Source organism: Candoia aspera, chromosome 1, assembly GCF_035149785.1.
Source record: "Candoia aspera isolate rCanAsp1 chromosome 1, rCanAsp1.hap2, whole genome shotgun sequence".
Lineage (NCBI taxonomy): Eukaryota > Metazoa > Chordata > Lepidosauria > Squamata > Boidae > Candoia > Candoia aspera.
The window spans coordinates 105598435-105742613 of NC_086153.1; the positions used below are offsets into that span (position 1 = coordinate 105598435).

At 40.9% G+C, this 144179-nt stretch overlaps 2 protein-coding genes across 3 annotated transcripts; both read left to right on the top strand.

The window, feature by feature from the left end:
- The first annotated feature begins 11442 nt into the window (after positions 1–11442).
- OSTM1 (osteoclastogenesis associated transmembrane protein 1) lies at positions 11443–38304 on the top strand. Of its 2 annotated transcripts, none has more exons than XM_063311426.1 (6): positions 11443–11898; positions 14821–14935; positions 19791–19888; positions 31298–31453; positions 32649–32814; positions 35021–38304. In XM_063311426.1, exons 1-6 carry the CDS (start codon positions 11533–11535, stop codon positions 35074–35076), a joined length of 957 nt encoding a protein of 318 aa, XP_063167496.1. In that variant the 5' UTR covers positions 11443–11532; the 3' UTR covers positions 35077–38304. The 2 variants fall into 2 exon arrangements, with proteins under 2 accessions (XP_063167496.1, XP_063167505.1); XM_063311435.1 differs by having other exon boundaries at positions 36192–38304.
- Positions 38305–56856: 18552 nt separating this feature from the next.
- SEC63 (SEC63 homolog, protein translocation regulator) lies at positions 56857–91171 on the top strand. Its single transcript, XM_063311449.1, has 21 exons — positions 56857–57156; positions 65926–66025; positions 66690–66804; positions 67891–68003; positions 68618–68679; positions 69946–70004; positions 71292–71342; positions 72776–72884; positions 74191–74285; positions 74370–74502; positions 75423–75515; positions 77110–77264; positions 79037–79184; positions 82139–82221; positions 83713–83772; positions 84294–84464; positions 85303–85458; positions 85886–85987; positions 87896–87994; positions 88771–88875; positions 89635–91171. The coding sequence occupies exons 1-21, from the start codon at positions 57033–57035 to the stop codon at positions 89776–89778; spliced, it is 2277 nt and encodes a 758-aa protein (XP_063167519.1). The 5' UTR covers positions 56857–57032; the 3' UTR covers positions 89779–91171.
- Positions 91172–144179: the final 53008 nt, after the last annotated feature.

Consider the following 144179-nt stretch of genomic DNA (forward strand, 5'->3'; position numbering starts at 1 on the left):
TTTGTCAGCTTCCTTATATACTTCTTAATTTCAATCATTCCCCTTTCCCCTGATGTAAGACACCTGGTTACCCAGCAGCTAGTAAGTTTCAGTTATCCGCCATTGAGCTAGTAGCATACTCATGGCAAGTTGCATCTCTTTTCTCTCCTTTTCTGCACTGGGGTCTTTCTACACGTTTCTTTATTTCAACTCAGGAGATGCTCAAATGGGGAATGGGAGGAGGTACAGACAAACCAGTCAAAAGAATCCCAGGCAGACTCTCAAAGTCAGAACCACTCCATTCACGCTTCTCAGTGTTTTTCACATTGATGAACTTTGTCCTGTAGGAAAACTGCGATATGAAAATGCACCTTTTAGATCTATGGGTACAAACCAGTCCCACTGATGAAGTAACGGGAAGATTTTCTGCAGTGCCACTACTGTATGCTGAACTTGAGATTTAGATTCTGTTGAAGGTCCATTATGAGCACACACCTCAGCCTTTTTCAGGAAAACGAAGTAGCAAGGATAAAACCCTTCCGACTTTTCCAAGTAAGGTGCAGATTTAATTGCTGTTTTATGCAGCAAGCCTTAGATTTCATCCAATAGTAGTTGTGATGGTTGGGAAGCATGAAGGACATCTGTAGCTAGTTGAGCATAATGCTTTATCACATATCTCAATGCCACTATAGCAGATACCCATGAATCAGTCAGGATAGGGGATCCTCCTCAGTACTGGGAGAATCAAAGATCACAAGTGGATATCTCTTTTCCCTGACATGTTTGTGTGGCTGGAGAAGAGCCAGCAGGTTGTCAGGAGGCTTGATTGCCTGACAGAGAGATGGAGAAAAATAATCTCTGTGTCTAATACTGACCAGGACCAATAATGAGAGTAAGCCTGTTAACTTATAGTAAGATGTTTGCTTATATCTCCAGCTGCTGAGCCATTATTTTCTGTACTCTGTTATGTAATTAGGTTTTTTTCACCAACAATATCCTTAGTATCAAAAGGTAGATTCTCATACGTTTTTGAGCTTCCTGAGAGAGACCTACATTTCACAACCAGGAATGAGGATGAAAAACAACCGCACATGCACACACACAAGAGGCAGAGCTGTGACCAGTCACAAACTTTATACTGTTCGTTGTTTCTGCATAGAAAATATCAGCATGTTCTAATGTGAAGATGAGGAATACAAAAAGATAGTGCCCTGCTTGATAACTTGCAATGCAAAAGAGATGTGCAGCTGTGGAATAGGACCTACCCTCTATTACATCCAATTTCCTCCTCTCCTTCCCTATCAGAGTTATATGAAATCAAGTCTCAGGCGTACTTTGAATTCTGTCAACCACAAGTGAATTAGGAGTCAGATGTTGAAACTGAAATTGATACACCGCTTGTTGCAGCCTCTATAATGTCTCCACATATTTTGTACAGTAGTAGAAGGCACCAAAGCAGGTTCTACAAGGATCCTTTGCAAATTTCAAAAGAACTAGAACAGCTGGTATGACCATCTGATCATAGTCACTGGAATGGACTACTTGAAAAACTGGGTCTTCAATAATAAGAATGTAAGTTGCACCAATAAATCAAGCCTTCATCTTGCATGCTGTCATGCTCTACGTTTCGATCTTTTGTTAACATCGTAACATTTCTCATGTCAAACCCTTTCTCCGTGTATATTCAATGGACTCTATGCTGGTATTTTCCATTCCTGCTCTCCTCGTTGTTTTCCAACATTGGAATGCATGTTTGGGTTTCCACTCCTATTCAAGGTTACTTTCCCAGGCGCGTGTAACGGTTCCTAGCACCTGGGAGGGGGTGGCGGCTGACATGTATCGGGGCGGGACTGGATTGAATGCAAGGCTCTTAAGTTTGTATTTGGCGCGCTTTTGCTCATTCTCAGCTTTCTCTGTATTTGCATACTATTCCTTTAATAAATCAGTTATCTTTAAGCCCGGGCTTGTGAGACTGAGTATTTGGGATTAGGCAACCATTACATAAAGCTGAGAATCATTTTCATCATTTCCGCTAGCCCCATCCAAACGTTGGATAAACGGGAGCGCTAGCGATGATCGACCAGCAGCTTCGCGTGAGTGAAGGGAGCGAGGAAGAGCCGGATTCGACAAGGATCCGGCCCGCTATAACTTCGAGAGCGCAAAGGGCAGCACGTCGAGAAATGCGGGAAGCTCAATTGGATGAGTTGTTACTGTCAATGCAGGAAACCCTCAGGAGTGAACCCCAATCCATAGGGGAAATAGCACCGGGGAGGGGATCCCCACAACCATCCTGGGAGCCCGAAATTCCCCTATCACCGAGGGTGGTGGTGACCAACCAACCTGTAGAAGAGCCGGTCACTCCTGCTCGCATAAAAGCAATCGAGGACAAATTGGATATGATAGTGACCATATTAAAGGATATCCCCAAGGGGTCGGGATCAGCTCAGGAAGATTGGGAAGACGATCAGTCCCAGCTGGCTTACCCAAGAGATAGGACCCTGCCACCCAGGGGAAGGAGCAGGACTCGAGCGTCCCGACAATGGGGGGGAAGAGAGGTGAGACTACCCAGAGATCGGCCACCACTGGGGGCTCGACGTGCGTTGACGTTTACGGAGCCACCACAGCCCGTGGAGCCGGTAAGAACCTTCCCACCATTTGGGGTGAAGTTTGATGGAGACCCTACCACGCTCTCCTTCTTCATCACAAATGCTAAGCATTATATGAAAGATTGGGGACGAAGCTTTCGTTCGGAACATGGCAAAATCAATTTTATTGCCAACAAGCTGAGAAGGAGGGCAGCTGATTGGTATGTACAGCTGTGTCAAACAGAGGCAACGGAGTTAGAGGACTGCGATGAGTTTCTGTGGTCACTCAAACAACACTTTGAGGATCCTTTAGCTCAAGAGACAGCAAAAAATGCCCTGAGAAAACTTTACCAAGGGACCCTCTCTGTTGCCAACTACGCGCTAGAATTTAAAGCCTTGTCAGGAAAAGTGGAAGATTGGTCCGAATCAACGTTAGTTGAAACGTTCAAGCAAGGGCTGGAACCAGAAATCCTCCATTGGGCTCTGGGAAGGGACGACCCTAAAATGTTATACGGATGGATTCAGTTGGCGGGCAGTGCAGAAAACGCTTTACAGATGTATGCCCATACCAAGGAACTGAGGCAAACCTGAATCGCCAAGGGAGCATGTCCGACTGGATTTTCGAGCCGCCCTAAACCAAAAACCTGGGAGGAAGAAAGAGAACGACGTTTTGCGAAGGGTCAATGCCTGAGATGCGGAAAGGACGGACACCAGGCCACTTCGTGCCCAAGACGCCGCCCAGAGGAACGACCAGCGAAACCGTCAGGGAAGTCGCCCGCTCTACCACGCAAAATGAAGGCTGCCATCGCTGAGCTCGACCCTCCAGAACTTCCATTCGGGGAAGAGGAAGAGGAGTTGGAGTTCGACCAGCCGGCGGGAAAAGGCTACCACCTGCCCTGAAGGGCGCCGTTGGGCAGGTGGAAGAAACCGGGCGCGACCACAATTCAGTGAGTGGGAATTTTCCTACGCTGACTGTAAAAGTAAAATTAGGCTCAAAAACCAAAACTGTGGAAGTCTGGGCCATGCTAGACTCGGGGTGCTCCCGTTCGCTTATGCACCCTGATGTCGTAGCTGCCCTGGGACTGCCCACGTTCCCTTTGCCACGACCCATGATCTTCACACAGCTAGATGGAACTATGGCGGGGGGAAAAGCAGTCACTCATTCTACAGGACTGCTTGCTTTACAGATGGGCTCCCATTGGGAGAAACTACCTTTTGTGATAGCTCCAGTGGGGGGCCCTCTGGTTATTTTAGGTATGCCTTGGTTCGTACAACAAAACCCTTTCATCAACTGGCTACACAGAACTGTAACATTTGCTGATGGATTTTATAAAGTACCAGAAAAGGATCTCCTGGAGGACATGGAGGGTGGGGGAGTAGCTCACACCACTGTACAAACACTTCAGCCTTTGGAAGGTCTACCTAGCCAATACCAGGATCTAGCTGATGTGTTTGGGGAGAAGGAGGCTGATAAACTGCCACCCCACCGAAAGACAGACTGTGCCATTGACTTCCTCCCCAATGTGAAGTTACCTTCCCCAAAAATCTACCCCATGTCTCCGAAAGAACTAGCTACGCTGAGGGAATTCATTGACAAAAATCTAGCTAGGGGTTTCATTGAGCCTGCAAACTCCCCAGTGGGGGCGCCTGTGCTATTCAGGCCAAAGAAGGATGGTTCTTTAAGGTTATGTACAGATTTCCGCGGGCTCAATGCAGCATCCATATTAAATAAATATCCTTTGCCCCTTATCAAAGACATGTTGTCACATCTGGCCAAAGGCAAAATATTCTCAAAATTGGATTTAAGAGAAGCCTATTTTCGCATTCGCATCAGAGAAGGGGACGAGTGGAAAACGGCTTTTAACTGTCCTTTAGGAGCCTTCCAATACAAAGTCTTGCCTTTTGGTCTCTCTGGGGCCCCTGGGGTTTTTATGCAACTTATCAATGAGGTCTTGCATGACCACCTGTTTAAAGGCGTATTGGTATATTTGGATGATGTATTGATTTATACTGAAACCATGTCTGAACATGTGCACTTGCTGCGTCAAGTGCTTACTAAACTAAGAAAAGCTGAATTGTATGCCAAATTATCCAAATGTGCTTTCCATCAATCACAAATAGACTATTTGGGATATAGAATTTCTGCAAGGGGCATTGAAATGGACCCCACCAAGGTTGAAGCCATTGTGGCATGGGAACCTCCCCGCACCAGGAGGCAATTACAAAGTTTCTTAGGATTCGCAAATTTTTACAGGGCATTTGCCCAAAATTTCGCAGAAATTGCCCTCCCCCTCACTGAACTGCTGAAAACCAAAGCACAGGGCGATACGCGCCGTTCAAAAAACCCAGGAGCGCTCCTTAAATGGACTCCTACTTGCCAACAGGCATTTGATGCGCTCAAAGAAATCTTCACTACCGAACCAATTCTCCAGCACCCTGACCCCACTAAACCTTTCATAGTCCAAGTCGATGCCTCTGATTTCTCCGTGGGAGCACTACTGCTCCAGGCTGACAAGTCTAGCACTTTAAAGCCCTGTGCATATCTCTCTCGCAAATTCACCAAAACGGAGAGACGCTGGCACGTTTGGGAAAAAGAGGCTTTTGCTGTAAAAACGGCTTTGGAAACCTGGCGGCACTTGTTGGAGGGAGCTTCCAACTCCTTTGAGGTTTGGACTGACCATAAAAACTTGGAAGCATTAAGCACCAGCCGTAAGCTCAGCCCTAAACAACTTTGCTGGGCTGAATTCTTTAGCCGCTTTGACTTCACCCTTAAATTCATACCAGGCAAGAAAAACTTTTTGGCTGATGCTCTCTCACGCAGACCCCAGGACACTGGCCCAGGGCCGACAATACAGGGTACAGTATGGACAGAAAAACAGCTGGGGTTCGCAGCGCTGACACGCAGTCGGGCGCGAGCGCAACAAACTCAAACTCCACCCACTCCGCCTCCCTCCCGTCCGACACGCTTGCCAATTCCATCAGACTTGCAACAACAGTTTCTTCTCCACCTCAAAACTGATACATGGTTGCAAACAAATCTTCACACTGTAACCTTCACTGACAATTTTGCCTGGCGTAACGATCGTCTCTATGTCCCTGAACCATTGCGAAAGACGATCCTCCAGCGCTGCCACGATGACAAATTAGCTGGACATTTTGGCTACCTCAAAACCCTCCACTTACTTAGACGCCAATTCTGGTGGCCATCTTTACCAAAGGACCTTAAGGAATTTATCTCTGCTTGCCCTATTTGTGCCACAACAAAGCGAAAAACTGGCAAGCCACAGGGGCTTTTGCAACCCGTGGCAACCCCATCCTTCCCCTGGCAGGACATATCAATGGACTTTATTGTTGACCTCCCACCCAGTCAACGAAAAACCGTCATTTGGGTAGTCAAAGACTTTTTTTCAAAACAAGCCCATTTCATCCCATGTGCCTCCATCCCAACCGCACAACAGCTGGCCCACTTATTCCTCCTTCATGTGTACCGCCTTCACGGGGTCCCCTCCCGTTTGGTGAGTGACAGGGGCTCACAATTTACGTCACACTTTTGGCGGGCATTTTTGAAACTTCTTGGCACCCAACAATCACTTTCAACTGCTTGGCATCCGCAAACTGATGGATCTACTGAAGCCCTTAATTCTACCCTAGAGCAATATCTCCGTGCTTTTGTCAATTATCAGCAGGATAATTGGGTGGACTTACTACCTTTCGCAGAGGTCGCCTACAACAATTCCGTTCATCAAAGTACAGGGCAGGTTCCCTTTAAGACTGTTTTCGGCCGCGAGTTCATTCCAATCCCAGAGCTCCTGCATTCGCAACCACTCCCAGCTTCTCTCACTGACTGGGCTGACAATCTCAAAGACTCATGGCTCAATATTCAACAAGCTTTAGCCCACTCACAAGCCTCTTATAAAAAACACGCAGATGCTAAGCGTTCCCCTCAACCTGCTTTTGGTGTCGGTGACAAAGTTTACTTATCCACGAAATTCCTCAAGTCCCCACAACCCTCCAAAAAACTTGGCCCTAAATTTGTCAGTCCTTTTCCCATTGTTGCTCAAATCAACCCTGTTACCTTTAAACTTGACTTACCCCATAACCTCAAACGTTTACATCCTGTTTTCCATTGTAGTTTGCTCAAACCGTATTTGCACTCCGACCGTTGGCACCCCCAACCAGCCCCACCTCCTCCGATCATGATTGATGACCAGCAGCACTTCGAAGTGACCGACATCCTCGACTCCCGTCGCCAGCGCTCTACTTTGCAATACCTCGTTCGCTGGAAACATTTCCCTCATCCTGAATGGGTTTCTGCCAATGATGTTCGTTCACCTCTCCTTGTCGCTCGTTTTCACTCTGCCTATCCTCACAAGCCATTTCCTTAGCATTTTCTGGGGGGGGGGGGCGATATGTCATGCTCTACGTTTCGATCTTTTGTTAACATCGTAACGTTTCTCATGTCAAACCCTTTCTCCATGTATATTCAATGGACTCTATGCTGGTATTTTCCATTCCTGCTCTCCTCGTTGTTTTCCAACATTGGAATGCATGTTTGGGTTTCCACTCCTATTCAAGGTTACTTTCCCAGGCGCGTGTAACGGTTGCTAGCACCTGGGAGGGGGTGGCGGCTGACATGCATCGGGGCGGGACTGGATTGAATGCAAGGCTCTTAAGTTTGTATTTGGCGTGCTTTTGCTCATTCTCAGCTTTCTCTGTATTTGCATACTATTCCTTTAATAAATCAGTTATCTTTAAGCCCGGGCTTGTGAGACTGAGTATTTGGGATTAGGCAACCATTACACATACTAACTGTTCTGCAAAGTTTGGCCTAGTGGTTAAGGCTCTAGGCTGGAATCCAAGAGACCGTGAGTTCTAGTCCCACCTTAGGCATGAAAGCCAGCTGGGTGACCTTGGGCCAGTCACTCACTCTCAGCCCAGCCCACCTCACAGGGTTGTTGTGGGGAAGATAGGAGGAGGAAGGTGTATTAGGTATGTTCCCTGCCTTGAGTTATTTATAAAAATAATAAAGGGATAAAAAAATCTAAAAAAAAAAATCTATTGTCATCCAACAGAGTTCGTGGACTGATTTCTGTCCACAGTTGGATCTGGTAAGGTGATGGAAGTTCTTCCAGATCTGACTGATAGTCCACTGGATCCACCAATGATGGGTTTTGAAGTGTCTTGTAGAAGTCATTTGAAGAGGTTTTTTACTGGAGCCATAGGTCCATCAAGATCTGTACTCTGGACCATGGTCATCATGAAGTTGTCATGAGGAAACTAAGAGGAGGATTTGAAAATGTATTAGTTATGGGTAGAGATGCAGTTATGAGATCTGGTGGTAAAACCTAACCAGGCAGAACTGTAATGTGGTTTAGCAGACTTGAGACAGTGCTAGTAAATTCCTGTTTTTGGTTCTGAGGAAAAGCTATCAAAATGGTTGCCATTACAGGCTGTTCCTTAACCCCTCTCCAGATGTTTTTACTATCCTAGCACACCTTGCACAAATCCTAGCCATCAGGTACATAAGAACAAAAGGAAATAGCTAAATACCAATTAAAAGAAAAAGGAACAAGAATAAAAGAGAAACGAAGAAGGAAAAGAAACCATCTACTAAAGAAAAAAAAATGGTTGTTACACGGAATCTGAGCAGCAGCCTCGTTTCTTACATTATTACGGCACCTTGCCAGAAAAGAAACTTATTTCCCAGCTAGAAGGCATTGTAATAAAACATGAGGCAAAGAAGGAACAGGACATCCGCGCAAGCAAGTGATGGCCTACTCACTTGGATGGTTACATGGTATTATGGCCTGGATTTACAGTATTACTTAAATTGTGAAGTACTTCCCCAAGCACTGGAGACCCAGCTAGCCTCCTGGGCTGGAGTTCTAGACAGCTTTGGACTTGCAGCTGTCATTTCACCCCAAACATAACAGAGTGAACGATCATCTGCAAGTGGTAGTTTGCTGCCATGGTGAATATATGTTTACAAAATGGTATTCAACAGGATAAAAGCCCAAAGCACGGTGGGAGAGGTTTGAAAATTACAAGTTGAAGCCCAGTGCTCATCGTTTCCAATATTGTGGAGTCCTTGGTGCTCTCTGAGCCCTGTTGTTTTCTTGCAGACGTTTCATTGCCAGACTAGGCCACATCTTCAGTGGCTTCGCACTGAAGATGTTGCCTAGTCTGGCAATGAATTCGCTTCGATTGGTTTCCAGTATTCTCCCATGCCTTCTCCTTTTCTCACTTCTCTCTCTTTTTAATGGAAGCAAAAGAAAAAGCAAAATGATGAAGAGAAGAATCAGTCTGTGAAAAGAAGAGAAAAACCACTCTTCTTAGTATTGAGCCAAACCGACACACAGAGAAAGTTCCTTCAGATGCAACTACTCTGGCAGCTGATGTTTTAAACTGCCTAAGAACCAAAGGAAAGCCACGGTGATCTCTGTGTGACCATATGGAAGACAAGAACTACTTAGCAATAGCAGAAAACCAATACTTTAAGGTTGATGAGTAACAGGAAGTAGTCTAGGTGAGTACATACAGTACTTGTAATTAGCATAACTTTCCATCGAACAAGGAAGTATGGCAAAATTTGTGAACACTGCATGCTGTGCTGGAGGAAACCATAACAAAAATATTATACAAGGAGGATGAAATCACAAAGCTCACTGGAGGACTTCTGACCCAGATCATCCACCTCACTGCATGCTGTCTTTTCCAGATCCCAGACCAGTGGTTGGCCAACCTGGTTGTGTTATATATGCAAGAAGGAATGTATGTGTGAATGAGGACTCTTAACAGAAATCCAATAAAGTCTGTTACCTGAGGCTGAATTTATAACATCTGTGATCTCATATTAGCCACTTCATAAGAGCTTGTCCATCTTGGTCCTGAACCCTAAGTACAGCTGCCCCTATGCTACAGTACAGATTGCAAGGTGCTCAAGTTTGACCCATAAATTCCCTAAATTCTGTAACATTGGAAAGGGCTGAGAGGAAAGCAGGTATCTTGTCTTAGAATCTGTACAGTGGGGGTGGCTGTGCAATCTGTTATAGAAAATTTATAGTAAAACTTCCTCACAGGTACAGATCCTCTATGCATGATGCATAGAGGACCCAATGAAGAGATAAACTTCCTTGGCAAACAATCCAGTCCTAAACCATAAAAGAAAATAACAAATTATTAACTAATTGGTATCAGCTTTATTTCTGAAAAAGGATAAACTTGGAAAATATATAAAGAATCTTATTGTGCTGACAGCTTGTATGGGAGTAGGTAATCATCAAAATGCCTGTATTCTGAGCATACCAAGAATACCCCCTAAAATATATGTGTTTTGACATCTCGTGTGTTATCTCTTATCCTTGTTTAAAATTCAAAAAGTCAATTAACTCTTTTGCATGGAAAATACAGAATTATTAAAAATCTAAAGGCATTTTGTATTGGTACTTGGCAAATTTGCACCAGAGATGCAACTGCTTTCACAACTGGCCAAAGATTCCCATAAATAGATGAAGCATCAGTATTTTGCTTTTTGGAAGCATCCGCAAGGGGTCTGAAGATGCTGTCTTTTAGCCCAACTTTTCTGCAATGAACTCTATTCATTCTCTAAATTCCAAGTAGGTGGAAAAATAATTAACTATATTAGATTTACCTTTTATTTTGTTTCAATGTGGTGCCTTTCTTTTCCTGTTCCCTTGCTTGTCCCTTACACAATAGTTTTATTTGTATATATTAGGTAGGTTCACTTTGCTGGACTAAGCAATGATGTTATTTATATAACTCTGAGTTAGATGAAATATGTAAAGCAGGCCACTGTGAGCTGACTACGAATCTCTTTTCTCACAAACACTTCTAGCTTAGTGTTAAGCTTGAATTCAGCTCCTGACATTTGGCTGCATCATTTTAAAAAGTTTATGTAATTTCCCACAGCTTTCCTAATTTCTCAAACAATTAAAACAATTCAGAACACACTGCACTCACAGTAGCAACTCACTTAAGGGCCCACTTTTTGGGTTCCTAGGATACACTGAACCATAAACCAAACCACACATTTTAGCCTAACGAGTTGTGAGAAACCAGCCCATGTGGTCAGTTTACAGTTCAGTATATATGGAAATCCAAAAAATTGGGTTGAATAAATTATGTCTGGATTAATTGCAGGTAAGCACGTTATGCAGATATGGACACTCTTAGCATTCTGTGTTGAGTTCCTATGTCGCACTAAGATACAACATGGTTTATTTGGCTTTGGATTAGTGTGTTTTTTGAATTCAGCAGTGGTTGAGCAAACAATGGCTTAGCATAATGTATAAAGTCTGTTATGACTGAGTTCACTCTTGACTATCCAAGTACACTAAGCCACAATATGGCTTGCTTGATTTTAGCATAAAATGTTATTCACATCCAGCCATTGGTTTATGGCTCAGAAAGCCAGACAACTGTTTATTAAATAAATCTTGATTAAACAAGCCAAATAGGAGGTTATACGATACAAACCGGTAGGTCTAAAATGCATTTATCATGCTTGAAGTAAGCTTCAAACAGTGGGATTTAATTCCAACTAAGTATTCCTAAAACATGCATGACATTGACTAAAAAATAAGCGGTATGTGAGTAAAATGCACCTCTAAGTTATATTCATATACTGGATAATTGGTAGCATTTTTATGTACTAAAGCCAAAAATCCTTGCAATACAACTGATCTGTGGTATAAATCCCAGACTGAAAACACTAGCGCGATCCAGTGCAGGCGAAATCTGTTGATAGGTAGACTCCGCCCCTATAAGCAGGCGGGTGACACCCCCTTCATAGAACGTCAAATCCCCAGGAGCCAATGAAACGCCGCGTTGGATCTACTTCCCGAACATTAACAATACTGTAGTTCTCCGGCCGCACGTGATCGTGTTCGTCTCTAGCAGCCGCGGAACTAGGAAGAGGCTGGTTTCTTTGTCATCGTCCTCGCCCGCTATGGCCGTTGTGGGCTCAGTCACTCTTCTGCTGCTGCCCGGCGTCTTGCTGGGCCTATGTGCCGGGGAGAGGCTTCTGCCTGGTCGACATTTGTTGCTGGAAAGTGGTTTGGAAGAAATGGTTTTGAGAGGTCGACACCGCGGCTGGCCCTTGGAACTGGAGGACCTGTCTTCGCTTGAATGGGGGTTCTTAGGGGTTCTGCTGGAGCCGCAGCTGGATCCAGAGTGCAAGGAGCTCTTGAGTGCCTTCGCCAATAGTAGCATGAGATTTACTGGCTGCTTGATACGGAGCGCCCGGCCTGTGACGATCTGCCAGAACTGCTATCACCAATTCCGGGAAGTCATGCAGCAGTTGAATAATATCGAGGTGCGTGTACTTCTTTTCTTGAACATTGGGGTCAAAGTTACAATCCTTTAGATTCTCCCGGAACAGTTGCTCCACCAAAGTTCCAGTGCCTGTCCCAGTTCTGTCCCGCAAGTACTTCTGATAAAGCAAGAGAAATTCTTGTGGCGCATTGTAACACTTGTTTTAACTTTTGTGGATTGCAGTTGCATCAAATGAAGTGGACTCTACTAGTCTACGATAATACGTTGGTTAGTCTCAATAAGGGGCCACAAAGTTAGTTGCAGCTGCCACAGAAAAACATGGCAGTCTTCTGGAAATTATAACTTGGTTTGTTTATAGTGGAGCCTATGGTTAAATTTTCTTGAAATTTCAATGTTTAGGCTAACCCATTGTGCCTTGTCTAAAAACAGTTCCCACAAGTTATTGGAAATTGTAGGGCTGAAGTACTTTTACTTGGGAGGCCTCCTGCCTTGTTAATGTGGGATAAAATCTGGAGCCTGCTTTCTGTGGTTGATGGGACAGGGAACTGTCACGGAATGAAATGAGAGCTACAGTAAGTGTATACACCCTACCTTGGAGTAGGGAGGTTCTTTCTGGGATGCAAGCTAATTTTTTTTTTTTGTTCTGGCTCAGGATTACTCATAAGTGTCCCCATTGGATAAATGACATACTTTGTAGTAAAGTGAACTAGTTGGGTTTATCTTTGATATAATAGCTGAGCAGTAGTCAGCTCATATAGATTAAGGCATGGGTAGTCAGGAGTTTTTTCCTCCTCAGCAAGTGACAGCATCTGGCTGACCTTGGCTGATCTGGAAAGAAGAGCAGTGTTGGGCCTGCTTAGTAATTGAATGGGAGACCACCTCAGAAGATTAGACTATATTAGGAAGATGAAAAATACAATGGCCAACCCCTTCCTTACCATGCCAAAAAACCCTGTATGGATATGCCTATATAAGTCACCAGGAGCTTGACTCAAAGGATAATTACTGTAGGCAAACTTTGAATTTGCAGCTTTCCATATTCATGCAAAATATGCATACACTTGCAGTGAGTTGTCAGATATTTATTCCCTGCTTTACAAATCATAAGCAGGTACAAAAAAACCCTAATGAATTACTGAATCCCTCATGGATCATAATGCATGGCTGTTGGACTGCATTCGGCTTGGTGGCTACAAATTCTGCAAAATAAGAAAGGCAAGAAGAATCAGCTGACCTAAAAGCTTGACTGAATCTGAAAAACAATCACATTGTCTCTTTGAATTAAGTTTGAATATACCAGTTATTGCTTTGCATCAGGAGGAACTTGAGAGAATGCACTTTTCATTCCATCATATGATTTTTCACATATGTTAAAATCACCGAGATAGAAAATGTGGAAGAACTGATTAGAATGGAATAGGCTCTTGCATTGCAGCCTGTGAATAAGATCAGTTAAGGTGGTGGAAATGCTTTTATTAGTAGATCAAGGATGGCTCAATTTCTCTTCCACTTAGAGACCTCAGGTAGAGTCTTAACATCTGCTCTAGGATGAGGGGACTATCTGGAACAGATTTGGGAATTGGGCGGGGACTATATGAGAGGAGAAAATTCAGTTGTATTAGTGGGCTTCCACTTGGGCAGTGGTGAATTTTACCTCATATTAGAATACAGAAATGTATTTCCAGAACATCACTTTAACTGTTTATAGAAAAGTGTTTTGCTAAAACACTTGCAAAATGCATAGATCCGTAACCTCCGGTCAGTCACTCATGCTCCAGTCATCTCCTGTATAGACTATTGCAATGTGTTCTACATGGGGCTACCCTTGAAGAGCATCTGGAAGCTACAGCTGATTCAGAATGTGGCTGTGCGAGCAGTTTTAAGAGCCCCAAAGATGGCACATAAAACACCTTTGCTGCATTAGGTGCCAGTTTGCTTCCAGGTCCAATTCAAGGTGTTAGTTATTACCATAAAGCCCTACATGGCATGGATCCAGGTTACTCGAGAGACCACCTCATCCCCATCACATTGACCCTTCCCGCCCTGTCAGGCAGAGAGGGCATGATATGGACCCTGTTCATGAGAGATTGTTGGTTGGCAGGGTCCAGGAAGAGGGCCTTCTCTGCCATGGACCCTACCCTGTGGAATAAGTTACCCCCAGAGGTGAGGCAGGCCCCCACTCTCCCCGCCTTCCGAAAGGGAGTCAAGACTTGGCTGTGCCACCTCGCTTGGTGTGGGAGGGGGGATAGTCAATCATGGGGGTGGTTGGCACCTTGATGAGGCCCTGGGAAATTTCATTGAGACCCTTATTTCACCATTTTGGATTTTATATTTATATTTTTATAATGAATTTATTTTTATGGTGTTTTAATCTTCCATTATCTTAATTTGATTGTAAACTGCCCAGAGTCACTTGCTGAGATGGGTGGTGAAGAAATGTGATAAATAAAATCTGATATCTAGGTTATAAGAATGTAGATGTCTGGTGACCATCCCCAGAGAAGACACTATAAAGAGTTAGGGATCCACCACTAAAAAAAATGGTATCTCAGCTTGCCATCTGTATAGATCTGAAGACAAGGACATCCAGTGGAAAGACTTAACAGATGTTCTCAGCAACTGACTAGACTGGCACAGAAATTCTTTTGAGTTTTTTTTTCAGTTCCTGGGCAATTTAATTGGGAAAAGAAGCCGGGGTCATTTTATGCTATTTGTTTGGGTATTTTATGTGTGTGCCAGTTTTATTGGGAAGATAACATTGTGTTTATCTGTATAAGTGAACTACACTGCAATCCTATATTTCCTCAGAAATAATTACTTCTAATTCAGTGGGGCCTTCTCATGCAGAAGGCTATATGGGGTTGTAGCTTTAAAATGCAATCCTGCAGTTCCATAGATAATCTGTTCTTGATTGCTGGAACTGCTGACAAACTATTCTTATAAGTGTATTTTCTTCTTTCAGAATACTACTCAAAGTAACCATTGTGCCAAAAGCCTCTTGAGGTCAGACAGGCTACAGATGGTTGCACTTCTGTCCGAGTTTTTTAATGACACATGGATAAAAGCTAACTGTGCAAGTATGTGTCCATTTTTCTACTTCCTTGCCTCTTTTGTGTATATTTGAATATTCAATATGAATAGAAAGAATATATCTTTCTACTATTTAGCTACTTGCAGGGGTAATATATACAATCTTAATATGCATGCTTCTTCGCTGGTATTAGTTTCATCATGAAAGATGATGGGTTCCAAGGCTAAGTAATTGCTTTTTTGGTGTTCTCAGGTTCTACAAATCCTGATTGGGTTCATAGATTACACTATGCAATGGATTGTTTAATTATGATTTACCGAATTGGGTCCACAAAACACATGCAGCATGGTTTATAATCCACAACAGCTGAGGTTACACAACATACTGAGCTGAAGCCAACCGAACATTGCAGCAAAACTAAAGTATATTGGGGCTTTAGCAAGGATCAAAGAATCTTATTCCTGGGATGAGATGTGAGGAAGGGACTGAGAGAAGAGAGGCAGGTGAACTGAGAAGATGGCTGTCAACCAGGCTTGTAGGTTAAGTCTGAAAAGCCTGTGTTTCTTTGGTGGAATGGTGATTCTTTTTAATCAGGTGTATAGGATGTGCTGGATTAGTCATACTTGTATTGCTTTTATCATTGTTACATGAACCGATTGATATTTTTGTTATGTATTTATGCAGTGACAGTGTGGTTATAGTTGTATTTCTGAATTGCTACCTTGATTTCTGTTTATTGAAATAGGAAGGGAAATTACAAGTAAGTGATGATTTAGGAAATATCTAAAATAATGTGCTGTTCACCATTTTTTAAAACCCATAAGCTTGCATTACACACACACACACAGAGAAAGATACGGTGTTTTACATAAGTGTTTTGATAAACTCATGTGCATGTGTGTGCATTTTACTGATGTTTTATATGGTATATTTGCCACCCAGAATTTTGTGGGATAGATGGGTGGCACTACAAATTTGATAAATAAATAGGATGACTAATGTATGAGTTGGGTAGCCGTATAAACCATTTAAATAAATGCATCATAATCAGCAACACATAATCTACATCTGCAAGCAACTTGTTCATACATTGCAAGTTGAATTAATTGCATGAAGCTTAACTATTTCTTGGCTCTTAATGCATCGATTGTGTCAATATATGTGGACCTGCTCTAGAAATTCAGTACTATAGAGGAAATAGTGGTATCAGAAATAATACATTTTTACCTGATATATACATGTAAATAGCTGTGTACAAAAGTTACCAGACATTACAGATCTGATGACAGTGGCAGACTACAGACCCTGCTGTTTCAATTTATCAGTTATATAGACTGTTGTGTAGCCACACAAGTGACATATGGAATTGCATATGATCCTTATTTATTTAAATTTCTAAGTTTGCTTTCAAATAATGATTTGAAAAACAGTTCAAAACAATATAAAGTTAGGAAAGAATGATGAATGTCTGGAGAAACAATAAAATCTACAATCTGAATTCAAAACATGCCCAGAAGAGGCCCACCACATACCCTAGCCCAAGGCCTGGGGAAGGGCCAATTTTTTAAGGGCCAATTTAAACAAGATCAGGTAGGGCCACACAGATCACTATGAGAGATACTGTTCCAAAGGGCAAGCACTGCAACAGCATATTTGTGTATGAATGTCTCTTTGAATGCTGTGTGTGAATGTCCTTCTAGAATCCCAGATTGTTCTGTTTGTGTCAGCCCTTTATTTTATTGTTGTGGGTTATAATAACAGAATCTTGAAAGCCTGCCAGAGTTTTTCTCTGCCCATCTTATACCATAAAGAATCAGGGTGGGATTATTTTGAGTCTCTTTCTCATGTTCATGCCTTTTGTTGGATTATGTTGTTTATATTCTGTCTTATCTTTCAAGGATTCTGCTAACTGTTCTTGCATGCCTTCATCATCTTTATCTCTGCATTCCTCTACAGTTTGCGCTGTTGATCTGCCACAATGGATGTTAAACAAAATGCTTCCAACAGAACATACTTTGATATGGAAACTGATTTGAAAATTATCTTGAATACTTGAAGGAATAGGATATATATCTTTGTTTAGATAAATATAAATATATGGCTAATTTTGCCAAGCAAACATACTGCCTTTTTTGCTTGTACTTAACACAGACTTGTGATGCTAAATTATAGTTTAGTGGTGTATTGTGACAAGAATGAACAATAGTGATGCATGGCTTGGCACAGCTGATGGGAAAGTTCAGAAGCCATTTTTAATATTGAACAAACTAGTTAATCCTAATGGTAGCTTGCAGTTGCCCTTTTTCCAGAAATCATAGTTAAGATTAACCTTTAGGAATTGGACATAAAACTGAACTTCATCTCTTTTGTAACAAAAGGTAAAAATATACAACCTCCGTAGTGGCGCTGATGAAAAAGTGGAAAGAGAATATCATCCAGGCGCAAGGCTTGGTGTAGTTTCTTTATATTATGTTTCTTTATTTAGATTTATACTCTCCCTACCACTGCATGGCATTCATAGTCTATGTTACTCAGGAACAATTTTTTAAGAAACCATATGTGAAACAGTTATTCGGTTACGTGAATGAAGATTAACTTTAAAAAAAACACATACTTTTTGTAGATGCCTTAAATGATAATTACCTGAAGTCAGTAGTGGACAACTTGGTGCTCCTCGGATGTCTGACTGTGACTCCCAAAGTCTCTTGCTGTTAGTTATGTCAATTGAGGCTGATGAAATTTGGATACCAAAACATCTGATATTTTACCCCTTATTCCCCCCCCCCTTTGCTCCTCTGCACAATGTTTCTTTATGGTATCAGATGAAGCAACTCTTGGGTTGCCTCAGAAACTCCTGCTTATGAGCTCAGTTTCTAATTTCATCCAATTGATTGGGTAATCTCAAATGGTACAAGGACTACTAGTTAATGTCGGTATCAGCATTAAAAGAGAAAATACGGATCCTAGGACAGAAGCATGATACTTATGCATGATACTTATGCCTTGCTAAGCTTATCCTTTTATGTCCTCTTTGTTGCTCTTAAATATCCTCATCCTTCTCAATCTTCCTGCTGCCTCTGATTCAGCTGAGGCTCTCTCCTCCGCAGTTTTCCTTTGTGCCTAAGCTTCTGCCATCCTAATTTCTTTCCCAGCAAGAAATTGTCCCACAGGTTTAATCCACTGTTTTACAGACTGGATTCACAATGTGTGTTTGATGAAAGGTGGTCGGTTTGATTATGGCTTGGTGTGTTGTGCATGCAGACATTGTGCGTTTTATAATCCATAACTAAACAAATCATGGCTTAATGTGAAGTATAAACCTAATCTGTATTTTTTCCCCTTGGGGAGCCTATTATTTCCTGTGCTTGTTAGTGTCACTTATTTTGTGGTGGTACACAATCTAGTCCACACCCCCACATGGAAAGCGAAAGCTCTGATTATTTGGACGCTTCTTCCTTTCCAGTTCAGACATTTTTCCTTCTAAACTGCCTTTTCATTCATTCACTGCTGTTACTCTCCAATAACACCGATACTACCTATTGACCACTGGAAGCTTTAGCTTTTCCTTTCATTTTTCCCCTTGGTACTAGTCACCCCTACATTTCTGTCCTGTGCCAAATTATGATACTTTTTTCTATTATTAAAAAACAAACTTTTCATTCAGTGAAAACTGTTGTCTGTGTCCTGGTCCTTTTTTTTTTTTAGTTATATCCCCATGTTCACTTAAAGCCATCTAGTACTCTGCTACATGTTTTCCCCATCTTTCTGATTAGTGACTCCACAATTTGCTTCCTTTTACTGTTCTTCTGTTTCCTAAAGTCACTTCTCTCATATTTGCTTGCTTCCCGTTATGTCTGGAATAGCCCCCCAGACCATACCCCTTATTCCTCCAAGCTTCTTTTTGAAACTCAGCATTTCTGCCATTTCCCCCTTCTGCATGGGAGAATGGCACAGCTTGGTAGAGAAAATCTGTAGGCCAGTGTTTCTCAGCCTTAGCAACTTTTTTTCAGCCTTAGCAACTTTTAAGATGTGTGGACTTCAACTCCCAGAATGCTGGCTGGGGAATTCTTAGAGTTGAAGTCTACACATCTTAAAGTTGCCAGGTTTGAAAAACAGTGACCTAGTCCCTTGCCCAGAGAAGGAATCCATACTACAGCAACCATAACAGATGGCCGTTCAGCCAGACTGAGCATCTTGTTGCTTAATTTGGCAGCATTTGGCAACAAACTGTTGCCCTGCAAAGCTTACAAGAGTTTACAACAGCTTTATTTTGGAAGGGATTTTTTTCTGCCCACTTTTTGGCCTAAGGTCTTGGCTTGCCACCCGAAGACTAACCTGACCTCTCTTTTTTCCCTCTTTCCCTTGTCTTTCCCCCAGCAATCTATTTTAGAGTGCTTGCTCCTTAGGCAGGGATGGATAACATTGTGGTGGAAGGAAGAGAGCACTTAATGGGGAAGGGCATTGAAGAGCTGCAGTAGGAAAGGTGTGTTACAGCATAGTTAGGATTCTTCCAGGTGCTTGGGCAGGGACTGTATTTTCCAGGATTCTTTTTCTAGGATGTTTTCCCCCTTCAGATCTTGAAGTGTGTGGGGTCTGTTTTAGGCCCCCAGTTTTTGTGTGTTTTTTGCTTCACGGAACTTCAGCAGCATAGCTAGGGAGAACTGTAAAAAGAAGGGAGGGGGAACTGCATGTGACCCTGTAGTGCCACTGATTGTGCATGCCTTAGGATAGCGCTTGTCACACTTGTTCATTGTGGGTTCATAGATTACACTGTGTTATTTATACTACTGTAAATTTGAAAGCAGAATAACTACCTGAAAAATAAATAAGTTTTGATCTAAAACCGCCTTTTGGAAGTAGATACTGAAGGTTTATTGACGCTTTTGACTCTTCTTTCATAGATTGTTTAAAGAGCAACAATGAAGGCTTATCAGCTGGTACGGTGACATTCCTGGCCTTATACAATGATTCAGTGGCATGCTTTAAACAGAACCTCCAGGTACTTAATATTGTTTATTAAGGGTACAGTTGAGCCCTCTAATTGTGTAGTGAATTTTCCCCTTTTTTTCAGAGCAAGATGCTGCAAATATAATTTACCAACTCTTATGCAGTTTAAGCAAGTAGAACAATTATCTTTAAAATGCAGGTGTTCACAACTGAGAGAACAAAATGCATTCTAATTAAAGTTCACCTCCATTTCATATGCAATTATGGTGCTGTTTTGGTCTCACAATAGTTGATAATTATATAGGAAGAGTCGTATAATCTCTGCATATAGTAAATCACTTTTTTTTTTCATTATTCTAGGCCTTGTCACCTCCTGATTTAACTATATGGGTCTTCCGGTATTTTGTTATAGTATGAGTTTGGTCATAGATGCCTAGCTATTTAAAAAGTTGCTTTTTCACATGCAGTATCTGCTATTAAAATCTTTCTAAATCTAGTATCACTATAAAGTTGGAAAGATGTGACCATCTTCCAGGATATGATCCAACTATGTTCAGAACTACTATGCTTTTATTATTCTAAACTTCAGGCCTGTACATCTCATACCTTAATTTATATCATCAGAGTGTTTATTATTATGAAGGATGATGGTAAAATTATAGCCAGAAGCTTAAAATAGCAACCTTGGTTATTTTAGGGTCACTGTAGAAATCCAGTTCATTTGTAATTTGCAAAGTATCTATTGCTGCTCAGCTTTGGTTGTTATGAAGATGAAGATGACAAAAATGGATGTGCTCTAGCCAGGAAATCCATAGGATTGTCTGGCTGCCTCATATATGATAGACCATTTAGCTACTCCCAAAAATCTTAGGAGACCCAGGAGACATCATGTGGAGGCAGTCTATTAATTGTCCCCTCACAGTGTGAGCACTCAAAAAGTCCTTAATGATGGCTTACCATAAGGTCCTGTTTTAGCCCCTCTTTTACCACAAGGTTCTGTTTTAGCTCCTCTTTTATTTAATCTGTATATTTCTGACATGCCTGATACCATCTCCAGAAAGTTTGGATATGTGGATGACTGGGCTAAGGCATAAGACATCAAACCTTTGAGACAATGGAAGCCATCTTAACGTCCGACTTAGCTGCCCTGGGAACATACTTTCACAAATGGAGATTGCAATCAAACCCTGCGAAGACAGAAATAGCATGCTTCTACCTATGTAACAGGTTGGCAAATAGACTACTTAATGTTCAGTTTGAAGGCACTAGACTCCAACATAATACACACCCAAAATATCTTGGGGTAACCCTAGACAGGATGCTTACTTATAAGAAGCTCTTAGAAAATACCACAGCTAAACTGCAAACTAGAATTTACATTCTTCATAATCTATGTGGTACTACATGGGGTTCTTCTGCTGACACGCTGCGCACTTCGGCTCTAGCGCTGGTCTATTCAACTGCGGAATATTGCGCTCCAGTGTGGCTCAATAGTGTGCACACAAAGAAGGTAGACATACAGCTAAACAGCATGATGCGGATTATTAGTGGAACCATCAGGTCCACTCCTACCCAATGTAGGCCCATCTTGAGCCATATCCCTCCTCCAGATCTCTGGCGGAAGAATGCTCTTCTCCGGGAATATAAAAGGATAGCTGATAACTCCGAGCTCCCCATACATGGTGATATAGCAGAATTAGGAATAAACAGATTGAGATCTAGGCATCCACCTATGGCTACTGCCAGGGAATTGGCTATAAAAATTTTTCATCTCCTCAATTCCTGGAGGCAATCTTGGCAAAAAGCCTGCCCCCAGCATTGTCAAAGCCTACCCTGTATTACAACGAAGCCGCCTCCTTTTGATCAGCCACGCAGAATATGGTCAGCTATCAATAGAGAGCGCACTAATCATGGCAGGTGTGCAGATTCCCTATATAAATGGGGTAAGACACCATCTCCAAGGTATGACTTGGGGCTGACAGGCAAACTGTTAAACACATGATACAAGAATGTAAGACCTATGACGGGAACTTTTCTGATTTCCTGATGGCAAGTGATGCTGCAAAAGACTATATTTGTAATCTTAATGTTTGTTTTTAGTTATAAATTTTTATATACCTTTTTATATTCCCATTTTTAAATATATTTGTAATATGTATGATGTGCTGCCATATGATAAATAAATAAATAAACTGGTTGTTATGTTTAGAATGGGAATCCTATTCCTATTTCTACGCTACTTGGCAGTACAACCAAACCATGTATAATCACTGAACTATTTTGGTACATCAGACATTAAAAAATGGGGAAAAAATCCTGTTCTTACTTTTCCATTCTCAGTGAAGAAAATGCCAAGCCCAGTATTTACAATACAGCCTTGTGTTTTTGGATTCAATCAATTATTTTGAATTTGTACATCTCTTTTCTTTTTCTCTTTTTATTGTGATATGTGAACATTTTATTTATCTGCAAAAGTGAACTCTTTTTTGGAACCATCTTTTTTGCTACTATTATATAGAAAAATTGAGTATCCTGTGAACTATTAGATAAGGTAAAATGGAAGAAGAAATCTTAGAGCCAGTGGGGTTGCATACGATCTTTTTTTTTCTTCTTGTTACTGAAGAATGAATGATACAGATAAATTAAATGGAACATTGGGTGGAGTCAGAGTGAATGATGAGAGAAGTTGTCAGCTGAAAAGATACTGTATTACAACAAAAGAAAGAAAAAGAGTTAATAGAAGGAGAAAAAAATGGAACTGCTTGTAGAAGCCTCCCTACCCCCCATGTGCCCTTCTCTGTGGAGAAAAAAATCAGTCCTATCCATATCTGCAGGAGGCTCCTCATTGTAGTCTGCTGAAGCTGCTTAAAATCCTCATTGTGACTGGGCACTTGTAGCTTCAGGAGTGTGTGCAGAGCTTTAAGTGCCTTCAGTTGAATGAGTATAGAGGCCCCCTTCAGAGTGAGATGCAACAATTTGACATTTTCTCTATGGGGATAAGGAAATAAGACTTGTGTTTGTGATCACTGCCTGCTTTGCACTTTTATTTTGAACACTGAGGTGAAGTTACTCAGTCTTCCATAATCCAGAATACACTACAGGTATGTTAGAAATTCCCAGATAATTTGGTTTTTGCTGATTTATTTCAGTTTATATGACCACCCATCTCAAATTCATGACTCATAAAAATTAAAAACTATATAAAAACAATATTAGAACGATACAAGTACAATTAGTAGCTGAGGTACAAAAACCACCCACAGTAATTAGCACAGCCACTGCATGGGTTCTACTCCATATCTGGAACCCCAAGCCCAGTGACAGAACTGTGTCTTTAAGGCCTTAGAAAAAGCAAGTAGGGTTGGGACCAATCCAGTCTCCAATGGGGTGATATTCCAAAGGGCTGTTACCATGAAAGAAAAGGGTTTCTTCTTTGATCCTGCCAGATGACATTCCCTACTAGGTGGGACCCGGAGCATGCCTCTTGTGCTGGACCTAATGGGATGGATAGACATAATCAGGAAGAGGCAGTCCGTCAAATAACTCAGCCCCATACCATGAAGGGCTTTATGTGTCATTACCACCAGCACCTTGAATTGAACCTGAACACATAATGGTAACCAGTGCAACCCATGGAGCAGGTGTATAACATGCACTGATTGAGAAGTGCACATAACTGCCTGTGCTGCTGGATTCTGTACCAGCTGTAGTTTCCATTTAAAGTGCATTGCAGTAGTCCATTTGGGAGGTGACCAAGGCATGAGTGTCCATGAGCAGAACCTCCTGGTCGAGGAATGCGCACAACTGGTGCACAACACAAAGTTGTGCAGAGGTCCTCCTGGCCATAGCTACCACTTGTTCTGTGAACAGGAGCTGCAGTTGAATTGGAAGACCCCTAAATTGCACACAGGTTCTGCTGGGGTAGTGCCACCCCATCCAGAACAAGAGATGGAAATTTCCAAGAACCAGGGGACCCTAACACCTAAAGCCAGTCTTGCTAGGGTTCAGTGGAAGTCTGTTGTTCCCCATCCAAACCCCCATAGTCTCCAGCCACTGAGAAAGGACCTCCAGGGCATCACTTAGCTGGCCAGGGATGGAAGATATAAAGCTGGGTATCATCAGCATACTGATGGTACCTCATCCAGCAGTTTCATATGGATGTTATACAGGAGTGGAGGTAGTACCAAGCCCTGCAGAACCCCACAAAGTAGGGCTTGATCAACCCTGAACTGACCCTGGAGGAAGAGAACCAGCACAACACAGTGCCACCCACTCCCAACCCCTCCCAGATAACCAAGCAAGACAGCCCCAGCCACCACTATAGGATCTACTCCAAGGCTGGAATCCAACTTGAAGCAAATCCAAGCAATTCTGTTTGACAAATGTCCAGCACGTTCCTCGCAGGTAGACAGCCTGCTCTACTGAAGAGGGCTCAGGTCACCTTGAACAAGGCTGATGGAGGGCTATCTGTAGTTGCAATAAGAGGACAAAAATACTGACATTTTGCCACCCTTACCGCCACAAGATAGGCCTTAATAATGGCTCTAACTCATGCTCAGGTGGGTTTTCTCTTTGTTGCCCTTCAGCGGCACTCTAGTTGTCTCTGTTTCATCTCCCTCAACTCCTCTGTAAAGCAAAGAGAATTATGGGATCCACAGGAGGAGAGAGGCTGCATGGGCACGTTTGGATCCATAACCCACCACCCTCTCATTCCAGGCAGTAATGAGGGCCTTGGTTGGACCATGCAGCAGACTATCAGGAGCAACCCCAAGCTTCCTCTGGAAACCAACAGGGTCCATTAGTTGCCTGGAGTGGACTGATTGAATAGGTCCAGCCTCCCTGTGGCAGGGGGCAGTGCCAGAGAACTCCATAGTTACCAGAGAATGATTTGACCATGACAGGGGAGCAACAGAAAGCTGCCCCAATTCCAGACCATGCTGCCACTACTCTGACAAAGACCAGAGCAGGCACATGACCACTGTCACATGTTGGGCCTTGGCTGATCTGGGACAGGCCCATGGCTGTTGGTGGCCATGAACTCCCGAGTTTTTATTTTATTTATATTTATCAAATTTGTCACCACCCATCTCCTCTGACCGGAGGGACTCTGGGCAGTTTACAGCACAGAATAAATGTACAATAAAAACTCAAATAAAAACACAGTAAAATTCCAATAAAATCCCATTAAAAACCAAAACAATTTCTTAACTACCCGAGCTCATAAAATCCAGATGGCTATGATCTCTTCAACCATCATGTAGGAGGGGCACTTCAAGGCACCAGCCAACCCCAAGTATGTCGATTCTCCTCCCTGCCCCAAGCCTGGTGGCAGAACCAGGTCTTCAACTTCCTCCAGAAGGCTAAAAGCGATGGGGCTAATCTTACCTCCGGGGGCAAGATGTTCCAAAGGGCGGGCGCTACTGCCGAGAAGGCCCGCCTCCTGGACCCCGCCAGATGGAATTCTCTTATTGACGGGGTCCGCAGCATGCCCTCACTGCATGAACGGGTGGGACGGGCTGATGATATGGGGAAGAGGCGATCCCTCAGGTAACCCGGTCCCATGCCATGTAGGGCTTTAAAGGTGATAACCAACACCTTGAATTGAACCTGGAAGCAAACTGGTATCCAATGCAGCTCACGTAGCAAAGGTGTTATGTGTGCCCTTCTAGGGGCACCAAAAATAGCCCGCGCAGCCGCATTCTGGACCAGCTGAAGCTTCTGGATACTCTTCAAGGGTAGCCCCATGTAGAGCGCCTTGCAGTAGTCTATATGGGAGATAACCAGGGCATGAGTAACCGTCCAAAGGGCTTCCCAATCCAGGAAAGGGCGCAACTGGTGCACAACACGAAGCTGTGCAAAGGCCCTTCCGGCCACGGCTGCCACCTGCTCTTCCAGCAGGAGCCATGAGTCCATGAGGACCCCCAGGTTATGCACTGGGTCTGTCTGGGGCAGTGCAACCCCATCCAGAACTAAAGATGACAAAGTCCTGGATACAGAGGAACCCTTAACCCACAGCCACTCCATCTTACCAGGGTTCAGCCGAAGGCTGTTGTTCCCCATCCAGACCCCTACAGCCCCCAGGCACCGAGAGAGGGCAGTCACAGCATCACTTACCTCACCCGGGATGGAGATATACAATTGAGTATCATCGGCATATTGATGATACCTCATCCTGTGGTGACGGATGATCTCGCCCAGCGGTTTCATGTAGATGTTAAATAGGAGAGGAGAGAGGACCAAGCCCTGTGGCACCCCACAAAGGAGAGGTTGAGGGTTGGATCTCTCCCCCCCTATCACCACCGACTGGGACCGGCCCTGGAGGAAGGAGGTGAACCAGCGCAAAACTACGCCGTCCACCCCCAACTCCCTGAGCCGACCCAAAAGGATACCATGGTTGATGGTATCGAAAGCCGCTGAGAGGTCAAGAAGAGCCAGGATGGATGCACTACCCCCATCCTGCTCCCACCAGAGATCATCCATAAGTGCGACCAATGCTGTTTCTGTCCCATATCCTGGCCTGAAACCTGACTGAAAGGGGTCTAGATAATCCGTTTCCTCCAGAATCCTCTGGAGTTGTAATGCCACCACTTTCTCAACCACTTTCCCCAAAAAGGGGAGGTGGGAGACTGGACGAAAATTATCCAGTACAGTAGGGTCCAACGATGGTTTCTTGAGGAGGGGTTGTACCAGTGCTTCCTTAAAGGCAGCTGGAAACACCCCCTCCCTCAAGGATGTATTAACCATCACCTGGACCCAACCACATGTCACCTCCCGAGCTGCTTTCACCAGCCAGGAGGGACATGGATCTAATTGGCAAGTGGTGGCATTTACTGTCTGGAGGATCCTGTCCACTTCCTCGGGTCCAACAGGATCAAACTGTTCCCGGATAACATGGTAAGTATGATCCCTTGGTATCCCACAGACCCTGCCTCACACTTGGAGTCTAGTGTAGAGCGGATCCAAGCAATTTTGTCTTGCAGATGCTCCGAGAACTCCTCTGCACAGCCCTGCAGGTGGGTCACTGCACCCACCTTCCCCAAAAGGGATTGAGTGATTTAAATTGGGCCGTTGGGCGGCATTCTGCAGACGCAATAAGAGCGGAGAAGTATTGACGCTTCACCGCTTTTATCGCCACCAGGTAGGCCTTAATAGCGGCTCTAACCAGTGTTCGGTCGGATTCGGTCTGTCTTCCTCCAGCGGTGCTCTAGACGTCTCTTAGTCCTCTTCAAAACCCTCAGCTCCTCCATAAACCACAGGGAGCATTGAGTGTGATGAGGCAAGAGAGGTTGCACAGGTGTGATCCTGTCCAAGGCCCCAGCTGCCTCCCTATTCCAGGTGGTGGCCAGGGCCTCCGCTGGACTGTGCAGCAGATCCCTGGGTATAACCCCCAGCTCCCTCTGAAACCCTACTGGGTCCATCAGTCGCCGGGGGCGGACCAATCGAATGGGTCCTGCCTCCCTGCGGAGGGGGGTGGCATAAGAGAATCTCAAGGCCACCAGGGCGTGATCTGACCATGACAATGGGGATAGCTGTAACTCTCCCCTCAGGTCACATTGCCACTGCTCCGACAAGAAAACTAAATCTGGGGTGAGGCCACTGTCTCGAGTTGGGTTGCGAATAATCTGAGTCAGGCCCATGGCTGCCATGGTAGCCATGAATTCCTGAGCTGCCTCAGAGGCCTGCCCCAGGGAAGGCAGGTTGAAGTCCCCCAGAACCATAAGCCTGGGGAACTCCACTGCCAACCCTGAGATGGCCTCCAGCAGCTCAGGCAGGAAGGTTGCCACGCAGCAGGGAGGCTGGTACAGCAGCAACACTCCCAACTGCTCTCATGCACCCAACTTGAAAAACAGGGTCTCACAACCGGCCACTTGTGGGGCAGGGCCCCTGAAGGCCACCAGAGACTCCCGGATGACAACTACCGCCCCTCCCCCCCTGCCCTGGAATCTCGGCTGGTGCCATACCATAAACCCAGCCGGGCACATTTCCGAAAGGGGCATCCCCCCTTCGGGGCCCAGCCAGGTTTCAGTAATACATGCCAGGTCTGCCCCCTCCTCAGTGATCAAGTCACTTATGAGGGGGGCTTTGTTGTTAACAGACCTGGCATTAAGTAGCAACAGCCGAAGACCAGGGCCCCTGTGGGTCTGCTGACCAGGGCCTGGGTCTGAGCACAGAGGGCCGGAACACGCCACTGGCAACAAACACCGGGGGCGTCTTCCCCAAAGATGGCCTGCCCTCTGGCTCCTGCCATAACGTCCCCTACCCGTCACCACCTCAATAGTATGGCCCGCCCTGCAGCCCCCAGAGACTCCAAATCCACCTAGCCCCATTCCAGCACTTCCAGAGTCTCCCGCTTGGAGTAGAGGTCCCTCCATCTACTCACACACCCTCACGCATACACAGTTACCCACAGGGCAATGGCAAGCCCTCTGGCGCACCAGCTCGCGCTCTTGGCGCCATCTGGGCCCAGCCATCACCCACCCATGCATTCTTCAATCCCAATGCTCCCTGTTCAGCCTCTCTCACCAGTCGGCCAGGGGCATCTCATTCGTTCCCCCTCACCTCCTGCCTCTCATTCAGGAGGTGAGTGCTCTCCCACACCATCAGACGCTTCCTGACTTCCCCCCTTGTCTCTCACCCCAGGAGGGAGTCCTCATTCACACTGGAGGGGCCCCAACAGCTCTCCACTGCTTCTGGCAGGTAGGGAGGGGATGGCCCAGATCTCTTTGCCCAGCTCCCTCCACGTCCTCGGGCCTACAACACCAAGGCCTATAGCCTTAGGCCTATCCCGGGCTCTCCCTGGTCGGTCAGTCAGTTCATTGTCTAGCTGGTAGTCGACCTGCTCCACCAAACCGGGCCTCCAGGTTCGTTCCACTGGCTTGCTGTGCTGCTGGGCTGCTGCACCGCTCACCCGCTCTGCCAGGCTGGGCCTCCAAGGTGGGTCTGCAAGTCTGTCTCACCACTGGTCTGCTGCACCGCCGAACCGCTCCGCTAGGCTGGCCCTCCAAAGTTGGGCCGTTGCACCACTGAGCTGTCTGTCTGCCGCGACGCCAAACCGTCCCACAGGCTGGTCCACTGAGGCTGGTCAGCTGGCCCGCAACGCCGTCGATTCACTGCGCTGTCAGGCCGCTCCCCTGTGCCTCCAGGCCTCCACAGGCCACCATCCAGCGTCCCCAGGGGTTGCCCCGCCAACTCCCCTCACACCATTTGAGCCTCTTCCGAGTCCCATGTGCCGCCAATCTGCTGCGCTGCCAAACCTCTGGGACTCGCGTCACTTCACGGTGCCGGGGCTTGCCCAGGTCTGCTGCCCCTCGCTGCTCTGTCCAGGGTGCTCCGTCCAATCCCAACCCATCAGGTATGAGGACCAGGGAGTCTAGAAATCCCCCTCCAAAACCCCCTGATCAGGTGAAAGCCGGGGGGGGGGGACCCAGGAATCTTCCCCTTAGAGCAGCGGTCGGCATCGGCGTCTGCTCCCAGTCACCATCTTGGATTTTTTTCAAGATTTTTGCAAAAAATCTGATGCCACACACGGAGCCCAGCCAGGCACAATTCTGAGAGGGTGTTGGGGCAGCCACGCTCAGAATAAGACTCAGACTCACTTAGAAGGTCTAAGGATTTCTGGTTTTATTTGAACGGTGTGCGTGCAAAGAGAAAGACAGGAATCCTTATGTGGTGACAGGGTGCCCTGTTTATACTTTGCTGGCAGATGTTGTGCTTCTCCAGCCTCGGGCCAGGACTGGATGGGTGCTTGAGACCTCGATGCGTCAGCTGATGGGCGATCCCAGCGATCTCCTTTATCCCCCTGTCTTCGTCCGGACCGGGTGCGTCCCCCGAAGGTGTTTCCCCGATCTTCTGATAGGCGTTAATTACTGCCTGATGGGTGCTCCCATTATGTTGGGCATTACTCTGTGGACATGCGTGCCTGAGGGAGGTGTGAATGCATCCCCGGGGGAAATGGGAAGGCGTTCCCCTTGCCTCTTGATGGGTGCTAAGTTTGGTCTGAAGGGCTTATCTATTGTGTTGGGATATGGGTGCTTGAGTGAGTTAGGGATTATGCTTATCCCTTCCTCTTACCTAATGTGCATGTTCCCTGTTGTGATGCACATATGCCTTGCAACGGGGAACATGACAGAGGGGAACAAGTCCCCCCTTCATCTATGAAGCCTTCCTGTTAACTATTAAGTTTTTTTTTGGGGGGGGGGAACCTTGCTCTTACTAGAAAACTGTGCCAGGCAAGACTGTGTATCCTTGTAATGCTGTTGTTGTATATTTTGAAGATTGTGTATATTTAAATATATCCTAACATCTCCTCTGTATTTATAATCTCATCTTTGATAATGAATAATGTAGTAGTTTTCTGTTCATGTTTGTCTCTTTCTTCCGTTTTTCATGTTTCATTGTTGATCAAATATCAAATGTTAAAATGTGCTGTTGTGGTGGGTTCTGCTATACCAAAACAAAGTACTGATTGTTGATGTACAGTCATTAGTGTAACTGTTTTGCATTGATGTTAGAATAGTCAGGAGCTATTGAATAATGAGCGTTGTCAGCAGGAGGTAAATGAAAAGAATAGCGGAAGTTGGACAGGAATGGATATGCTGACAGCTTGAAAACATATTATTTTCACCCAACATTGTACTTACTGCATTTTTGGCAGCATGTATCTTTGACATCACATTCTGCAATTTCCTCTTAACTCATATGTTTTGTCGTATAAGACAACTCCATATGATAGATGAGTTTCCCATACATGCATTAATTATGCAGTGTGACACCTTCTCCCTCCTTAACTATTAACTTCGTGTATCTTTCAGTTTTAGAAGAAGGGACAATCATTAGTCCAGGAGTGTGTGTGCGTGCCTTTGAGTCAATGTTGACAAGTCCCTTTTCTTTGGCAAGGTTTTTCAGAAGTGGTTTGTGATTGCCAGCTTCCTAGGGCTGAGAGAGAGTGACTGGCCCAAGGTCACCCAGCTGGCTTTGTGCCTAAGGCGGGACTAGAACTCCTGGTTTCTAGCCCAGTGCCTTTGACACTACACCAAACTGGCTCCTGTAGTCCATATAAAAGGATGGCTATTACATCACAAGAATAGCATGAATAGGAATTATATGAATATTCTCTGAGATTGACTGGAACTTTCAGCTGAGATCCTGAGACTGAATAATTTCAGCTGTACTTTTGCTGAACCTTTGCTCAGATTTGCTCTGTAAACTATTAATGACATTATATCATAAAGAATCACTAATCTAGGGGGCTTAAGGAACCCACTGAGAATATAAATCTTTATTGTATTATTCAGTGTTTCTGTAATAGGTCTAACAGAGGAAAATAGGTGTTTCCATTTACCTTGCAACTGTTGTTTGAAAACTGTGGCAGCCTTTTGCACTTTGATTATGCTTCAAACTCATCTTGAATTTCTAATCCATTAGTTTAAAAAATAATTTCTTGGTTATTTTGTATGGCCAGGAAGGCAATCTGCTACCAGGTAACTACTCAGAGGTCTGCAAGAACTGCAATGCAACATATAAAAACTTGAGTTCCCACTATAGTGAGATGCAGAGGAATGGGCAGCTTGAGGAATCTGGAGAGCAGTTCCATTTGTGCATTGATGTGGAGGATGCGGTAAGTTTTATTTTCTGTTTTGCTTCCCTTGTACTATCTACTGTCCTCTCTGAAGGATTGTAGTTAATCAGTTATGCTTTAAAATTTTATTTATTAAATTTACATTTATATAGCATATTAGTTTAGTGTCTCAAGTTGCTTTCATCCAATTTAGTTACTTCATTATTTCTAATCCCATAAGAATGGTAAACTGCAGTTAAAATCCCAGTGCAATAAAACAGAATATAGAAGTAAAATTGATAAAGCTGTAGCATAGCACCCTTGTCTTTTGTTCCTTTTGGGAATATATACCCTTTTTAATAACACCACAATAAGGGTAATTCCTGATAAAGGAAGCATTTTAATGTACTTTGCTAATCTATATAGGAGTCTAAAATGATGGCAATCAATCAAATATATATAAACAAACAAACAAACAAATATCTGAACAAACCCAGTTCAAGCATTTTAGCACTTTCCAATGCTAAATTGCTAAGAACCCACCATATTCCACCTTACTATAAAAATATCTTTTTCTGGCTCTCCAGTTCTGTAGTTTCACCATCTGAGCCTCCAGCCTCTGTTTATCTCACTGGCTGATATCTCAAAGGACCAATTGGCAGGGATGTCTTTTGCCCATACAGTGATGGATCAGATGAGTCACACTGCTAAGTGTAGGCTTAGGTTCCAGGAGCCACTTTCATTAACCTTCTGTTGTACCTCTGTGGACTTTCTTCTGACATGATCTTAATATGGATCCACTGAGTGGTTTTCATTTGGTTTTGTTTTAAAGGCACATGAATTTGGCATCTTCTATATAGTATCCAGATAAATAGATGCTCTTATTACTGTATGAAATGATTGAATTGTGGTTAATGGATATTCAAATGTTGAATAATCAAGAATACTTTAATATAGCACTTGGCTGCTACATTTAAAGCTTTTCAGGCTGGACGTTTTAAAATAAATCGGAAATCTCATGAGAGTGCTAAATTTGCAAATGCCATTAAGGATGACCTGATGATTGTAAACCCACATTGCACCTTATTCAAGGAGGCAGGATCTTGTCTAGTTAGCACTCAAGTTAACTGTACCCATTAAAAGCTAGGCATGCTGATGCACATTCAGTGCTAAACTTTTTGGGATTTACCCAGATGTTGATGATTCCTCAGATGTCTTAATCTCCTTGGTATTTTTTATAATTATGTCCTTCCAGATAAACATCACACAGAGGCTGTGGAGCACAACTTTCAATTGTTCTGTCCCCTGCACAGATACAGTGCCAGTAATTGCAGTTTCTTTATTCATTTTCTTTCTACCACTTGTTTTCTATCTGAGTACCTTCCTTCACTCGAAGCAGAAAAAACGTATCCTGATTCTGGGTAAGTAAAATCATCAAATCTTTATGATTTAATATGGTTTCTGTTTGGATTGAAATAACAAGATCATAATACGTCTATTGCAAGTGGTATTTGCACCTAGGTAGCATGACACCCAGTGTTGGGTGCTTTGGTATTTGGGGCTCTGTTCGCAACTTGGTAAGAATAATCGGGGTTGGAAGTTGATAATGCATCTTTTGATTCTGTCACATCGCTGCACTCTTGAGTGACTAAAAAAGTTTTAACAGTCTTTATTAAGCCCTCCTGAATCATGGTGGTAAGTCAGATGGAAGGAATCAGACAATGGGATGATTTTCTCCTATCTTTTTTTAAGGTGGTAAGGATAAGGAGCTTAGTGTCTGCATTTAGCTTCATCTGAACAATGGCCCCAGCATATTATTGAACACCTGTTAATTAGCAACATCATATTCAGTTTTCTAGACAACCAGTTCATTTACAAAACTATTTGAGTACAGTGATTTAAATAAATGGTGTGGAATTAGAACCTGATCTAGTTGAAAAGACTTGAGTTCACACATTACACTAAAGCAAAAGCAAATTTCATTATGGCTCAGTGTGTTGTGTGAACTCACATGGTAATTTTACATCATAGGTTGTGGTTCATCAACCAGGTGAGGTTTATTTAACAAAAAATACAGGAACACAGTGTGTAAACCAGGTTGTTTTGGGTTCTGAAATCAGATGCAGTCAACTGATTAGTGTATGTTAGAATTACACAGCTGGGGGAGAATATCTTGAAGATTAGTTGGTTTTAACTCCCATTTAATGCAAGCAGCACTATACCCAAAGCAACCATTGCCTCCCTAAAAAGTGGTCATCCAGCCTGAATTTAAATATCTCCTGAGGCAGTTTGTTCCACTGTCAGCAGTTATTTCTGCAGTTCACTTCTCTACAGGTTCCAGAACTTAAAAGTCAGTCTGTGTTCCTAAGTAACTAATTTTCTTGCAGTTGACTGTAATATCAAAGGCTATGAAATCAGTATAGCTTGAACTAAAGGCAGAGAGACAACCCTAAGTCTCTGGTACTTAGATGAAACTTAGAGTGATGCAAAGAACTTAGATCAGGGCTTATGCTGAAGGATAGAAGATAAGCCTCAAGAAGCCAGATGTTCTGGGCATCAAGTAGCCTCTCTTTATGGTCAAGTTATATAGGAAAAACTGTGTCATATAATTCTACTGTGTATTTTGACTGCTTTGGTATGCAGGAATAATTTGACATTTTGCCTTAATAAAAATGTACAAATGAATGTATTACCCATAACGGAATAGAGGTCCACATTGTCATTTTAAAAAAGGGATTCAGTCTTCATTTGAGCACAGATAAGAGTCTTTTTAAAGTTTCAGATTTGTAAGTTTTGTGTATTCCTGGGTTCAACTCTTGAGTGTGAGTTCTCAAGTTTTGATGGTGGCTGAGAGTGCATTTGCTCCTGGAGATTATACCAGACCACAATGGCACAGGCCTTAATTGTATTCTGTTTGGGGTATCATAATGCATTCTACATAGCACTGCTTGTTGGAAGATGTTTGGAAACTTTGGGTGGTTCTTAACACTGGCCTGATCACTAACTAGGGACTGTAATAGAAAGCATGTGATAGGCTTGTTGATACCAGCTGCTGGTGTGTTTCTGGCTGACTTCAGAGTGATGGCTGTGATCTATAAAGCCTTGCATGATTTGATGTCTGACTATATGAAAGACTACATTCCTCCCTTTGAACCTATCCAAATTTTAAAATCTGTTGGAAAGACTTTTCTCTCCTGCCGTTATTTGTGAGACAGGAAGATGAGGAAAGGCTTTGTCAGTGGCTCCTCACAAGCTTTGGAGCTCTTTGCACTGATTGGCCAGACTCATTCCCTCTTTCTCTACAAATAAACAAAGACAGTCTGTTTAAACCATTTGGTCTTCTGGTTGATTTGTCTACTAAAGTGACTATAAATTGGGATTACTAATTTTGATATCCATAGTGGGAAAGGATGATGTTATGTGTCATGATGCCATTGTACAAATGATGTAAATTTCATAATTTGTCAATTCATTTAATGACATCATAACACACATACTATCACTATGACTTGTTCTAGATGCCTCACCCTATAAATTCAACGCTGTTTTTGCGGACTTGGATTTCTTGCGTGAATATGCTGTGAACTACTGGTTTTGTGGGATTTTAACCTTTTCTTCTCTTTCTAGGTAAACGAATCCACTCAAATGCCAGCTTTGTGAACATCCAAGATAAATCCAACTGAGCCTTTGGAATGCAATGGGATTAATTTGATAGCTCTGAAGACAATTATAATTTAACCTTGCACTATGTCGTAACATGTTAAATAAAAGACTGCATGCCTCAGATAGGTGGATGCAGTATTGTGCAACCATATAGAACTCAGTGAGATGATACGACCTCCAGAAAAGAAGCTGAAACTACATTCCCTCCTTCATCCTTAATCTTTTGTCTCCCTGATTGGTAAAATTTTAATTAGGCAGTCCTAATTTTCATACTTTGTATAATACTTTGGATTAATAATATTAACTTCCATATATGATGAGCGTACATGAACGTGAACATTCCATCCTGATTTTACATGAATGCTGATTTTTTAAAAAGTTGTCCTTTTTGAAAAATGAAAAAAAAATGAATGCGATGGCTAACATCAGCGGACAGATCCTAGATCTTAGTCTTTGGTCTATATTGCTACTTAAAATACTGTTTGGCTCGTAGAAATAACCTCTGCATTTTACAGTACTGTATTGCTGGCAACAGCAGAACTACTGGTTGGTGGAATTATAATAGTTACAGACTTGGGCAGAAATGTCATGTCTTGGTATTTCTAATGTTATATGCTTGAATAAGCCCTTATCTGTGCTGGCTGGTTAAAAGCAAGACTATATTAACTGAAACACTGTTACTTAACTTGGTTATTCCCCATCCCTAAAACTATTTTTTATAAAGTGGCTTTATATTTAAGGGTACATAGTATATTTATTAGAATTTACCAACAGTATTTTCTTGTATTTGTATATATTGTCTTGGAAAAATTACCTAAAACAAAACAAAACAAAACAAAAAAAGCTGAATTGCTTGGGCTGTAAATTGGGGTTAAGATAATGGACAGGATTAACATATACATTATAGGGAAAATTCTGATTTATTTATTTATTTTGGTAGAATAATTGCTTAGTATTTAAATCACACACATAGATTTGCCTATCATTTTATTAACAGATAAAAATGCTTAGAAGACAATCACAGACTTTTGGTGTCTGTGTCTGCAGTAGAACTTAGTGGTCTAGAGTATAATCTTGGGGTCTCCGGTAGAGTCCCCAGGGGCCATAGAAATACTGCACGTTTCTCCCTCTGCAGGTGGGGAAGCTGCTGGAATGGTGCTCTCTTAAACAGAGGTGGAATAGTCCTCGGCTGAAGTTACCTTGCCAGCTGTGCTCTGCAGTCAGCAATAACAAAAATGAAGGCATTCCAGAGTAAAGTCAAGGGTGTCATTGGGGAAGAATTGGCTGGGTTCATGCATCATATTGAGCTATGATTCTTTAAATAATAGTTTGCTCAAGGAACCACAGGTGGCTTGGTTTATACAACACATTAAGCCAGGGTGAAGATTCCAATCCCTCGTTATCCCATTTGAGGGTTGTCTAAAATTTTCGGAATCTTTTTTTTTCATTTTAGGAGGGATTAAGGCCATCTCTATTAGGCCAATGTTTCCATTTGGGCTGAATGAGCCTTCTCATTCTTTGGTCTTGTTGTTGGAATGAATGAAGAGGCTCTGAAGCTAATGTATTTATTATCCTTCCCATTAGACCTAATGAAAGACAAGGTTAAAAGTAAAAAGAAACTTAAACGAGTGCTGAAAACAACATAAGAATGTTGGATTATGTATTATGCCTAGGGATTATACAGTACTGTATATCCAGACCCTTGTGTTTAGGGCTTTGCCTAAAGATGAAATTATAAACCAGGACAAACAACTGGATATGTTTGCATTTAACTTTACTACTGAAGACAAGCTGCGAGTAAAGTGCTTTGCTATTCTTTGTGCTGCCACGTTAATCAATCAACTATCCCAGTAGTAAACAGTGGCTGTTTCTCTTGGCTACATGAAGAAAAGAGACACTAAACTCTGTCCTGAATAAGGGAATGTGGGCAAAGCGGATTCAGCCTCCCCAAGTACTGGATTGCATCGTCCACAATTCCTGTGCAATAAGGCTAATAGCTATCTCAGCTGGGGATTGTGGGCAATAACATCCTACATTTCTGGAAGGGAGGTGGTTTAAATTTCTTCCCAAGAGGGCAAAAGTTGTTGTAAGATGCTGCTAGTTTGCAGAATCTCTTTTTATGTAGCTCGGTGGAAGCAGCAATAGATTACTGTTGGAAAAATAAGTTGTTTAATACCAACCAGCTATTAATGAATGAACAATGCATGTGGGGGGAATATATCCATCTATGAAACGTCGTCGTACATATATTCATCCTAAAACTATGTTTTTTCCATTCTGAATCACAATTGGCTCATGACATTTGTTCAGTGCAGACTTGGAAAAAGTTGGGGTGTTAAGCCATTCTTAATCAAATGAACTGCTCTGATTGATGCTGAGTTGTTGGCTATATTTTAATGAGATCTGCACACACTTATGACTGCATAATAGTATTAGTGACAGGCTAATTATATTTGATCAGCAGGGCTAAGCTGATTTGAAATAAAAGTATGCTGACTTCAACTGAGTTCTGGATTTTGGCCAGAATTAAAATAATCGAGCAGGTAATTCTTGTAGAACATGACCTGTAGGATAATAGAAATAACAGCATATGTGGCTAAAAGAGATTTGTATGTCACCAATACAGCGACCTGCATACTAGCATATTACTTTTTTATATTTTAAGATAGCTATTTTTCTACTCAGGTTTCAAGACATGTAGAGTTAGCCAAGTCCTGCCCTCTAATAGCATTACATTGATTTGAGGCATCACATGATGGGGAACGGCTCAAAGCAATCTTTTATTTATGCTGTGAAAGACTTTGTGCATGGAAGGTACAGAATGACAGCTTTGCTTATAAGCAGTGGCTTTTTAAACACATTTGCATTAAATATGTCTGAAAGTCATTACTCTCCAGGATAGTGGTTAAACACTTTTCACGAAAGGTGGGTCGGAGCTGGTTTTATGATTTTCCTGGTTTTTAAGCCAAATGGAAAGAACTTGTGTGATTTTTACTGCTTTTCTGTGTAAATGTAAAATAAAATGGAAGACCTAAGTTATTTCTAAACTTCGAAGGTAGCTATTTTATGGTGCAATGATGTATTTTCTACATTGTTTAAAATTGCCCATGATATATACATGTCTTTTTAATGGACTTTCCCTTATCTTTGGTTTCAGCTTTAAACTTAAATGTCCATGTAAAACCTCTCCAATAAGCAGCCAAAAAAAAAAAGATAACAAGGGTAATAAAAACATGTTCTTTACAACTCCTTTGAATTGCTGGATACCTGTATTTGTTTTACTGGGAGGAGAGCAGGGCTGTTGAAGAATAATGTGCATAGCTATTGCTGTGACAAGATTTTATCTATCTATCTATCTATCTATCTATCTATCTATCTATCTATCTATCTATCTATCTATCTATCTATCTATCTATCTATCTATCGTATTTTTATCGCCGCCCATCTCCCCCACACGAATATTGGTGGTCAGAACTACAGCCTATATAATGCAACAATTCATTTCCAGTATGAAGAGTGATGAGGCATCTATTATTCATGGTGTACTGAAAAACAAGATAGACTCCTCATTCTGTTGTGTACAGCATCATCAGCCAACATGAGTATTGCTGGGCATGATGTGAGTTGTAGTCTAGCATGTCTGCAGGGCAAAAGGTCAAAAAAGACTGTGATAAGATGTGTTGGGTCACATAAAACTGGTTCTATTCATTTTTTCCCCCAAGTTGATCTTAATTCTATCAGCCATAGAACATACTAATCTCTCCACATGGTTTCTGTGAAGATAGTTCACATATTACACAGTTAAGTTCAGTCTAACTGTGAAGAATGAATGAATTTGATGTATACTAGTTGGGCTGTTGTAGTAAATGTTCTGGTATTGTGCATGTGTAAAAATGTCGAGGTAGTAAAACATGTTTGCCATTGTGTCTGTGACACAAGGAGACTGTTCCTCTTCTCTGTAATGCATTTAAACTTTCAAAATGCACATGATAAAATTGTGTCATTGGCCTAGATTTCATGTTGGTGTAATTGCTAAATGGTTACTTTGCACACAAAGTGACCTTATAGGAATATATCTGCTGGGAAATGCTCTTTCCAGTACTGGAGAAAACCAACATCCACTGGACCTGCCCTTCTAGAGAAACAGGACAGTGATTTTTGTTACTTCCTCTTCGTCCCTGTCCCTATACATAATATCCCTCATACCCTATTCTGAAGAGTTCTCCAATTTTTTAAAAAAAGTTTTCTGGAGTATGGAGAACTGCAGGGAGAGAATAAAGGGGTCCAAATTCTCTCTCCCCTCACATTAGGCCAGTGGAACAACTCATGGGATTCTATTCTGCACAGCTCTGGATCAACCCCCTTTATTTATGTTGGACCGACTTTGTCAAATCATTTGAGGAGTGATGTAAATACTGGCTGAGAAAAACCTAGGAGTTGTCTTTCAGAACTCATCTAAACCCAAACACGTACCCTAGTACTCATCTAACAACAACTTACTTTTGAGGGTCAGTCTAGTGGAGTGGTTAGCATAACAGACAGGGTTAAGGCGGAGAGATGCAGGTGCAAATATTGATTAGTCATGAAACTCACTGGGTGACCGTATATAGGTTCCTACTACAGTATATTGCCCTATACTATGTTTTGTTAAAAAGGCCACATATCAAATGGACTCACACATCATGCTGGGCTAAGTCAAATAAACCATTTTGCACTAACCATAATGTGTGACCTGGGACACTGTTCTTGTGCTCATTAGGAGGCCAACAGTCTGTAACTTGCAGGGAAATGAAAGAAAATACGGTGTCCAGAATTACATAAACCAAAACCATAGCCTATCCAAAATAGCACCAATTATTCAGAAAATAGATTGGCCCTTCATGATTACATTGCTTTTGCATTGCTTCACCCTTGGTTGTGGAATGCACTCCCAACAATGATCAGGGATTAGTCTTTTTAGAGGCCTTCAAAGAACCAGTTTGGCTGTTAATAGTTTTTAATTATTCAAAATAGTTTTAATGAGCTTTTAAAATTAATCTGTTTATGTTAATGCATTTAATCTTAAGTTTTAATGTAAACTGCCCTACAGTGTCTAGGAACAGCAGTATAACAAATATATAATTAACATACCAGGTTTCTTAAATTTTCTCCAGCATTTAAATCAGTGGTCTCCAGTTGTGGCTGAATCACAGGTCCCAGCAGGTCTAGCCAGCATTACTAGTGGTAAAGTATGCTTGTAGCTGTTTGGCAGAGCCACCGTTTATTCCTCTCCATATATAAGTAATTTGATTAAGAATAATATGTTAATAATTTTGAGGGGAAATAAAGGAAAAGTTGATCCAGGTTACAGTTTGATCCCAATATTAATTTTTAGAAAATGCTGATTTTTATCAAGCTATTTTATCTGAGGGATGTGGGGAAATAATGGAGCAATTCTTGTTCTGCAAGGTTCATAGCTGGCATTCTTTCTTAGTATTAAGAGCTCTGAAACCCTCTCAATAATGGAGGAACTGGGTAGTTTAAAGGGTGGTCTTCTTTTTTAATACATTATGCTTTAAATATTGTTTTTAATGAATTGACACATTGTATGTGAGAGCAGTTCGTCCTTCACGTTTGATGCCTAATGTATAACCACATGGCTTCAGAAGAGAGTCTTAATGGTAATGTCTGCCTCTTATGGTCTCCTTAATCGAGTGCTCTGGTCTATTTCCTCTTTCCAATCCCATACCTTATAAAAAGAGAGGGGGGAGATAAAGTACCATTTCTATTTTGTACCAATTATGCTCTTCACATTGAGTATTACGTTTTTAGAGAAATATTTAGGAGATTATTGCACATAAATGTGGCAAGTTTATCAAATGCTTAAAGATGCCTCTTTGAAATGAATAGTTGACTCTTAGCATCTAACTTTTGTTTGTTGCCATGGATGCCTCTGTGGATGACCAGGTTTAAGATTTAGACACCACTGAGCTCAGGGTGGATATAAGTAATTCACCAGTGCTCTTGGCATTCATTTTGCCATATTCCTATATTGAATCTGCATTTTTAAATACTCAAAACATGGTGTCGGTTTCCAGATTAAGTTGGGTTCATGTATCATTGCTAAAGTATAATGTGATTTTGCAAATTTGCTGAGCAACATCTATCCCAGAAATAAAAGTTGCATTGCTCAATTGCAGAAAGGACACATGCTGAAAATGTGATTTATTGACCTATAACGAGGCTGTTGTGTTAAATTTCTGCTATTGATTAGATGGCTTGGATAATCTTTAATTCATTAGCTAATGATAGAAAAATATACATACTTTAAATACATAATTCTAATAGGGTTGTGCACTTCTCTTTTCTTGAGCTTGCACAGCAGTTCTAGAAGAGCACCACACAATCCCAAGAAAAAGTGCAGCAACTATAGAGAGGTTCAGTGTGTGTGTCCCTGCATGCTCCAAAATCCCTTTTTGTCTTTGCATTTGAAACTTCAAAGCCCTAAATAATAATAATCCAATATATGACTCTTGTAGCTTTATATATCTTAGGTACTGACTGAAATATAAACAAGCTAGCTATACTCTTTCTACATCTATAATTTGTGTGTGTGTGTGTGTGTATCATATAGATAGATACAGCTTTCAGGTCAGTCTTGACTCCCTGCAATTGCCTGGACAAGTCCCTGTAGTTTTAATATTTAATATTAAAGTAATAATACTAGATACACTTTTAAAATCTCACATAGGAAACATCGCTGAGTAACTGAGGAACTTCTCATATATAAGTGACTGGAAAAAGTGTTTTTGCACAGAGGGAAATTCCCTTTATTCATATATAGCAAAATGTAAAAATTGGGAAGAGGAAATGCAAGCATTAGCTTAAAAATAGTCCTACCCAAGCAGTTTGAGAGCACTGTTCTGTCCTGTTCTGAAAACCTGCAGACTGGGCACCAGGCATTTCTGTATCTCTTCTGGGTTTCAGGACTACCCACCAGAAAATTGTCGTTTAAAAATATTAAAATAACTTGGAAAGAAATTCTGTTCCACAAAAGGACATAGTTTTGGTGAAAAAAAAAAGTTTTCAACCTTCAAAGGCTTTTTTTTTAAGCTCAGCAAATGGGATTTGATTTGCAAACGGGTATGATATTTCTCTGTTGAAAACTGAGCTTTGGATGAGACTTAAGGGCAAGTTATAGGAAGTACAACACCATTCTTGACTCCAACTAAGCTGTACATGGCCTTATTACAGCTTTTTGTACCCAGTGCTTACACAATAGGTAATTCAATATGACTCTGAGCTCACCAGGATTCACGGAAGTGTGTTACAGTACTGCAAATATTTTAAACAGGCTTCTTTATTGAACGATTTAGCCACATGCTTGTTAACATTGGCAGCATATATATTCCCCCTGTGTTTCTGTTAGCGCTTACTTTAAAAATAATGCACACACTGAATTCTGCAAACAATGTCTTTGTCTGACTTACTATTGATTTCAACTTTGGGCTGCAGAAAACTTCACATCCCATCTTTCCAGAGCTTGTGGATAGCTTCCAATATTATTTCTACTCGTCATCCCACTGAGCGAGGCCCTGATACTCAAAGAGAATATAACCGGATAAGCTATTCTATGGGAAGGAGCACACTGTACCTTTATATTTCTAGTAATGTTAAGGATATTCAAAATCATACCGTGAAGGCACAAAGCATACTGTTCCCTGGCTTGTTTGGTACTATCTCAGCAGAGGAATTCAATCTCATATAAGAAAGGGAAAGATGGTGCATGCTGTCTGGACAGACAAGAAACATCTGTCATTTCTCTTGAGCCTTGCTGGGTCCTGTCAAAAACCTGCACCTTGCGCTGGCTTTTTAGAAAGGCAACCAGCTCTCAGGTTTGTGTAGCTGCCGATGGAGCCCCAGAATGGCCCTTTTTGTGTTTACAGCTACAAGAGCAGAACACACACACACACACCCGCCGCCAGTTTAGAGCAGGTCTTCAGAGCTGATCTCCCCTTGCAGTGGACACATTTGAGGGCTGAGCTGCAAGGATATCACCATGCAATCTTTGGGGCATTTTGCTCTGTAAAAGCTATGCTGACTGAAATACACTATGCTCCCTACCACTTCTAAACTATAAGAAACAAAACAATTTAGTGTCTAGCTCTCTCCTATATTTGGGCAGAATTGTTAGGCTTTTGTAAGTTTTACAGCTTGGAACTAACGTGGCCTTGGGCAACATCAAGAACATTCTTGAATCTGGTGAGGCCCCGGGGAGTCATTGTTTCCTAGCTTGCCGATGACAGGGTCCAATTCTAGTCATGCAACTTCATAACAGAAATCTGAAGAGATGATGTGAAACTCAGTCGAAGGCATGAGAGAACTGCAGGGGGAATAAATGTGTATGATGGTACGCAACAATTATTTATTTCTCAAACCATTATGCGTGAGCACCTGCAGAGTTATTTTTAAAAAATGCTTTATTCCACGCAATGCAAAGCCTGGAAGGGATTAAACGTAAAGAGAACCTTTTGCTCTCCTCTGCGAAGGAACTGTATCAATGAAAAGAAAAGGCATTGAAACCTTTTCTCTGAAACATAAACATCATGAACTGGGAAGAAGAGGTACCACAGGCCCAAATGGTGCCATTATCATGAGCAGGTGCTACAATACTGCTGTCAACGAACTGCCCCTTAGATCTTAATTTGCTCTTCAAATGTAAGGAGAGTTTTATATCAACACTGTAAATACAGTGCTAATTTAGAAATAGCTATGGGAAAAAACTTCCCCAACTTGGAAAGGATTTGAATCAGAGAAGGGGGAATCTTATCTGTAGATTTCCCCTCACAATTTTTTCTTTGTTTATACCTTCAAAAGAATTATTCAGACCATCCTTACAAAGCAGTCACTGGCAGGCACATTTTCAGAGGGGAAGTGATTCTCACTGAAAAGGGTAAGTAGTGATCTATTCTCCCCACTTTTATCCCATAAGTGTAGTCTGTTCTCAGAGGTTTGATTGTATATGGCTGTTCCCTGACACAGAGTTTTCCTCCCTGCACCTTAATACACACTCATGGAGTTTGGGGAGGTGATGGGCACATTCAAAAGTTTGAGCAAACAAAACATGGCTGACACAGAGAGGTTCCCACCTCTTCTATGGCGCAGAGCCCTCCACCACCTGAACTGCCTTGAACTCCACTCTTCTTGAGCAAATTGACGATCTTTTAACCTGCCCAGTATTACTCTTGTAGTTTCCTTGAATGTTTCTATTGGTGGGCATCACCAGTTGACATCTGTAGAATAACCTGAATCCAGGACATTGGAGAGCTTGAGCCATAAAACACATACTGCAATAAAATTCATAGTTTTTCTGCTCCAAGAATCACCCATTTCCTTGCCAGAAACTCAAGATGAATAGGGCAAGTTATTTTTCACATGGGACATACAGATGATTTGGGCATTGCAAGCTCTCTATCAGTGTCTTTGTGGGGAGTTCCTTCTCTCTGGGTCTGGGTTTGCATCAATGCATTTCATCTGATAACTGAAACATTTCATCTGTTTGTGACCACTTATGGCAAATCTGTAGAACCATAAACCTTGAAGATTACAAATGTTTTATATTTCCTTTCAAAGAAAAACGCACCAAAGTAAGGGAAGCTCCCCTGGATCTTACAACTGTCCAAATAATTGTTCAAAGTGTTTTGAATTCAGGTAGTTCAAAAATATAATGTGGTGCAGGGATTAGAACAATTATTACTGTGAACTGTTAGGGTTACTGGAATGAGCTGTTAAGTAATTTGTAATCTATACTGATCCATGTATTTCATTACAGCTGACCCATTACAAGGGTTAAGAAAAAAAATCTCTCAGGTATACTTAAGAATTAATATAAAGGCAAAGTTGCATGCAGTTTTAAGAAAATACATCCTGAAGACCACTATGCTATAGAAAAAGGTAGATCCAAAGGTTATCCTGGGACTTTATTTGCCAGCCAATAGGATTTTGTGCCTCAATTTCCAACAAATTATGTTACCTTAAATCACACTTTCCTAGCATGGTGCCTACATAAATGTTTTGGACTACAAATCTCATCATCCCTAATTAGGATAGCCATGGCTCTGCTGTCTGGGAATGGTAGGAAAGCCAGTCCAATACATTTGGAGGCACCAATTTGAGAAACGTTTATTATGTTGATCTTCCTGCAGCAGTTCATATCCTATACTTAGGATGAATTTCAATCTAAGATGGCAAGACTAACCAGCATCAAACAGTGACACTACCAGAACTGGGCTGTAAAAACATGGATGGCAGCCAAGGGATATAGAAAACTCTAGCTCTCTGCTGCCTTCTATGGGTTGTTCTGATAGCCCTGTATGCTAGTGGCTATATACAATAGCATATAGGGCTAAATGGCTGGCTGGCTGGGGAATTCTGGGAGTTGAAGTCCACATATCATAGAGTTGCCAAGGTTGAGAAATACACTGCTTTAGTATATGTCTTTGGAGGAGGAGGAGCAGGGACAGCCACACAAGCATTCTGGATTGATTATTATGTGGGTTCAGATATGCTAGTCCCATGATTTGCTTAACCACAGTTTACCAGATTAAGCCATAAATATGGCTAAGCATGGTTCACAGATCCCAATGGGTGGGTATGCATAACCTGCTAAGCTAGAACCAAACATATTATAGCTTAGTCTGATGTGTAAACGAAGCCTCAAAGTGGCTCCTGCCACAAAAGACTGAAGACTGATCTAGCACATGCCACTTATTATAAAACGGGAGGTATCCTGTTTCAATTTTTCCTCCTCTATAAAGTATGATTTTACTGCTTTGTTTCGCAAGGGAAGTCATCTGGTGCATGAACGTTTTGCGTCTTCCTCTTTCCTTCGCAGAAGTCACGGCTGCCTGTGGATTTCAAACGGGTCTAGAAAACGCATGCTCCGTCACAAGAGAGACTCCTCAGCTGAAAAAGGGGGTTCTTCCTATCAAAGCCCTCTGCAGCTCATGGAAGGGTTCTGCCATGTGATCTTGTGAACGGGGAGGAGGGTGCCATCAACAGCTGACCTATCACAAGACCTAAAGGGGGAAAAGTCAAGGCAAGCCTAATTTGTTAGTGCACAGCTTCCTGCTCTTGATGTCTGGAAACAATCTGACTCACATAACAGAATGTTCTTGTAATCTGCCATAATACCATAAGCTCGAGGCCCATAGACTTTGACCCCTCACAGGTATAATAATAAGCTCTTTTCTTCAGTGGCACATGTTTCCTTGATGGGGGATTTTTTTTCTCCCTAACAATATATCCAAAGCATATGTTTTACCCAGAAACAAAGCATTTTATTCATTAGAGGAATCCTATAATCTGGTTTCTTTTTCAGAGTCAGTTTAGCTTATTGTCAATCAAGAAGTTGTATTATCATTCTGTATCAGTTCAGCTCCCTAATCAGAAGATTCTATTAAAACTATAGCAAAATTGTTCTTTGATAAAACTGTTCTCTGATGCTAAGATATGTGTTCTCTGAACTCTAAGATATGTGGACTTCAACTCCCAGAATTCCCCAGCCAGCCAGATTAAAGGCTTTGTAAGCATTTGCGATGTGTACTTTTTAAAATTCAGGTCCTTATGACTCAGCTGTAACATGTACACAAACACACATGCCCATTGCACTATTTCCTTTTAGGGTAAGCAGTGCTATGCAAAGTGCAGCAGGAAAAGAATTAGTAAGGGTCCCCCTCCCCCAATTAATGGCATAAGAAAACGAAAACACGGTATAACTCAATCTAATTTACACCAATACCATTCCCTCAACATCTCCATATGTTGCTTCTACCACATTCATGTATCTCCTCGTACATTTCCTTTTGATTCTGAAGCTTCTCACTCTTCTTTTTGGAGCTTTTTTTAACCACAAGTTTCTCAGTCTTCCCTTGACCCATTGACTCTTCTTTCATCTGTTTGGCAAATCACTCATACATTCTCCCTGCATGACAAAACCCACACCAATGTACTGTTTATACTGGTCACTCACTTTTGTATTAAATCCACATTCATTCAGCACTCATTCTTTTTGATTTATCACACACACTGAAAAAGTAATTCATTCCAACTGTATTTAACTAATTTTTATGTTCCTCCTGACATACCCAACTCTCACTTTCATGAAACAGAGTTGGCAAAAGCACAATTCTATTTGTTTCCATTTTCACTTCTTTCAATATTCATTCCTCACGACATACACACACACTATTCATTATTTTGCATTTGTATGTCTTAAAATTTCTCCATCCATATTCCCCCTTTTAGTAATTATTCTACAAGGTGCACATATTTATTTTCTCTAGTTTTTACTAGTTGGTTATAACTTACAATTGTTCATTTTGTTTTCCTGGTCAAATAACCAGTGGTTTTTGATACTTTAACTTTCAGATCCATACTCCTTGTTGCATCATACAATCTATCTAACATTCACTGAAAATAATTTAGGTCCTCAGTCTACAACACAGCATCATATGCATATGCATGTACTTTCCTAAAGAACCATAGGCATCCTCAGGGAGGCAAATGACAAGACACATGTCATGATGCCAAGATGCAACTCTTGCGAATTAGGTAATCGAATCCAGTGTTGAAGGCAAATAAAAAGTGTGAAGTTTGTGTCATTATGCCACTGTGTGCATGTTATTATTTTTTCATCCTCTTGAATAGCTGTGGAAATCTATGGAAACAACACACCACTAACATAATCAAAAGCGTTTATTCATAATACGTTTATTCATAAATACATTAAACAACAAAGGGAAATCACATACCCTCGTCTTATATCCTGCTCAGTGTTGAGCCATATGTAAAGCACTCCATCTATTCTCAAGCATGATTTACTTAGATACTGCTCATTGCATTCAACAACCAATCTTCAACTCTCTCTCTCAACACACACACCGATCTCACATCCATACATTTCTCATTACCTCCTGGAGAACAAAATCTGGTTCATACAATCTCTGCCCAACAGAAAGCAACAGTACCTTTCTGAAATTGTGCTCATTCTCACACCTGGTACCCTTTCGAACAACTTTCTGCCAAACATGTTCCCAGGTATGTTTAACAAACTAATCCCCCTATAGTTTTTGTGTTCCTCTTTCTATTTGTATAGAGAATAATGGCTTTCTTTCAATCATGAAGCACAGATGCAGTCTCCATACATATTTAACATGTCACACAGTCACTCTACAAGCAAACCACATCCATGTTTTAATTGGTCCAGTTGCAGCATCTACACCTGAAACCTTACTTTTTTTCTATGTTTTACAGCATTTATGACTTCTTTATTCATCTTTCTTGGGTACTAATGTTTCTAGAGCTCGTTTCAATTCTACTCTTTCATATATCACTATACCCATATAAACTCTAAAACTCCTACTTTCCCTCTTTTTTTTTCATCCCAAATCATTCATCACTCTTATTTTTAATCCCTTTCACTTTGCTGGAGGCTCCTTCTTTAGCCCCTTTTCACACCCTTTCCAAACAACTTTTTATTTCCATCAAAATTCTGCATTTTTCTCTTAATTGTTCCATGCTCTTTGACTACATTCTCCTCTCTCTATATCATCCAGTACCTTTCATCCTCATTTTATATACATTTTCCCCATCCATAGCCTCTTTCAAGTTATCATTGACAAAGCATTCTATTTCACACTTTGCACTTGCATAACTCCACCCACTTCTCTGGTACTCTATAACATTACAGTACTCCTTTCACCCTGTTCCAAACAGCTTCCACATCCTCTTCTCTTCTGTCAACTTCCCATTCATTCTGTTAGGAGATTAATCTACTTTCTAATGCTTGTATCTCTTCCCACAGTTATTCTACTTTCCTCCTTTCTAGCTTGTTTCACTTTTCTTCTGTCTGTCCCACATTTAGGACTCCTTTTTGAAGACAGGAATTGTTACAGAACAACTTCAATCTTGAGAGAAAGATTATGGAGAAAATTAGCAACAACCTCAATTAACAATTACTTACTCTGACAGCTCATGCTACTCCACAAGAATACTTCATGCAGGTTAAATGTGATGCTAATTGAACTCTTACTGATCCTATCCTGATCACAATGGAAGTTAGCCTTGCCTCTTTATTATTTAACTTCTAGGTTAATTGTGTTGTCCAGGCTCAGTCAAATAACATGTTACATCCCCAAAAGCTGGCACACAGACCCATCCATATATTGCTACATGCTGCTGCCAAAATACAGCTCATACTTTCTGAGACATAATTTAGTCCTTTCATTCATAATTAAACTACACCTTTATTTCCTGCATGTATTGATCAAGTCCACTCCATAAGATCAGGCCACCTTCATTCAGATCTATTACACTTCACCCCTTTTTCTTAGTTTCACAGGTACACAATGCATCTATTTTTTAAAAAATAATTAGTTAATTCATGCTCATCACCATTTATTCCTTTTACATTCCAAATCACAATTTTCTATATACCATAGTTTTTACCAAATGGTCTTGTAAATACTAACCTCTGCTGCGCATCATGGCTTTGGTCAGCTGGGGCCTTCACAATGTTTTACTAATTACTTGCTAAGTTGGTACTAAATGTTTTTCTTACTAAGATAGAAAAGCCGTGGTCTAGTTTTGTGCCCATGTCAGATCAAATCAAAATTTAATTAAAGTCATTGACTAGAAATCCAACACAATAAAATCTAATACAATAAATAAATAGCTCAACAATTTCCGTACATAAACAAGGTTAACTCTGCAGATAACCATTCTGACCCATGATTATAACCTCCTTATGATGTATCAGTGCTGCTAAGTTGCAAATTTTGCCGCAGCTTAGGTAACTTTAGGATTTTGTCAGCTGTAAGGTAGCTTACATTAAATTCTTCAGTATAGCTGCCCAGAGTCATCGTATGCAAGATGGGCAGCAGAGAAATTTAATAAATAACTTGGAAGGTTTTAAAAAATTGGAATAAAAGTCACAGTCTAGAAACAACATATTCCATGGGTTCAGTAATACCTGATCCACATGAGTAGTGCCTCTGCAAAACTGGGATGTTTTAGAATCTGCCCTCCAGGATGCCTGAAGAAAGAGCTTTAAAGCAAGCCCTGGAAAAGGCCCATCTATAATTGGAGCACATAACAGAGTACAAATGTTTTGCAGGTGTGAGCCTCTGTATTTCTCTTAATGGTTGGGAGATCTTTTTCATATGGTTTAACTTGTTTTGTAACTCTATATCTCCAATCTGTTCTCTAATTATTTCTTGGCCCTGCCTGTGCCACGTGCAGCATTCGCTGTAAGGGCTGTGCAAGTAAGGACTGGCACATTTTGGCCAATAGGCCATAAGCATAACTAAAGCCCAGTTTTATTCCAAGTGTATTCATGTTATTCTATACAAATCAGGATCTCTAATTTAGAGACCAACTTGCATGTCAACATACTGTTGTCCAGATCACACATACTTACAGTGTATCAAGACACACTCAGTGTGTGTGTGCATGTATGTGTGTGCGTATATATGCCATATGGGCACTAATGTGAAGTATTTAATCTTTAGATGGAAGAGAAAGGTATTCTTTTCTCCTTAGACAATCCAAATGTGAGGCATATTTCCCCCAGAAATATGCCTCGTATTTGACAGTCAATAATGTTGGCTGTTGATTATAGAATCTGACAAAACACCAAGCAGTAAATATTTGTAATTACTTGAATTATATAAAAAAATCATAAGCACTCCTAAAACAAACATACCTGTGTACATTGTCACTTTTTTCTTCTTCTCCCTCCCCAAATATATTTACTTAAGTAAGGTAAAGGTTTCCCTTGACATGAAGTCCAGTCGTGTCAGACTCTAGGGGGCGGTGCTCATCTCCGTTTCAAAGCCAAAGAGCCGGCGTTTGTCCGTAGACACTTCCATGGTCATGTGGCCGGCATGACTGAACAGAACGCTGTTACCTGCCCACCGAAGCGGTACCTATTAATCTACTCACATTTGCGTGTTTTCGAACTGCTAGGTTGGCGGGAGCTGGGACTAGCAACGGGAGCTCACCCCGTCACGCGGATTCGAACCGCCGACCTTCCGATCTGCAAGCTCAGCAGCTCAGCGGTTTAACCCGCAGCACCACTGTGCTATATTTACTTATAGCAGAAAATTTATTTGCATTATTTTAAAACAGAATATCTCACGACTGTAGTTGCTAAGGTATTCCTTTATGTTTAGAGCATTTTCCAGAAGATTTTGTTAAATTCTTTATTTTCTGAACAATCCAAAGCTCTCCCATGACTGCAGTTGTGGTAAAAAGTCCATTTCTTGGCAAATAGGACACCCCAAGTGCAGGGCCGCAACTAAGGTCTGTGTCACCCAGGGCAACCATGGATTCCATGCCCATTTTGGCACCCCCCCCCCAGTGCTAATTTTGGCGCCCCCCCAGGGCAGCACCCGGGGCACGTGCCCTGCTTGCCCCCCCTAGTTGCGGCCCTGCCCAAGTGCAACTTTCCTCAATCTCGTATCTCCAGCGTTTTGGGACTATAGGCTTCGGAATCTACAGTTTGGCAGGAGTTTTCCCATTTGGGAATTCTGGGCTTGGAATTCCAGTCTTAGCCCGTCTGTGGAGCAAAGATTGGGAAAGGTGGGACTAGAGTGTTTAAGTAAGGATTAAGTTCTCTCTCCATGAATCTGTGGGCTCAGCCATGTAGTTTTCTTGACAACAGTATGGAAGTGGGTTGCCCTTGCTTTCTTCTTGGATGCTTTTTCATTTCTCAGTCTAGTCTATAGCCCTCTTGGAATGAAGGGGCTTTTTTACCCATAGAGTAGATATAGCAGCCCCTTAACAATCCATATACAAGGCAGGTGCTTGGATATTTTTCTCCCCAGTGCTGTTAATCACTCTGACTGGTGCTTTCTTTTATTTTTCATGCTTTTCTACAGATGCAGCATAACAATTTACAGAAGGAAAGAAGGATCTGTAAAGTAGCTGTTAGTTTGTCTCAGAAAATCTCTGAAGCCATCAATTTCTTTGTAACTACAATGCATGCTGCTTCCGTTAGCAGGTTCGCAATGCAGGTCGTCTTCGACTTATAACCACAATTGGGCCTGGAACTTCTGTTGCTAAGCAAGGCAGTTGTTAAGTGAGTCAGCCTGCTTTTATAACCTTTTTTGCCACAGTCATTAAGTGAATCACCACAGTCATTAAGTGAATCTGGCTTACCCCATTGACTTTGCTTGTCATAAGTCAGCTGGGAAGGTTCCAAAGGTGATCAAGTGACCCCGGAACACTGCAACCATTTTAAGTGTGAGGACTGGTCATAAGTAACTTTTTTCAGTGCCATTGTAACTTCAAACGATCGCTAAATGAATGGTCACAAGTCAAGGATTACCTGTACAACCTATGGTTTCCTTCAGTCCATTTTCAGAGATAGAAAGATTAGAGCATTAGTATAGCAAAGGAGTTGGTTTGGTTTCCTACAGTGCACAAAGCCACAAACCAACCAAGCGTGTTTTTATTTACTGTAGAGTGTTGTGTAAATTCAGCCACACTCCTATTTGGATACAAATGGCAAAATAGCCAAAGGAAAATACGAAAGAAAGACAGCCTTTTCTATGGGAATAAAGTGTGTATCATGGAAACCAGTTTGGCTGGAACTTCTGGCAATTCTGAGTGTACTGATGTGATGATCTATTTGCATTAAGACTAGGCATAAAATAAAAGAACTGCATTAATATTTATTTTTGGAGAAATATAAGTGTTTAAGATGTTCATTGCTGATTTAGAGAAGGGAACCTTCTTTGACCTTGCTGACAACAATGGCATAGGAAAGAGTGTAGTTAGGCTGCCATCTGCTGATCACAAACAGTTTCTGAAAAGTCTATGTCCCTAAAATACAGAAGCAAGACTAATGTTGGACAATAAGTCAAAACACTTCTACTTTAGTTCATGAACATTGTGATCCCTAAAAGGTTACCCTCTTCTCACTTTCCACTACACTCATTGGGAATTTATATCCTAACACCATGTGCAGCTTATGGCTGCAAGCAATTGAGTCAGACCATGACAAAAGCAGTATGTCCCTTCTTAGACCACCTGCTATATGTGGAAGAAGACAGACAGCAAAGAAAATATAGAGAAGGTGGCTCAAGAAAGGCAGCAGTGTCAAAGAACGAATGAGAGGCTCCACCTAATTCTGGCTCTCATCCTTGTAACCATGCCAGCACAACAGAGATCCCCTGCAATAATGTCGCTCTTGACAAACATTTTACCCTACCTGTTCACGCATGACAACCCTAGATTCAAGTGCCTTCCTATCATGCTGGGACTGATAACAATCTGACAATGCCAGTGCTTGCTGGAAAAGATCCAGACAGGGTTGAACAATGGGCTGAAACTCACAAGTTGAAATTTAACAGGAAGAGATGTAAAATCCTACATTTGGGAAGACCAAAAAAAAAAAAAAAAAAAGAACAGACACAAGTATAGGATATGGGGGACCTGATGATGCTACTGAAACAGATTCAAGTGTTATAACAGATCACAAGTTAAACACAAGCTAATAGTGCAATACAGCCATTAAAAGCAAATGCTACTTTGGAATGTATTAGCAGGAGTCCAGAGTCCAGATCCCAGGAATTAACTGTTACACTCTACTCCGCATTTATCAAGTCCTGCTTAAAATAGTGTCCAGTCCTGGGAATTGCAATCTGAAAAGAACACTGATGAACAGGAGTGAGTTTAGAGGAGGGTTACTAAGATGGAGAGGTGGCTGAAAATCCTACTTTCACTATGATGCTCTGAAGAGAGGAAAAGATGGAGATAGCAAAGACTGTAAAGATGTCTCCTCCCACTCCCCCTCAGCATTGACGAGATATGGTCCCACAGATAGATCTACCAAATGGCTCTGATCCTAGAACATCCTTAATCCAATCCAATTTCCTAATGAAGCAGTACTGGCAGTGCAAAATCACACTGGGTCAGAAGATACGCCTTAGGAAATAGTTCTACCCTTCCAGGAGCTGCATAGCATTTCATGACCCCTTGCACTGAGAGAAGACTGTCAAGGCTTCATGGTATCTTCATCCCCTTCCTGTTTTTCAGGAAGCAATAGATACTACTTGGCCACTACAGCCAGACTTTGGGACTACATTTTGTGCTGCCAGGCCTCGGTAGTAAGTTTGATAACAAGGATAATTGCTTTCCAACTCTTGATTCCAGCATCTTTTCTTGGATTAGGTACGTAAAGCAGATCAATTAATCAGGTTTAGATGCTCCCATGGTATAACTGACTAGATAGAATTAAGTTAACTTTGTGCATGACATGCTGAGTTTTGGCTTAAATTTAATGCCTTTGGGAATTGGTTGACCAGGTTAGTTGGCCCATTTTTGGGCTTTCACAACATACTAACCTCTTTATTGATCTAGTTAAGGGTGCTGTGGAAAAAGAGCCAATGAATTTCCACATCCCTGTAACCTCATGGGAATGGTGTGTTAGCTACAGATAGTGCAGTCCTCCTTCTCAATGACAAAGACTAAGCAAATTCCACTCTCCTTCTTCCCTTTTACTCCCTCATACATAGATTTACTCATTGGGCTAAGCCATGTTGTGGTTTCTTTGGTTGTGGCTGAGCATGTTGTATATATCCAGTGGTGGTTTATTCAGTAAACCACAGTTCATCAAACCATAGCTTTAGTACAATGAATTAAGTAGTACAAACTAAGGGTACTAACTGTGGGAAAGCAAGACCAGGACCATATTTCAACAGTTGCTGATTTTTTTGCCATTGTTGCTCTATCCCTCCATATGTCATTCTGTGTTCTACATGCGTCTGCCATTCATCAACAGCCTGATCAATAGACCATTCTGCCCAAACTACTAGCAATGGCTTGGCTGCACCTTCATGAAGTTGATTTGCAGCAGCCCTGCACAGTTCACAAGCAACACTCATATGATATAAGCTTCTGTGAATGAGATGAAAAGAACAGCACCCCCCACATCTTTTATCCTTGAATATAATTCTTTAAGCAAAGTGTTAGGCTTAGGCTACTTAAATCATGCAAGGAAGTCACTAGTTTTGACTTACAGAAACCAGAATCTGAACATAACCAATTTGGATTTTACATTCTAATTTTTGCAAACAAATAAAAAGTGATGGCCACTAACTTTGTACAAAAAATGGTTATGATGTTGGTTGGGAAACAAACTAGAAGCTTCAAAGAATCCTAAATTTTAGTCAAAACAAACTTGCAAAACAGCTGATCAGCAGGATGGAGAAGCTGCTAAAGGGTGTGAGAAATGACTTTTTCAAAACTTGGATTTTGAGAGAGCTGGGTTTCTAGCTTTATCGTGTTACTCTCAGTGGCTGATCAGCTGTTTGGCCAGATTGTGGGGAGTTGCTGGTACAAGGGAGCTTCAGCTGTGTCCTGGTCTTTTCTCCTGAAGGGAAAAAAGAAAGAATGGCGTCAGAGAAGAATGACAAGGGCTAAAGGAAAGGGAGCATGACAAAGCTGTTCCCCATCTCCTGCATGTCACCTGACTGACACTGACAGAATAGTGAAATGAAGTGCATCAGATATTACTTGCCTTGACATTGCTGCAGGTTATTTTAAAACCAGAATGGCTAAGAATAACTTAGGGCCGTCTCACTTATGGGCTGGGACCAAAGTAAAGCCAATATCATAGACATACAACACAATATAAAAAAATGCCAGGACATGTTTCTACTGTGATTAGATACAAATGGAGAAAGGCCCTGTACTATAAAAGACCAAAACTAAACTGATCTCAATAGACTGCCAGCACAATCTGTTAACATTTCATGTAGACCACTCAACAGATATGTACTGGGAAATAAGTCCCAGTACTTAATAGAATGCAATCTAATCCCAAGTATCTTGGAACTATAACAGTTTAGAGACAGACTCACAATTTCCAATCTGTCAGCTGGTCTTTCAAAAACCATCCTATATTTCAATCTTGTTTCCTCAGCAGCTCCCCTTCTCTGCTACATTCTTAATAAGCATTCTTTGGAGTCAAAGGGACAAAATGGAGACAATAAAATGGAGATTATTCAGAAAGAAAAAGTGTTCACACATTACATTATGCCAAAACTGGGTTTATTTGTGGCTTAGTATATTATACAATCCAGCCCGCATGGTTTGTAAACTAGTAAACCATGTTTACAGCTTAATATGTATGTAAGCCCAATCAAGTATGGTTTAGTTCACAAGTAAATCATTCAGTAGTCCGTTGCGATGTGGATTGATACAAAATGGGGTGAGATAATTTGTACTGCTGTGAGAAACCAGACTTTGTGGTTTCTTTGACACATTGTACAAACCTAAGCAACTGGATGCAGCAAATATGTTGTTAAAACAAATCCAGAACTGATCCGATCACAGAACATTTTCAATCTCGCAAGAAGTCCTAAAAGTCAGTACTTTAATTCCAAAGAATACCAGGGCTATAGAGATCGACTAGGAAGAAAAAAAGTCTCGGGACCAGGCAAACCACTTCCTTGACAAGGAAGCTACAAGTTTCCTTCATTTGGAAGGGAACTCAATTTTTTAAATCCACACCTCCTCCACCCACTATTATTACTCCATCTGAAGGAAGCCACACCTGCTTCGAACTCTCCCGCCAGACGCTTCCCAACCAGTCGGGCAAGGAGAGAGCTGTCCGCTCAGCCAATCCTACCAGGGACCGGCCAAGGAACCGGAAGCGCCCACTTGCCACGATAACGTCACAATGGTTGCGATGGCGCTTGCGCAGTGACACGTCGTCTTCCTTGTATGGAGTGTCGGCTTGGCCGGAGGCAAGGCGCAAAGCGTGAACGAGTGCTGAGAGCAGTGGGTGGGAGGGTGCTGCTCCTGCTCTTCCCGCTCCTCCTCCCTTTCCCCGTCCCCATTCTCGCGGGATCCCTGCAGAGACCGCCGCTGGGGCTGCTTAAACGAGCGAGCACGCAAGCCGAGCGGGGGGCGGGGCGTGTGGGCAGCCATGGCCGGGCAGCAGTTCCAGTACGATGACAGCGGCAACACCTTCTTCTACTTCCTCACCAGCTTCGTAGCCCTCATCGTTATCCCCGCCACCTATTACCTGTGGCCGCGGGACCAGCACGCCGGTGAGTGTAGGGAGGCGGGCTCGTTCCTCCGCCTTCATCTTCCCGTCCGTTCCCTTCGGGGCAGGCCTGGGGCCTCGGCTGCCTCCCCTCTTCGCTCGGCTCTAGCCGGGCCTCGAGAAGGGGCGCAAAGCCCTTCTTACGGCCTCCCTGTTCCTCATAGAGTTCTCTGGGCCTCTCGGCCTTCGCTTCCCCGTGGTTGGTCCTCCTGCTTCGTGCGAGCAGGTGGGAAATCTCAGGGTGGAAGAGTTCAGGCTTGGCTTGGAGTAACGCCTTACAAGCCTGTCTCCTACTGTTTGGGCCGTGGAGGCAGTTGAGTTAGTTCATGGAGCCGTGGTTAATTCAGCCGCTGATTATCATGTTACGTATTCATTGAGTGAAGGGGTGAGCAGGACCCATCAGGCTAGAGCTAAGAGGAGGAATCACAAAATGTACGAGGCTTGTACCTCCTCTTGCTCAGTGCAGAAATCCCAACAGGTGATCGTTAGACCCCAGTTGAACTACTCCGTGGAAGGGGAGACTGTTTCCCTGCTTAACATCTCTTACTATATTGAAGTTATTTCTAACATTTAGCCAGAATCTTGTTTCTCTTCATTTCAACCCATTGGCCCTTGCCCTGCCTTCCATCCCAACAGAACAGTCCCATCTCATTTGCATGTAACCTCCTTTTAGGTATTTGTAGATCATTATCATGATTCCCTTTAATCACTTTTGCAAGCTCATCATGTCCAGTTCTTTGGAGAGCTTGATTTCCAGACCTTTTGCAATCTTGATAATTCTCTTCTGAATTTTCTCCAGCTGCATGGTGCTGAGAAAGGAACATGGTAATCTGAGTGCTGTCTGACCAATGTTGAACGCCATACGCTGGACATAATGTAACACACTGCTTGCTCATTTTCAGCTGGTAGTCACTAGTATCCCTAGACCATTTTCACACAAATTGTCAGCAAATCAAGCATCCTCAGTCCTGTAACTATGCATCTGATTTTTCATAACTGAATACAGGGCCTTCTGTTTGTCATAGTTAAATATCATCTGCTGGATTTCACTCTGTGTTCAAGATATTTTCTTGAATTATGGTTTTGACCTCAGAAATATAACAAATCTCCCTAGCTTGGTATCTTGCAAAGAGTTCAACATCTAGAAGGCCATGGATTCTTGTTACAGAAAATAGAATTGCACAGAAGAACATGAATGTGTGTGCACTGAACAGGTAGATCCATTAGAAGTTATTTGATACAATATGTCACCTTTTCATAATCCAGTGCAAGCATAATTCTGACTGGGGTTGATGGCTTTGTAGTTGAGAAGTGGAAAGCAGGCATCAGTGTCAAGATTATAACTTTGTCCAGAAAGTGTATATTTGGTTTGTAAGGGGATTAGCAGATTTTATGTTGAAGGAAAAAGTTGTTATTCTCATTACTAATTTTAAGCATTACAGAGTTAAGGACCAAAAAATATTAATTAAATGACCTTGCCTGAGTACTCTGCCTTGAAAGCATAAGATTGTAGTCATAGTAATCTAAATAATTCTTGTTTTTTCAGTGAGTTCTATAGAGTAAGTAGCATTTTGATATCAAGCTTGCTTTCTGTATAGCTTTTATATATATGGAAATGCACCTGCCATATGTATTGGAGTCTTAAGAAAGCGGGGCATATCTCATGCCTTCCATGGCACCCTAGTGTTCAGCTGACCATATAATTTTGTTTGTTTTTGAGTGATGTTGTAAATGAGGTGCATTCTTTTGGTATTATTCTTTACTTGCTTTCTGTCATGAAAATAAGCACAAGCAGCTGTCAGTGTTTATTATTATAATGTGCATTTATTTATACTTTTCACTGCAAGATAATTCTGTAAATTCTTGGTGGTAAGTTGGTTTAGTAACTATGAGATATCTTAAGTCTGATTATCTCAGTATAAGAGGCACTCAGGGCTGCAAGTTTATGTAGAATGGGTACTTGGGAATAAAGAATTCAAAGGAAGTCCAGATCACATATGGGATGCTTTTGTAGAAATGTTTTATTTCTAAATATGTAAAAAAGTTATTTTGTCGAAGTGTTTTATTCCTTAATATGTAGAAAAAAATGTTCCTCTTTTGCAATGTTTGAAGTGATTATTGCATTAAGGTAGTATAAAGTTAGTTGCACACCTAAAACATCTTTGCCAGATTCTTACCCATCTTTTTAACAATATCAGCACCAAGAAAGTTAAAGAATGATCTTATCCCTGAATGGTTGTCAGAATTATAATCTGCTTTATCTTTTAACACTGCTTTTGATGCCATTAGTACAGCTCTTTGTGTTTTTTACAGTGTTTAATAATGGTACTGCTGTTGACAAGGTTGCAACAATTTTTATATAAAATCATCTGTTCAGGTTTGACAAAACTGATTTTATTTTTTTTAGAGTCCTCATTTGTTTCTGACTACTTCAAAAATGTTAATCTTGGGTCCGAACAGGATTTGTTTCTTGAACACACATGCCAACTTGGTCTAGTGGTTAAGGCACTGGGCTGGGAACCAGGAGACTGTGAGTTCTAGTCCTGCTTTAGGCATGAAAGCCAGCTGGGTGACTTTGGGCCAGTCTCTGTCTCTCAGCCCAACTCACCTCACATGGTTCTTGTGGTGGAGAAAATAGGAGGAGGAAGGAGTATTAAGTATGTTCCCCACCTTGAGTTATTTATAAAAATAATAAAGGTGGGATAAAAAAAATCTAAAATCTAACGTCTATTTTGATATCTTAGTCTTATTTATGCATGCATGCAAACTCCATCTCTAATTTGCTGTGAGATGATTAGAGTAGTTGGTTACTATGTAATTTTTGAACAATTATGTAATGAGCCGAACATAACAAGCTAACTAGCAGAAGATAATCAAGCATGTACAGCAGTGTTTACAGGAGTTATCTAAGTAACCTGGTCCCAAGCTGCTGAAACTTTTAAAGACAATAAATATGCACTTCAAATAGATTTAGAAATATAGTAGGTATCAGTGCAGATGGGTGGATGCTCCACAAAACTGCACTTTTCAAACACTTTTCAGCACTGTACAAAGTGAATTTCAGCAATCCAACTTAAATACAGTTAATGCATGTATGGTCATAATTAGATCTGCTGGCAATAAGTATAGGTGGTAAAATTGAAAAAAGCTATGCAAAACCATACCTAGTTTACCTACTGCAGGTTATTTTAAAACCAGAATGGCTAAGAATAACTTAAGGCTGTCTCACTTATAGGCTGGGACCAAAGTAAAGCCAAAAAGTCACTATTCTGTGACTATTTCTTAAAACTTAGAACTAAATTCCACTCTGTATTATGTCTAGGGTGGCAAACTAAGCCACACTTATTCTAGTCTCCTGTTTTGGTATCTTCGTGTTTTGAAATGTGCTCTTTCTTCCCTTTTCACATTTTGTCCTACTTTCCTTTGTGCTTTAAAATATCAGATCCTTTATCACATTTCAGAAGACCTTGCTCCTAACACTTTTAGAAAAAGTCTGTTAGAAACAATAATTGTAAGAGTAAAGATTCACTTTAAAAAACGATTTCACTGTTAATGGAGTTGTGTTCAGTAAAACTATTTATACACATGAGAAAATGGAAAACTATTGAGGATAAAATGAGAATTCTCCACATCCTTTTTTATTATTATCAAACTTAGTCTTCACCAGCTTGAGAACTGGAGGAATATAAATTGCATTGTCAGGAAGAACAGAGTTTTGTGTGCACTTAACTATGAGCAAGACTCACTGAACACTGGGATTGTTACAAATTGAGATGATGCAAGATTAAGTTATACCACAAAAACTGTCTAAATTTCAATACATGACTGCTTGCTTTTTCCAGATATTTGCAGGCTCTTGTTTCATGTAAGAGTGTGAATTTGTTAAACATCCTTAACAAAGTAACATTATTTTTTAATGTACTCCATTAAAAAATAAAATTGTGCTGCATATTCAGAAATAATTCCCATTTGTTTCTTATTCCCTTTCTGTTTTAAAAACTCCCTGAAAAATCATGTCTCTAAACTTTGTATAAAGAATGGCTTTTACCAATCTTATGAAGAAGACTTCTTGCAAGATGATGCTGTCAAGGTAATGCATGCTATATGCCAGCAAATTTGGAAAACACAAGAATGGCCATCAGATTGGAAAAAATCAACTTATATCCCCATACCAAAAAAGGGAAACACTAAAGAATGTTCAAACTATCGAACAGTGGCACTCATTTCACATGCCAGTAAGGTAATGCTCAAGATCCTGCAAGGTAGACTTCAGCAGTTCATGGAGCGAGAATTGCCAGATGTACAAGCTGGGTTTAGAAAAGGCAGAGGAACTAGAGACCAAATTGCCAATATCCGCTGGATAATGGAAAAAGCCAGGGAGTTTCAGAAAAACATCTATTTCTGTTTTCTTGACTATTCTAAAGCCTTTGACTGTGTGGACCATAACAAATTGTGGCAAGTTCTTAGTGGTATGGGGATACCAAGTCATCTTGTATGCCTCCTGAAGAATCTGTATAACGACCAAGTAGCAACAGTAAGAACAGACCACGGAACAACGGACTGGTTTAAGATTGGGAAAGGAGTACGGCAGGGCTGTATACTCTCACCCTACCTATTCAGCTTGTATGCAGAACACATCATGCGACAAGCTGGGCTTGAGGAATCCAAGGCTGGAGTTAAAATCACTGGAAGAAACATTAACAATCTCAGATATGCAGATGATACCACTTTGATGGCTGAAAGTGAAGAGGAACTGAGGAGCCTTATGATGAAGGTGAAAGAAGAAAGTGCAAAAGCTGGCTTGCAGCTAAACCTCAAAAAAACCAAGATTATGGCAACCAGCTTGATTGATAACTGGCAAATAGAGGGAGAAAATGTAGAAGCAGTGAAAGACTTTGTATTCCTAGGTGCAAAGATTACTGCAGATGCTGACTGCAGTCAGGAAATCAGAAGACGCTTAATCCTTGGGAGAAGAGCAATGACAAATCTCGATAAAATAGTTAAGAGCAGAGACATCACACTGACAACAAAGGTCCGCATAGTTAAAGCAATGGTGTTCCCTGTAGTAACATATGGCTGCGAGAGCTGGACCATAAGGAAGGCTGAGCAAAGGAAGATCGATGCTTTTGAACTGTGGTGTTGGAGGAAAATTCTGAGAGTGCCTTGGACTGCAAGAAGATCCAACCAGTCCATCCTCCAGGAAATAAAGCCAGACTGCTCACTTGAGGGAATGATATTAAAGGCAAAAGTGAAATACTTTGGCCACATAATGAGAAGACAGGACACCCTGGAGAAGATGCTGATGCTAGGGAGAGTGGAAGGCAAAAGGAAGAGGGGCCGACCAAGGGCAAGATGGATGGATGATATTCTAGAGGTGACGGACTCGTCCCTGGGGGAGCTGGGGGTGTTGACGACTGACAGGAAGCTCTGGCGTGGGCTGGTCCATGAAGTCACGAAGAGTCGGAAGCGACTAAACGAATAAACAACAACATGAAGAAGACTGAATAAAGTCTAGATATTTTTGACTATTAAAAAGAATAGCTTGTTGGCAGTATAGTTTAGTTGCAGAGCATTTGACTTGCATGTAGTATTTTGTGGGTTTTGGTTGTGTTTTTGAAAAAAGTATAAATTGTGACTTGTAAGTTTGAATGTATCAGCCATACTATACGGTATGTAAAAAATGGAATCTGTTCTTAGTCTATGGAGTATCATTATAGTAATACTTCATGAGTATGTAATCAATAACTGCAAGAAGTAGCTATTCCAAGTAGCAACAGATGACAGTATTCCAGCCGAGCTATTTAAAATCCTAAAATATGATGCTGTTAAAGTATGCCAACAAATATGCCAACAAATCTGGAAAACCCAACAGTGGCCACAGGATTGGAAAAGGTCAGTTTACATTCCAATTCCAAAGAAGGGCAATGCCAAAGAATGTTCAAACTACCGCACAATTGTGCTCATTTCACATGCTAGCAAGGTTATGCTCAAAATCCTACAAGCTAGGCTTCAGCAATATATGAACTGAGAACTACCAGAAGTACACGCTGGGTTTCGAAGAGGCAGAACAACTAGAGATCAAATTGCTAACACTCGCTGGATCATAGAGAAAGCAAGAGACTTCCAGAAAAACATCTACTTCTGCTTCATTGACTATGCTAAAGCCTTTGATTGTGTGAATCACAACAAACTGTGGCAAATTCTTAAAGAGATGGGTGTACTGGACCACCGGACCACCTTACCTGTCTCCTGAGAAACTTGTATGTGGGTCAGGAAGCAACAGTTAGAACTGGACATGGAACAACCTATTGGTTCAAAATTGGGAAAGGAGTGCGACAAGGCTGTATTTTGTCACCCTGCTTATTTAACTTATATGCAGAGTACATCATGAAAAATGCCGGGCTGGATGAATCACAAGCCAGAATTAAGATTGCCGGGAGAAATATCAACAACCTCAGATATGCGGATGATACCACCCTAATGGCAGAAAGTGAAGAGGAACTAAAGAGCCTCTTGATGAGGGTGAAAACGGAGAGTGCAAAAGCTGGTTTGAAATTCATTAAAAAACTCAGATCATGGCATTTGGCCCCATCACTTCCTGGCAAATAGAAGGGGAAGAAATGGAAGCAGTGACAGATTTTATTTTCTTGGGCTCCAGGATCACTGCAGATGGTGACTGCAGCCATGAAATTAAAAGACGCTTGCTCCTTGGGAGGAAGGCTATGGCAAACCTAGCCAGCATATTAAAAAGCAAAGATATCACTTCGCCAACAAAGGTCCGTATAATCAAAGCTATGGTTTTCCCACTAATGGTGTATGGCTATGAGATCTGGACCATAAGGAAGGCTGGGCGCTGAAGAATTGATGCTTTCGAACTGTGGTGCTGGAGAAGAATCTTAAGAGTCCCTTGGACTGCAAGGAGGTCAAATCAGTCAATCCTACTGGAAATCAGCCCTGACTGTTCATTGGAAGGACAGATACTGAAGCTGAAGCTCAAATACTTTGGCCACCTAATGTGAAAAGAGGACTCACTGGAAAAGACCCTGATGCTAAGAAAGACTGAAGGCAAAAGGAGAAGGGGACGACAGAGGATGAGATGGTTAGATAGCATCACCGATGCAATGAACATGAATTTGAGTAAACTCCGGGAGACAATGGAGGACAGGAAGGCCTGGCGTGCTATGGTCCATGGGGTCACTAAGAGTTGGACACGACTGAACAACAACAACAATATATGTGGGAAGCTACACCTAACATTTTCTACAGTGGACTTTCCCCTTTGTTTTATTCATCTTGTTTCCCAAATCTGCTATAAAGGTTTCCTGAATTTGCTGGGGCAGTTTTGAGGTTATGAGCAGGAATGCTGGTGAAAGAAGGAATCAATTTGTAAAGAATCTTGGATCTCAGTGGATCACTTTCTAGTTTCTCTTAACTGTAGCTTTGGTTATTTTAACCTACAATAATCCTCATTCAGTTTTGTGAATTCTGTGTAAGCTAACCCGTCATTTTTAATGGACTGGACTAAGTGACTATTTATTTATTATATTGTGTGTCTTCGCCAATATCTTAAAGCAGCCCACCATTTCCAAAGTTTCAACAATTTCCTCAACCACTTTCTAATTTGCAATTTAAACACAGATTTTTATGTTTCATTTATTTCCATAATATTAATTCATATCTGACTAACATTGGCATTTATATCTTCTCAGTTAACTAGATTAAAAACTTAGGAAATATTATAGAAAACATCTAAAATTCAAGATTATTTTTAAAAAGAAAATGCTGAACTCTATTTCAGGCAGACTAACAGGATTTCAACTATTTTCCTGGTAGTTGTAGAAACTAGGGCACCTAGTGACCCTCCTCTCCATCTCTCTTCCCACACATCCCATCTCAGGAGCAAAATTTCTGTTAAATATGAATGTTAAACATAGACCTTACTTTGGAGATCTGTAAGTTATAGAATTAAATCTAGTGGTGCCTTTGTGTGAATAGAAAGACTGGATACATTGATTAGAGTTTTTGATATAGGAATATATCCAGTAACAAATGAGGTGAGATAATTTTCACAGATCCTTTGCATCCTTCATGCTGTTCTGGATGATCCCCTAACTGTTGGACCTGATTTTCAGAGTGTATAGAGGGGGAATTGCTAAAAAGCATGTTTCCTCTTCCGTTAATGGAAATATGTCTACTAAGTCTCTTATCTGAACAGAAGGATACAAAGGGTTTAACCTTTAGTCTAACTACTCACTAGATTCTAACAGATAATGCTAGTTGCCAGCATTATAACAGCAGGGAATATTGAGTGGAGGGTACATGTTACTAAATATTTTTTCCTTAACTATATCAAGCCAGCACTGCATTTGCATAGTCCCTTTTTAGTAACTCTTAAAATATTTGTCTCAGCTGGTACAGCACCTGTCTAACCTTGTCTGGGTTTGAAAGCTAAGCTGGGTTGGGCCTGGTTAGTACTTGGATGAGATCTTTACCTTGTATTCCCTTGATGATTTTTGAAAAGTAAAAAAAAGCAGGTTTGGGACGCTCTTTCAGAAAAGTGAAATATTTAACCATATCTGATGTCAGCCAGGTCATATTCTGTGCATTTGTATAGTAGGAGGTGAATGATAATATGGGGGAAAAAGTGAAATATGTAGTTTTACAGGTAGTATCGCAAAGTTTTTCCTTTAAGATTTGAGCAGATTCAAGAAGAGAGCCTAAGATGTAAGTTATTTTGTTTCTATTAAATGGTAAAATTATCTTCCTTCCCCAGAGCAAATTCGTTTAAAGAATTTAAGAAAAGTTTATGGAAGATGCCTGTGGTATCGATTGCGATTGTTAAAGCCCCAGCAGAATATAATGCCTACAATAAAGTAAGTATGCTTTAATAGGATTTCTACTTTATAGTTTTTTAGAATTCTAATAAAAACCATATTATTTTAACATAAAATATTGAGAAATCTGATAAGGTCGGCATTTTACCAATAGCTCCTAGCAGATGTCGTTGAAGTTTTAATTGTAAAAAAATTGAAAATGATTCCTAAGTCATGGATTGGATTTCAGATAAGAAAGAACCTAGTGCCAATGTGCAGTGTTTTGGATTCACAGATCTTCCTGCTTTGGAGAAAGAAACATATGTCTATGATGTACTGTTTTTAAAATTATATTGTGGAAACCCTAGAATTCTATACAGGCTGAGGATTCCTCAGTGGAAGATGAAGCTTCGCCAAAAAAAAAAAAAAACAGTCCACCAAACATCCTACTTTCTGGAGGATTGTTGGGTATATGCTTTTATTACTTAAGACATGTTAAGCTGAGTACCCAGCGGGAATACTTGAAGGGACTGTAGAATATTGACTGTAGAAACTAATAGACATACTTGTTTAATTCCTTTGGTTTTGAGAGATGTATAGAGATTCTTTTAGCTATTGTTTCCTCTGTTGTTAAGTCTTTAAATGTACCTGGATATGTTGGTTGCATGAGATTTCTTTCCAAAATTTTAAATATTTAAAATTGCTTTCACTTTCAATTTTACAGAAAAGCTGTTTTGCTTGCTGGATGGGCACTGTTTTTGTTTCTTGCTTACAAAGTGTCCAAAACAGATAGAGAATATCAAGAATACAATCCATATGAAATATTACAATTAGACCCAGTAAGTAGCACCATTTTTCATTATTTGAGCTAAAATTGACACTAAATTTAAATATTTCAGAATGGCCCTCAGTGAACTATCACATGCTTAATCTGTCTGTCTGTTCCTAACTCCACAGACCTTCTTCAGAAGGCAGATTAGGGACACATGGAAAAGGGAGGGAAATCTGTTCTGCCAGTTGTGTTTGCCTAATGACAACAGGCAGCATTCAGCCAGCAGAGAGATGTTGAGTTATTTTTTTATTTGAAAAGTCATGTGTATTAAGACAAGATGTAAATGATGTATTTAATTTTCAGTATTTCATTTGTGAATGTTAGTCACATTTTGAGCTTTTGAGAAAAGGTGATGATTTGAAACTCTGCATTGAATACCTGGCACTATTCCATAAAACGATGTAAATTAGGCATGCAAGGAAAGCAACAGATTTGCTAAACAATTCTACTTGGTATTAATACATAGAAATGCAGTTCAGATCTAAAGACAGTGGGCCCAAGTTCTGCCTTGCATATTAAATGCATTTCAAAAGTTTAAAACACAATATCCTTATATGAAGCAATAATGTATATCTCTGAAATTACAGGTGGCATTCAGTTGTGCCTGTCTGTTCATGGGAGGACTTTTTGCACTTCCAGTTATATTAGGAGGAAGTAACTCTTTCAAAAGCAATGTTAACAGCAGTAGCAGATTGGTAGGATCATATCTTAGAATCCTTTCCAGTGGGTTTAGATCTGTTTTGGGACTGACAGGGCTTTAGATAATCTAGGACTATGCCAGAAATTAACAAGTGGCTGTATCCCTGTTGTTTTGCTGGACTTCTCAGCCACTATGGACCATAATAAGTTGTAGCTGTCTCAAACTGTTGTCTGAATGTAATGATGAATTGTATGTGAGCTATGAAACTAAATTTTACAGTAATCCAGGCAAGCCAAAGGTCTGTTGTTAGTGGTTATGAGCTAATATGGGCTTTGCTGTGAATGTTCAGAATCAAGGTGTACTGAGTTCAGTGGAACTTACTTTCAGGTAAGTGAAGATGGTTGCACCCTTTATTTGTTCCATATAACTAATATGAACGTCTTCTTTTAATAGGGTGCAACAGTGTCAGAAATTAAAAAGCAATACCGTTTGCTGTCGCTGAAATACCATCCAGATAAAGGTGGTGATGAAGTTATGTTTATGAATATTGCTAAGGCGTATGCAGCGTAAGTTTCTTAAGTTCTGTTCATAGGAGGGAAAATTGTTGTAAACAACTTGAATGTATGCTAATGCCATTATCTATATGTTTGAGCCAATTTGTCTACTTACAGCAATTGTTACAATACAGAATTGATTTTGTTTCCTTTTTGGTATATAAGTTGATTTGTGATTCTGGTTTATAAAACAAGCAAAGATCTAAGGTTTTAGATTCCCAGCCATATGAGGGCTTCAGAGGAAGGGAAGAATCATTATATTATATAAATGTAAATTATTTTCTCCCTTTTGGCATCAGAAATGCACATTTGGACCACAGAGGAGCCTTGTTATCACTGGGGATAATGCTGGATCACTTCCATTTCAAACTGCATTCTCCCCTCTCCTGTCCCAGTTGGTTGTTGTCAACAGAGGTTACTGTTACTAATTGGTATACCTTGATGATATTCTTGCATGTCGTTTCTTTGCCATAGCTGTCTGCTGTACTATTTCAGTATGGATCATCTTGGGGATTTAAGTTTTTATGCAGCAAATTTTAAGGCTTTTCTTTGAGCAAAAAAACATATGCACCCTTGAAAGAAGCAGTGAGGTGCTTTCTAACATAACTGTGCCTCTTATTTTGTAGTTTAACTGATGAAGAATCTCGAAAAAATTGGGAAGAATATGGCAGCCCTGATGGACCACAGGGTAATTCTGTGGATTATTGTACCAAGTCATAGTTTATGTAGCATCCTGACTTTTGCTCTGTGACTTGTGCTATCAGTAACATTATTCATTTTATGTACTGTGTGTGTACAGTTATGTCATTTATCTTTGTACCTACTTATTTAGGAAATTTTAATTGAGAAGTTTTGATAAGCCCCAGTATCATGTGGGCTAACTTCAATGTCACTCATGCCTCATTCCACTATTCAGTCTATTACACACCAGTGAATCCTAAGTTATGCAGAGAGCTATCTTCATAAACCTTTATATGTTTGTTTATGCATTTTGCTTGGTAAATTACAACTTCACATAGAATGTTGTCCTGCTTATGTTTTTGCTTGCTACGTGGGAATGGTAGTTCTGATACACATATAAAGTCAGATAGAATTGTGGACATTATGGATGGCCATAATTTGTTGTTATGAAAACATTCTGGAGAATTTGGAATATCTCAATTTCATACCTACTGTAAATTCATGTCTACTGGTATTTCCAAATCAACCAACAGCTTCTCATGGAATAATTATACAGGTTCCATTGCTTACTGTTCCCCTGTGGGTCAGTTGAAGGGAAGTTGTTTACAAAGCCGTGAAAGTCAAGGTTAATGCACTGCTGTGCTGTCCTGAGTTGGCATCAGTAGCATGATGAATTTGCTCTAAAGTTACCTCTCCATAGTAAGCTACTCAGAGCTAAAACCAAATTGAGTATGCATAATCCATTCAGTTTGTATATCTTCCCCAAGAGCATGGTATTTGCAGTTCTTACAGCCTTCTAGGTCCTAGGGATGTTTCTTTAAAAGTTATCTTACAAGCTAACCTTCAAAATAGGTTGGATTGTCTTGTTATACAGAGAAGCCTTTATCACTTCTTGCAGTTAGCTTGGATTGTAGTTAGTTATCTTTTAGGTCATCTGTACTTTTACAAAGCAGTACAACTTCTTTTCATACCACGGGTGTCTCTTGATCTTAGAGGCACCCTTCGTCTCCTGCTATCTGTGAAGGAGTGTTTATCTCCTTAAAGCCCCAGGGCAGATAGGAGCAAAAAGGTCATTCCTTTAGTTGGTTCTGTGTGCAGATATGTACCACAGATAGGGCTTTTTTAAAACAATAAGATTTTTAGTTTTTGTTTAATAAGGGAAAGCTCAGGATGTAAAGATGTATAATTCACCCAGCTTGTATGACTGGAGGAATTTATGTAAGTTGATTATATTGCCATATTTTGTAACCCATTTTTCCATGTTTTTTTGCAGCTACAAGCTTTGGAATTGCATTGCCAGCTTGGATTGTGGATCAGAAGAATTCTATTTTGGTAAAGCAACTCCCAATTTGGCTTTATTAAGCTGAAATCCTTAGTGCAGATGATGGTCAACAGAGTTTTTTTTAACAGTCATTTAGAGAAAAATGACAGTCCGTTGATGTATGTAAACTTTGGCTTTTCTGTTGCCAGCCTTGGGAAACTTAGCATTTGTCCTCCAAGATGCAGTCTAATTTTGTATGAAGAATTAGTAGTCCTCCTGGCTTCAGCTTTTAGTGGTGGAGTGTACTTTGCCTGTGATTTAACTATGGCGAGTCTTGGAGGCTTTCTTTTATTGCTGGGAGGCAAGATAATGTAGTATGTCCCAGTGGTAATTTGACTTTGCTTACCCTGTTCTGCAAGTTACAGATTCTGTAAACACATTTCAATTCAATCTTGTCACGTTGCCAAGCTGCAGTGGAAGGAAAAATGCCTGAACTGCTAAGCTTAGGATAGGAACATTCATTCCTAGATACTTTGTTTGAGGTTTAATTGCATATATCCTGAGGTTACTTAGAATAATCTAATCTAGTGGTTCTCAACCTTGGCATCTTTAAGATGGGTAGTCTTCAATTCCCAGAATTCCTCAGCAAGCATGCTGGCTGGGAAATTCTGGAGGTTGAAGTCCACCCCTCTTAAAGATGCCAGGGTTGAGAAACACTGATCTAACCTATGCTGTGAGCCCATAAATTGCAAACATGATGTCCATTCCTATTGCTGCTTGCCTTCTTGAAGAAAGAGATTAAAAGATAATATCACACTTCCTATAGTTTCAAGTCCAAAATATCTGAAGTTCTAAAATAATGAGATTTAAACAAAAATGCTTCAAGGGATATGGTACTTGTTCTGATACATATATGCTATATCAGATACCTTTTCAGCTAGAGACACAAATATATGCTTCCCCTCTGCCTTTTGTTAATTATTTGAAGATGAAAATAATGCTGGAATCTAAACACAGGTGTGTTGGCAATTGGCCTCTTGTTGTAAAATGACATTAAATTGATAATTGCAGATATATTATTGTAACTTGTGTCATAATTAGAATGGCTATTCTTTGTTGTTTATCTTCAATAGTTAAAATTTTGTCAACACAAATAGTTTCTCTTTAGCAGAGTGGGAATCTAGCAAGGAAAATATAGAGTAGGAGTCTTTTAAACTATGACTTGATTATTTGCTTGGTTTCTGAAATTTTTCTTTCAGTGCTTATAGGTAATACAACATACAAAAAGATGGCTGTGCCTATGTCGGCATTTGTGACTTTATTACAGGGTTTCTGATATTTCTTTTCATATTCCCTAGGTTTTGCTGGTTTATGGATTAGCATTTATGGTTATTCTTCCAGTGGTTGTAGTAAGTATTGTTTTAAATCAAGAGTGAAAAATATATTTCACAAGGTACAAAGTATGGAAATGTCAAACCCTGTGTTCACAAAGTCAACCATCCCAACATTATGATAATTTTCTAACCTTGCAACTCATATTTACACATATATCAAACTAAATGGAGAAGAAATTGAAGTCGTCAACTATTTCATTCTACTCAGATCAACGATCAATGCCAAGGGAAGTAGTAATCAAGAAATCAAACGATGTATTGTGTTGGGAAAATCTGCCTTCAAAGACCTATCTAAAGTTTTCAGAAGTAAAGATGTCAGTTTAAAAACAAAGGTGCCTCAGAAAGACGTCAGTGCAAAAACAAAGGAAGACTCATGCCATGGTATTCTCAGTTGCCACATATGCCTGTGAAAGTTGGACATTAAAAAAGGAAGATAGAAGAAGAATGGATGCATTCGAATTGTGGTGTTGGTGAAGATTATTGAAAATACCATGGACTGCCAGAAGAACAAACGAATCAGTTTTAGAAGAAATGCAACCAGAATGTTCCCTAGAGGCGAAGATAACTAAGCTTAGACTCTCATACTTTGGGCACATTGTCAGGAAAGACCGATTGCTTAAAAAGGACGTCATGTTTGGCAAAGTTGAGGGCCAACGGAAAAGAGTGCGATGGATTGATACAATTATAGCAACAATGGATGCAAACATTGGAACAGTCAGGCATATGGCGCAAGACTGAACAGCATTTCGTTCTGTTATACACAGGGTCGCCATGAGTCGTAAACGACTCGACAGCAACTAACAACAACAGCAGCATATGATCAGTGTGCCAAATCTGTGTAGCATATTTCAAGTATGCCCATGACAGTTGATTATTCAAACTCTGTGGTCTCCAGTTTTATGAAGATTGTCGTATGTTACCTAGGTTCTATTTTTGGCTAAAACAAAAGGGCTAGAATTTGAATTCTGAGTGTTCAGAGATGTTGAATTTCAGGAGGAAATGCTCTGTATTGCTCCTCTGTATAGCTTACAGAATAATATGTTTTGGATACTTAATAAGTACATACAGATGGTGAAGCATGAAAATAGATGCTCAGTTCTCTGCTGAGCATCATTGACTGAATGCATTATGCTTTTCAGTACAAAGGGTTGGCATTTTAAGTTTGTCACATTTCCTTCTTTGCAATCATTTTATGGTTTTCCTGCTGCTTGGCATTATACTACATGATACAATACTTTTATGCAGCACAGATTCTTTGTGTCTTTCAACTTTTGATCCTGTAATGTCAACTGTCATCTACAGAACTGCTAGAGTTTTTGTAATTCATTGCTTTAATAAGGATTATGCTCTTGCAATCCCAGAGGATCAAAATTGGAGAAAATGGTAGTATATTCACTGCATTTGTGTATCATTAATAGATGTCAATGTTTCTGTCTTAAACGACTTAGGGTTCTTGGTGGTATCGATCCATACGTTACAGCGGAGACCAGATTCTCATCCGTACAACCCAAATTTATACCTATTTTGTTTATAAAACCAGAAATATGGATATGAAAAGTAAGTGTTATGCACCAGTTAAATATTAAAATATAAATTTGTGCTTCTTTTGTAGTTCTTTAGAGATAGACCTACAATCTGCAGAATGTTTAAACTTTATGTACTAGGTTTTCTATGGTATGCTACTTGATTTCTTGAGAAGAATGTGGGATTAAGGTGCTAAACCTGTGAATGGGCTGTAAATTTGAGGTGGAGTTGGTTAAATTAAGTTTTCTCCTCATCCTAGGAAGAAGACTAGATGACTAGATTAAACCGGAACATACTCTGTAAAGCATATTTTGTTGTTATGGGAGAGGGTCAGTTATGCAAATCCTCTTCCTCTAGCACTCTGGTACAGTTGGAATACAAATTCTGTGAGGCTTAAGGCACCAATTTCACCCTTTAAATTGCCCCATTTCCCCACCTCCAAAACGTCCAGAAATGTCACCCTTGTCATGATGGCTCCAGTTATATCATAAAATCATCAGCCATACTCCTTATAGTCTCCAGGTGCAGCAGGAGGAGGAAGTGTTTCTTACAAACTAAAAAAAGTTATCCACTCATGCTTTAGTATATCAAAAAGTCATGCTAAAATCCAGAGTTGTTATTCAAAAACTGCTGCTCCAGCACAAAGCAACTTCTTGCTCACACATCTGGGACAATGCCAGCAGCTCTTTTGCTCCCTAACACAATTCTCTGGATGTAACCATGCACTGATTTCAGCACAGTAGCTGCATGATCATATGGAAAGAATTCTGTACAGACTGATACCATATACAGGTTTCAGATAATCTTCTGGCTTAAAAATGAAGTACAGGGTACCAATAGAAGAGGATAAATAGCTTGAATTGTTGATAAGTAAATGTAAGGAAGATACCTATTATAGGCATTCTAGTGTACTCATACAACTTTGTGCTGTAGAAGGATAATGGGATTGTTAATGTTTTCTGTGAAGACAATGTATGTTGATATTATAAGGCTGGTAACTGAGACATAATTTTAGCTGGTATTTGTGTTAATTGTCATCCATCTTGGATCTTAAAACAGTATGCATAGCCACCATGGAGAAAGTCCCATTGTAAGATTTCTGAGTCCCCCTGCATGAAAATAGTTGTCTAAGGTAGTCCTGCTTTGTCCTTGCTTCTATAGGGAGAGAGTGATCATAAGGTATTTGTATTATCTTTAGTTCTTTGCTGTTGGTGAGTACCTGAAGAGAAAGCGGTAAATATAAATAAACATCTTGCTGGGACAGATTTTGAGAAAGTCTTTACATACATCTTAATACATTTTGCATATTTACATTGCATTTATGTTATTTTCTCTGCAGGACTTATAATGGTTTTAGCAGGGGCTTCTGAATTTGATCCTCAGTATAATAAAGATGCCACAAGCAGACCTGTAGATAACATTCAAATACCCCAGGTTTGTTATTAGTGGAGTGTGTTTTTCTTTGTGTGTTGGTACCAAACATCCTTTAGTTACATTCTCTCTCTCTTTCATTTTCAGCTTATCAGAGAAATTGGCAGCATTAATTTGAAGAAGAATGAACCTCCACTTACTTGTCCATACAGCTTGAAGGCCAGAGTACTCTTACTAGCTCACCTTGCCAGAATGAAAGTTCCTGAGACACTTGAACAAGGTATGTTGCTTCTAGAAACCATGATAGTGTAGGGCTAGAACAAGGACTTGAAATAATCTTGTTGAATTTCAAGTATCACACTTGTTTTTGTTCAATAAGAGGTAGCATTTATTTTGATGGCAAGGAAACATGTTTGCTGTTTTTTTTTTAAGTTCACAAAAGGGATTTAAGTTTTAAGCAGAAAAGCCAGTTGTACCTTCATCACGTACATATTTGTGGTAATCACTGACAGAAATTTGAGTTTAACCGAGCCTTGGCTGAAATCTGCATATTTCTTAAACCAAGTTATACCTGAACTAGTTACTTCTGCAGACAGTCCCTTTCCTGCCGCTTGCCTCCCTCTGTATGAACTAGGAAGCCTCTTTAGCTGTAAATTCCTGTTAATGGACAAACAGGAAACTATAGTAAATAGCCTCTGAATAGCTATTTAGAAGCTATCAGCAACAGAAAATTATGCTTAATTGTGACTTCTAGATTTCTTTACGTTACTTGCTTATGGGAAGAGCCATGGCAGCAAAAAGAATGTTTGTGTGTGCCTGTGTGTGCAAGAATAGTGTTTGTGCATATCTTGATTTACATCAGGAGTAATAATTTGAATAGTGTTGGATGAAACATACTGTGTCCATCAGTCATTGGTGGAGAGATTCCCTCTTCCTCTACAGTCTCTCGGGTGCCCCCCAGATCTGCTCTAGAGGACCGAAGGACCCTTCAGAGCAGATTTGGAGATGGTGTGGAGGTATGTAAGAGGGAAGAGAAGACGGGCCGTCCTTTTGCACAAACAGAAGCTTGCTTGCATAATGCCATGTGGAGCTTTTGACAGGGGTCTCTTGGTAGCCCTATGATGATGAGAAAGCAAAGACTATAGTCATGGATAGTAGTCATCTTATGCACAGAATTGCTCCGTTTTTCCTTTCTTGTAGATCAACAGTTTATCTTAAAAAAGTGCCCTGCTTTGCTTCAAGAAATGGTAAATGTAATCTGCCAGTTAATACTCATGGCACGTAGCCGTGAAGGTAAGTCCTAACAATAGTTATATACTTGTGAATACTATAATATTTAATATTCTATAACCTCTCTATGGGAACAAGTAATATGTGAGGAAAGAGTAACATTGTACTTACTTTAACTTTCTTAAATAGCTCTGTCTGTCTGTCTGTCTGTCTGTCTGTCTGTCTGTCTGTCTGTCTGTCTATCTATCTATCTATCTATCTATCTATCTATCTATCTATCTATCTATCTATCTATCTATCAAATTTATCACCGCCCATCTCCCAAAAGGGACTCTGGGCGGTTTACAATAAAACATAGATAAAAATATAAAACTATAAAACCCTATAATACAAATACAATAAATATAATAAAAACCTCGATGGTTAAAAGTTCTTTATGATTTGCAGGCAGAGCACGGTCCTTCTAAGAAACTAACCATCCCCAGGAATGGCTACTCTCCCTCCTGCCCCAGGCATAATTACAGAACCAGGTCTTTAGCTGTTTCCTAAAGTCCAGGAGGGAGGGAGCCAATCTCACTTCCGGAGGGAGGATATTCCAAAGGGCAGGGGCTGTTGCAGAGAAGGCCTGCCTCCTGGACCCCGCCAGATGGAATTCTCTTGCAGATGGGGTCCGTAGCATGCCCTCTCTACACAACCGGCTTAAACTGAATTGCATTAAGGCACTCTTAAACTAGAGCAAGAGATCTGGTAGTATTTTAAAAGATACTCCTTCTCTGAGTCCACTTTCCAGTTTCACTAAAGTACCCAGCATTATAGTTCCCTGGGTGTATTACAGGTAGTCCTAGGTTAATGACAACTTGTTCAGCGATTGTTCAAAGTTAAGGGCAGTGCTAAATGAGTGGTGGTTATGACTGATCCTTGAAATTCTGCTGTCCCAGCACCCCCACGTTCACGTGATCGCAATCTGGGTGCTTGGCAACTGGCCCGCACTTAATGACGGTTGCAGCATCTCGTAGCCGCATGTTCATGATTTGCAGCCTTCCCTGCTGGCTTCCCACAAGCAAAGTCCATGGGGAAGCTAGCAGGGAAGGTCGCAAGTTGCTCCGGTAAGTCTCCCCCACCCATGCACTCTCCCCCAGCCCCTCTGCACTTGCACCACACCGGCTACCTGCACACCCTCGCGCACCTTCCCTGAACCTCACAGCACTTGCGCTTCACCTCCCCAGCTACTAGTACACCCTCCCCAAGCCTTGCTGCGCTTGTGCAATGCCTCCCTAGCCACTTGCTCACCCTTCCCAGCCACTTGCGCACCGTTACACACCCAGCAGCAGCCACTTACCTGCCTGCTGACCTGCTTGCGAGCTGCCTGGAACTTGCAACTTCCTGCTGGTTTCTCCACTGACTTTGGTTGTTGGAAGCCAGTAGGAAGTTGCGAGGTGGTGCTTGCTTAATGACGCACGATCCTCACTTAACAACAAGAACGGGGACTGCACAGATTGCCATCACTAAGCAATGTGGTCATTGTGCTTTATGATTGCATTGCTTAGTGACAGAAATTCTGGTTCTAATTGCTGTCGTATTTGGAGGACCCTGTACTGTGTATTGCAAATTAATACTGACAATTCAGTATACATATTTCCCTTTATCTCTCCCTCAGAAAGAGAATTTCGTGCTCCATCATTGGCTTCTTTGGAAAACTGCATGAAACTTTCTCAGATGACTGTGCAAGGACTTCAGCAGTTTAAGTCTCCACTCCTTCAACTCCCACATATTGAAGAAGATAATCTCAGAAGGGTCTCTAATCATAAAAAGGTAGAAGACACTGAGATAATTGGTAGCATCTTAGAACTAACTTGCTCTGACCACATTTTGGAAAAAGTTTATTCTTTGAGATACTAATTCATACAAAATTTTGTCCAGAAGGATTATATTTCAGGGTCATAAAACAAGAGAAAGTCTACAATAGCTGTTGTTCCAAATCCCAGAGAAGCAAAAAGCTGCTGGCTAGGTGGTGGCACAGTGTTACTAATCGCTCATTCTGTTACCAACATCTCCAGCCATATGATGTTAACCTGATTTTGATGCTAGTTTGCAAAAATGGCACAGAAAACTACTTATTTCTGCACAGCTTTTAACGGTGCAATTTTATTATTTATTTATTATTCAAATTTTGTTACCTCACATCTCCCCCAAAAGAGGAAATTATCAACTGATGATGCTTAGCTTTTTGTATCTTAGCAAATGGCATTTCTGAGTAGATGGAAAGGTGGAATGTCAAGTAGGCAGAATTTAATGCCAGTTTGACAGTTTGAGGCTAGCTGTTGGCTTGACTAGAGGAGTGTGCGTGAGAAAACAGAAGCAACATTCATTTTCCACCTTCCTGTCTCCTTTCTCTTTTGATCTCAAAGATTACCAGTTGATCTTTATGTTTAATTAAACACTGCTCCATTTCCAGAGAATCACACATAGGGATTCAACATATATTGTCTTCTTTTTGTAACAAGGTAACATTTAAGAAAAAACAAATTTAAGGTTGGATACAGTTTATGTTCTTGATAACTCATATCTAATTTCATTATTAATCATGTTGCAGGAACATTTTCTTAATTAAAACGTTCCAGGTTTTAAGAGCAGCTGCTAGTTTTTAATAGAAGGTGTGTGAAATGGAAAATGTGCTTTGTTTTCAACCCAAAATAAATACATTGTTCTTTCAAAATTCTGCCCTGCTGTTCTGGGGATGCTGGGGCTTGGTAGCACAGAAAACTGCAATGTTTTGGTCAGCCTGGTTTTTAGCCAAAACGGAATCCAGAGGGGCCTTACGGTTTTTTCATTTCAACACTTTGAGTCAATGTTGACTCCTGGCAGCTGCCTGGACAAGTCCCTGCAGTTTTGTTGGCAAGATTTTTCTGGTTTGCCATTGCCTCCTTCTGAGGGCTGAGAGAGTGACTGGCCCAAGGTCCCCCAGCTGGCTTTGTGCCTCAGGTGGGACTAGAACTCTCGGTCTCCCGGTTTCTAGCCGGTTGGCTACACCAAACTGGTGAATTGGTGCATTTTGCTTTTTCTCCCCATGTCCTATGCACTGACCCACCCACTAGTCTTATCCTAATCAATCAAGTGCCTTCCTTTCTTTGGGTCCCCTTAGATGCCACTGCTACCAATGTTCTTGGGTTCAAACATGGCCTATTAACTGCTCTGACCACTCCCCAACCCCTCTTCTTCTCAATGTTTTCTTTTCTCTAACTCTCTTTAGTTATTGTCCTTGGCTTTTTCCTTCACTGAACCACATCTGCACAGAACCCCAGACCATCTGAAACTAGCTGATCCATGTAGATGTATTGCACATCTTTATAAAGTATAGCCTTTTGAAACTAATGTGGCAAAAATTCAGCCTTTTTCAGCATGTGCTATCTTTTGCGAAGCTTAAAATATTAATGAGGCATTATGTAAGCCATAGTTCAGAGTGTAAGTTTTTATTTAGCAATGACATATTTGCATAAATCTTAGAAATGTATTGATAAACAATGTATATGATACCTTATTTTCTAAAAGTGAAGAAAGATACTTTGCTTTGTTTGTGAAAACAGTACAAAATTAAATCTATCCAAGACTTGGTGAGTTTAAAAGCCTCAGATCGTCACAATTTACTGCACTTTCTTGAAGATGAAAAATACGAAGAAGTTATGGCTGTCCTTGGCAGTTTTCCACACATCACCATGGATATAAAACCCCAGGGTAGGTGTCATCTGCTTTCTTAGTGATTTGATAAGGATTCCTACTATCAAATTAATGCCATATATTGAATGATGTTAATGAATTTATACTGTTAATCCCTTAGGGATTTTGAGTTTTCCTGGATTGGTTGTCTTAGATTTGAGGTTCAAATAAAGAGGATATAATAAACTTCCATGTTGACAGGTTAACATGTATAACTCTGGAGGATGGTTGTGCAAAATGTTTCAAGGCTGGAGTTTCATGAAATGCCCTGTTTCCAAATGTGAAACTACTCTGGCCATGGAACAGCCTACTCCAAGCATTGCAGAAGAGTTTCAGGCTTGAAAAATCTGTTCTCAGTATGAAATGCTTCCTACCCACTGTGTTTTAAGCTTGAATGATTCCAGAATGCTAAGGACATGAAGACAACAGTTTTACACTTGAAATGAGAATTTTTGTGAAATTTCATGCTCAGATTGGTTCAAAATGAAACGTTCTGCGTACCCCAACTGGAATGGAATACCACAGCTTACCAAGTGTTCTGCATATAAAGCATGACAAGTTTTGACTAAGGCTAGCTAGTATGTAAACAACCTCTTGCCTGAGCGGCTTTCAGGGATAGACTGAATGAATTAATGCTCAGATAGGTTATAAATTAGTCATATCTAATATTGCATTTGTATAATTTCACTGCTTGTACACTGGTGGCGCTGCGGGTTAAACCGCTGAGCTGTCGATCGGAAGGTCGGCGGTTCGAAACCGCGCGGCGGGGTGAGCGCCCGTTGCTCGTCCCAGCTCCTGCACACCAAGCAGTTCGAAAACATGCAAATGTGAGTAGATTAATTGGTACCGCTTCGGCGGGAAGGTAACGGCGTTCCGTGAGTCGTGCTGGCCACATGACCCGGAAGTGTCTATGACAACGCCGGCTCCAAGGCTTTGAAACGGAGATGAGCACCGCCCCCTAGAGTCGGACACGACTGGACTTTACGTCAAGGGAAACCTTTACCTTTACCTTACACTGATTTTAGGTAGAAATCTTGTGTTTGAGCATTTTTCAGGGTCTTATTTTCTGTTACTGTTCCTAGGTTTGGTTTACTTTCCTGAGTTTTTGAATACTCATTGGGGATAGATGGATATATATATGTGTGTGTGTGTGTACACACACACGCGCGCGCATGCACACTCCTGTTCAATCATGCATCACTCTCAGCTATTGGGGAGAAGCAAGGATTCGTTGTTTCCCAGAATTAACACAACACATTTTAGTTGATCTTTTACGTTGACCCATTAAAGTAATTTTGTTTGATCTAAATGGGCAGCAATCATTCAATTCATTTTTAAAATAAGTATATACGAATATAAAACTGTAGATGTTGAGCAGTATCATTTGAGGGCACAATTCCTGTGAGAAACTTGATAATTAAAAAAAAAAAAGTTTTATCTGAATGTCTTTGTTTTCCGTAACCTGTTAAACATGTTTACTTTTGCTTAACTGAAGCTCTTACAATTACTTGTTTAAGAATTGTTTAGTGTTTTGATTTTCTAAAAAAGTTAAGAAATTTAATATGAACTATAACTCCATGCTGGTATTTCTGTCTATGTGATTTGATAGCTTATCTTTGCCTTATTTTACTTCTCATTTGTAACATAGACCATTATTCAGAACAGCCTTTGCCAACCTGTTTCCTTCAGATATGTTGGATTATCTGATGCCTATCATATTTGACTTGCCTAGCCAATTGATATAGCAGGTAAAATCATTACAGCAGTCCTTCACATCTGACAGTCATCAGATAATGCCAGGAAGATGCACTACTAAAAGTTCCTTTGGACTCCTTTGCTATTTTTTGTCATATATCAAATTGTCTCATGTCCTTTAGTTCCAAAGTAAGAATGCACAAAACATTTTGAATTCAAAATACCCACTTCAGATATGAAATACCCCATTTTGAATGCTTTTGTTATTTTTTTATTATACAGGTAGTCCTCACTTAATGAACACAATTGGGACCAGAATTTTGGTTGCTAAGTGAAGCAGTCATTAAGTGAAACTAACCCAATTTTATGAACTGTTTTGTGGCAATCATTAAGCAAATCACCACAGGCATTAAGCGAACCACCTGGTTGTTAAGGGAATCACATGGTTCCCCATTGATTTTGCTTGTCAAAAGCTGGCCGGGAAGATCAAAAATAGCAATCATGTGACCATGGGATGCTGCGACAGTCATAAATGCAAACTGGTTGCCAAGTGCCCAAATTGTGATCATGTGACCGTGAGGATGCTGTGACAGTCATAAGTGTGAGGACCAGTCATAAATTGATTTTTTCCAGCACTGTTGTAAGTCCGAACCATCACTAAATGAATGGTCATTAAGTGAGGATTACCTGTACATCAAGTTGCCTCAAGTCCTTTAATTCCAAAGTAGGAATGCACAAAACATTTTGAATTCAACATGCTTTGAATTCAAAATACACACTTCAAGTATGAAACACCTCATTTTGAATGCAAAACAGTTTGAGTGCAAAGCAGCCTACAAGACTGAAGCACTCCCAGAATGATGGAAGAAGCTCATTTTTTATTGAAAACCTTGGTGATTCAACTTTGATATAGTTCAAATTTGGAAGGTTTTATACACCTTTATTCAAAAGTATGCATTTTAAATTTTTTTAAAGAGAAGATTCTGTACAAAGCCTTTGAAGCAGAAATTGAATATATACAAATTTGTCTTTGAGCGGCTATCAAAGCCTTTCTTCTTACTTGCTTTGGCATCCTTCCTTTACCCTTCAGTCTGCAGCTGCTTGTGCTGTATCTTTAAGGTCCTTTGGGTTTTATCATTAAATGAGATGGTTGGTTAAAATCCAGATGAGAGCTGAAGCTGCAAAAATTTTAGTTTTTCCTTTTTGAGGCATGAACTTAAAAGTTGACTAAAACCTATTCACAAGAAAGCTATATAATTGGGGAACCTTTATTTCAGTTTTGGATGATGAAGACAGTAATAACATCACTGTAGGATCGCTAGTCACAGTTTTGGTCACCTTGACAAGACAGACAATGGCAGTAAGTATTCATATTGGTACACACTGTTCTTGGGTTTGTTTATGCTACATCCGGCCATATCCCTGAATGCATCAAGGAGCAAACTACACAGGGCTGTGGAACTCCCTAAGACGTCAGTTCATGCCAAAATCTCCACTTGTGGCTTTTATGTGTGATATATGAAGGGAATCTCTAACTGTGTCCCATGTTTCAAATTAGAGGTACTTACTGATTGCAGGATTTGGTCTGGATCCCAGTCTAATGACTCAGAAAACAGCTCAATCTGATTTGTGCCAAATCTGAAGCTTTGCTTCCGTGGACAAGAATTGGACATATATAAATAACTCTAATATAGAGAGAACTATATTATGTAATACAAGGACAACTAGGCCCACAATCACCATCTGATTCTGTTAGAATGTAAAACAGAATCTGATTATATTTGTGGGCCTAGTTGTCCCTTCTAGATAGAGAAATCCTTTCACGTTTCCAGCAAATGATGCAGGGAGTTCTTAATAAATTAGTCCTTAACTGTTTTTAGAAATTCCCCCTTCCCCATCTGCCCAGGTATTTGTGGGTCAATTTTTATGGAACCACAGACAACTATAAAACCGTTCTTTGATAACCAGGCTGCCACATTACAATAGCAATGCAGCTCTTGTGTTATCAAAGCTGATTTTGGGGTGGGAAGAGAGCTTTGATATCCAAGAAACAAGTGTATTATTACAAGTCCTTATGACAAATACATATTTCAATGCTACATAGGGAAACTTCTCATGATCAAAAAGCCATACGCTTTCTCCCCTCCCCCTTGCAACCCACATTTCTAAAATATTTCTGGCTTGGCAATAGAACAGATTTTACATTCCCTTTTCACTTTGTGAAAGTGGATACTGTCAATGTCTTCTGTAAAATGCAGTTACTCTGAGGAGGTTATATGTGCTTCTTGATTTTTTAAAATGAAATAATCTTTCCGTCTTCATCTTTTTGGATTGCCCAGTTTACAGATGTGCATTTATCAACTGGGAAATGTAACATTCATTCATTTTCAGAGATGGTCAAAAAGTAGATCTATAGGTGATTTGCAATAGATCTGCCTGTCTGGTTTCCTTGCAGTACCTTAACAACAGTGAGAATGAAAAGCCCTCCTTCCTTTTAAGTTAGGCTGCTGAAAGAGAGGAAGGCAGGAGTAGATATTTATGTAAGAAGAGCTGCAAGTGTAGTTCTGGCATTTCTAACCAACTCTTAGTCTAAGCCATATGCACATTCTGTTCCTTAAGTCTTCCACGCCTTCAACAATTATTTTACATCTGAATTTAAAAATATCTCAGGAGCCCAAAGTCTTCTGCCAATGACTAGACTGACTGAAGTTGCCCTCTGTTAATAACTGGATTCTTCATCTGAGAAATGTGAACCAATGTCTCACTTTCTGTTCATTATCAATGTTTAATTGATCGGTTTTTCATGTTGTTGATACGGAGACTAAGATACTTTATTTCTCCCTCTATTCAGGATGTGTTTGAGAAGGAACAGTCAACCTGTTCAGCGGAAGAACAGCCCGCAGAGGATGGCGTAAGTTTAAAACGAATAGGTGTGGATCGTTGCGTTGCAATCCCTGTTTAGTAACCAATGAGGTTTCCTCTCCCAACGGCCCTGGTGCTAAATCCCACATTATGTACAAGATTGCCAAGTTCCTTAAAATCATTTTAACCCTTGGAGGGTAAAATTGTTTTCGAAAGGTGATTTAATCTGATCTCTGGGTTTATAGTTTATGACTTAAACCTTTTGTAAAGTATTCAGAGGCATTTGTTGAGAGGATACTTGCATACAGATGTTAAAAATACAAGATATGATAGGTAGGGTTCTGTTGGTGTTACACTTGCAACAAGTGTGAGCCAGCTTCTGTAGAGCCAGCTGTTCCCTGGAGAGATGCCCATAGATACTGGTGGTGCCCTGGCAGTTGCCTTTCTCCACAAGTTGCAAGGAAATCCCTGATATTAAAATGTCTATATTGGTTTCTATTCTGACACTTAAAACAGACTCAGATGGCTTAAGGACTGAAGTGACCACTTTAAATGTTATTAACTTTGCAGCAAGGAGACCTTAATAAAGTGAAGAACAAAGGATGGCAGCAGAAGAATAAAGGAACAAAGAAGACTTCCAAATCAAGGAAGAAAAAGCTTGTGAAAAAGAAGTCAGCTCCTGCTCCTTTGTTACAAACAAAGCAGCTGAAGCAAAAGCAAGCTAATGGGGTTGCTGGGAGTGTATGTATCAACTGAAACAGATTGGGATTTTGTTTTGAGGATTGTTGAAAAGTATTCTTAAATTTCAGAGAAACTGGACTGAGGTTTGTAATTTGCTGAAAAATGGAGATTAATAGCAAGCAAAATTATGTGTGGATGGTAAGCTGCAAAATAAATAATTTGATTCATATGAAACCCTAGCCCCTCCATTTAGATCTCATAGGACAAATTCCATATTGCTTAACCATAGCCTGTGGGATACAGTGGCTGAGCATTATGAAATTCTGATAAGTAACAGAAGAGGTTATTTGTGTCATCTTACAAAAGACTGTAGCATATTCTTCCTGTTTTAAGTGCAATATCATTTGGTAGCATGCCTTTGTTTTTTTTAAAAAAAGATGTAAATGTTACAGTTTTACTATAAGAGATTCTCCAAAATAAGTCAAGGAGGGAGCTTGTAAAAGCTACATATTCATGAGTTGAAATGATCTAATGTGTCAAAGGCAAAGGATCCTTTGACTCAAGTTCAACTCTCGGTGATTACATAGACACATCTCTATTGTTGCTAGGAAAAGAACATGGAAGTAGTTTGCCACTGCCTTCTTCTGGGATGTTCTTTGTACTTCCCAATCTAGCCTACCACCCTAAGATTTTCTGGAGGTGTCTCGTCCTAGTACTAACCAGGTTTGGTCCTGCTTAGCTTTTATAAGGTTAGTCAGCATTGGCTACAACTTGCCACCTACTGTAAATGTGATGCTGTGGTGTGCCTAATTGTAAAAATTTGGTGTCAGCTTAAGATACCCGTTTTAAGACTACTGTCTGAATGTAAAAAAGTTGTTACCCTTTTTTTTTAATTTAGGAAATTGTCAAGGAAGATGATTATGAAGTTTCTGATAAAGGAAGTGAATCTGAAGAAGATGACACTAATCGGGAATCATTAAGTGAGAAAGATGATGGCAGTGACCGAGACTCTGACAGAGAGCCAGACGAAAAACAGAGCAAAGATGATGAAGCGGTAAGGCTTCTTTTTTATTGCCTGAAGGAGAAATGCCCCGATGGCCATTTGACCTAACCCAAGGCCTTTTCTGTGATAAGGTAGTTCCATCAGCCTATTCAGTGGGGCAGAGAGAGAGAGACTATTCTCCAGTTAATAAAATAGATAAAATGTAGAATTGGAAAGCCTTTGTAAAGTACATGGGCTTTCTGTTTCTGTATAACATGTCTACTTCTGTACTAGTACAGTAAGCCAAAGGTTTTTATGCAGATAACGAAACTGGTAAAAATGCATTTAAAATTGATAATTCTTTTCCTTTCAAGGTTATTATTGACATCCAAATGCATTTTGCATTCCTGTTTTAATTTACATACTCTTCTCAACCTGCAAAAAAGTTATTTTCTTAAGGGAGACAGAAATGAACAGAATATTCTTCTTTTTCTACTAGGAGTGGCAGGAATTACAACAGAGCATACAGCGAAAAGAACGGGCTCTCTTGGAAACCAAGTCAAAAGTAACCCATCCTGTTTACAGTCTCTACTTTCCTGAGGTCAGCAAAGAGATAGCTAAATAATCTTGAGATGAAATTATTCACATTTTGACAAGTTATAAAGTGAATGCAAAATACCAGAACAGTTTCTGTTTTCTCCTCAAACATTTAATTCCTCAGTAAGTCTTCCGAAAAGTTAGGTAGATTTTGAGTCTTTTAACTAGCGCAGTGCTTGCAATTGTGCAAAACCTGTGACGACTGTTATGCACAGCGATACTCTTTTATGCATGTCCACGTTCACTAGGCAGCATGCCCAGTATAGTTTTGTTAAGATTAAACAAGAAGCTCTAACCTGTCAGGTCTGCCATCATTTAATGTTCCTTTGTTCTTTTTTCAATGTTCCATTTTGTGTTTTTGGCAGAATATTAAACTAGGCTTTGCTGAGCAAGTAGATGAATTTGCATATAACAATAAGCCCTAGTTCCTGATCGTAAACTAATAATGTGAATAAGATGCTTCCTAATCCACACAGTTCATCTTTTTTTGTTCGTCTGTTCTTGTGAGCATCTAAATACAGAAGGAAGGAACTTGTAACATATGAACATAAGTTGATGGCTTACTGCGCACACAAGGGTTCCATAAGCTGTTTTAAATCAGGCTATGGTCCTGCTATTGTAGATGTATTCTACTCTGAATCTTGTGCAGTGCCTTTCCCTTCCTGGTTTCTTTATCTACAGTTATAAAGTCAGAGTGAATATGTTGCGTGCAGTGGCTTGTAGACCATTCACGCTGCAGGTTGTTAAGCCTGGATTTTTGATTTCTTGTATCTTTTAGATACAATATTTAGATAAATATTAGATAAACTGTTTCTTTAAACAGTCATTAAAAAAATGGAGATTATTCTAGCTTGGCACGTGTGTATACTGGTCCCCTGCCATGCCTCCATTTAGTGCCCGTTTGTTTTAAAAAGAACATTGCCCATGTGACAGGTACAGTGCCAGCTTATTCCAGCATATACTTTGGTTTTCAGAGTTTTATTTTGTTGTAATGCAATCTGTACCTTGTCAACAGGGCCAAATATAGGGGTCACTTGTTTACTTTTTTCTGACACCTGGAGCCATGGAATGCATTTTCTCAAAATCGTGACTAACCATTTCATTCATGTTGGCTTGCAATGAACAATTAATACTTCATCCATCCGTCATGTGAGAGTGCAGAAAGCTGTTACTAGCCACTGTGCAGAAAGCTGTTACTAGCCACTGTGACCAATATTTTAATAACAAGTAGCCTTTATTTCTGTAAACAGTTTGACCTGTTTAACCCCTTTTAGAGAGTGTATGATACCATTAAGATTGGTAATTCAGTTGCTTATGTTTAGCTCAACCTGCTTGGTGACCATTGGAAGTTGATGTTGTTTTTGAGTTTTGCTTCAGACAAAACTGAGTTTTAAAAAATAGAAAGAAACAACTGGGACCCCTCAAGAAAATACTGCAGTACATTTTTACTTGTTAACATCACATCTAGTTAGGATGTCAGGCACTGTGTTCTAATTCAGAATGAGGCTCAAGCAAGGCAGTTATCTCCATTTCCACTCCAGTTCTTATTTTTTCAGATGATACTCAGTATTCCCAGTAATGGATTCTTGTACTAGGCAGAGGGTTGAACTGGATGATCTCAAGGGTATATCCCAATGCTTCCATTCTCTGGTTTTTACTGTTCTCCCCACTGCCAAAAGGTAATATGTGCCTAAAAATTGCCTAAAAGGATATATTAGATTCTTGGGCCAAAGGTTGCCCTGCATGAGATGCAGTAACAGTGAAGCTAAAGGAAGCTAACTTGGCTCTTTCTCTTGGAATGAGTCAACTTACAGCTTCTATTCCAAAACCTCAACTACAGTTTTTGTTGATGGAAATCAGATCAGGATTACGGTCTCTGATGTGTCCTCTCTTTCTTCCCTCTCCTTAACAGGAAAAACAGGAGTGGTGGTGGCTATATATAGCAGATAGGAAGGAACAAATGCTAATATCAATGCCATATCACGTGTGTACATTAAAAGAGCAAGAAGAGGTGAAGTATTTCATTCATTTCTGATTCTTCTGTAATAACTGGGATGGCTTTTCTGTTCTTTCCGGCTGATAAAAATAGGCAGTTCAGAGCTGTGCATTGTGGGGTCTACTTTCCCCATCTTGCTCCTGCTCCTGCTCCTTCTCCTTCTCTGGATCTTAGTTGCTGTCTTGGCCCCTGCTTTTCCCAGGCTCCGCCTGGGTCGTGGCCCTTCATCCAGCTTAGCCTGCTGTCTTTGAGGAGTCCCTCCTTGGAATCTGTCAATCTGTTTTTTCCAGTCCTGACACAGCAATTGGAAACTGACTCTAGGGAAGACATTTTCCCTTCTGTGTCCTTTAGCTGCTGTATAAGAACAGCCTAATTCAGCCTTGTGTAAAGTTAAAGCATCTGATGAGGAGCATTGAGAAATGGGGTATTTTCTACTAACAGATCAACTGGAATCTGTTGTAATTGGAGGACAGCTGTATAGATGCAACACATTTGATACTCAGTGCTGTAAGTGAACTTTTTGAAATCTTTTTTTGGCCGTGAAAAGATTTTTCCTCAGCTCTCTAATTTTTGGAAAGTTGATTTGTTAAGCCACAGTACATAGCTCATTGAATATAAACAATTCAGCACTCAAATCAAATCATATTTATTCGGTCAATGACCAGCAAAAGCACTAGAAATAGCGAGATTGAAATCTAGCCATTTTTAGCATTGTATGCTGTTTGTTTTACTGATGCTGTTTCATTGTTGTGCTTTTATAACTTGAGCTGAGTGGTTACATGTGTTTCCAGGTAGAACTAAAATTTCCTGCACCAGGAAAACCTGGAAATTACCAATATACTGTTTATTTAAGATCGGACTCCTACATGGGCTTGGACCAGATTAAACCCTTGAAGGTAGGTTTCTCACACAGATGGGTTTGGGGAGTGGGGAGGGTTCTACAAGTTCAGTACTCATGTTGCTGCGTACAACTGCACCGGCATGGTCTTGTACCTACAAGTTGTTCTGTAATGCTGGGTTTATTTGAGCACTTGGGTTGGAAAGAAATTTCTGCTCTAATGCCAAGAGCTGGGACAAGCTTAACTTGTGAGGCAGGGGTCAGCAACATCATATGAAGTCATCTGCAGTGTGCGTGTGCACGTGCACACACACACACACACACACTGACAGCATTAAAATAATGTTTGATAATAAAAGTGGCTGGAATATGGCAAGATAGCTAAATCTTGCAAGACTCCTTGCATGAAAACAGCCATTTTAAACATTTTGGTACCTGTGACGTTGAGCAACTCTGCTTTAAGAAATACAGAACTGATGCTAAGTAATGGTCTTTCAAGGGGCAAGAGAATTTTTCCAGGTATTTTGACCCACAAATATACAAGCTAATGCCTGATAAAAAAAGATTGACTAATACTGAATCTTGCAGGGGGCGGGGGAACAACCTGTTTAGCAACTTACCTATTATATATGCAAAATATTTTGCAGTTTACTCTTAACTTTAGAGTACCCTTGAATTAATGTGTAATATGATGTAGCAGAAACTTAGATAACTTTCCCCAAATGATAAATTTTAAATTATATTTTTGCCCCTCCCTGCCTGCCTGCCTGCCTGCCTGCCTCCCTCCCTCCCACAATCACTTGAACTCTGTCTGCAGCTGGAAGTTCATGAAGCAAAACCTGTGCCAGAAAACCATCCACAGTGGGATACAGCAATAGAGGGAGATGAAGACCAGGAAGACAGTGAGGGTTTTGAAGACAGTTTTGAGGAAGAAGAGGAGGAGGAGGAGGAAGATGACTAAATAGTATGATGAATGAACTGTATGATATGGGACATCTCTACACACTTGACCTGGGAAAGGATAAAAACAGTGCAGATCAACTGAAGATTTTTTTTTAAGTTTCTTTTTACCAATTATGAGTACTTTATGTAATTTCCCAGTGGAGGTCTGTCAGTCAGTTGGTATAACCTGGGAGATGCTTAAGGCTCTTCACAGCCTTTAAGTACAGGATGCATTTATTCCAACTGAAAATAAAAGCTTTTTTATTCTCAATGTCCAGAAGCGTGGGCTATGTTGTCTGATCAACTTTTGGTCCAGTATAGTAACAGATACTATTATTAAATAGAAGCAGTCATTAAACCAACGATTCATATTAGACAATTTGTTTTATAAGTTCTGTTGAAATTATCATCCACTTGAGTTTCTGTGTTGGGGAAATCTGAGAGATCTTTTGCAGTGATGTTAAGAACATTATTGAGCTGAGATTACGTACAGCTTTAAGTCTATTTTGTTTGCTTTGGACTTCAGAAATTGGTATCTTACCCTGAGAGGGGTACATTCCATACTGTCACACACATGGGCTTTTTTTCTTTTTTGAGAGAGAGACTTAAATCTACCTTTAGTGGAGGGGAGCTCTTGCCCCTAATTCTCATGAAGGTTATAAGTATCTATTTCTCAATGGCTAAAAATATGTCTAAGCACCTACTGTCTAGCAAATCATACAGTATTTATTTCTTTCGATAAACCTGTATGTATACTATGAGTTTGGGGACCATATGTTATACCAAGCAGTGGCAATATCTTTTTCTAAAGATAATATCAAATCTATAATTCTTGGCTTTCAATCTACTTTATTCTGTCAGAAGCCTTTTAAATCAGACACGCTGACACACTAAGATATGTTTTTTGTATTCAGAACAATTCAAAATAAACTGGACTAAATTTGATAAAAGTTTACATTGTAATAGTTCATTTTTCCTCTCTACTGAGGGTATTAATGTGGAGAACCAGACTTTATTCACAACACAGTTGATTTTGAGTAAGTATAGATCTCAGGTTTTCTGTGAGGGAGAAGCAAAATCTTACAACAAATTCTACTTTTTCTTCCCATGTAATAAATATGATTATTGATGTGGTTAGAAACTGTAGAAATACATTCAGATGTCAATCATGTAGTAAGATTTTTTTATCATTAAATGTTAAGGAACTACAAAGCTGAAGTACTGTAAAACTCTTGACAAATAAATTTGTCATGCAGGAACATTTTCATATAACAGAAGCCACCCAAAGGCCAAATGAGCTGCTCTTTTATTTGTGACCCTGTTTATGAAATAGATTGTCACTTTCAATGCAAACTTACCTGGATATTTCTCTTTGTAATTGCAGTAGTTGCAAATAAAATTTGAAAACATCATGTGAAAATGTTTTATTAAAAGAAGGAACTATTGGCAGGGTAAGGTGTTTGAAATTTAAAACTTAGATTGTAATAGGTGCCATCCACAACATTATATAATATCCATATATTATACAGAAGGATTTGTCACATAGAGATAATGTTTCACTTTTTAGCTCATCACATTCATAATATCAAACTATGATATGAAAGTAGCTTTCTTTTGAAAACAGCCTGCCAACAAAATACGTTTCCTATTAAATAGTTTGAGCAGTAAATTACTTATTTCATCTAAAGCCTAAGATAGGCCAAAAGGTGAAGTCTCCCTCAAGTGAAACTTGATTCCTGGTGTTTGCGTGGATACATTCATGTTTTCTGGCAGCAATAGGGAAATGATTTGCCATGGACTTCATTAAGTTTATTTTTTGTTTCCACTCCAATCTATAGCCCTGGTTTTTTTCCCTTCTACTGGTCTCTCAACCACCTATTAGCCATGTTTGACAAACACTACATAGTGTTTTTAAGATCAGCCATAGATGCTGCTGTGATTCAAGTCATAATTAAGGAGCACTGGCATGTTCCTAAGAAAATTTTTTGGGGGGTTAGATTATATATATCTAGAAGTGCTAAGTAGCAGTTACGTTACTATGAGATGGTGAATAATAAACCTGGGTACATTTCTTAACTTTAGGCAAGAGGTGATTTGTATCTTGCATGTAAAAGGAATGACTTGAAGAATGTTACAGCTTTTGCCATGTTAATAAGTTCTGTCTTGTTGATCTTTATTTTTTTCTTTTAAAGTATCAAGAAGGATGTGATAAAGAATGAGCTGGAAGTTCCTGAACATTCACCAGACTCTCCTAAGCAAAAATACATTTTCTAAGCAAGAGTTTGAGTTAAAAGAAAAGATCCATATTTAATAGCATATTTTCTTAATAAAGGATAAAAGTAGATATAAATATTCAGATTCTTGTTTAGAGAACTTTATTAATTTTCAGAATATAATTAAAATATAATTAAAATACAAAATATAGAATATAGAACAGATAGAATACAGTACTAAAGAAAAAAGAAAAACTGTAAAAGTGCAGAACAGAGAGAGAACAGAAACAGAAAGTGACTTCTGACCTTCTCCAATACAGGTATAAATACATTTACAAATTTAATCCCTTACCATTAGTTAAACCTTAGTATTATTTCTATCAAATCAAACTGTTAAATCATTAAAACCCAAAATCAAAACTTCATTTTTTTCTGACACAAGCAATTAGCCTAAAAGTTGCCAAGTAGAAACAAATCCAGAAACAGTATACAGATTCTGACATTAAGAGCTAGAAAAAACATTTTTGTAAAGTGAAACAGTAAAACATTTTAATACGTTATTTCCCTTCATCTGGCATAAAAAGGAAAAGGAAGTCCTTAGAAAATATTAATTGGTAGGACTATGGCAGCCACATTAGGTGTCCCTTGGGTGGAACACTTTGAAGATTGAAGGGTCTATATGAAAAAGACGCACAAGAAGACTTGGATTCTGCACAGGGTGTGCTTAATATGAAGCGGTGCTCTTTATGTGCCTTTACTAAAGCTGGAAACCCCCCCCTTTTTTTTCCAGATTTCATCTTCCCTAAATAGCAGGAAATAGAAGAATATTATAACATTTACTATGACCCACTTGGAAGGTTCTCTACAGTGCTGGATATTGTCCCTCTAAAAGCTATGTAATGAGAAGACAGGACACCCTGGAGAAGATGCTGATGCTAGGGAGAGTGGAGGGCAAAAGGAAGAGGGGCCAACCGAGGGTAAGGTGGATGGATGATATTCTAGAGGTGACGGACTCGTCCCTGGGGGAGCTGTGGGTGTTGACGACTGACAGGAAGCTCTGGCGTGGGCTGGTCCATGAAGTCACGAAGAGTCAGAAGCGACTGAACGAATAAACAACAACAAAACTATGTACACTGCAAGTGCAGTAAAGAAGAACCAGGAGGGTCAAGGACCATAATAAATCTTTTCCCCAAACCCAAAACATTTAGAACAGTTGTAGAACATGCTATAACTGTACTCATTGACTTCGTCCTTCCTTGGTGCCCTGCTTTGTGGGCATCTGGTTGGCCACTGTGGAACTCACACTGTATCTTGGAGACTCAATGGACTTTTTCCAAAATCAGATCTAACAGGGGCCCTTACTTCTTGATATCAGTGTTTTGTTTGAGCTACCTATCTCAAGGTCCTTTGCCTGCTAGCCCTCTGAACACTGCACATGTTTTCCTACATCTGGAGGAACCTGTACCAAGCAATAATGGCTAGAGAGAAAAAATCTCCCCAATTCTTTTGTAGAGGCTTTAGAGATGATGGCCATATATTTCAGCTTCTTTCTGGACGGTCCCATCTTCACATCTTTTCCCTTAGCAATGCAGTAATTGCAATTTTCTCTCCCATCATCACTGCTGCACATTTCCCTCCAATATACATTATAAGATACTTTGTCCTAACAGTCAGGAACCACGCTGAGACAAGGAATAGGTCTCTAGTGTTTTATTACTGCTACATTAGATGGAAAATCCTAACAAGCTGAAGAAGTGTGGGAAAACCCAGACAGATAAACCCCAAAAGTTAAGGCGGGTCTGATCTGTGTCTCTTTGAATGGCTGCTTAACTCCTCAGTACTACGCATGCGTTTTCCCCCCTGGATTGGGGCCCCCTCCTGCTCACCATCAGTACTCATGACATCACCCTCCCCTCCAGATTCACATTCCATTTCAGCCCCCTCCCAGAGTCTCTTCCTCCCTCCAGAGTCTCATGAGAGTCCATCTCCCCCTCCAAGCTCCCATGGGAACTGGGCAATGATGGAAATTCTTCAAAGGAAAACTCCAAGGACGAATCAGTGCTGCTCTCCAGGTCTGATAACGCTTCTGGCCCAGGTGGCTGCTGCTGGAAAATAGATAATTAGAAGATTCTTCCCCCCTCCCCCTTGGGAAATGCAAGCCGGAGGTGGAGGGCTGCGGCTTCCCCTCCTCCTGTCTCTCTGGCCTCAGAGCCTCTGGTGGGGGTGGAGGTTGCCAACTTATGAACTCCTCTGCTTGGGATTCCTCTGCTTGCTTAGTCAAGTGAGGAATCTCTGGTAGAGTGCGAGGCTTGGGTTTGTGAGGGAAAAGCTGATGGAATTGTTGAACCAGCACTGGTGCATGCACATCTCTGGCATTTTCCCACGTGCGCTCTTCCTCAGGGTACCCTTTCCAGTGTATTAAATATTGGATGCCCCTTCCCCTCCTCCTAGAGTCCAGAATTTCCTTGACTTTGTATTCCTCCTCCCCCTCCACAATTACTGGATGTGGGGGGGGGGGCATTTGTGATCGTAAGGTACTTGGGGGAGGGTCTTTGGCTAGCAAGGCTCTCTGAAAAACTGGATGGATTTTCATGGATGCTGGCAGCTTTAAGCGATAAGCCACTGGATTTATCTGCTGTACCACAGTGAAAGGGCCCACAAACTTAAGAGTCCAACTTCTTGGAGGGCCTGGTAGAGGTCAAAAACTCGGTAGAGAGCCACACTTTGTCTCCTACCGCAATCTCTGGCCCCTCTTGTCTGTGAGCATCTGCAGCTCTCTTGTAAGCACTCTTTGCCCTGTTCAGCTGCTCCTTTAACAACAACTGTGTGGCTTGTTGCTCTTTAAGAAAATCAGCCATGGCTGGAACAGTTCCTTGCTGGGAGGAGGTGGGCAACACCTGAGGGTTAACCCCGTAGAGTGCTTGGAAAGGAGACATCTTGGTCGAGGATTGCACAGAGCTGTTATAAGTAAATTCTGCCATGGGGAGCAGGGCTGGCCAATTCTCTTGCTGATAAGTAGTGTAACACCTGAGATACTGCTGTAACCATTGGTTAATTTTCTCAGCTTGCCCGTTACTAGCTGGATGATGCGATGATGACAGGTGGATCTGGACCCCTAATGACTGGAAAAGGGCCCTCCAGAACCTAGAAGTGAACTGAGGGCCTCTGTCACTCACCAAGTGATTTATCATGCCTCTATACCTAAAAACATGGTCCATAAACAACTGTGCTGTGGCTTGTGCAGATGGGAGGCCCTTGCAAGGAATAAAATGCACCATTTTTGTGAAAAGGTCCACCACCACTAGTATGGAAGTCAGCCCCTGGACTGGGGGTAAATCAGTGATGAAATCCATGGAAATTGTATCCCGAGGCCTACTGGGGGTGGGTAGGGGTTGCAAGAGTCCTGTGGGCTTCCCTGGGAGAGGCTTGGCTCATCTACAGGTATGACAAGAAGCAATGTAACCCTTTATGTCTGCAGTCATCTTAGGCCACCAGTAGTCTCTTAGAGCTCTATGGAGGGTTTTGAAAACACCTCCGTGGCCTGCCGTTTGATGATCATGGCAAAGTCTCAGTACTTCTTCCCTCAATGAGGGGAGAATGTATAATCGCCCAGTATGCCAGAGGATTCCTGCTTCCACATTAAATGGGGAGGCAGTGTCTTGCGGGTCCCTCTGGAGGTCATCCATCCTGGCCCTGGCATATGGGTCCTGTTGCTGCTGAGCTCTGACTCTTGTAAATAGGTCCTCTGCTTGTCTGCCTGCTGCTAAAATCTCTGTCTAGTTCCCCCTCATAGACTGCTCAAAGTTGTGAGGTTGTAATATAGTAGCCTGGACCTCCTGGTGAGTAGCGGGGGTTGCCTGAATGGATCGAGACAAGGCATCTGCCAAACAGTTCTGTGCCCCGGGAACATAAGAAATAACAAAATTGAAATGGGAGAAAAACTGGCTCCATCTGATTTGGCGTGGGGTGAGGGATCTGGTGTTTTGTAGAAGCTGTAAATTCTTGTGATCGGTGCAAACTTTCACAGGAAAGGTTGCACCTTCTAGCCAGTGCCTCCACTCTTGAAATGCTGCTTTAATTGCCAGCAACTCCTTGTTAAAAACATCATAGTTTCTCTCTGCTGGTGAGAGTGTGCGGGAGAAAAATGCACAAGGGAGCAGTGTCTTTCCTTCTTTGTCATTATATTGCAATAAAACAGCAGCGATAGCAAAATCTGAAACATCTGAATGCATTATGAATTGCTTCGTGGGATCAGGGTGCTTTAAAAGGGGCTGCAAAGAGTTGCTTAAATTCTTGGAAGGCTGCTTGCTCTCTCTCCCCCCAAATGAATTTTGATCCTTTCTTCAAAAGCTGTGTGAGGGGTTTAGCCCTGTCACTAAATCTATTTATGAATCTCCTGTAGAAATGGGAGAATCCTAGAAATCTTTGTACATCTTTCACATTTTGGGGGAGTTGCCAAGAGAGAATTGCCTGGACCTTAGACGGATCTATGGATATGCCTTCTGTTGATATTCTATAGCCCAGGAAATGTAATTCAGTTAAATCGAAGGCACACTTCTCTAGCTTGGCGAACAGCTTGTTCTCTCTCAGTCTTTGTAAGACATTACGTACATGGGTTACATGAGTTGTAGCATCCTCAGAGAATATTAATATGTCATCTAGATAAATGACCAGATACTTATCTAGTAAAGCAGAGAAAATTTGATTCATAAATCGGGAAAATATGGCTCCTGCATTAGTCAAGCCAAAGGGCAAAACAAGGTACTTCAATTTACCAAACCTGGTATCGAAGGCAGTCAGATATTCATGCCCCTCTTTCATCCGGATCAGATTGTACACATTCCTGAGGTCCAACCTAGTAAAAATGTGTGCTTTCTGTAAGCGATCCAGCAGATGAGATATTAGGGGGAGTGGGTAATTTTCCTTGACCATGACTTTATTGAGGGAGCTGAAATCATGCACCACTCTCATGGGTGCCTCCTGGGTTGCCGGTGCCAATGGGTCAGGCTTCTTTGGTACGAAGAAGGTAGGAGCAGACGCTGGGGAAGTAGATGGTCGGATGAAACCCTTTTGGAGATTAGAATCCAAGTAATCTTTTAAGGTGTCTAGTTCTTTGGGGGACATGGGATATTGTTTCCTTGCTGGAATCTTGGCTCCTGGTATCAACTCAATGGTGCAATCACAGTCCCCATGGGGGGGTAGTGCTGTGGCCTCTTGTTCGCTGAAAATGTCTGCGAAATCTGCGTACTTGGCTGGCAACTGGACCCCCCCTGCTTCCGTGACTGCGTTGGTTGCTGGAGAGAGAAGAGCGGCTTGAATCTTGTGGTGCTAGCATTCCTGAGCTGGGAAGGAGATTGCTCCCATAGTCCAGTTCAACAATGGGTTGTGGATCTTCAGCCAAGGTGTGCCCAGGACTATAGGCACATTAAATGATGCAGTAACATAAAGTTGGATCCACTCAGTGTGGTCTCCCATTGTTAGTTGCAAAGGTTCTGTGAAACTTCAAATCGGCCCTGCCTTGTGGGGCTGGCCATCAATGGTCTCAACTTCTCTGGGACGTGGCAATTCTATGGTCGGATGTTGAAGTCTTGTACGGTCTGTACATCAATAAAATTGGTGGAAGCTCCGGAATCCATGAGGGCCTCTAGCTTGACCTGGTGCTCTGGGTTTACATGCATTATGACTGGTAAGTAGTAAAAGGATTGCCTGGAATCCTCGGAATGAGCCCTTCTTAGTTGATTGATGGTCTCCCTGCTGAGCTCTGTGGAGGGAGACCGACGGAATTTCCCTGGTTGGAAGTCGAGGTGGAGGTGGCTCTTGGTTCTGCTGCTTGCCCTGGGGCTCTTACGGAATTTGCTTGGCTTCTCGCTGTAATGATTGCCTACTCTAATAGACTCAGACTCACAAGCAGGAACTTAATGATATCTGATTTATTAAAGAATAGTATGCAAATACAGAGAAAGCTGAGAATGAGCAAAAGCGTGCCAAATACAAACTAAAAACCCTTGGTGCAAACGTAATCCCTCCCCTCACCCAGCCATTTCAAATTCCCCACCACAGGTGCTGTAACAGTTTCTGCTGATGTCCTGGGAAGAAAACCTTGAACACACAAAATAACTCAAACACATTCCATACAGCTGAATACAGATAACAAACCCAGGAGAAGAATCCTCCTCCCCTCCCAACCGAAACACGCATCAGCAAATTGACATGCGAAACGTTATGATGTACAATGCACATTGAAACGGGGAACATGACATATCGCCCCCCGCAAAACAAAACATTAGGGAGCAGGCTTCAAAGGGTAAGCCAAATGAAAGCGTCTAACTAGAACAGGAGCGGTAAGACCATGGGCAGACACCCACTCGGTGGGGGAAGTGCTTCCAGTGAACCAGGTACTGAAGGGTGCCACAAAGCCTGCAAGAATCAAGGACCTCCTTCACCTCAAAATGTTGCTGTCTGTCAATCATGATCGGAGCAGGGGGGGGAGGCTGTGAATGCCAGTGGGGAGAATGGCTGACAGGCTTGAGCAGGCTGCAATGAAAAACAGGATGCACACGTTTCAGATTGTGAGGTAAATCCAATTTAAAAGTGACAGGATTTACAACCCCAACAATGGGGAAAGGACCCACAAACTTCGAGGCCAACTTTCGGGATGGCTGTGGTGACTTTATAAACTTGGTGGATAGATATACCTGATCTCCCACTTTAAAATCAGGTTGAAGGGCTCTTCGTTTGTCTGCGTGCAATTTGTAAGCAGACTGGGCATCAGCCAAGGCTTGCTGAATCACTGGCCAGGAATCAGCCAGTTGAGCAGCCCAATCAGAAGGAGAACAAGGCTGGGTGGGAGGTTGTGGCAGCTCAGGAATGGGCACAAAATCCCTCCCAGAAACAATACAAAAAGGGGTGTGCCCTGTGCTCTGATGGACAGCATTATTGTAAGCCACCTCAGCAAAAGGGAGCAAATCAACCCAATTGTCCTGCTGGTAGTTTATAAATGCCCTTAAAAATTGTTCAAGGGTCGAATTTAAAACCTCCGTAGATCCGTCAGTCCCAGGATGCGAAGCAGTGGACAATGCCTGCTTGGTGCCAATCAATTTCAAAAATGATTTCCAAAATTGGGAAGTGAACTGTGTCCCGCGGTCCGTGACCAAACGGGAGGGGCTACCGTGGATCCCGTAGATGTGGATTAGAAAAAGCCGGGCCAGTTGTGTGGCGGACGGAATAGAAGCACACGGAATGAAATGGGCTTGCTTGGAAAAATAATCCTTGACTACCCAAATCACAGTCTTCTTCTGACTAGGAGGAAGGTCCACAATGAAATCCATAGAAATCTCCTCCCAAGGGCGGGATGGGCTCACAACTGGCTGCAAGAGCCCTTGCAGCTTACTCCTTTTTCGTTTTGACATTGCACAAACAGGACAGGAAGCAACATATTCTTTTACATCATGCCTTAGAGTGGGCCACCAAAACTGCCGCCGCACCAAGTGCAACGTCTTGACAAACCCAAAATGCCCAGCCACTTTATCATCGTGAGAATGGTTTAAAATTTCCCCTCGCAACTGCTCAGGCACATAGAGGCGGTTTTGCTTCCAAGCTAATCCACTGTCACTATCAAAAGTTACATTGTCTCTATTTGCCTGCAACCAAGTATCGGATTTCAATTCTTGGAGAAATTGTTGTTGCAATTGAGAGGGAATTGGCACTCTCCTCCCAGCCGGCGAGAGCGAGGCTGGAGGCAGCTGCGCATGGGTTTGGCTGCGAGTGACAGCTTGGAGACCCAGCTGGGGCTCCATCCACACAGTACCCACTATCTCAGTCGCTTGGACTGAATCTTGGGGTAAGCGAGAAAGAGCATCAGCCAGGAAACTTTTCTTGCCTGGAATAAACTTCAGCTGAAAATCAAAACGACTAAAAAATTGAGCCCAGCGAATCTGTTTAGGACTGAGTTTTCGGGGGGTGCGGAGCGCTTCTAAATTCTTATGGTCAGTCCAAACTTCAAAAGGGCATTTAGCCCCCTCTAAGAGGTGGCACCATGCTTCTAAAGCTGCCTTGACTGCAAAAGCCTCCTTTTCCCAAACATGCCACCTCCGTTCAGTTTCAGAAAACTTCCTGGAGAGATAAGCACAAGGCTTCAAATGATTGTCAGAATCTTTTTGCAGTAAGAGCGCCCCAATTGAAAAATCGGAAGCATCGACTTGAACCACAAAAAGTCGCGTGGGATCGGGGTGCTGTAAAATGGGTTCAGCAGTGAAAAGGCTTTTAAGTTTTTCAAAAGCTGCCTGGCATTCAGGAGTCCAATTGAGTATCGCCCCCAGGTTCTTTACCTTTCGTGTGTCTCCCAACCTCTTGGTACATAGTAAATCAGTAAGGGGCAAGGCAATTTCAGTGAACCCCTGGATAAATTGGCGATAATAGTTGCTAAATCCGAGGAAACTTTGGAGTTGCCTCCTGGTACGTGGGCATTCCCACCCCAATATCGCTTGAATTTTTTCAGGGTCCATCTCAATACCCTGGTCAGATATCCTATACCCCAGATAGTCAAGTCTAGTTTTGTGAAACTCACATTTTGACAGTTTGGCATACAGTTTGGCACTCCTAAGCTTGTTAAGCACCTGCCTAATTAGGCGTTCGTGCTCCTCCTCAGTCTCTGTGTAAATTAAAACATCCAGATACACCAGTACACCTTTGAACAAATGGTCATGTAAGACTTCATTTATCAGTTGCATAAACACCCCGGGTGCTCCCGCCAACCCAAAAGGTAAGACCTTATACTGGAAAGAACCCAATGGACAATTAAAAGCAGTCTTCCATTCATCCCCCTCTCGGATGCGGATGCCGAAATAGGCTTCCCGCAAATCCAGCTTTGAGATTTTTCCCTTTGACAGATGTGCTAACATGTCTTTTATTATTGGCAAAGGATATTTGTTTGATATCGAGATGGCATTTAACCCCCTGTAGTCTGTGCAAAGTCTTAATGTGCCATCCTTCTTGTCACGGAACAGCACGGGGGCTCCGACTGGAGAGTTCGCTGGCTCGATAAACCCCCTGGCCAAGTTTTTATCAACAAAATCCCACAGCGCCTCAAGCTCTTTTTGAGTCATTGCATAAATCTTCGGCTTGGGCAGCTGTGCGTTGGGGACCAACTCTATTGCACAGTCAGTTTTTCGATGAGGAGGAAGTTGGTCCGCTTCCATCTCCCCAAACACATCAGCGAACTCCTGGTATTTATCCGGTAAGCCCTCCAGTGGTGGTATGCTGACCCGGGGGGTTGCCGCCGCAGCCCTCCCCACTCCAGCAATAGGAACTCGGTCCGCTGCAGGGGCTTGGTAAAAGCCATCTGAAAAAGTCAGAGTCCTGTGTTCCCAGTTTATGTAGGGGTTTTGTTGGACCAGCCAGGGAATCCCTAAGATGACTAGGGGATGACCCACAGGTGCTACCACAAACTGTAACCCCTCATGGTGGCTGCCCAATTGCAACGCCACCATTCCTGTGAAATGAGTCACTGGACACCCCCCCCCCCCCGCAGTTGAACCATCCAGCTGGGTGAAAACCATGGGCTGCTGCAGGGGAAAGCTGGGTAGATCCAAAGCAGCCACCACGTTGGGGTGCATTAAGCTTCGTGAACACCCTGAGTCTATTAATGCCCAAACCTCAACAGTCTTTGTGTGGGAGCCTACCTTTACCTTCACATTCAGCGTGGGACAATTGGCACTCACCGAAACATCTTCGCGCCCGTCTTCCACCACCTGCCCACAGGCGCTTTTCAAAGCAGGTGGCTGGCATTTCCCGCCGACTCTTTGAGATCACTTTCCTCCTCTCCCCTGAAGTAAGGTACCTCCTCAACTTCGGTTTCCGCCTTGGCTGCCTTCATTCTCCAGGGCAGCGAGGGCGATTTGCCCACTGCTTTTCCAGACCTATCATCTACCTTGGCTTTTGGGCAAGCAGCCGCCCTGTGGCCCTCCTTCCCACACTGGAGGCACTGGCCTTTGGCATAACGCCGCTCCCTCTCCTCCTCCCAGGCACGGTGCCCGGGTTTTCCAGTCATGGCAGTGGGTCGGGATCCCTTGCTAATCGCCGCGTGTCTTAGCGCCTTCTTGCTGTGGGCGAAGGTCTCATGTGCATGTTCAGCCTTCCCTGCCAACTGTATCCATTCATACAAGGTATCTGGGTCGTCCCTGCCCAACGACCACCTCAGGACCTCCATATTCAGACCCTCTTTAAATTGCTCTATTAAAGTAGACTGGGACCAGTCATCAACCTTCCCAGCCAAAGCCTTAAATTCCAGGGCATAGTCTGCTACAGACCGTGGCCCCTGGCTGAGTTCTTTCAGAGCCCTCTTTGCTCTTTCTTTGGCTAATGGGTCTACAAAGTGTAACTTCAACGCCCACAGGAATTCTTCAAAATCATCAAGCTCCGGAGCATCTGCCTCGTTTAACTGGACATACCAGTCAGCAGCCCGCCCCTTTAACTTGTTGGCAATGGCATTTATCTTGGCCCTTTCGGAACGGAAATATGGGCCAAATTCATCCATATAATTCCTTGCATTTGTAAGGAAGAATGACAACTTAGTTGGATCCCCATCAAATTTGACAGCAAAGTCTTTCACTCCTGCCCCAGGTGGCCCCCTTGCAACATCTGGGTGGTCGGTCTTTCTCTTGGTTACTGGGGATCTCCGCTCTTGAGGAGGGGACCTCGAGATTCTCACTTTGTGAGATTTTGGCTCAGCCCTGTGCTGTCTCCTGCCCCTTTCCAGCTGTGGTGCCGCTGAGGGGGGAGGGGGGAGAAGGGGACAAATACCTGGTGCTTGGTTCCCCTCTACTCCTTCCCTGGGCCCCCCAGTCCATTGACAGTTTCTTTAGCATATATTCCATCGACTCAAATTTTGCCTCCAATAGTCTTATCCTTTCAGGGGTTTGGGAGTCCTCTTTCCCTCTCTTGTCCCTCCTCACCATGATTGGGGACAGTGGATACTGCTGCTTCCAGGACGTCTTGGACGCCCCTGGTAGGGGTCCCTGTGCTTCATCCCAGGTGATCAGCTCGCCTGCCGACTCTCCGGTGGGCTCAGGTGCTATTCTTTCTCCAACCTCCTCTTCAGGCTGGAACTCAAAATCTCCTGCACCTCTGATATTTCTCAAGTGGGGTCCCTCCCTATTCTCCTAACCATAGAATTGTGTTCCCCATCGCTCATGTCCTCACTTCCACCGGTATGGGTTGTAGGTTCAGTCACTGCTAGCTCTACTCCCTCACAAGATAAATCTGGAAAGGGGCTAACGGTAAAACTTTGAGATTCTCAGCTTTATGTAATGATTGCCTACTCTAATAGACTCAGACTCACAAGCAGGAACTTAATGATATCTGATTTATTAAAGAATAGTATGCAAATACAGAGAAAGCTGAGAATGAGCAAAAGCGCGCCAAATACAAACTAAAAACCCTTGGTGCAAACGTAATCCCTCCCCTCGCCCAGCCATTTCAAATTCCCCACTGCAGGTGCTGTAACAGTTTCTGCTGATGTCCTGGGAAGAAAACCTTGAACACACAAAATAACCCAAACACATTCCAATCCAGCTGAATACAGATAACAAACCCAGGAGAAGAATCCTCCTCCCAACCAAAACACACATCAGCAAGTTGATATGCGAAACGTTACGATGTACCATGCACATTGAAACGGGGAACATGACACTCGCTGGGCAAGCTCTCACCATATGCCCTGGGATTCCACAGTAGAAACAGAGGGCTCTCTCTCTCCTTCTCTGTCTCCCAGCCTCAGAAATAAGCCTCCTGCTCGCCCCAGTCTGCATCGGCTCCTCTGGTCCTGAGTAAAGAGATGCTGTGGGGAAAGCTGGAAATCCTGGAAGTGTTCTGAGGCCCCTGCCTCTCCCTGGCTGCGTCTGTCTGAGCTCTTCTAGCCTGGCATCTACGACCACAGACAGTTGATATAAACCTTCTAGGGTAGCTGGTGTTCCCTGGTACACTAATTCATTTTTAATTTCTTCATCCAGCCCCTGTTTGAATTGGTCTTTCAAGGCACTCTCATTCCAGTCCAGATCTCCTGCTAACAGCTTGAAATCAGCAATGTAAATTCCCACACTCTTGTTGCCTTGCTTGAGCTTCCGAATTTCCCAGCTGGCAATGACCTCTCTGATCGGGTCGTCAAAGTGTGCTCAGAACCCTGCCAGAAAATTCTGGTAGTCGTTGAGAATTGGGTTGTTGTTCTCCGCCATGGGAATAGCCCATTTGGCTGCTGGGCCCTTTAGCAGACTTAGAATGAAGGTGACTCTGGTTCAGTCTGTGGGAAACTCTGCCGGTCTGCTGTCGAAAAACATTGTGCAGCGTGTGAGAAAGGTTCTCAGCTGTCCTGCTTCTCCTCCAAACTTCTCTGGTAGACTGCCCTGGGATCTCAAGACTACTGGCGGAGCTGCTGCTGCTGCTGCTGGCACCGGTTGTGGGTTAACCGGAGCTGGTTGTTGTAACTGCTGTAGCATGGCTGCTTGTAATGTGTTGATCTGGAGATCTACTTGTTGTTGATGTTGTTGCAATGCTGCTGCCAGTTGTTGGATGGCTTGCCGAATTTCCTGGTTTTCCGAAGACATTTCCCCAAATGTCTCTTCCTTTTTTTGTTCCTCCCTCTTTCAATGGGAGTAGGAGTTTGTTAGGATTGATGTCCTAACAGTCAGGAACCACGCTGAGACAAGGAATAGGTCTCTAGTGTTTTATTACTGCTACATTAGACAGAAAATCCTAACAAACTGAAGAAGCGTGGGAAAAACCCAGACAGATAAACCCCAAAAGTTAAGGCGGGTCTGATCTGTGTCTCTTTGAATGGCTGCTTAATTCCTCAGTACTACGCATGCGTTTTCCCCCCTGGATAGGGGCCCCCTCCTGCTCACCATCAGTACTCATGACATACTTGGTATCTTATATAAAATGTATATTGCTCACACAGATCCCCTTACTTCATCCATCCTGGGTTCATGGGGGGTGGGGTGGGGTGGGGGTGACCAATCTTGTTAGCATGCTACTCTAGTTGGTGACGTGAAAGAAACTAGAGAACAACATTTTATTTTGGTTTTTATTGTAATGCCACATTCCTTTCCAGAAGGGGGAGACAAGTGCATAACTTTATAATAAGCATAGCAAAAATGTAATTTGCTAAAAGAACAAATCTGAAAGACGCTCAAGTACTATGCACCATTGTGTTGCTTCATATAAATTTATCAGACTGTACCAAGCCAGTCTTGCAATCAGAGAAGAAATTTGGCTTCTTTAAAAATCTTAATACTCTGTATTTTCACAACAATAAAGACAGCTAAAGTAGCAGTTTAAAAATATATAACAAGACCTCACACATAGAGTTAAAAATAAACCCTCTCATATCTAAAATTAACCTTAAAAAAGCAAAACGCCAGCTGACAATGACCTGTCTCTAATATACACTAATCAGAACATGTGTGATGTGAAAGGTCCCCTGTGCAAGCACCGAATCATGTCTGACCTTTTGGAGGGACACCACTTTTGTGACGTTTTCTTCCAGACTATAGCAGGGTGGTTTGCCATTGCCTTCCCCAGTCGTCACCTTCCCCAGCAATCTGGGTGCTCATTTGACCGACCTCGGAAGGATGGAAGGCTGAGTTGACCGGAGCTGGCTGCCCAAGAATCCAGCTTCTGCTGGGATCGAAGTGGGGTCGTGGGGAGATGTTCTGGTTGCAATACTGCTGCCTATCACTCTGTGCCACACGAGGCTCAGAACATACAACTGAATTATTTCAGTCAGCCAACATAGTAATTAAAAATGGAAAATTAAATATATGTATCATACACGCATACCCATCACATTATTCCCTTTCAGGTAAGAAGCTTTATGCAAAAGGGGAAGGAAAAAAACAACAGAAAAAGACTAGGTAGTAAGCAAAGAAAACAAAAGGCAGGAAATAGATAAAAAAGATCCAAAACCTCTCACTATCTTTCTGTCTTTGCAAATCACCATTGTTTCCACCAGAGCCATACACTGATTCATACGTTGTCTTTTGTTCTTTAAACTCACAATTTTGTAGATCTTATCAAGTCTTCTAGCCACAACTTTCTCACCTTCTCTTTCCCTTCAACCCGTTCATTCTTCCTTCATATATTTGCTTTGTAATTCAGTCCTGATGTGTTCTCTCTCTAAGACAAACTCCTCAGCATACTCTATTCGATCCATATGCATTCATCACCCATTTCTTCTTGAATGCTTCTGTTCATGCTTTATCATGCACGCATTTAAGTAAACTATTCCCAGGTCATTGAACTTACTTTTATATTTCTCCCGACTTAACTCCCAAATAAGAAAAAGGGCAGAAGCACGCTTTTTTACACAGCAGTGTTTGCTTCTTTGACAAACACTTTTTCCATGCAAACATCACATACTATCCACTACCTTTCTACCAGCATTTCCAATCTCTAAAAATTCTCCATCAATTTTCTCAACTTTAGTGAACATTTAGTACTAATTCTTCTTCCTGCTCTATCTATCTATCTATCTATCTATCTATCTATCTATCTATCTATCTATCTATCTATCTATCTATCATCTGCCATTTTGACGTACCTTGCAACTGTTCACTCCATTTCCCCTGTCAAATACAACTACCTTGGTCTTTGATACATCAGTTTTCAAGACCATGCTCCTGCTGCTGTCTGTCTAATATTTGCTGCAAATCATTCAGGTTCTCAGCCAACAACCCTTCATCTACATACAGTTGTTTTTCAAGAGGGCAATCAGTGTACTAGCCAATCTGAGTTCTGAGTGAGAGAGCAAATGTTATTTGGGGGTTAAAAGGTTTGGTGTTTTTTATTTGATGGGTTACTATTTTGTGTGGATGATTTCGTGATTATTCTCTCTGGAGAGGAGTTAGATAAGAAGGACGGAGTTGAGATGTGGTAAAACAACCATGAACCAATTCATGAGACCATGAATTGCTGAGCCAGGGGCAATTTTGGTTGCAAGGCCTGGGCTTGGGTTGTCTGCAGGGAGCTTCTTGCTGGAGGCCAGTGTACGGGGCCTGCAAGGGGAGAGTGAGGAATCTATTGGCGGCTGTCCTAACAGTCAGAAATCACGCTGAGACGAGGAGTAGGTCTCTAGTGTTTATTATTGCTACATAAGACAGAATCCTAACAAACTGAAGAAGCGTGGGAAAACCCAGACAGATAAACCCCGAAAGTTAAGGCGGGTCTGATCTGTGTCTCTTTGAATGGCTGCTTATGCATGCGTTTTCCCTCCTGGATAGAGGCCCCTTCCTGCTTGGATTCAGTACTCATGACAGCGGCTGTCATGTTCACTGTTTCAATGTGCACTGTACATCGTAACGTTTCACATGCCATGGCACTGACGCACGTTTCTGTTTGGGAGGGAGCTGCTGTGAAACCTTGTACCAACCTCTGTATCTGTGTTCATTACAATGGAATGTGTTTGGGTTATGTTTTCTGTTCAAGGACTTTTCCCGCAGACCATCAGAAGCTGTTAGGAGCACCTGGGATTGTGAACATGGGAAGATTCTATGGGGGGAGGGATCTCATTTGCACCGAGGGTTTTTAGTTTGCATTTGGCGTGCTTTTATCATTCTCAGCTTTCTTTGTGATCCTGCATACTATTCTTTAATAAATCAGATATCTTTGAATTCCTGGTCATGAGTCTGATGGTGTTTTAGAATAGGCAATCATTACATAAAGCTGAGAATCACCAAAGTTGTACCGTTAGCTCCTACCAAGATTAGTTTCTTGTGAGGGAAAATAGTTAACGATGGCCGAGTCCAAGCCCACGACCGAGGGACTTGAGGAGATGGCTAGCTTGATGCCCGAGTCGACGGTCAAGAGTGGAGAACTGAGCCTCACCCCAGAATGTTCAGATTTCTGGCAGGATTCGAGTTCCAGCCCTGAGGTGGAGGAATCTGACGATGGGGGAGAACCAGAGCAACCGGCACCCAGCGAATCGCCCGCAGAGTTGATCACCTGGGATGAAATGGGAGAACCCCAGCCAGGGACGTCCCAGGCATCCTGGAAGTATCAGTTCCTGCTGACCCCATATGTAGAATCTACTACGGTATCAACAGAGAGACAGTCTAACATGTGAGGGAGGGAGGAATCTTAAACTCCTGAAAGGCTGAGTGGTGGAGGCCAAAATAGAATCGATGGAGTACATATTAAGAAACCTGTCTCTATCATTGGGGGGGCAGGGGAGGCGCAAAGGAGATCCCAGCTCCACGCAACCATCCCCCATCCTTCCACCCGGACTGCCAGCGGAGCGGGGCCGGCGACAGCTCCAGGATGAATCTCCACCCTGCAGAGCTCGACCACCAGTGTCCCCACCCCGAGGAGGGAGAACTACTGTAACCTGGGGCCCAACCACTCAAGCAGCCACTGATTCTGCTCCAACAGGAGTGGGGGTGAGAGACTTTTCTGTCAAGTTTGATGGGGATCCAACCAAGTTATCTTTCTTTCTAACCAATGCTAAAAGTTATATGAGGCAGTTTGGAGCATACTTCCCTTCCAAAGAGGCTAAGATAACTGCCATTGCCACCAAGTTGAAGGGTCGAGCGGCTGACTGGTATGTTCAATTAAGTGAGGCTGACTCCCCTGAACTTGAGTATTTTGAGGACTTCATGTGGGCGTTAAAGCTACATTTTGAGGATCCTCTGGCCAAGGCAAGAGCTAAGAAGGCGCTGAAGGATCTTACCCAGGGCCAACTGTCTGTAGCTGATTATGCCCTGGAGTTTAAGACTTTAGCTGGGAAAATCCCCGACTGGTCTCAGTCAACCTTAATAGAATGGTTTAAAGAGGGACTCAACTGGGATGTCCTACGGTGGGCGTTGTGTAGAGACGACCCAGAGTCATTGTACGAATGGATCTGTCTGTCTGGCAAGGCTGAGCATGCCCAGCATACCTTCATGCAAACCAGATGACCTGAAAAACCACCAGCCACCATGAGAGGACCCCGAAGTGCTGCAACTGCTGCCCGGCCAGGCTATAGAGCCTGGGAAGAGGAGAGAGATTGGTGCTATGTGAGGGGTCAGTGTCTCCGATGGGAAAGGAAGGGCATTGAGCAGCTGATTGTCCAAAAGCCAAGGCTGGAGATCGAGCGGGCAAGCTGCCAGCCAAATCGCCCCCCCCCTCGCGGTGGATGACAGCAGCCAAGGGCGCAGCCAATGCTGAGGAAGTATTCTACTTCCCGGGAGAGGATGAAGATGACTCTAAGGAGCCGGTGGGAAACGCCAGCCACCTGCCATGAAGAGCGCCTGTGGGCAGGTGGAGGAGGATGGGCATGAGGATGCTATGGTGAGTGCTGACTGTCCCACTTTAGCAGTAAAAGTGAAATTGGGTTCCTGCACAAAAACTATGGATGTATGGGCTTTAGTTGACTCTGGGTGTTCCAGGTGTCTAATTCACCCTGATCTGGTTGCTGCTTTGGACCTGCCTAGCTTCCCCCTCCAGCAGCCTTTGATCTTCACACAGTTGGATGGTTCAGTGGTGCGGGGGGCAGCAACCCATTTCACTGGAACTGTCGCAATGCAAATGGGCAGCCACCATGAGACTTTGAAATTTGTAGTGGCACCTGTTGGCAACCCCTTGGTAATTCTGGGGATCCCCTGGTTGACCTATTGAAGCCCATATATAAACTGGGAACACAGAACTGTGACTTTTAAAGATGGGTTTTACCAAGCTCCTACAGCGGAGAGACCTTCACGTGCAGGGGTTGGAAGGGCTGCAATCGCCACACTGCCCCTAGCTTGGCACATTTAGAAGGCTTCCCTGATTGATACCAAGACTTTGCAGACATTTTTGGAGAAATGGAAGCAGATCAGCTACCCCCCCATCGGAAAACTGACCGTGCAATAGAGTTGGTTCCCAGTGCTCAATTGCCCAAGCCAAAAATTTATCCATGACTCAGAAGGAGCTTGAGGCATTGCAGGACTTTATTGACAAAAATCTGTCAAGGGCATTTATTGAACCTGCAAATTCCCCAGTTGGGGCCCCTGTGCTATTCCGGGAAAAGAAAGATGGCACGCTTTGACTCTGTATGGACTATCGGGGGTTAAATTCCGTCTCAATTTGCAACAAGTACCCCCTTCCGCTCATGAAGGACATGTTAGCTCACTTGTCTAAGGGCAAGATTTTCTCCAAGCTTGATCTTCGTGAAGCCTATTTCCACATCCGCATACGAGCTGGAGATGAGTGGAAAACTGCTTTTAATTGCCCACTGGGTTCATTTCAGTACAAAGTCCTCCCTTTTGGGTTGGCAGGGGTGCCTGGAGTTGGCAGGGCTTGCCTTTGAACACCATCTCAGTTAGTATAAGATGCAATGACTCTCTTGCTGACTTGCATTCCTCTTTGTGATCACATTACAGCTATCTTATCAGTCCTTTATCAGTTACCAATAGGTTTCAGGATGCAATGCTAAGAGCTAATTTTGACTTATAAAGTGTATATGGCTTAGGCATAAGGTGTCTGCAGGACTGCCTGCTTCAATCTGCATCAACCTATCCAAGGAGGTCCTCTTGGAAGAAGCTGATGCTGATGCTCCAATTTTGTGAGGTGAAGGGTGCTGAAACCAGAAAACACTGTATCTCCACCATGGCACCATTTCACTGGAACAGCCTCCCTCTAGAAGCTAGATTCTACACACACACACACACACACACACACACACACACACTGCTAGTAATGGCCTTTCAAAAGTAGTATGAAAAACAAACTTTTCCAGAGGGCCCTCAGGGAATGATAGCTCACCATTTACATTTGCTGTGTAATGTAATTGTAATTTATTGTTCTTTTAAATTTTCCTATGAATTTTTAATTGTCTATTATGTTATTTGGTGCTGTGGGTTAATTTTATCACTGATGTTTTATTATGTTGTATCTTTGCTGCAGGCTGCATGAATCTGGAAGGATTTAGCTGCATACATATTTAGTAAATCATCCATCCATCCCACGCACCTCTAGCATCACCACTAGTATTTCATATACATTTATTTATAAATACCAAGTAAACATCATACATTCTTGTCTTACTTCTCGCTCAGTGTTGAACCATTTCCTGGCATTCCATTTTTATCACAGATATTTTACTTCCATCATAGGCTGCTCTTATCAAATTCAGCAACCAACCTTCAACTCCATATTCTCACAGAATGTTCTATAGTCCAATCTCTTCACCTTAGTATGCACTTTCTCTAAATCATCAGATGTACAATAAAGTTTCTTTCTCACATTTATGTTTCTCAATGACTTGCTGATGAGTAAAAATCTGATCTGCACTTCTTGCCAAAATGCATTTCTCAAATTTTGCTCATTGTCACCTCTCATACCTTTCCAATCAAAATTCTACCAAACACCTTCTGAGGAATCCCTAACAAATTAATCTCCCTGTGGTTTTGCATTAACCCTTGTTACTTTTCCCCTTGTAGAAGGGGACAATATCTATATTCGTCCAATTATCAGGCACAGATTCATTCTTCACTCATATATTAAAGATATTGCATCCTTACTATTTTTCAACATTCTTATAGCTTTTATGACTTTTTTTCTTGGATAGCAAAATTTATAGCATGTATTTCAACTCCAACCGACAGGAAGCTCTGGCGTGGGCTGGTCCACGAAGTCATGAAGAGTCGGAAGCGACTGAACAAATAATCAACAAAAATTTCAACTCCATTCTTAACATATCACTATTGTTTCCATACAAAATTCTAAAGCACTCCTTCTAGCAGTTCCTCATTTTTTTCCACCCCAAATCATTAATCCCTTTTATTTTTAACTCTTTTCACTCTGCTGGAGACTTCTTGTTTAGTCTTCTTCAAACATTTTTTCTTTCCATCAAAACTCTTCTGTATTTTCTATGCCTCATATTTTCTTAATCACTCTTTTTTTACTACACTGTTGGTAACTCTGTTTTCTCTCTATACACATTGCACAGTATCTTCCACTCATCCTAATTTTTTGCTGCAATTTTTTTTCTTATATGCATTTTTTTCTCATCCACAACCTCTTTCATTTCATCATTCCATTAAGCATCCTTTTTAATAAATCTGGTTTATGTAATTTCAGACACTTCTGTGTACTTTGTAACAAAACACTTTTTATTTTTTTTCCCAGGCATCTTCTGGATCCTTTTTCTTACATCCTCTTTTCATTTATTCTGTTGGGAGATTAATCTATTTTCTAATCAGTTGTGCTTTTTGATTAATCCCTTTTCCAATGAACACATGAACAGACTTATGATTAAATGATGTATTCAAAACAAATAGCTTTTTGTAAGCGGATTTTCAAGTATTACCATTCTCATTCATTTTTGGCTCCTCAAGTGGCCCAATCGCTTTTCTGTACATTCTTCCCTTATTCCCACCCATCCATTTTCATCACCTAACAGAATAACTACCCCCACCCATCTCATTCATTCAGAATTTTGCACATTTCTCTCTAAAATGTGCCACTGTTTTTTCCATGATCACTAGTCACTGCAGCATAACATGCAGTTACCATCACCCTATGAATTCTTACTTTCATAGGCCCCCACAGCAACTTAGATGACACCAATTCATATTTTCTGACATACATTTTAGCCTTTTCATTCATAATTAAACTTAACCTTCAGTTCCATACCTATAGTATGTATCAACTGCACTCCCAAAAATCAAACTACTTTCAAAATCATTACATCCTTCTATTTGTTCTTAATTTTACAAACACACAACTTATTTATTTTATTTCTTCAATTTCATTTAATTCAAGTTCTTTACCATATACTATATTCCTCTTACCTTCCAAATTATAAATGTGCATTTGTTCAGTTGCACATGGGTCCAGCAGTATTGACCACCACCTATCATAGCTTTGGTCAACTGAGGCTTTCACATATTAGTAAGATGAAGAAAGAGTAGAGTAGCCTTACCAGTCTTAACCCTACCCATGCCACATACAGTACTCCCTCCTAACAGTCAGTACACTGTTACAATCAGTTTTGGCTTCTATATCACACATAGCCCAGATTTACCCCAAGGAAGGACTTCCTTGCAACAAACATCCTACTGACTAATCACATCTGGGATATAGAAATTAACCATAAAAACTAGTGTGGCAGTCCAAATTTCTAAATAGGTATCCAATTGAGACTCTGAGTTATAAAATAATTGTTCAGATATAAATATTTGACATTTTCTATAGTTCTTCCAACTTCAGAGTATCAGGGATTTTTTTTGGGGGGGGAGGGTGTTTTGTTTTTATAATAATAACACCACACAAGATCTATTTTCATTGACTTCCATTTTATTTCCAAACCGTTGATATATAATTCAACAGTATGCACTTCTGTAAAAATCATTGGATCTTTCAGAATAAGATTACTATTGGAAATAACTTCTGTTCAAAAGAGAACCATCTAGCACAAGACCTTATATGAACCAGTGTTGTGTGTTTAATACCACAGCATCAGAAATCAACTGAATGTATCAAATTATTATTTCAATAGACATGAAATAATTGTATTGAATGGATTACAATTTTGGGTGTGTAGAAATTTTACACATGTTGTTAAAATGATCTTCTGTTGATGATTGTGTGCTGGCCATTAGAATTCATTATTCTGTGCCTTTATATCATCTTGAACATGATGTGTGTGTGTTTGTGTGTGTGTGTGTGTGTAAACAATCTTGAGTTGTGAGAAATAGCGCAATATAGAAATGTTACAATAAATAAAGATGTATATCATTAAAAATCACACATAAATGACCCATTGAAAAACTTTGAAAAATATTCCTTATCTCCAGAAATGCTTAATTTAAGTGAGGCCAACCGCAAGGATAGAGAGCGAAGAACCACGCTGAGGCCAGGAGATTATGCTCTAGTGCTTATTGTTCTACTCTACAGTGCAAAATCCTGCTAAACTGAGAAGGCAAACCCTACCAGAAAAGCCCAGAAAGCTAAGGTGGTTCTTTTCTGGACTTCTTGATTGGGAGCCAAAGAGATTCAGTACTGCGCGTGCCCTATTCCCCCTGGAGAGGGCCCCCCTCTTCTTCACCAGCAATCTCCATAACACCAGCTAGGCAAATCCATTGCCATTTCTATGGGTGTTTATTTCAATTAAATTTAATAATATGAGATACGTGTTCTAGGTGTTCTCAAACCAAGGTACAATCAACATCCAGAGAAATCTGAGAACTTAGAAAGGCAATTCCATTCTTACTGCTGCTTCCTAGTCATGACACAAATTCTTCAATGGACAGAAAAAGTAGTTCAATACACTCATGTTTTTAAGGGCTATCTACAATTTTTGGAACTCCCATGTTTGGTACAGGAATACAAAAATAGATCTTTTCCAGTTAGATCACCCTGCTATAGTTCTTTTGTTAAACTTTGAATTAAATTCTTGTGACTTTAAATCGATGTCTTCAGGTGTTATAGATTTATTGATTGCTAGAATAATTGGAATAAAGCTTCTTACTGCTTTAAATGATATACTAAAATATTACATGGTTGTTCTCCAAGTTCTGCAAACCTCTGTCATAGACAAATACCTAGTTTACTTAGCAAAAAGCAATTTATTTCATTTGTACTTAGCATTTGCAATTCTGCTAACAGATGAGTAGCAAACTGAGATAATAAAAGCCTACCTTCCTTATCTAATTTTTCTTCTTGTAATGCTATTTGTTTTTCCGGTGTGCATGATTTTCCCTTCATATATGCCTTGCGTGCTTCCTATTCAATAGCCCAAAGAATGTTGAACTTGCATTCATATTAAACTGTTTTTGAAGCTCACCATTCGCTTTTTAAGTTTAAGTTTAAGCATCTAAATGCCAAATATTCTTTCTTTAGAAGAATTCACTAGTTGTAAGAAACTACAACTGCATACAACCAGTCATTGTAATTGTACTTATATGATGATTTATTACATCTTATGTATGTAATATGGAAAAATGGAAAATATGGAAAAAAAGTAATCAAAGTGAGAAGAATTTTGATATCTAGAAAATGAAAGGTATAATTTCTTTCACTTGGATGTAATAAATGCTACAGATCAATCAAACCAACCTCATTCATATAAATGTTCATTGTTAACCAAAATGAAGACTGTATCTTCTTAAGTGAAAAACTTCTGTCAAAGATTGCATTAATTTCATTAATATCAGTGACACTGCGACTCTGGTCCTTCTCTCCCTATCCTTCAACTGTGGGGGCACCCAGACCAAGTTATTCCAAAGGATTGGTTACCTTGTCGTGGTGCTGGAGCTTGAGCACCTCAATGATGCCATGGGCTAAACCGTGAAGGGCCACCCAAGACGGGAAGGTCATGACAGAGAGGCCAGACTAAATGCGATCCCTGGGGAAGGTAATGGCAACCCACCCCAGTATTCTTGCCGTGAAAACTAAATGGATCAGTACAACCAGAGATATGTCGGTATACCATCGGAAGATGAGACTCCCAGGTCGGAAGATGGTCAAAATGCTACTGGGGAGGAACAGAGGAGGAGTTCAACTAGCCCCAGACGTGATGACGCAGCTAGCTCAAAGCCGAAAGGACGGCTAGCGGCCGACGGTGCTGGTGGTGAACGGTGAATCCGATGTTCTAAGGATCAACACACCACTGGAACCTGGAATGTAAGATCTATGAGCCAGGGCAAATTGGATGTGGTTATTGGTGAGATGTCAAGATTAAAGATAGACATTTTGGGCGTCAGTGAACTGAAATGGACTGGAATAGGCCACTTCACATCAAATGACCACCAGATCTACTGCTGTGGACAAGAGGACCACAGAAGAAATGGAGTAGCCGTCATAATTAATAGTAAAGTGGCTAAAGCAGTGCTTGGATACAATCCAAAAAATGATAGAATGATCTCAGTTCGAATTCAGGGCAAGCCATCTAACATCACAGTGATCCAAATATACGCCCCAACCACAGATGCTGAAGAAGCTGAAGTAGAGCAGTTCTATGAGGATCTGCAGCATCTACTGGACAGCACACCTAAAAGAGATGTTATTTTCATCACAGGAGACTGGAATGCTAAGGTGGGCAGTCAGATGACACCTGGAATTACAGGTAAGCATGGCCTGGGAGAACAAAATGAAGCAGGACATAGGCTGATAGAATTTTGCCAAGACAACTCACTCTGCATAACAAGCACTCCCTTCCAACAACCTAAAAGACGGCTTTATACATGGACTTCACCAGATGGACAACACCGAAATCAGATTGACTACATCCTTTGCAGCCAAAGGTGGCGGACATCTATACAGTTGGTAAAAACAAGACCTGGAGCTGACTGTAGTTCCAATCACGAACTTCTTGCACAATTTAGGATCAGACTAAAGAGATTAGGGAAGACCCACAGATCAGCTAGATATGAGCTCATGTGATGAGTACTGATGGCGAGCAGGAGGGGGCCTCTATCCAGGGGGGAAAACGCATGCATAGTACTGAGGAATTAAGCAGCCATTCAAAGAGACACAGATCAGACCTGCCTTAACCTTTGGAGTTTATCTGTCTGGGTTTTTCCCACACTTCTTCAGTTTGTTAGGATTTTCTGTCTTATGTAGCAGTAATAAACACTAGAGACCTATTCCTTGTCTCAGCGTGATTCCTGACTATTAGGACAGCTCACTAATATTCCTAAGGAATATGCAGTGGAGCTGAAGAATAGATTTAAGGGACTGGACTTAGTAGGGTCCCGGAAGAACTATGGACAGAAGTTCGCAACATCGTTCAGGAGGCGGCAACAAAATACATCTCAAAGAAAGAGAAAACCAAGAAGGCAAAATGGCTGTCTGCTGAGACACTAGAAGTAGCCCAAGAAAGAAGGAAAGCAAAAGGCAACAGTGATAGGGGGAGATATGCCCAATTAAATGCAAAATTCCAGAGGTTAGCCAGAAGAGATAAGGAATTATTTTTAAACAAGCAATGCGTGGAAGTGGAAGAAGACAATAGAATAGGAAGGACAAGAGACCTCTTCCAGAAAATTAGAAACATCGGAGGTAAATTCCAGGCCAAAATGGGTATGATCAAAAACAAAGATGGCAAGGACCTAACAGAAGAAGAAGAGATCAAGAAAAGGTGGCAAGAATATATGGAAGACCTGTATAGGAAGGATAACAATATTGGGGATAGCTTTGACGGTGTGGTCAAGTGAGCTAGAGCCAGACATCCTGAAGAGTGAGGTTGAATGGGCCTTGAAAAGCATTGCTAATAACAAGGCAGTAGGAGACGACGGCATCCCAGCTGAACTGTTCAAAATCTTGCGAGATGATGCTGTCAAGGTAATGCATGCTATATGCCACCAAATTTGGAAAACACAAGAATGGCCATCAGACTGGAAAAAATCAACTTATATCCCCATACCAAAAAAGGGAAACACTAAAGAATGTTCAAACTATCGAACAGTGGCACTCATTTCACCTGCCAGTAAGGTAATGCTCAAGGTAGACTTCAGCAATTCATGGAGCGAGAATTGCCAGATGTACAAGCTGGGTTTAGAAAAGGCAGAGGAACTAGGGACCAAATTGCCAATATCCAATGGATAATGGAAAAAGCCAGGGAGTTTCAGAAAAACATCTATTTCTGTTTTATTGACTATTCTAAAGCCTTTGACTATGTGGACCATAACAAACTGTGGCAAGTTCTTAGTGGTATGGGGATACCAAGTCATCTTGTATGCCTCCTGAAGAATCTGTATAACAACCAAGTAGCAACAGTAAGAACAGACCACGGAACAACGGACTGGTTTAAGATTGGGAAAGGAGTATGGCAGGGCTGTATACTCTCACCCTCCCTATTCAACTTGTACGCAGAACACATCATGCGACAAGCTGGGCTTGAGGAATCCAAGGCTGGAGTTAAAATCACTGGAAGAAACATTAACAATCTCAGATATGCAGATGATACCACTTTGATGGCTGAAAGCGAAGAGGAACTGAGGAGCCTTATGATGAAGGTGAAAGAAGAAAGTGCAAAAGCTGGCTTGCAGCTAAACCTCAAAAAAACCAAGATTATGGCAACCAGCTTGATTGATAACTGGCAAAGAGAGGGAGAAAATGTAGAAGCAGTGAAAGACTTTGTATTTCTAGGTGCGAAGATTACTGCAGATGCTGACTGCAGTCAGGAAATCAGAAGACGCTTAATCCTTGGGAGAAGAGCAATGACAAACCTTGATAAAATAGTTAAGAGCAGAGTCATCACACTGACAACAAAGGTCCGCATAGTTAAAGCAAAGGTGTTCCCCGTAGTAACATATGGCTGCGAGAGCTGGACCTTAAGACAGGCTGAGAGAAGGAAAATAGATGCTTTTGAACGGTGGCATTGGAGGAAAATTCTGAGAGTGCCTTGGACTGCAAGATCAAACCAGTCCATCCTCCAGGAAATAAAGCCAGACTGCTCACTTGAGGGAATGATATTAAAGGCAAAACTGAAATACTTTGGCCACATAATGAGAAGACAGGATACCCTGGAGAAGATGCTGATGCTAGGGAGAGTGGAAGGCAAAAGGAAGAGGGGCCGACCAAGGGCAAGGTGGATGGATGATATTCTAGAGGTGATGGACTCGTCCCTGGGGGAGCTGGGGGTGTTGACGACCGACAGGAAGCTCTGGCGTGGGCTGGTCCATGAAGTCATGAAGAGTTGGAAGCGACTAAACGAATAAACAACAACAATTCCTGGTTTACCTAAAAATGTACAAAACACTGGATCAGACCTAGGTGTTATTTAATCCATCATATAGTACTTGTTTCCATAATTAGATGTCTTTGGTACAACCACAAGCAGGTCAGAAGGGCAAACATACCTTTGTGATTCAAAGCTAGCAGTATACAGCTATTGTAGGCAACTTACAGCCATCATGATTAGTTAACACTAGTATCTTTGTGCTCCATGTAACAGCAAGTAGCTGTATGAGGCCATTGCTGTATCTTGTAATTGCAATAATGTAATTATGACCTCTGCTCAGAGTCAACAATATGCCATCCATTTGATCCCTCAAGAGGCCTTCTTTTCCAAAATACATTATTTTATTTGTAAAATAATTCCAAAATTCCAAAACTGCATGAGACATTTGGTGTTCTCGTGAGATTTTGATTACTTTGCAAGACATCTTGTGCAAGATTCAGGGCCGCAACTAGGGTCTGTGTCACCAGGGGCAAACATGGATTCCATGCCCATTTTGGCACCCCTCCAGCACTCATTTTGGTACCCCCCCCAGTGCAGTGCCTGGGGCACATGCCCCGCTTGCCCCCCCCCCCCATCCCAGTTGCTGCCCTGGCAAGATTCAGGTAGTTTTTGGTGAGATTACTGAAAAATCAAGCAGTTTTGTTTTTTGAGAGGTTGCTGCCTAGAAAAGATTCCTGTCAATTGGGGAATTGGTGCTTCCTTTTGCCAGTCTTCAGTCATTAGAATGTGGAGATTATGGATCTGATGCATTTTATTTATTTATTTATTTAAATTTATTGGCCGCCCAACTCCAGTGGACTCTGGGTGGCATACAGAACTAAAAAAAAACATAAAAACAGCAAGAAACACTAAATCAACAGGCAGCCCAGACTAAAATACTCTGCTAACAAAACCGCCCCCCCCCAAAATCAGGGGCCATTAAACAATGACAAAGATCAACCCCAGGCCTGGGACCAAAGCCAGGTTTTCAAAGCTTTCTGAAACCCTAGGAGAGAGGGCATGATCCTTATCTCTGGGGGGTGCTGTTCCAGAGGGTGGGGGCCGCAACAGAGAAGGCACGCTTCCTAGGTCCCACAGGATGGCAGTGTTTAATGGAGGGGACCTGGAGCATATCTACTTTGCTGGAATGCACTGGGCAGGCAGAAATGATTGGAGATAAGCGGTCTCTCAAGTATCCAGGCCCTATGCCATATTTGGGATATGCATTTTCACTGAGAACAGACCAAACTTTCTGTTGATTCACCATGCTTGTTCTGCCACTTACACAAAAGGTAAAGTTAAGTCTCCCTCAAGTTAAGCTCAGTTCTTGATGACTGAATAGATATTTATTTATTTAACATATTTCTATGCCTAGCCAGCTACTAACACCCTCTGGGGGGCAAACTAAAAAGAGCAACAGTCCATAACATTAAAAGAATGGCATAAAAAAGAAATAGTAATAGCAGTCGAGGTCCCTAAAAAAATCTGGCGACAATAACAACAGATAGACCTGCACCCACATTAGAGCTCCATTAGCACCCAGACCCCAATCCCTGGGGGAATAGCCTGGTCTTTGTGGACTTGTGAAAGGCCATCTGGATCAGGGCCATCCTATATTTCACAGGTAAGGCTGTTCTACAAGGCAGGCACCATTATCTGACAATGTACCTTTCTTAGCAACAACATAGATGTGGCTTGCAATTGTCTTCTTGCAATAGGCTTTTTTCAGTTTCTCAGTCTAGCAATCAGCCTTGGAATTTCCTGGTGGTCTCCTGTACAAGCCCTAACTAGGTTGAACCGTTGCTGTGTTTAGCTTTTTCAAGTTCAGGCAAGGTTTGCTAAGTGCTGCCCTTTGCCATTGACCTCCACACAAAAGCTTCATTTCATTTCATTTCTTTCATTTCATTTTTTGCCTTTCCTTTGAAAGCCTAATGTGGCATACATGGCGGTTTCCTCTAATTTTGTTTTAACAATAACTCTGTGATATTCTTTAGGCTGAAAAATACAATAGTGAATAGCCAACAGTCTCCCGGTGACCTTCACATGAAGCTTACACCATGGACCTCCTGGTCTCATTCCAACTTTTTAATCACTAAACTGCACTAGGTCTCCACTTGAGATCAGGACCATAATTAAGGACAAAAAATGGCAGTAATTCTGCACAATGGCTAGGCCGAGTCTCATGTTGTTAGCCTTATCTATTCCATTGCTGACTCCAGATACCTGTTTGGTGTGTTCACTGCCAGGCATTCACATTAATTCTGAGGATGGGAAAAAAATGGTTTTGGCTTTTTCTATACCCCTAGAACTCCTGTCTCTAAAGCCCTAGATGGTATCCCTTAAAGATTTCATATCAATGGAAACCACTCCTATGACATATCAGTGCCACTTTGGAACAGAAATCTGTGGAGAAAAGTCCCGGCAATCTTGAAATGAAGCCACTACTGATCAGCTCCCTTCCTTCAACTTTCAAGCCAGATAGATCATTCAGAAAGATGCAATAGTTGACTCTATAGAAAACCACTGAAAAGTCCAAGGGAATCAACTGGCCTTGAGAGACAAAGCTATTGTAAAGCCCTTCCCCAACCTGACTTCTTAAAGAAAATTCATCAGCATAACCTTTGTTTAACATGAATTAATCTGGTGCCATACTAACCTGGTCTCTGCTATTCAGTTAAATGCTTAAGTGACTGGATTTAATTTAATTACTCCTCCTTGGTGGTTTAGCTGTTTGCAACAATGAAATTTAATATGAAGTATAATTTTATATAATTAACATCAGTTGGCTCAGAGTTTACATTAAGAATCTTCTCTGTTAAACTCTGTGCCTTGGCAATAATTTGTAGCTATATAAATAAATATATTGCAATTTGAAAGGATAAAATCCTTTCAAACACCTTTTTTTCTTTTTGGCATTCAATTCAGATGATTTATGTTTCATGATCAGTACATATTAATAACTAATTTTGAAGGCATCTCTATTTGCATCTTTTGTTTGAGTGGAATCTACTTGTTCTGGTGTTACAACAGATTTGGATAAATTTGTCACCCTGAATTAAATCAGATGGAAGTGAGACTAAAACTGAATCTGAGCCCTCCTGAATTTGCTTTAGGGATTCAGAAATTGGATCATGGAGATAAATAAGTTGTTTGCGAAAAATGTATACATGTCTCTTCAAGCAATTCATGCACGCACACATGTACTACAGAATGGAGAGGAATGAGAGGGGGAAGAGGGGATTAATTCTTATGACTGACAATTGTACTCGCAATAATTCTATTAGTGCTCTCTAATCACAGTGTCTGTTCAATTAAGTAAACATTTGAAAAATATTGCGATAAATTATATTATTGGAAAATAGGACATAGATTGGAGAAACACTACAAGCCCCAATGTTTTTGCAAAACACCATTTGTTCATAGCACATTTATTTTAAAGCTTTAGTTTTGTTTTTTCCCCATTTTGTACTGTCAACCAATGCTATTAAAATATACGCTTTCATAATTTAATTAATTGCCCTGATTTGTATTCATGTGAAATGACTGATTTATTAGCTTTCAAGGCTTCTGTAATTACTCTGTGTAAATCAAGTTTCAAAAGATTAGGTTGTAATGGCTAAAAATGTACCTTATTCGTGACAGGGCAGAGGCTGATCATACTAGAGAGGTTATTTAGCTAATGAGTCAAGTCCTATAAAATACAAGGACAGCACAAAATGTCTTTGAGCAGAAGAAAGTAACAGCATCTGAATGTGTGGATCCTGTATGAGTTTAACTGGAACTGCTAAAAACAGAGGGCCTTTCATCACTGTAAAATGGTTTGTGCAATGGTTTACGTGAATGGATGTAGGGCTTTTGAAAATGGAGCTGATTCAGAACAGATGCCATAAACTGGGAATTTGAGAAGCAATGTACTTGTTTTGGTAACAGTAAGATTCCAACGTATCGGAAACATATTCTTCCTATCTTGTGGCTTTTGATTTTTTTATCAATTTAAAGACACGTGGAAACATGCTCAGTAAATGAAATAGAAAAGAAAATCATACCAACTCTGTATGGGTCATCGTTCTGTGGAATTCTGTAATGAATTGATACTGAATGCTTACCAGTGAGGTCTTTTCCACTGGACAGAACATTCCCTGAACAAAATTGTACTCAGAATTCTTCTACTCGCAAAAAAAAAAAAAAAAATGCTGGGGAGGAGGCAATCCACTGATTGTTCCTTTCTCCTGCACTTCCTTGCATTATCTCCAACACGTTTCTCAACATTGGCAACTTTAAGATGTGTAGACTTCAACTCCCAGAATTTCCCACACATGTTAAAATTGCCAAGGTTGAGAAACACGGCTCTAGAGATTCTCTCTACCTCCTGAAGCAAATTTGGAAGTAACATAAGGATGCTTCCATTTTACTAATAAAGTTCTCCACTGGATTAGAAACCTAATCTGGACAAAAGGAGACCTTCCCGTTGCAGGAGACACATACTCTAGAACCAACTGAAGTATCTAACATACTTAATGCAAGCAAGAAATCCACATTCACTTAAAATGCTTCTCACTCACTCACTCTCTTTTCTTACTTTTAAAAAAATTATTACCTACCATAAAGATTAGCCAAGAAAAAGACTTAAAGGTGGGAATGTTATTCCTGTTTTATTATTTGAATTACTCTTGTTTTTGTTGTTCATTTCTGAGTAATTAAAAATGAAATATTTTCTTTTTCAATTATGAATAAAATGTTTGAGATATCTTATTCATATATTAAAACCCTTTACTTAAAAACACTTCACTTTCCCTAGACAAGGATGTCCACTTTCACCCTTGCTTTTTAATATCTGTGTGGAACTCTTGGCTTGTGCTATTAGACAACATAGGGAGATCTACAGAGTAACCCATAATTCAGTTGAACACAAATTGGTTTTATTTTCAGACAACATTCTTTTGTTTATCTCTAAACCTCACACTACTATTCCACTGTTGATGCAAATGATAGATGCCATTAGTAAAATAGCAGGGTACTCTATTAACTGGTCCTAATTGGAATTGATGCCAATAGGTGAAAATTTGGTTACCCATCCATTTAAGGAATATCTTTTCTGTATTTCTGCTGAATCCATTAAATATCTAGGTGTGTGTATACCAAAAGATATAACTCAGTAACATGTAATACAAATAAAATATTGTGTATAGAGAGGTTTATTCAGATATCGATAGATAGGAGTCATTAAACCTTACCCTGTGGAGAAAGGTGAACGCTCTCAAAATGAATATTATTCCCAGATTAATTTATATTCTGAGAGGAATTCCAGTTCATATATCTGGAAAATATTTTCAGAAAACAAATTCTTTGTTTAGAAAATTTCTATGGGGTTCTTCAAATCAGAGACACAGTATCTTTACAGAAAATTCAATTACCAATTAAAAAGGGAGTATTCGGTTTTCCAAATCTGGAGCTATATCATCATGCTTACCTACTGTCAAATATTAAATACTGGAAGCCAACAATTGGCATTAATTTTCTGATTTGGGCAACTTTGGGATATATATACAGTGTGTGTGTGTGTTTGTGTATATATAAAACCTTTGGTTGGATGGACAGTATTAGGATATAAATACACTAGAACTCTAGTATCTCTGGAAACAATTATGTCAGTTAATGTAATGTCTAATAAAAGTAAATAAAAAAGGATTCAATCCCTTTTCCCATGCTAAGTTGACTTTATGGGGAAACCCAACTTTAAAAATTGGGAAAAAGATGGTGATAGGGAAAAATTAGATGGAAATGGAGACCATTTGGACCACATGGTTGGACCATATGGTTGGACCATATTAACTTTGGACCAACCAATAGACAATGAAGATGAATTTTTAACATATGCTGTATTAAGAGATAAATATCATCTATCAGATGTATCCCAATGACAATATTTATAGCTACAACATTTGTTAACAACACTGTTTGGACCAGCAGCATTTTCAGCTTCTGAGACATCTGAGATAGAAGAACAACTTGTTAAATCCTTTAAAACAAAACAAAAAAACTACTATTAGTTTTTATAGATATTTGTTATCAATAAATAAATTTGATATGCAGATGCTAAGAAATGAGTAGAATAAAGAATTAGAGGTTCCTATATTGCCTAGGCAATGGGAGAGTGTCTTAACATCTAAAGCAAGGGTGTCAATGGATCTTAAACTACAACTTACACAACAAAAAATAATATTTAGAATTTATTGGACTCCATTATGTTTGTATAGAAAATGACTAAGACAGCGTTTTTTTTGAGATGTAATAAGGATAATGCTTCTTTAAAACACATGTTTTTACAATGTCCTATACTGATTTTGGAAGAAAGTTTTGGGACTATATAAATATGACTGTATGACAAAAGCTAAAATTTTCAGAGGTTAATATTCTCTTGAACTACATACCTAGTACATGGAATTTGACAACTGGACAACGTAAATGGATTCTCCGTGCCCTTGCTATGGCCACAAGATTGATACTGCAGCACTGGAAAGATAAATGTATGGCCCCATTCACTCAATGGATTGAAGACCTGATTACTCTTGCCACTTATGAGCAGATTGCCTACAGATGTGACTTTGTATGGACAAGTATAATGAAATATGGAACTCCTTTATACAAAATATAGTAGGTTAAAAAAGAATGATAGTTAGACAAGTGTATTAGAAATTAATATATACGTACTTTAATAATATTTAGATAAGTATATATAGAATTGTAACTGTTAACTGTTATAATGATCTATCATACTTGTTTCTTTTTTTCTTTTTTCTGATGTATTTTTTTCACTTTTTTAAGGCACTTTTTATGTTTTTTCCCTTTGAGAATGTATTTGCATTGTAATTATTTTGTATTTTGCTTCTTTTTCTGTTATTGTTTCAAAAGCAATAAAAATAAATAAATAAAAACATTTTACTTTCCCAAAGATGATATCTGAAAAAAATATGCATCACAATAACTTTTCAACACAAGGTCATTATAATTCTCATTAGGGATGTGCAAATGGTCCCTGATCTGACTTGAACTATTGATCTGGAGTGGTGTTCCAATTGGAAACATCACAGTAATTCGATTTGGAACATCAATTTGAATAGCCAAATCAGGTCAATTAGATTCAGAAAACAGTGTTTTGCACATGGGCAAAAGCCATTCAATCAATGGAGTTTGAAGATTTGTGTGAATCACCTTCTGGCAGAATCTTTTAATCAAATCTTTGTTCAGCTCTAATTCTTATGCTGAGGACAAGTAGTATTTGTAAGAGCAAGATGTATTTCTACTTCACTGCTATTTTCACAAGAGACAAGGACTCAGATGCTTCTTTGATTATGGGTTCCCGCCTTCACTTTTATTGAGGATGAAAGATCTATTTTTGTCTTCTTGCTAGCCTTACTAAATCCCAAAAAATGACTGCAGGGCAGTGGGTAGCAGTCCATTTATTCTTAAAGAGATTAGAAACAAGGGATGAATTGCTCTGTTTACTTATAACAAAATTACATTAAAGGTTTGAGTTTTGTAGGGAAAACTCATCCAATCAACCCCACTTCTAATATTACAAATAAGCTGCACTTTGGAATGTAATGTAACAAATGTGATGATTTTGAGCATTACATTTATACATAATACATTTTGTGGTGACTTTTCTGCTGAGCAAATAAAAGGCACTATAGTCAGGAGTAGCCATTTTTGCTACTTGCATTACTGAAGCTTCCAGAAGAACTCATTCCCAGGGAGCCCAAGAGAGTTGCAACATGCACAGGCTACCAAAACCAAACAAGCACAACCAGGGGCATCCAGGGGGAAGGCAAAAGAAGTTAAGATGGTGAATGCATGATCAAAGCCCTGTTTCCTTTTTACATGCATGTATATCTACATTTTTAAGAAGTAAATCTGATTATATTTTGAAAAAGGGTATGGTGCCAAGTAGTTGTGTTAGGCTAGAGACAGAATAGTTTTGTTTGAGAGACAATAGGGAACTTAATATGGCACGCTAACTCTTCCTTTCCCATAGCATGTGCATTTGTGTCTTTTCTGTTACCATTATCTATAGTCAAACAACTTTGCAGGCTTTTTAAACATGACCCTTATTTTGCTAAACATAATAGAAAAAAAGAAGAAGACATTAGTATGCATTGTACACCATGAATCACTTCTTATGAACCATGTTCATAGCAACAACCATAATTATCCATGAAATTGATTTTTGCAAAACTCACATATCAACTTGCATTTATTACTGAAATTTTCATATAGCAACACTTCTGGATTTCCTTTTGGATTTTGATTAAAAAAAACTCAATAAACCTAAGAGAACACAATATTAAATGAATATATGTCATACTAACACTGATCAGATTTAGACTGATTTGTATATCCTTGACAGTAGCACAATTGCTTTGAGAATAACCACTGTTGAAAAGATAGCTACCACTTTTTTCTTTAAGATGCCATAAAGCCGTTTGTCTTTTTGCTGCTGATCTAACAACATCAACCCTCTGGTCTTAATTCATTGGCAAGGATTTTTATTAAGCCAATAGCTACTGCTTTACATGATAGCTATTGTTTGATGGTCAGCCTGATCTACTAAAATCAGTGGATCTGATTTTACTAGTATCTATATATTTTTTTTCAAATATCAAGTTTCTCTTTTTCAAAGTATATCAACTATATTAGGAACTGAAGTTTACTTATTTAATTCTCACGTACATAATAACATTTTAATTAAAATATTTGTGAGATATTTTGTTAGATCAGGCCAATCTTGCAAAACTGACAGAACAAAACAAAAAGGTTTCTGGGAGACAGCCATGAAGGGAAACATTCATTATGGTTTTCTTGGTATAGCTTATGTCAGGACCACAGGATTCAATAGCTGTTCCTTTCCTGGGCCTTGGGAATATGTTGCTTGTCTGCTAGCAAAAGTTATTTTGTAAATGCCACATGTTGCAAAGATGTGATGGACCAAAACAGTTAAAATATTGATACTCCTGGTTTATATCCTTGATAATTAATACAAGATGATGATGATGATGATGATGATGATGATGATGATGATGATGATTGATTGATTTGAATGAAGATTTCCTTGAAAGGTCACACAATGCCTGAAATATCTACAGTCCTTACATCTTGGTGGGTCTCGGTTTCTCTCTCTCTCTCTCTCATAATGAATGAAAAACTGAAATGAATTAGTACCATTTGTTTCATTCATTTTCCATTACCTAACACATAGAAGGAAAACAAAAAGTTCCCAGTGGCCATGTATTCGTGTGGAACTCATTTGTTTTCATTTTTTCCTAGCAGCCAGAATAGGTCAGGTGGGTGTTAGAGGAAGGAGATGGAAGTTTATTTTGCTTTGTGGACACAGTTATGTGAGTTTACCATGTGGACTAAAAATGCATGACCTTTTAGAGAAAAGTTAGGATGTGCCCTTGTGTGCTTTTTAAAATTGCTCATAAAGAAGACATCTATTTCCTAGTCCTCTGAAATTGATAGGGCTGATCCTTTGGAGTAGAAAGCCTTATAATTTCATGGGGATTGAATGATAAACACAGACACTGCATGGACCAGAACAGCAGTTAGGTTTCTAGCCAAAATCAGTGGAAATTAGAACAACAACACACACAAGAGTAATAAAAATAAATTAAATGTTAATAAACCAAGAACTAAATATGATTTTAATCTATGAATTGCAATATAAATGAAAGGTAAGGCCCACATCCATGTGTGCATCAGCATTTCAGCATCAAAGGCAAAAAAGTGTTCTGGAACAAACAGATGCAAACATAGCATCTCTCTGCAATTTCTTTAATCCAATGGACTTTCTCCCAGATGAGGCAACAGGTACAAAGGACAGCTGTGAGATTCCAGGAAAAGGCACGGCTGCTTTAAGGAGCTGCAGACAGGGACTACTTTTGTGCCCTGGTATACTGTGAAGCACCTTTATGCTTTCAGATCTAAACACTGTGCAGCAGGTCTTCTTCCCTCCCTCCCTTCCCGTTTACATACTGCTCCAATCCAGAGACACTCAGTGGCTTACAATATACCATATACAACCAGATTTAAAACACTAGTAAACCTAAAATGAAAGACAGCTAATAAACTACTTTCATAATACCAAACTAATGGGATTTTAAAATGATAATCAGATTTGTTGATTATTGTTTCTGTGATGGAACTATAAGCTATATAGAACATTATCATGTTAGAAATATGAAACTGAAGCTGTGACAGTTTCTCAGAACCTCCATGAGACCCAATGGTACATATATATTAAAAAATCTGGCATGTGCATTCCGAAGGTTACAAACATATGGGTCTTCAAATGTTTCTGAATGAGGACTCTCAGCAGCCCTTCCCAATGATTAGAGATGCTGGCAGTCCCCACTCAGCAGTATCTATTGTCCTTCCAGTGTGTTCTGCAATTTCTTCTTGGGCATGGAGATACTCTGCATTAGAAAGTCTGTCTTGATCATTGATGGGCAAGAGGTATTTCAAGCCCTAAAATATACACCACACTCTCCTGCTAAAGGAGGCAATGAAATCTATCAAAGCTCTGGAAGAGAGAAAGAGAGCACATGAACTAGGGTATTTTGGCAGGAAGAAAGGACTTGGGAGGACTGCTGTTGCTGAGATCATGTGAATGCCTGTTTTTTTGGCTTTTTACCCCAGGGAGAGCTGTTCAGCATGCACATTTCAGAAGAAAATTTTAAAGACAGTCAGTGCGCCAGTACTACAATGATTAATATTGGCGTAAACACTGAGTAACATGTAGTTACAAAGCTCCATGGTGCTCTCATCCAATTATTCTGTCTTATCCCAACTAAAAATGTTTCCCTACTGGCAGATATATCTACGAGGGTCAATGTTACCATAAAGGTGCTAGCTTTTAAGGTGTTGCAAGATCCTCCTCCTCCTCCTCCTCTGTTTTGCATTTCATATACACATCATATTTGAAAAAAATATGACAGTTTTGAAGATTGTAAAACTGCCTAAGTCATGTAATCATAAATATGCCAGTATTGAATGTTTAAAAAGAACAAGCTGAGTTGGAGGTCTTGAGAAAGCTTGACCTATAAATGTCAATGCAGAGGATAATGTTATATCCTATATCCAACCACAACATATTGAAATAAAATGAGTAGCTAGTATTCAGTTGTTTAAAGGCACAGCAGCAGGCTTTTTTTTTTAGTCAATGGAAAAAGGATGCTAAAAATAAGATGAAGTAATGAATTAATAGATAGAAGCAAGTCCTGCCAGGCACTGTAGGGAAATTATATTTTATAGAATTTTCTTAATTTCTGCTGCCTTCTTCCTTTTTTGAAGCAGAGAAACCTATTATAGAAAATGCTGAAAACTACAACAGGACACTATCTTTATTTGGACTAACCAAAATGTTACAAAATATTGATACACTGGGATTGAAATTCCCAGAATCATGGACCTCATTATCCTCTGCATCACCACCTACTTTCAGTTTGATGGACAGATGTACCAACAAATCAGAGGAACACTCATGGGATCACCTCTCTCAGGACTCAGAGATTGTAATGCAGCATCTAGAAATTTTAACTCTCCCACATATATAACCAAAAGTATGGATCTGGTACGAGGACAACACCTTTGTCATAATAAAAAGGAACAACCAGAGAAGACACATGAAACAATCAACATCTTCAAAGGAATAACATTCACAAGGAAGAAGAAAACAACATTACCCTTTCTGGATATCCTCATCAGCAGAGGAAATTATGGCAAATTAGAAACACAAGTCTATCAAAAAACAACCCACACTAACAAGTGCTCCATTACCCAAGTAACAATCCAACCTCCCACAAAAGGAGCTGTGTAAGAACATTGTTCAGATGAGCACAAACACACTGCAGCAACCCAGAACACCAGAAAAAGGAAACAGACCACCTATACAACATCTTCCAACAAAATGGATACCCACACAACTTTATCAAAAAGTGCCTGACCAATCAACCCACTACAGCACAACCAACACAAGCTATGAAAAGGATAACACTACTTTACATCAAAAACTTCTCAGAAGCAACCAACAGACTTATTACAACCACACGGCATCACCATAGCATGCAAACCAACTAAAGCCCTCCTAAGTAAACCCAAAGACCCAGTAGCCCAAGAAGAAAAATCAGGAGTCCTCTACAACATATAGTGTAAGGACTGTAGCAGCCATTATGTAGGACAGACAGTCAGAAGACTAGCAGAGCATATCCACAAATACCAACTAGCGGTCAGAAGACATGATGAAAGCTCCTTAATCTCACAACACATGGACAGACTCAATCATACTTTCAACTGGGAATCCTAGACCAAGCCAAATCCAAAAATGCTAGGGAATTCCTGGAAGCTTGGCACCCAGACACATCAGCCATTAATAGACACCTAGAGATAAACCATATTCACACACTATTAAGGCAACAGGCTAGAAACCAGGCAACTGAGAATTCTAGTCCTGCCTTAGGCATGAAAGCTGGCTGGGTGACCTCGGGCCAGTCTATCTCTCTCAGCCCAACCCACCTCACAGGGTTGTTGTTGTGAGAAAAATAGGAGGAGAAAGGAGTATTAGGTATGTTCGCCACTTTGAGTTATTTATAAAAATAATAAAGGTGTGATAGTAAATAAATAAAATAAATTCAAAAGAGACAATAAAAAAGCTAAGAGGGAAACAAAAAAACACCAGAACACAACCCCTCCAGCAGGCAACACCCAGATTAACTGGGATTAACACCAGGCAAACAATCAAGCAGAAAACAGTACCCTAATCAAGGAACTACCACGGAGAAAACCACACCCCCACCAGCACAGGCAGGGCAAGCTGCTGTATATAAGCAGGGAGCAAACCCCACACCCACTGGCACTGATGGTGTTACCTAGTCGGATAATGAAACATCTGCAAGCAAACAGCCAAGCTCAGAGAGCACCAAGGACTCCACAGTTCAACCCTGAGCTACGGATATTCTCTTCTATTGAAACAGTAGGTATTATAAAACAACATTTATGGAATAGTTTATTATCCTGAATCATGGATAAAAACACACCTGATTATTACAGTATATTCTATAATCTGACAAAATGGACTGTAGTTTAAGAAAACCTTCACTATAATAATTTTTTTGGGGGGGGATTTAAGGTCCTAGGAGGTTTTTTATCTTATTTTTGCAACAGACTCTTGAATGCTTTTACAAATAAGATGTTTTGAGTTCCCGAGACAATCTTCTAAGCTAGTTATGCAATAAAACCAGGTTGGTAGAGGGTATATTATAATGATTATAATGATTATAATGATAATTCATTATATACCTTTACTAATGTGCAGTATAAATTAAAACATATGCATGATTGCATAGTTCTATTCAGTAAAATTAATTTACAGTTTAACAACCATGACAATAAACACATATTTACAGTTAAAACAAATAAAACCCAACCACTGATATTTAAAGAAGCAACATGCATTTCTGCAGAATACATATACATCCATGATTAATAAATTATTAAAACAAAAATCCAATCTAGAAACTGCTAACATTAATAAGAGAAAGGTAGCACAGGTAAGTCCCACACTAACCCATTAATGAAATACAGAGGTCTTTAAACCCCTTTTTAATGGCCATCAAACGTTCACATAGGTGAAGAGGATCAGTGAGCTAATTCAGACATTGTGGGGCCAGGTCCTTGAAAGCCTTCAGAACTTGGAGATCATGACCCTAGAATGCAGAATAGAAAGAAAACCCTGCCCAGAGGAATATAATATGTGAACAGGTTGTAAGGAGAGATAAGGGCAGGCAGACTGTGGGTGGTGGGTTGGGAGATGGTGAAAGGGGGTTGTGGTCAGAAGGGTAGAAACATAAGTCCTGGTATTGGTAGTTTGAACTGGGCTCTGGCTTCCAGTGATAAATCATCAAAAAGCCTTGTAAGGTAATGAAGCATGAGAATAATGCTGAAGATTATTCTGGATTCATATCAGGGACAGATAGAGGAATTTGGAACACCTGCTAGGACATTATTGCTTTTATCTAAACATGAAAAAGCCAAATCATTCACAACTCCCATCTCCTCCATCAACCACCACAAGATCCTAAAATACTCATCAAATGAAAATATAGCCCTTGCTGTAAGATCAGTAAATGGGAGCAAAGTCAGTGGATCATTGATGAAGATCCTGAGTTTGCAGGTGAAGGAAACTGGGACAATCCAAGAGTTCTGGTGGCACATAGGAGGAAACACAACAGAGGGTAGGAAGGGTGATCAGGCCAAAGGACAACATTCTCCATTTTACCTTCAGCATTGGGTGATCAGCGGTCATCCAAGATGAAATGCTGTCACATCATCATCAAGGATCACAAAAGACCAATAGACTTGAGTAGCATCCGTGTAATTATGATACTGAAAACTCGGATTATAAATCAGGGCACCCAAATGAAGAGTATAAAAGGTAAGCAAATTAGGACCCAGGACTGTTCCTTGAGGTACACTTACTATAAGGGAAAAATAATAATAATCCAAGACTGTAATCTGCCATGATACTCCAATGAAAAGGAAGAAAGGCTTGATCCAATCAAGTGCTTGGCCAATAACACCAGGGACTACAACTTGGAAAGTGATTATATATTAGAATAGAATAGAATAGAATAGAATAGAATAGAATAGAATAATATAGAATAATATAGAAAGAAAGCTGCAGCTCACAAAGGCTTATGACTTTTAATAAAAATTCTTAGTAGAAAAGGGTGCTATCAGATTCTTGATTTTTTGCCACTGTAGACTAACATGGCTCTGCTACGATGTCTAGTGAAGAGGAAAGTAGGAAACAGGACCTTGGACAGCTCCCAACGTTCTTCTGATGCCTGAGGTATTAGAACTGATGACAGACATTGGGGGATTCTCATTTCTTGCAGAGACACCAGATTGCAGTTGATTTGTTTTTTGATAAGTATAATACAGTGATTCAGCTACTGCCTCTGCAACACTTGCAAGTTAACTGAAACTTTATTGCAACAGGTAGGATTTCATCTGAAAAATTGTTTTTGTTTACAAAAAGAAAACAGAACATAAGAAAAAGGACTTGCATGAATATTCATCACTCATAGATTATTCAGTTAGTCTTCCATATATGCTTCTTCTCATCTGCCACAATTTATTTGTTTACTTTTATGCCAGTTTACCTGAAAAGAGCATATAAAGACACACTCATGTAGAGTAGTATAGTAAAGGTAAAGGTTTCCCTTGACATTAAGTCCAGTCATGTCCGACTCTAGGGGGTGGTGCTCATCTCTGTTTCAAAGCCGAAGAGCCGGCGTTTGTCTGTAGGCACTTCTGTGGTCATGTGACTGGCATGACTAGCTGACCAAATTTCTAAATTGTCCTCCAGTCAAAACTTCCAGATATAAAATGCTTCTTTAAATAAAGAAAGCAGCCAGGATTTCTAATTAGAGTCTCTTGCAAGATGGGTGGTGCATAAATATGAGAAATAAATAAATAAAGTGGTTGGTTGAACTGTTCTGAAGAAGCTGGCTGGATTGTTAAGGGGGCTTACTTGCTTAAGCAGGGTCAAAGATCTGCAAATCTGAATTGCTGCTGGAGTCCAAGAAGGGTGATATACCTATACCTCCTGGCCAGGATGGTCCTGAATATGGAGCACACTGGCCTTTCTCTGAGAACTATTCATCCAAGTCTTCTGCTGTACACTGATGGATCCAAAATTTAGAGGTCTTGATAGGACCGAATTAGGCACTACAGGCAAACAATTGTTCTTAAGCTATACCCTACTTTTCTGTGTACAATAAAAGATTTCAGAAAGGCAACGTATGAGTGGAGAAGCCAGAGGAAAGGCTTGCTGCTGTTTTCTTGAATCACATTGCTTTTCCATTCCCTTCCTCCCCCCAACTTTTTTTTAATATTCCTTTGTGCTAAGGGTCCCATATTGATGGGGTGAAGTAAAAAATGGGTTTGGGATAGCATCCATTTCCTTTCCTTTGCTTTTTTCCCCCTAAACCTTATCTTCCTAAAGCTCTCATGGCATAAACCAATGGCTATCTGGATTTGAAAAATGCTAATTTGCACATCCCGTCTTGCGGTGGTCTTTTAGCTGGCAACTCTTGGACTGACTATAGAAGCCCTGCATCAGTTCAGGCCTTTAGTAAATTGTGATTGCCCCTTCTAACTGCCTTCAAGGAATGGAAGGAAAGAAGGGTGATTCTGCTCACTTTGAGGTTTGTCTCGTCCTGCTTTTGGACTCAGCATTGCCCACTTCTGGCATATGTTCCCTCAACAAGAAATGTGGATCTTGATAGAAGAAAAGGTCTCTATTGTTTTATATGCCTCCAGACCTAGGTGGTTTTGCCTCTATAGCTTCTCCCATACAGGCTAGAATCCCTGGAATGTCTTCTGGCTTCTGCTCACATTATCCCTTTAGAGAGTTACTTTAATATACCACCTGGCTAAACTATTAAAATTCAGACTAAGCATTCCGTGATTTAAATCTAAATATTCAGTGATCTAAATTAATCTACCTTTAATTTAAATTCCTCTTCCATGAGCCAGCAAGCCATCTATGAAATTATGGAAATAAATACCTAGCTAAGAATTAGATATTCAATTACATCTACATATGTGGGTGGGGAAATGTTTCAGAAAAATGTAATTTCTCTCCTCCATTAAAAAAAAAACAAATATGCAAATGCCATACTGTAGAGCTGCTGTGTCCACCAGCTTTTATTACATGACATTGACAACATGGCCTGACTTGATTGGTATAACTGAGAAGTAGTAAACCAGGGTCTCAGATACAGTAAGTGGTTGATAAAGTCATTCATGATATTCTTGCAAACATATTAAATATGGGCTAGAGGATACTACAGTGAAGTAGATTTGCAATCAGTTGAACAACCGTACTGAAAGTGTGCTCATAGATGGTTCTCCAATCAGCCTAGAGAGAAGTATCAAATAGAGAAGCTGAAGAACTCTGTCCTTCAGCCAGTGCTATTCCACATCTTTATAAATGACCTAGAGGATGGAATTGAAGGGTTGCTTATCATATTTACAGTTGACACCAAACTATGGGGTTTGGCTAACACTCCAGAGACCAAAATTACAATTCAAAAAGACCTTGGCAGACTTGAACAATGGGCCCAGTATAAAAGGATGATGTACAACTGTGACCAGGATATTTTCCCCAGCAGAAAAAGTCAAATGCATATATACAAGATTGAGGCTACCTGGTTGAATGAAAATGCACATGAAAAGGATTTAGGGATTCTAGTGAATGGCCAGCTGAACACTAGCCAGAAGTGTGAGGCACAGCATGCAGTTCGTAAGAGTTAATAGTTGTATTGTATTATGCTCTAGTTAGATCTCACTTGGAGTACCACTCTTTAAAAGAGGTATGGAGAAGCTAGAATGAATTAGGAGGAGAGCTCTTAGGGAACTGAAGCTGAAAGTCAGATGGGAAAAGCAAATCCCACTCAAAAAAATAAAAATGACAATAATCTTTTGCACAACTTGGAGCACAAATTAGACCTAATCAGAATATGCCAGTGTGGCTGGTTAACAAAACTGAGGGCTGACTCCAAATGGGTGGCTCCTAGCACTAATCGCTGTTGCAAGATAGAAGTCGAATTGCCCTTGACTTTCAGTCATGTTGGGTACCTTTGTCCTACAGTGTGTATGATGTGGCTGCTATGAATAGGAAAAATCTCAAAGAATCTGAGTAATTATTGGGGGTGGGGGGAGGAGTTCTGACCAGTCCTGAAAAGTAGTACTGTACTTATTCAGTGTTCATTTAAGGAAGCTGGCCTGTTTTTGCATACGGACTATTACTTGGTATCTTTCTGCAAATGGGAAGATTCTTTCCATCCACTGAAGGGTTTTGATCAAGTGGAGCATTTCTCTTCTCACTGCTAATGCCACCACCCTGGAAGCACCTCAGGTTTAGACAGAACCCTAATAAAATGGGGCGGAAGAAGCATGGCCCCCCAAGAAGAAGCTGCCAAGAAAACATGGCATGCAAGAAAGGTTGCTTTTGCAAGCATACAACTTTTGCACCAGAGAAACAAATACAAAGGGACAAACTTTCAAAGGCAAGTTAAGGGAAGAGGAAATTTGAAGAGGAAGTTAGATGATAAAAATAAACTTTAACTATGCTAGAAGCAGGAGAGTAGGTAGAGAAGTCATAGGATCATTTCCTGGTACAATTTTGTGAGCTTTTTCCACGGCCACTCTCCCCCCAAAAGGATGATTGCTTAACAATAAACAAAATCATGAATATTAAGAGAGTGGTCAGATTAGTCTCACCATTCAAACCTTAGACTTACATAATAAAGTTGGTTTCTATTCTGGGCATCTGTAGATCTACAACAAAATATTGCACGATGGCTCATTTCTGTTACAACCAGCCCATGAAGCATTCCCCCTTCCCTCCCTGTTTTAACTTCATTCCCAACAAGCTCTGAGCTCATGGTGGGTGATGAGCATCTTCAGTCCTCACTGGACTATTGTGTATTTGTGTGTTGCTCTGTTATATCCTCTTTGTTTGGGCTTCTTCTAATCATATAGGTAGCTCTTTTTTAATTTGTCTTTTTCTCATTTTGGCTACACATCTGAAAGAACTCAGCATCAGAGTTCCTAGAAAGAAAATATACAGGTAGTCCTCACTTAACAACCATTCATTTAGTGATGGTTCAGATTTACCACAGCGCTGGGAAAAAACCGTCTTACGACTGGTTCTCACACTTATGACTGTTGCAGAGTTCTAGAACAAAAATATACAAGTGAGAGCCACAACAAATGGTGCTGCATGGAGATTGTGTGATTGATTGATTGATTATTTAAGGACTAATTGCAGAAGTATGATTAGAATGAAAATCTCAAATCAAAGGCAACATTTTCCCTTTATTAAATATCCAGCAATGATGTGCTGCTTTAATGTAAGAAAGAATTCTTTCTCAGTGGCATCTGACTTCAGCAAAGTGGTACAAAATGTATAAACATGGACTATATCAATGGTACAAGTACACACAAGTAAACAGATTTGTGTCAGCAGTGGTGATGTCAGAAATCACTTTTTTTAAATGGCTCATTGAAGTTATCTTAGCATAAGTGAGATTTTTTTAAGCAGAGAAGGGATCTTGCTGTCCTTGGGAAGTTTGGGACTATACTTCGCATTATCTATTTTTATTGTTAGCTCAGGCTGATGGGACTTGGAAAACTACATAACTTTGAACATTCAGTCTGCCTACCTCTGTATCATGGGCTTTTTTTTTCTCAAAGTAATAAAAGTGGTACTGTAAGCACCCCCCCCCCCCAGATGTGCAGTATCATGACATATGTACAAAAAGGGTGCTTGTGTCATTCTGACTCTCCTTGACCATGCATACTGCTGCTCGGCTAAAATACTCTCATCATACTGGAAAGTTTAGTATTGTGCCAACATGAAATTCCATAAATTGATCTGGGATGTTTTTGAAATACTAAAGAAATTGATAGTTGCTTTGGAAGAAATACTCTGATACCAGCATTAAAACACACAGTTAGCAATAATTGGCTAAATTACTGTGCATATTAAATTAAGAGATGGAACTGAAAAGGAAATGTTATGACAATTGGGATCCTTTATTCAACTTAAGAAGATTAGGTATAATTTGGATATTAATTGATATAATTCATTTATAATAACATAATGAAATAATAATTTGATCTTGTTTTTAAGAGTAGTACATAGATTGCTAAGTATTGTTTAATAAAACAGATTGTTTTATGATTTAGTAATCATATAGACCTACTTATTGATAATCTGTTGAATAATGTATTTTCATTAAAATATTTCTCAATTTTAGAATGTGTAGATTGTTATTACATTGGCAATAACTTAAATTGTTACATTACAAATACTAGTAAGGGAAGGAGGAGGAGGAGGAAGGGATGGTTTCACAGGGAAGATCAGCATGGTTTTGAGTGTCTTATGTTCGGTCACAACTTCCAATTATGTTTTCAGGCAATGAGCCATTTCATTTTGCAGGAAAGGGCAATTAATTTCATTACCTAAAAATCTATCACCTGAACATGCTTAGTTCTCATGGGGCTGTTTCACATTCTCCCCACCAAAAAGTGATTAGTTCTTCTTCTTTCTGCAAGCCAGCAGATACCTTTTTCTTGTGGACAGGTTCAAAGGAACTCACAGGAGGAAATGTTTGTGTGAAAGGTGAAGGGTCCCCTGTGCAAGCACCAAGTCATGTCTGACCCTTTGGGGGGACACTGCTTTCGCAACGTTTTCTTGGCAGACTATAGTGGGGTGGTTGCCATTGCCTTCCCCAGTCGTCACCTTCCCCAGCAAGCTGGGTGCTCATTTGACCGACCTCGGAAGGACGGAAGGCTGAGTCAACCGGAGCCGGCTACCCGAGAATCCAGCTTCCGCTGGGATCGAACTCGGGTCGTGGGGAGAGTTTCAGTTGCGATACTGCCGCCTACTACTCTGCGCCACACGAGGCTGATAGGGAATGTTTACTATTAGTAATATAGTACTGTATAACATATAATATTGTGTGTATAATTAATACTATACACCATACATATACATATACTGTACATATAGTATTATGTAGTATATATAAAAGAAAGTGATTTATCAGTATGTAATCAGCCTTCTTGAAGATGCCATCCACAGACAGATTGGGACTTGATTATGTGCCATTAAGTCATTGTCAACTCTTTGCAATCACATAGATTTTCTCCATGATGACCTGTCCCTAACTTGGTCTTTCAGGTTTTCCAACAGTCCATTCATTGCCACTATAACTGAGTCCATCCACCTTGCTTCTGGTCATCCTCTTCTCTTTCCTTCCACCTTTCCCACCTTTCCCTGGAGCCTTCCCCAGAGAGCTAGGTCTTTGCATAATGTGTCCAACATAGGATAATTTGAGCCTGGTCATTTGTGCCTCGAGTGAGAACTCTGGGTTGATTTGTTTGATGATCCCTTGGTTTGTTTTCTTGGCTGTCCATGGTATTCTCAGGAGTCTTCTCCAACACCAAAGTTCAAAAACATCAATACTCTTCCTATCCTCAGAATTCCCAGCCAGCTATTTGCAGCTGCTGAGATTCAGAGTTGCTTGGAAAAGCTGTCCTAGAGGATCTCTCTAGAACTTCTGCATTCAACTTTAGCTTTCCGTTTGTTGTTAGATGATGGAGGACAAATGCAAAATTGTCGTCATCATCATCATCATCATCATCATCATCATCATCATCCTGTCTCAGTGAGTCTAGCAAGTTCTGGGTTTGGTTTGAACCAAGGAGGCAGTTCTTACAATTGCTTAACACTGGGATGTGGAACCTGTAACTTTCTAGATGTTGCTGAGCTCTGTGCTCTGCATCCTTCATCACTGACATGCTTTCTAGGGCTGTTGGAGGTTGCACAGCAATATCCAGAAGATTATAGGTTCCCTATACTTTCTGAGCATTCTTATCCAAGGGATTATATATCATAAATACATAGTCTGTGTGTGTATGTACTTAGATATAAGCCTAGGTAGAGGTTGCCAGGAGCAGGGCCGCAACTAGGGTCTTTGTCACCCCAGGGCAAACATGGATTCTGCACCCATTTTGGTGCCCCCCCCATGCTCATTTTGGCGCCCCACCAGTGCAGCACCCGGGGCACTTGCCCTGCTTGCCCCCCCACCCCCCACCCCCCACCCCCCACCCCAGTTGCTGCCCTGGCCAGGAGTAGTCTTCTTTGATTCAGTCTTAGCTTTTGATGGCTTTATGAGTTCATCCATGGACGTTTCTTGACCACGGTATGGAAGTGCCTTCTTCTTGGATGCATTTTCATCCTCCCTGTTTAGCTGACAAACTTGGGATTTCCAGGTGGTATCCTATCCAAGTCATAACCAGTACAAGCCCAGCTGAAGTCTCTGAACTCAACCAAGGTTGGTTAGGTGGTTCCTGTCTCCTACTGGAATAGACAAGGCCACTACCCAGCACTTTTAATAGAACCATGGCCTAGTAAATCTCAAACTCTGCCAGACTTTGCCACCACCCATGGAAGCCCTTTGCTGTGTGGCAGTCCCTTCAGTGAGATGATCACCTCAGCAACGGGCCTGTAGAGCGGAGAGGTACTGGGGTGCAGGGACACCCCTCCACAGTGGCTCACTGCTTTATCACACACACCCTCCCGCTTGTCCGCTGCGGTCGTTTGCAGCGACTCAGCCCATAAGCACCGACCGGCCCCCTCGCTGTTGCACAGGAGACACCCGAACCACCCCCCCGCGCGCCTCCCCAAGCTCTGGGCCCGAGCGCCGGGGGCGGGGCGGGGCGCAGAAAGCTCGGTCTGTGGAAGCCGCCCGGTCGGGGCCGCCAAGTTTGCGGAGCGGTTGCTGAGCGTCTCCCAAGTCAAGCGGCGGCTCCAGTTCCGCCTGCCTCTGGTGTCGTGGTCTAAAGCGCAATCCCGGGCCACATTGCTGGATGACTGGGACAAAGAGACGAGGATCCAGTCTGGTTACTATGGCAACAAAGGAGGAATAGTTAAAAAAAGAGGAGGGCTTCTAAACGCTCACTCTGCCCGTTGTCAAATTGCTGTCGCTGTGTAAGAAACATTGTTTTAAAAATCCCAACGTGCAAATGCGTTTATGCAGACTCTCAAACGCAACAATTTTTCCATTTAGTCTAGCAGCAGCAGGAGGACGAGAATATAGAATACACGCGCAAGCCTCGTTTTCTGCATGTAAAGTGTGTGTGTGTGTGTGTGTGTGTGTTTTCTTTAAAAGGCAGTGGTTGGCTGGTTTTCCGGACATGATGTGGTAGAAGCTGTCATCGTAATGGAAATTCATTGCTGTAGCTATGGTAAATCGAGTTTTCTGCCTGTGCTGAATGCATTAGTCTAATGAGATGTTTGCAGCTGGGGAAGGTCGGCGTGCTAACAGGCAGGGAAAAGATGGCTTGTGGAAGGGTCGGTGTACACGTGCTACAAGTCCTCTACTCTTTGGGCCAACAGACCTGCTGCTTGTAAAGAAGCTGATCCAGCACTAAACGTTAGCAGTAGGTAAGGGGAGGCGAGGCGATTATGTCCGTTTCCCCCTGTGCTGGCTCGGTGCGGTTGGGTCGTCCTGCTCTGCTCTTGAAAATCAGCTGCGATTCGATCGGCGTGCACGGCTCTCGCCTGTAATATTCCTCGCGCGCTCTGCATCGGCTAGGATTCATGCATGTGTTGTGTGCACGTACGCATATGTGGCAAGAGATCCACTATTTTTACGGGCGCTTCGAGCCACAGCTGAAGTTTATCCATCCTAAAGCTAATTAATAGTGCCTTCTTTGGAACTGTTCGGTGTCGGAAAAAACCCTTTCGCGGGTTTTTTTTAAAACGTGTCCGTGAGACTGACTCTCTGTGGGTGTGTGGTGAGTTCCGTGTGTTTTTGAGTGCCTTAAACCTGAGTGCCTTAAAGATTTCTCATATGTCTGTGGAAGTGGACTTTCCCCATTTCTGATGAGCAGAGAGGTGTGTGCATCTTGTGGCAGCTGTTTAATGCAGAAAATAAATATTATGTTCTTATAATAGATTTCCTCCTAAGACTGATACCTTGAAGCTGTTCTCCCTGCTCTATTTATACCTGAACATTTGTGCTGGTTTACACATTTTGCTGGAAATTTGCGAGAAGCTCTGTGAATCTGTGTCATCAAGCTCAATGATTTTTACTAGGAGAACATGAAGCTATAACTTATAGAGAAATTCATGATTTAGCTAACGATGTGCTTGCATATGTGTTCGTTTTTGCCTTTTGAAAACATTTATCATAATATATGTTTTAAAAGCTATTTCATTTTACATCTAGACATGAAACCAGCTTTTAACAGTTTTCTTCTGTGGACAGTGAAAAGCCTCTGTTTAATAAAGCTCTTTCAGTGTCAGTCACATTATTACTTATACCAAGGAGATAATGTGAGTGATTGAACAATGAGCATCTTTAGAAGTTGGTCCTCTCCTTCCCAACCCCTTGTCACAATAGTTTGTAAATAAGAACCCATGAATGGATTTTAGGTGACAGTCTGGAATTTTTTTCTTTGTGTGTGCCTTTTTCTGGAAATGCAGATTTTAGTTTTGAACAAAATGCTTTCAGATTTGTGATCAAATAGCCTGGAGTAGCAGATGCTTTTAAAGGGTGTGTGTGTGTGTGTTTATCTCTAGCTTCTCAAGCTGGATTCTGAGAAAAAGCAAGGCTAGGAAAGACATAAACAAGAATCAGTCATGTAGTGGGTTGGAGTGTGCAGAGGATTGGGCAACCCTGAGAGAAGCTGGACTAAAATCTTTTTGCTGTTCCCAGATTTGTAGTCATGACTATCTCTAGTATGGACAAGCCTTTGGAGACAAATACAATGCTAATATAAAGGGGTAGCTGTGATCTCCAACCAGTGAAACTAGTAGGTGATTTGGATTTAGGTCCAATTAATTCATACTATATTCATTGGCTTTTTTTTCCATATTATTTTGATATAACCTATCTGTGGATCAAAGATTGACATTTAAAATACCTGCTCTGAGAGATGCATTGTTTAATATATTTCTGTTCTATTTATTTGAGTGTGCATGTGATTTAAAGAATGATTTTCTGGAGATTTTTATTTTCCTTAAATATCCTTTTACATACATACATACATACATAATTTTTTTTTGCTGGGAAATGACTGGTGACAGTAGTTTAATTTTCACATCTGGAGCAAACAAATGCAAATATGTCCTGGATTAGATCAAAAATTCAAACTGAATCTCCCACCAGAATCGATTCCAAGATAGAGCTTTGTATGAATGTGGCAGCTGGATGTATTTGGTATCTTCAGAGACTTGTTTGAAACATTTGTAAGCAGAACACTTTTTACTACGCAGGTGGATGCCATGGAGAACAGAATAAAGACTACAAATGGATATGTGAGTTTGAACAGCCTTCAGCAAGAGTTTATATTGTGAATGAACGAACAATGACCATCCAGCATAAAAGTGAGAATTTCTTTGAGGCACTTCCTAGTTCAGCTAATACATTTCCCTGGAGATTGTCCCCAGTTAATTTTCACCCTTGTCTTTCTCTGCTTCTTCTGTCTCTGTGTAGACAAAATAGATGATAGAAAGTGAGATAGCATGATGTCCTTTCATGTAAATCCTTTTCTTTTCATCTTAGAAATGGTGCTTACTGAGCATTGTGTTTAAAATGGAATAGTACAGAAAGTCTCTCCTTCCTAATCATTTGTGCTTGAAAATGTGTGTTTTTCAGTTATAATTTAAACTGCTAGCACCTCAACTTTGGATACATTGGACTTGAAAGATACTATGATTTTTAGCTTCTCAATATCTCTCTTACTTCAACCTATCCAGGTACTCATGACACCATACCACCACCACCACCACCATCTTCATCATCATCAATTAAAGGTAGGATAAAAAACCTTCATAGATATAGTTCCTTTTCTTTTTCTTACCTCATGCCTTAATTTCTTTAGCATACTATTTCATAC

Excerpts from the sequence above, each read along its gene's own strand:
- OSTM1 (XM_063311426.1), top strand. The coding sequence starts at position 11,533 with ATGGCCGTTGTGGGCTCAGTCACTCTTCTGCTGCTGCCCGGCGTCTTG. Across the intron at positions 14,936-19,790 it reads GATAAAAGCTAACTGTGCAA|ATTGTTTAAAGAGCAACAAT; the intron begins GTATGTGTCCAT and ends CTTCTTTCATAG. Across the intron at positions 31,454-32,648 it reads GCATTGATGTGGAGGATGCG|ATAAACATCACACAGAGGCT; the intron begins GTAAGTTTTATT and ends ATGTCCTTCCAG.
- SEC63 (XM_063311449.1), top strand. The coding sequence starts at position 57,033 with ATGGCCGGGCAGCAGTTCCAGTACGATGACAGCGGCAACACCTTCTTC. Across the intron at positions 68,680-69,945 it reads CAGCCCTGATGGACCACAGG|CTACAAGCTTTGGAATTGCA; the intron begins GTAATTCTGTGG and ends GTTTTTTTGCAG. Across the intron at positions 79,185-82,138 it reads CATGGATATAAAACCCCAGG|TTTTGGATGATGAAGACAGT; the intron begins GTAGGTGTCATC and ends CCTTTATTTCAG.